Genomic DNA, 141,096 nt, shown 5'->3' with positions numbered 1-141,096 from the left:
TTCTTGTCCATGTCTAAAACACTGTGACTTCTGAAAACTATGCTCAAGAAAAACCCTCGTGTGACCGTTATGTTCCCTCACCTGCTATAGAAATTGAACTAACAAAATAAATTGAATGGAGAAAAAAAAAAGTGCTTCTGTGGTCTTTGCCAGTCTTTTCGAGTGTGTGTTTGTGTTTGTGTTTACCTGTGACCCTAAAACCCTTATCACAGACGAGCAAACTTACAAACTGACAGTGTTTGCTGGTTAAATAGGCCTACTCTATTATCAAGGTGCATTGTTGGGGTGTAAAACAAAAGGTTTGATTTCAGTACGTCAATTATTGAAACCCAGTAGTATCCGCATATTTAATAAGAATTTAATTTTAGGCCTAAATCTGATTGAAACTATGAAATCAGCTATTTCTCTTGAGACCAAGACTCTTGAGAGCTCTCAGCCTCATTAATCATGAACAAACTATTCCCATTCAAGAGAGGTTGTACAGGACTGTCAAAAAGCATGCACGTGTGAAGATCAATAAGACATTAATAAGACATTAATAAGCACAATCAATTTACACTGATAAATGCTATTGGTGCTACTATAAATGAAACACACACTGGGGGAATGAGTTACATCAAATGTTTCTGAAGTGTTGATAACCCAGTTCACAAACGTTCACAATAATCAACAGCATTTCTGTTGACTATCTTACTGAAATCAACATTGACTGCATGAATCCCCTGATGCGTCAGAACAGTTTGAGACAATTGAACTGTAACTCAGTCATATGTAACTTATTATCATGCAAAGTTGGTGTGCAATGCCTGGTTCATTTTTTTGCACATCAGCTGTAATTGAAACTGAACTCATGAGATGCTAATGATATCCAAGTGGATTTCCTTTGACTTCCAGCTCTCATGCAAGCCCTTTCAGATCTCTCTGCCTGAATGCAAAAGTTTGATCCACACATAATCCAAAATCCTTTATTAATTACAGATGTGATCAAATATGATTTCCCCCGATTAGCAACCAGACACACAAGATGTCAACTTCAGTTGCCCATCCACCTTTCCTCTCTACACCAACACATCTTTGACAACTGACACGGAGGTTCTTCATGGTCCTCAGAGGATGATCCGTGGGATTTTGGTAACATCTTTCACATTTTGTCGAGTGCTACAAACCCTTTTCCCTTGACCAACACTGACCCATGACAAGTTATCATGATTTTGTAGAAAGGATAACGCTGCTGACGTCACTCAGGCAGCAACGTCAGGCATGGTCTGTGCTCAGCTGCAGGGGGGGGAGATGTGTGGGAGTGGTTCAGGGGGAGCGATGCCAGGGTGAGTTTATTTTGCACATCTGTAACTTGTTTCTAATTAGCCTTTGTCCTGTTAAGCAGCAGCAGGCTGGATCTCTGGAAGCTGACACAGACAGGCAAGGAGAGAGAGGTGAACGCCTGCCCGTCACAGATTTGTGTTTCAGGCTGTGTTTGTGCTGAGGAGGACCCACGTGTAGCAGAGAGACGGCTACGCTTGCATTCACTCCCGGTTGCTTAAAGATGTCTGATTGTATAGAAGTCTATGAGAAAATCACCCTTCTTCTTCTTGATTTAGTACCTCAGTAAACATTATAAACACGAGGTTGTAGTCTCAGCCTCTAGTTTCAAGTCTTCAATTCAGCACGATGTACATTTTGTAAATTATAGTCCCATTTACAGTAAAATAGTCAATAAAGCAGGGTATGATTTAGGGCTTGCTACCTTGAAGATTGACGGTAACTGCAAGGTTGGCGGTTCAATCCCTGCCTGCTATGTGTCCTGTGCTGATGTGTCCTTGAGCAAGACACAGAACCCCAAATCGCTCCCCGGGCGCTTCACACAGCAGCCCACTGCTTTCTAGTATGTTAAGGATGGGTTAAATGCAGAGGTACAATTTCATATATACTGTATGCACCTAATGTAAATGACGATTGTAATAAAGTTTAAAGTTTAAGTTTGTCCCTTCTGGGAGTTCTCCGTGTTTTCGTCTCCCAACTTGAACTCTTTCCCAGTTTTCAGTTTATGAAATTTGATTCATTCAACATTTTGGTCGCATATCGATGTCTTTTTCAGCGTTCGGTTGTACGTAGCTCCACCCCCTTGTGTCATTTCTGAACTAAAGGCTTCAAAACAGCAGTCCACAAACCCAAGGGGTGATGCCACGGTGACTACGTCCACTTATATCCTCTTATATACGGTCTATGTGAAGACTTCAACATCAAATGATTGCTGGAGTGACTTTATTTGTGTCTGTTTTATGTTAGGTCAGGAGCCAGGAGACCATATGACACAAAATCAGGATTATTGTTCTACCCCAAAACGCCATAATCTGACTTTTTTGTGTAATGTGAAAAATGAGAAAAAATGCATTGCCTAAGACACAGATAAGTTATTGCAGAATAGAACTAGATTGGTTTTAATTTGTGTTTTCTTGTTATGTCGTTATGCCTGAGGTGAGTGTTTTCATATTGTGCAACAGTCTGCTTCCTGTCAGCCACTGAAAGACCAACAAACCCAGGTTAGGAAATAATCCCTCAAAATGTGTTCCCTCACACACTTTACTGTCACATTCCTGCTGGTTTGATAAGATTTGTTATTGAATTAACAGATGTAAACATTCGGAAATGTGTTTTCTTACTGCAGAGTTTAACACGTCTTTACTTCATGAACAATGAATTTAACACTGAGAACCACTGAACTGGAGCGTCGAACCACCTGGAAAGTGTCTGGGATCACTGGCTTCCTGGATCATTGTTGTGACTCGTCTGTCTAAATCGCCGCCATTGTGAATGCAGACACACACACAAGCATACACACACACACACACACACACAAATATCACTACTTTGCTTATGTGCACTACACATTCTCCAAAACTCAAACAAAAAACAACTACATAATCACACGCATACACACACACATACACCCCCTCGCCTCCTCATATACAAATACACACACACATAGACACACACACACACACACACACACACACACACACACACACACACACAGGCCACCTGTGTAGATGAAAGGTAGATGCTGTAAATTCCTTTGCTTCTCTCACAACAGCTCCTCGGTTGTCAGCCCAAGCAGAGCAGCCCACGTCTGAATCTGATACCTCAGTCTTTTGAAGTTACTGTCATGCACGTCCACCTCTAAAACATACCTAATACCCCCCCTCCCCCCCCCCCCCACACACACACATAAAAGCTCACAGTACAGCACACCTGGCTGAGTAGTTCAAAACAATCTAAACTTAAATCCCATTTATTTTGTTTGTAATATCACATACACCCCAAAGCAGTAAACAATACTGGCCAGATTGGTTTGGTTTTAAAGTTGTAGGTCAATGAGAACAGATTTGCCCCTGAAGTGATGTCATCCTGTGAGCACATGTTGTATTTAATGTCACAGCTCAGTGACAAGAAAATGAAAACCTGCTGTCCAGTTATGGGTCAGAGCAGGGCTGGAGCCTATCCCAGCATGCATTTGGTGAAGAAAAAAAACGTTTCAGGATCATTTTCATTTCAGAAACCACGGAGAACGCAGGGAGAGAAGAATGCAACATTCACCCAAAGCAGTCAGCCTCAGTTTGGTGTGTCTTGCTAATCACTAAGCCACTGTACCACATCTTTATAATCAAAATACTTATTCTGTTTTATGTGGTTGTAATACTAAAACATTTTAATTGAAGAGTACACTAAGGCAAAACATAAAAATTGGAAAGCACCCGTTAATTTTCTTCAAAATGCCCAAGAAATGAATTAATGAAATAATCAGAAACAAATGTGATGACAGGCTGGTTTCAATAGAAGTAACCCACACACACACACAAACACACACACACACACACACACACACACACACACACACACACACACACACACACACACACACACACACACACACACACAAAACTGTTCTATTTGAGTTCCCCTCAGGCATTAGGCATTGTACAGAGCTATATCAGATAAGAACGGAGAGATAACTTTGCAGTTTTATGGGGTTGACCTGAAACTTTTCTTTATCTTTGGGTTAGAAGGAGGATATTCCATTATTTTGTTAGGCATGGGACAACAGGATAGTGTAACGATTATGGTGAGAGACCCTACTTCAACCGTAAATTCTGACATCGACCTCACCAGCTCCTGGGGGGTTGTTCTAAATGTATCATTCTGACCTCTGACCTTTGAGTGAAGGGAAACTATACATTAAATAGCACATTCATTTGACTATCAATTAGATGATTTGTGTGGGGAAGTTGGATTTATTGTCCCCCTGTTTGGATAGTGTGTAAAAGAGTATGTAGTGCTTGAAAGACCGCCTGCTGTCACATGATTCTGAGTATTTGTGTTGTTTTTTCATGAATGTGGTGTCATGTGGTGTCTCAAGATTAATTAATGAATGTGTGTGTATGTGTGTGTGTGTGTGTGTAGGTGTGTGTGTGTGTGTGAATCAGTTTTGAGCACATCAAATTGTATAAATTGATGGAATTTAGTTATTTTTGTCACATTTTTCCAAAACTGAAAGTAGAGGAATTATTGTAGAGAAAGCGACACTAATGGGAAAGAGTCTATACATTATATCATGCATCACAGAATCGCAGGCACCATGAACATACAACCTTTGCTGTAAATCTCCCGCGTCTCCGTGCTTCTACTCAGTAATGCGAGAGCAGTGGATGTAACTGTGCTTTATGGAGCTCCCTCCCTCCCTCCTGTGTGTGTGTGAGTGCAGTGTGTGGGCCCAGATAGCAGCTGATAGTCCAGTTAACACAATCTCCCAGTGCCAACTCCTGACCTGTGTGTGAAGGTGAGATCAATGGAAGAAAAGAAAACACAATGAAGGAACAAAAGACTGAACTCGTGATCTGGTGATGCTGGTGTTAGTGTGTATGCATATGTGTGTGTGTGTGTGTGTGTGTGTGTGTGTGTGTGTGTGTGTGTGTGTGTGTGTGTGTGTGTGTGTGTGTGTGTGTGTGTGTGTGTGTGTGTGTGTGTGTGTGTGTGAGTGTGAGTGTGAGTGTGTGCACTGCCTGGGTGGCCCGAGGATGAGCGCCCATTGTTGCTGGAATTCAATAGCGCTGATTAGTTAAGAAAAGTGTGTGTGTGTGTGTGTGTGTGTCTGTGTGTGTGTGTGTGTGTGTGCAAAAACATGCACTGGCATGCGTGTCTGTGTGAAGCAGGGGGTGGTGTATGTGTTTGTACTTTTGCACTAAGCGCAGCAGACAAGAATGGGGGAATTAGCTGCAAAGCCAGTGAGAAAGCAGACTTCAGGGTGACATACCACACAAATCCAGGGAATGGGGATTGTTTCTCTCCACATCCAGAGCGATGCCTTATTTCAATAGAATAACTCTTTTAGTGTGATACATATTTAAAAAGAGAAGCAACACTGCTGAGGAACAGAGATGTGTCTGCGGAAGAGTTTTGTTGAAGGATTTGCAGATTAAAGCCACAATAATCCAGGAGTTGGTCCCCAGTTTGAAACTCAAACCATTACTGGAATGTTAATCAACTTTCAAACCCATCAAATGACCCCATTGCCACGTTTTTTTGGCGCTTGAATTATTTTCCCTCCTAATTTACGTTTTAAAAAGAATGGGTTCACTTCCTCAAAATGAAATGAGGAAAGGCCAGGCAGGTTTCATATAGAACATTGCTTTAAAGGTAGACTCCATGTGCCTTGTGCATATATAGGTAAATACAGGTTTTGTGGCCTACCGTGTAAAATGAAAGGAATAATTCAACATTTTGGGAAAAGCTTTTATTTGCCTTTTCCCTGCAAAAGTTAGATCGATACCATAGAGCTGGAGCCAGGAGACGGTTAGCTTAGCTTAGCATTAACACTGGAAACATCTAGCCTGACTCTGTCCAAAGGTTTACGAAATATCTGCTTTTCAGCACTTCTAACGCTCACTAGCATTTTTATTTTGTTGTAGTTTGTTCCCTGTTTTAGTTTGACCGTCCTCTCCTCTTTTGTCTCGTATTACTTCCGGCCTTTGAGTGTTTCCCTTGGCGATCGTCTGCCCCGTCGTCACTTGTTTCACCTGTTCCTCGTCAGCCCTGCTGTCACCTGTCCCTCGTTATCTCCGTCCTGTCCTGGTGTATTTAGTCTCTCTGCTCCCATTGTCTTTTGTCAGTTCATCTTCGGTGCCTTTATTGCTGCGTCACGTTTTGTTTATCTGTCTGTCTGCTGTTTCTGCCTGTGTTTTGGACACTTGGTTTGTGAGCCTTTGCTTCATTAGAGTATTTTTCTTTCCCTGGACCGTGACAACTGTGGGCTACTTAAGTACTATTTTGAGGTACTTGTGCTTTACTTGAATATATCCATTATACTTCTACTCCGGTACATCTAACTGATATACTTTTTATCTCCATATACATATATTCACAGATTCTTAACAAGAATTCAAAATATATTGAACACATAAATTGTGATGTATTATTACAGATTATAAGACTTTATTGATCCCTTGGTGGAACTCACCCAGCAGTATTTAGGCCTACAGTAGGAAACTGCAATATCAAAGCAATATACATATGAATGCATCAACAATTATATTATTACATAATTCTCCAACTTACTTAAATAACCTTTAGAATGCAGGACTTATAGCAGAGTATTTCTACACTGTGGTATTGCTACTTTTACTTCAGTAAATGATCAGAGTACTCCTTCCACCACCGGCCAGTTCTCTAAAATGGAAATCACCTTTGAGAGTTGAGTTTCTCTGTTGCTTTATTTATGTGTGTTTCTGCACCGGATTGCTGCTCCGACTGACTTCTTCTAATCATCTCTCGAAGAAACAGGAAGAACGAGATCAATATTTATTGCAAACCCTCTTCAACATAACAAATGTGTTTGTAATCTATGCCCTGTGTGTGTGTGTGTGTGTGTGTGTGTGTGTGTGTGTGTGTGTGTGTGTGTGTGTGTGTGTGTGTTATACCTTGGCCGTGACCGGGCCTATTGAGGGGTGGCAGGAGGAGGAGGAGGAGGAATACAAAGTTCCAGGCAATCATGCAGACGGGCGGGAGGGCCCATATAGTGTAAACATGTTTTAAATAAACAGGAACCAGCGTAATGCCCTTTTAATTGATTCATTCTGTGCTTAGCTGTTTACAGAAGGGCCTAAATATGAGCCTCGTAAGGCAGAGGCCTTGTGTTTATAAGTGGTTTGTTTAGTTCAAACAATAACAGTTTGAACACCAGACGTAGTTGTGGATACGCCGTGGTGTGTTGTGCTGCGGTGCTCTGTGGCATTGCATTTTTTTTTTTTTTTGTGGTGTTTTTCATGTTCTCCCTCTTTCTCCCCATCACTCTCTTTGTGCGTGTTTCCATTTGAGAACTCCATTTTAGGGGAGAATAAAGGAGCTAAAGCGGCTCTCTACAGTACCCCACTGTCTCCTCTTTACAATTTGCAGGCCAGCCAGGGTATGTTGGTGTGTGTGTGTGTGTGTGTGTGTGTGTGTGACTGAAGTTTAAATTGTAGCCACAGTGTAATGATATGGTGGCATGGCATTGAGGGGTTCTCCAAAGGGAGGGCTGGGGTTGGTAATTAAACATATGCAGACACAGACACATACAGAGGGTGAGACGCACACACACAGTCAGAGGCAAAGAAAGAGAGCAAAGCTAAACACATCCAAGTGGGGTAGTAAAAGCTAATGAAGGCTCAGCGCTAGGCTGGCACAGACAGCCATTTCATGTGGTGAAGAGGAGAGGAGGAGGAGGAGGAGGAGGAGGAGGACTGGGGCAGGCTGGGGAGCAATAAGGCAGAGCCTTACTCTGAAGCAAGTTAGGCAAACCGGAGGATAAACTATAATTGACACCATGCATATGTGTGGTTTTTCAATACGGCTTGTCACAGGGTCTGCCAAATGATTGTCTATGCAATGGAAAAGGCAAACAATGGCATTAACACTTTCGGGGAGCGCCAACAATACAACTAACGCTGCAGTGTAGCTTATTAGAGTAAGGGGTTAAGTACCACCAGCTCAGGTCCACCTAACAAAGTCAAGCTCCCAGAAATGATCCCAAACAGGAGTATTTGACGGTGGCAGTGCTCATGTTTGGATGATTTGTAAATTTGGAAATGATATAGGAAAGTGAGGTCATTCAATAAAGCAATACCTTGATACACAACACTAACATGATTGTGTCACCAAGAGCTTTAAGTGGTAGTGTGCAAGATTACAATTCCCAATCTTTTGTTTTTTAATGATGGTGAGAGCTTTGATGATGAACCAAAGTTTGCTGTGGTGTTTTTTTAACCACACGTCAGAACTCGCAGTGTGGCCAGCGCTGTGGTTTATTTAGTTCTGTGATTTTTGTTTTGTAAAGTTTGACTCTCTATTTCTTTTTTTTCTACGTCAGTTCAGCTTTCTTGGTCATGCTAACTACTAATCTCCCATTTGTCTCAAACCGAAGCCTGTCGCTGCTTTTCTTAACAGACAGCACATTACTTATGAGCCAGAGCAGCTTTCCCATAAAAGCTGAAATGGTTTTGTTCAACTAATCATCAATGCAGGCACATCGTTTCCAAGCTAAATGTGTCAGGGGTTCACAATCGTTTTGGAGAGGTGACCCAGAGCTTATGTTAATACTAATATTATCCTGGTGCGTAGGCTCATTTTGGCATTCATCTCACGCTGCTTTTCTCTTAAAATAGGAATATAAGGCTTTTGGGACTGAATGACAGACAACAGCGTCTTGATAAGATGGAAATGTAACCGTTGTGGTCAGAGAAGGCTGTTAAACTCTGGGTATGAGTGTAGTTTTCTTTGAGAAATTTGGAGTCCACATGTTGCAGCCCTGCACTATGCAAGCAAACATATGCCTTCTCTGGTGAGCCCCATAAAAAAAGAAAAAAGAAACACTGGTGCGTTTTAAGGAATAATTTAAAAAGCACATTGACACATTTCTGTGCTATTCATGGTTTGTGGGTTCGATTGGTGTTCCCTTAAAGAGGTCGCATGCAGGCCTGCAATATCTCAATCTTTATGGTTCTTTTAAAGAAACTGATTGAATTCAAGATCATTTACGGGCTAATTTCACAGTCATGGATACAACTTTGTTTCAGGTGCATTTTATTTTGTCACTTATGTTTCAATGGAAAGGTTTAAATTAAATTTAAAGCTGGAAACCTTATTTTTCTGACTTTGCAGTGAAGTAGCCGTTTCTGCAGTGTATGGTTTGAAATGGAAAACTGATGAAGACCAACAGGGAAATTGTGAGTGACAGATGGGCCCTGTGGACTAGTTACCAACCAAATGGGGGAACAGAGAAACCAAGAGCTGCACTCTGTTACTGCACATGTGTGTGTGTGCGTGTGTGTGTGTGTGTTGTGTGTGTGTGTGTGTGTGTGTGTGTGTGTGTGTGTGTGTGTGTGTGTGTGTGTGTGTGTGTGTGTGTGTGTGTGTGGCTGTGGGTGTAAAACAGTAACACTAATGGCATTCAATACTGTAGCCCACGGTAACTTAATGTCACAAAAATGTCCTAAAAGTGTCCTACATGTCTAATTATTTACTGAATACTTCCCATTATATCACTTTAAATATCAAATATCATTGGTGCCAACTTTGTAAATGGTTATAATAGATCTTGGTACTTGTGTACATATTGCTTTTTATTGGTTATGTGTATGATTTACGGTGACTGAAGCTCTTGCGTTGGATGTACACAATGTTGAATGATAGTGTCCTCCAACATCTGCAACATGCTCTGACCAACAGGGGGCAGACATAAAGCAAAACAAATGGTCTGTAATAAAAGAACAGATGATATTTTAATTTAAATTGAAGGTGGTCAGCTGACCAATCAAGGCTGCATTCGGTGCTTGTAAATAAATGAACCTGCAGGCCAAAGAGGAGGATTAGTCACATGGCAGGTTTTGAAATGGGCCTTCATTTCACAGGCTTTGGTTTTAAATTACATATATTTAAAATAAATATATATATAATAAATATAATATATATATATTTTGGTATGACACAGTTTCAATTGATCACCATTAGTAATGTTGTGGTAGTGTAGAAGTAACCAACCTGTGGACAGATATTTGCGGAGTGTAACTGCAGCTTTTGTGCACTATACCAACACCACTCGTTACTGCAGAGACCAAATAAATAAACAAAATTACTGTTGAAGAAACAAATACAATTTGCCAGCTGGGCAAACTGGGGCCTGGTCTGTGTGGCACAGCTTACTGAACTATTTCACTGCTTGAAATGATGTGTTTGAAGAGTAAGCTTAGTCTATGGCAGCTTTTCTTAAACGATGGGCCGGGAACCAAAATGGGTCACTGGCATGTTTCAGTGGATCCCCACATGCCAAGAATACTAATATGCTTTAATGAGTGAATGTTCCAGACTCACTCAGTATTTACTCAGTTTGGATCTTTGGCTGGAGATGTTTTTAAATGCCTACTGTAGCTATGTTGGACGCAGACTAAGTTCACTTCTGAAACAGTTAATCATACCAAACCATCATTGTCTGACACTAAAGAAAAGTACACGTAGAAAAGTAATTTTTTTTAAATATTGGCCCAGTTGGTGCTCTTATTTCCAAGCCCAGATTCTGCTGTTACTGCCTGAATGTTGCTTTTTTTCTGTTTGCAGCTATAGTGCTCTCTGCTGGCGATGTTGCATTATGCAACACATATTACAGAGATTGTCAGATGGGTTCCCCTCCAATAGGATGCAAACTATTTGGTAGAAAATGATCTTTATAGAAACTGAATGATTAAATCAGTAGATGTTTACCAAGATTTCCAAGCTTAACAACGTGCGTGTTCTCGCTTTAATCTTCCCTTACCATACTACTGCTCTGTTTTCCAGCATCACTGTGAGTATTTGCTGTCAAAAATTAAAATGTATAGTGCATGAGCCAGGATGACTAATGCTCGACCAGAACTAAGCCTTTTTGTGGCCCCAAATATTAAAGCCACTCTAAAGACGTAAAGAGGCCTATGGCTATTAAATGCTATGTTTGCCAGATGATTACATAATGACAGGAGAATAGAAGAACCAGTAGTTCAATACTCTTCTTTAATCTTTTCTTTTTTTAGTCTTTGTTCCTCTCACTGCTCCTCTCCGAGTCTGTCAACCTTCCTGGGTGGTTCGTAAGTGTGCTCGTGTATGCATATGTGTTTATTTAGTCTGTATAGGGGAACAGAGCCATGGACTCTGCCAATTTTTCTATACACTGAGAAAATATGCTTGTGGACAGATGGAAAAAAAAAAGGGGGGGGAGCAGTTAAACAGACTCAGGGCCAACAGATACAAGACCCCTCCTTCCTCAAATCCACCACCACAACTATACCGACCCTCCAGTCTGAGAAACAAGCACCTCAAAATTGTGCTGCTGCTTTTCCATGACTGCAACATCCACATGGCATGGCGGCATAGTGACCGGGGAGACTGCCGTTTAAGAAGAACTTCCCAGTGAACTATTGAATCCTTATTAGCATGAGTAAAGCAGTGTGTGACAGAGGTTCAGCAATATATGTTCCTCCAGTGTATGGATCAAATGAAAATGGATAATTCTGTGTGGCTGAGTAAGATTCCAAAATACCCAACGAATGCACGGAAAAAAACGGACAAAGCCAAAAGCTACAGCTGCTGTTGAACGCTCGCTGTAGCCCAAATATGTACAATATTTGTACAATATATAGAAATATGTGTCTTATACAGCTGAGAAGAACAACAGAAACACTCATCCTCACCATAATGTCTGTCACTTCATATTGTGTGATAAGATAAAGACCACCAGAAGACTCGGATGTGATGTGGACTTTCTGGAGACAGACATACGCAAACACTCACATGACTAACTTAAAACCAGTAAAGATATTACATAAATTAGAATACCATAGAAGTTTAAAGTATAACATTTATACATACACATAAAATATAGTACAATAATAATAAACAAAATTATTTTGAATGATTAAATGTTCTCTCTGGTTGTGATCAGGCACAAATCACTCCTTCATAACAATACTTGAGGTAAACAATGAACGTATAATGAGCTCAAATGCCCGTATGGCATTGTTTACAACTGATGTCATTATAGAGCTGACACATGCGTACAAAAATCACGCAGACGGGATCAAGTAAACACACAGACCATAAACTTATTTTCAAATGCGGCATATATATATACGAAGAAAAAAAAAAGAAGAAAAAGGTTGTTTAGCCAACTCCATCCTCTCCACTGAGGAAGTGTTGAGCCGAGAGCTGAAGCTGTGAGAATGGATGGACCGACCGACTGACTGGAGGGGAGGAAGAAACGGGGGGAGGAGCTCTTGGAGTAGGGAGTATTGGAAGGGGAGAGGAGGGTTTAAAGGAGAGAGGAGAGGAGGGTGTAGGAGTTTGGGGGATGTGAGGAAAAGAAGGAGGAGGGGAATACCACCCACCAAGCCAGTTGGGGAGAGGCTCTGGGGGTTGGGCTGCTCACAGGAAACAGTTGTGGCTCCATCCCAGGCCTCACACCGAGCAGCCCTGGGCCACCCAGTCATCGACAGACAGACCTACCAAATGGCCTGGCTGGGCCAAACCGACAGGGATTTGTTTATTTTTCATCCTTTGGTGGTGTGTGTGTGTGGGGGGGGGGGGGGGAGACTGTTCAGCACAAGCTGTTTATTAGACCTTAGATTTGTCATGTGTCAGCGTTCGCTTGCAGGGAATGTGTATACATAAGTTCAGCTTGTGTATAGTTAGGAGGTTTGGAGGCTGAGAGGGTGTGAGCACAGTGGAGTGGGGAGGAAAAATGGGAAGTGTCCCACGCTGAAGGCAAGTCTGAACTGCATTATGGGTCAGCTGTCCCTGATTGTTGATGTCACGGGGGACTGAATTGTTTTGCCTGGTTTGCAGTGGGTGTTGGAAGAGGGGGACTGCATGTGGACAAACACAGGATTCCTGTGGTCACATGGATGAAATGCAATCCATCAGCGGTTCGCAGGATTTGGGCGTAACTGTGGCCTGATCACTTGACGCATGTGTCAGTATCAAGTCATGGATTCACAGCAGTACTGAATGTAACATTGCCACTGATTCGCAACATTGCCCTCAGTGACGCACAATCACGGATATTAAAAAAAGGGGATGGATAGTGTCCCTTTGGTTTGCACCACAGCAAAATCTCTGACAGTTCACACATTTCTATTGTCTATTGACGTACATCACCCAACCCCAGATATTAGTCATCACCCAACCCCAGATATTAGTCAGCGGTACGTTTTTAAGTGTTGTGAAAATGTATCAAAGCTAATACATTGTGTGGGCTTCCTTCTGCAAATGGCAACTGCTAAATATTTTGAAACGGCCCCTTAAACAGAGCAGCAGCGAGAGCACACAATATGAGACATGATGTTCGCTAATGATGAAATTAATGAGAAAAAGTCCTTGTGATGCAAGGCAAACTAAATAATATCAATATTTGACTTGACAACATTGAGGCTGAGGCTCGAGGCCTGTTGTTTACAGGAGGGAAGGGGACACGTGACCACAACAACGTCATGAACAGGGACATTATTAGGTAAATGTACTATACTGGGGAAATTGTCACTATACTCATCCATATGATTGGTTTGTAATGTTGTTCTTACATTGCTAATTGTGGTGTTTTTGTTGCATATGTAATATTGGCCCGATCTGAAAACTGACATATAAATCACAATTTAGGACAGAGGTATTCAGCCAACAAGCATTATTTTCTCAAAATGATTTTCTACCAAGCATATTTAAATTAGCTTAAGCTCTACTTGCATGTAAAGAATACACATATTCTGTCCTTGGTATCCCGTTAATGTTACCTGGATCTTCATGAGAAGATTGTAGTGGTAATCAAATACCACAGCTGTAAGACAAAGTTTAATGTTGTTAGAAATCAAGTCACTCCATATGGGGGCTTGTAGCCTATAAATTGTTCTGAGCTGATCATATGTTTTTGCATATACATAACCTCTTTCTGCAAAGTGTAGTAAAGTAAAAGAAGTGTACCCTTGTGGTGCAAAAGTATAATATCCCAAAATGTTTAAATTAAAAACAATTCAGATGGACCTGATGGACTAGTTATATCAATGTGAATGCTTTGTTTGCAAATTGTAATAAATGTCACAATCACAAACTCTACGGTTAAATGTATCTTCAATGTCCATTATATTTGAGTTGCAGAAGTCGTCCCTTAGTGAGCCAGGTAGTGGCAGTATGACGCCAATATGGAATTTAAAAAAAGCCCGAGAAGAAGAAGGCCGTCCAGGATAAAGATGACGACAAGTACTGGACCAATCAGATCATTCAGTACCCGGAAGTGATAACATTTTCAAACTTTGGCGGCTTTGAATAGCGACCGTGGGTAAGTGTGGTTCTCTTCGTGAAAAAATATTAAACGAACAAATAAAAAACGAATAACGTAATAACGGTTCGATTATTTATTAGTACGTTTATCGACGAAAATAGGATATAGTTGTATAGCGACCAAAACAGACTTGCTGGATAGCGCGAGGTAACCTAGCTCGTTACCTCAGGCGTTACCTGACTTTTGATTTCTCCGTTGCAGCCCAGTGAAGGATCTACAATGGAGAGCAGTCTATCCAGACTACTCGTGGAGCTGTCTGTCAAAATCAGCCGCAGCGACGGTGAGTTTTCGTTCACGACTTTTACTCCGAATTATCCCGCTGCGTGTCGTTTAACAGAGCTTGACGATGACTTGTTTATGTGATGCGTGAAACCAGGTCGAGTGCACCTAGCCACGGTCAAGTCGGTGAACACGGTCAAGTCCGTGGTTATGGTCGAGTGGAACGAAAGAAATATCTGCAGAGGAAAGGAGGTCAGTAACGTCAAGCCCATGAACACAGTAAAACACATTAGTGGTGATATGGCGGGACACAGAGTCGATCCCTTTATTAAATAACATGCCATAACAACATTATTCGTGGTTTCTACATTACTTTCAACTGCCAGGATACGTTATATCTTAATAGTTAACACTATTCAGTCAGTCCTCGTACTGTAGTTTATAATGCTGAGCAGTGAGGATGCAGATGTTTTTATTCAGGAGACTAGTCATGTGAAACAGCCGTTTCTGTTATTGCTTTTAAAGCGCGTTGACATTTAATCTAATTAATCTATAATTTAAAATAATTTAATCTTTAGGTCGAAGTGAGTGAGCTGTGTAAACTCAATCCGGAGCTTCTGGATCATATAAAGGCTGCCATCAACCACGTCACAGACCCAGCTCCTCCTGCTCCAGACAAGGTAAGCGTGGCCTCACTTTGCCAAAGACCTGGAGCTGGAACAGGTTGGACCACATCTCTAAGAACTGGAGCATTCAACGAAAGTTTAACCTCACAGTTGTCAAATATATCAAATGATCACATCTGAGCTACTGTCAACAACAACACTACTGTCAATAAATGACAATCCAGTTGAATTTTCTAATTTCTTTAAATTGAGAACCATGGATTGAACACTAGTCCTGGATGAAAAGGAGTCGTTATTGTAAATAAAGAACTGATGCAATGATCTCTCTCTCTGTCTCTTCTGTAGAAGTATGAGGGTCGACTGCGCTCATCCAGGATTCCTGCCCCTTCCTCCTGTATGTAAACATATTGTGCTTTTTTTTTTTTAGCTTGCCATGATCTATAGTTTGGCTCCTAACAGCTTGTTTCCTTCCAAAAGCTTTTGTTCACGCAGTCCCCCAAGCTCAGGATGAAGGTCGGCATGGCATGCACGCTCCTCTCACTTAAGAAAATGGGTCCCCTTTCCTAATGAGAGTTAGGGTGTAATTGCGCAAACAAATCCACAAGCTGAACTCTGCTCTGGCCTAACTAATTATCATTCATAAAGAATAATCCACTTTATTTGGTGATTAGCGGCAGAGGGATGCACGCAAACAACTTTGGGTATTGGGTGATTCTGGGCATGCAGCACTCAATTTGTTGATTGAAAATAACACTATTCCTCTTCAGCCAGCAATATTTTCATATGGAATCATTTAGTTCATGCTTTTCTGCACCCGTGTTAATCTCTCTTGGCTCACTTCTCTCACTCTGGGTTTCTGTACGATCTTGTTTCAGTTAAGAATGGCAAATTTGTTCTGTGGTCACCTTTTGATTTAGCAGACTCGACCCTCCGTTGTTCCACGGTTTGGGTCTACATTTAACCCCAGACAACCCGCTAGCAATGCCACACTCACACTGCAGCCGTTTGACTTGAGTTTGTCTTGCTTTCAGTTGCCAGTCGGACTCAGAACAGGCAGACCTGTCTCTTCCAGGTTCCGGCTCCTGTTCAAGAACCGGTCCCAACCCCTGAGTCTTCTCAGGCGAACGTGGAGACGGTCGGCTCTGATCTCCCCTCTTCATCTGTCCTCACGAACTCCGGTTGGTAGTGATCTTCTGAAGTGAAATTCACAAACATGAACATTGTCCAAAAAACATGCACAAGCTCAACTGATGCAAGCCACATTTCTGTTTCATTTAACATTGTTGTTCTCAGTGACGGGTACTTGTGAGACCTGCCCATACAGTATATTTTGCAAAGTCACATGACACATTATTGGTATTATTACAAGATATAATAATGATAATAAATTAATAACTACAAGGTAAAACAATCCTAGTACAACATTTAATCTAAAGCATGTGCTGGAGTAGATTTTCCATCTACAACTAAATCTTTTAGTGCTTTTCTTTGTGCAGTAATTTTCAAAATACGTCATGTTGTTAAACCCAAGTGCACTCTTTTGCCTTATCTAGCGACTCCTAATCAGCAGCGTAAGAAGAATGAGGCCAAACTAGCACAGTCGCTGCCTTTTGCCTGTAAGGCGATAAAGGAGAGCGAAGAACCCGAGCGAATGCCTCCTCCATCTGCAGCCAAAGGTCAGCAGCACATTTCACATCATACCGACATCGAGTATCCACCCGATCACTTGCATCTATAGACGTATCCCATACGCAAAGGGAGAAATCTCTACACATTAATGTCGCAAGTGCATCCTCCCGTATCTCCTGCGAAGGACTCCTATTTGTTTTGTGGTGGTGCATGATCTAAGGCACGTACTCGTGCTGTGATTTAGGTTTGTTGCATGATGATGATGAGATGTGAGGTCATTGGGTTGTTGTGATCTCTCTGCACCTCAGGCAGAAGAAAATCTGCGGCTGTCCATGAGCTACACAAAGGCAGCAAAAGATTGTCTTGTGTTGTAAAGCCCGCCGACACGCAGGTCAAGAGGGGAAAGGTGAGCTTTTTAATTGTTTTACTCTGCTATTAATCCATTTCTTTCTAATTGGAAAAGTCTGAACCTTCTCACATGTTTACCTTGGACCCTTTGTTCTCCTCTTTAGTTCGGAGAGGCTTCTCGCCCAAACCAGAAGTTCTATGAAATGATCCAAGACTTCAGAGAGACCTTGGAGATAACCCCCATGGCAACAACCGACCACGTAAGTTTGGACTCGATGAAGTAATGCCTTATGAAGCCGAATGCTTGATTATGTCCATACTCACAGCACATGTCGTGTTTTTACAGATTGCGCCTCACAAGATTTCTGTGTGCGTTCGCAAGCGGCCCTTTAACAAACAAGGTATATTAAGAGGGATTTCTAACATCTCTCTGAATGTAAAGAGTAATTAATGACACCGTGCACTTTTTTTAAAATGCTGACTTTGACATTCTTGTGTATTTCAGAGATGACTAAAAAGGAGATAGATGTGGTGTCTGTACCTGGAAACGGAGCTCTTCTGGTCCATGAGCCAAAGCAGAAGGTGGACCTCACCAAGTACTTGGACAACCAAGTCTTCCACTTTGACTTCTCCTTTGATGAGGCCGCCACCAACGACCTGGTCTACAAGTAATGACCTCATGTGACCGTTTTGTTGTTTACATTCTTTCACTGGGCAGTTGTTCAAGCAGAGGCTGCAAATAGCTTGATGTGTAGAGTGTTTACAGCTATAGTATCACTTCAGTAATGTAAAAATGTTGTCATTTTCAAACATGACATTATCGTCTGTTTTGTTTTTTCGTTTTTTAGGTTCACAGCCCAACCTCTGGTGCAGTCCACTTTTGATGGCGGCATGGCAACATGTTTCGCCTATGGCCAGACTGGGAGTGGGAAGACTCATGTAAGCCTCTGCTTTCTGTATGATGTGGTCTTGAAGCAGTATTTTCCATTTTGTAGACTTTTACTTGACGTTTCTTTTGTTTGTTTGGCACGTTTTCGCCCTAGACGATGGGAGGTGATTTCGCAGGGAAGCAGCAGAACGCCGCTAAAGGAATCTACGCCTTGGCAGGTAGGACCGCAACCATCCGCCCAGTGGCTCTACATGCACATCGCCTTACTTAATCTGGTTTTTCATAATATGATAATAACCAGCACATTTGTTTTTTGTCTGCATAATTTGTATTTATTCCAATTAACTCCGGATATGACTGAGCCCTATTGCGTCTTTCTTTAAACTGCAGTACATTCAGGATTGTCCCAATTGGCCACTTCTATTGGAACTTCACTTTGAATAATTTTGGAGTGTTTCTCTTCTAGCCCAGGATGTTTTCACCTATCTGAACCACAGGACGTATGCACACCTGGATCTCTCTGCTCATGTCAGCTTCTTCGAAATTTACAATGGAAAAGTAAGAAAAAAAAAACTCCTACACCGATGAACACGTTTTTGATGATATCTGCATATTCAAGTCATCCCGAAAGTGAAATATACTTTTATTTTTAATTTAGGTGTATGACCTGCTGAATAACAAGGCCAAGCTCCGTGTTCTGGAGGATGACCGACAGCAGGTTCAGGTTGTGGGCCTGGAGGAGATCTATGTGTCCAAAGCAGAGGAGGTCATCAAGTTGATCCAGCTGGGCAGTGCGTGCAGGTACCCATGTAATAATAGTTAACGCACATTTGTGCCATTCTTCAGCTCAAAAGAGAAAAAAAAACATTATATTAACTTTGCTGCTTTCCCTTTCCTTCTTGTCCTACCGTCTCTCCAGAACATCGGGCCAGACCTCTGCCAACGCCTACTCATCCCGCTCTCACGCCATCCTTCAGATTGTCCTGCGGCGCAACGGCCGCGCCGCCACGCTGCACGGCAAATTCTCCCTGGTTGATTTGGCCGGCAACGAGCGCGGCTCTGACGTCCGCAGCAATGACCGCAACACTTTAGTGGAGACCGCCGAGATCAACCGCAGCCTGCTGGCTCTCAAGGTAGACTAAAGAAGCTGTGGAGTACACACACACACACACACCAGATAAATAGGTGACTGTGACTAAAACGTGAGACGAGCCCATCTTCTCGCATGTAAAGTAAGCTGGCACTCGCAAATCGAGTACAGAAAAATAAAATGGTGCAAATGCTTGACATTCTCAGAACTAACAAGGTATTGAAAATCCCGCCTAACACGCCCATGTGTCCACTCTTGTGTCCTGTAGGAGTGTATCCGTTCACTGGGAATGAACAGCGATCACATTCCTTTCAGACTCTGCACTCTGACCAAAGTCCTCAGGGACTCCTTCATTGGAGAGAAGTCCAGGACCTGCATGGTGCGTTAAAAAACTCCAAACGTGGCTTACTCTCAGCATATGGTGGACGATGCAGATGCATATCACACAAGCATGGTGTGAATTTATATGTGTGTGTTTATGTACATGTTTCCCCTGCTCTTATTCCATAGATTGCTATGGTGTCTCCCGGCATGGCGTCGTGTGAATACACAATGAACACACTAAGATATGCTGACAGGTACATATTTGGCTTATGTAGTATCATTGCAAGTAGTTTTATAATGAAAAGAATATCAAGCCTACTAAGATAAAACTTGAAACTTTTTTTTCCCCCCATCCTTTGGCAGAGTGAAGGAGCTGAAGGGCAACACAAAGGCTAGTGGACCAGCTAAGGCACAAGAGCCCGTGAATAGCTCCACAGAGGAGGTCCGCTTGCACAAGATCAGTCCGAAAACATAATTAATGCGGATTATCTCGTATGCATAATCTGCTCAAATGTTGCTTGTTAAATGTGTTGTAGGAATCTGTTGAGGATGCCAGTGTATATGATGCCATATCCCATGTCGCAGAGCAGGAGGAGAAGATTTATGTCCAGTTGCTGGTAAAGTTGAATAACTCTTCCTTACAACGTGCAAGACGCGTGGTAATGCCTGTTTTTATTGGCTCTGTAAATCCTTACACTTGTGTCCCTCTTGTTTCTCAGAAGGCCAGTGACATCATCAAAACAATGGGGCAAACCTCTTATAACACTGAGGCCGGACTTCCTGACCTGCTGGATTATTCCACTAATTTATTGGGTTTGTACAAACCACAACTTGATCTTGTTTTTGTTCGTGTCCCATGAATCGAATTTAACGTTCTTGGATTGCTGTTAGTTGAAAACCCTGAAATTTCACCAAAAATATGCAGACTATTACCGAACACCTTGTTATTGGACCAGCAGGAGGACATGTAGTAGTGTGGGACATCTTCAAATAGTTCATACCTGTGATTACTGCATGCTGACTACAGAAGTAACCAAAACTGCATAACATGAAAGACCGAAATCTGTGCTGATAAATGTGCTTTACTTTTTATTTGTTCCGTCTTATCTTGTCGTCCACAGACATGGTAAAGGGGTTGCTGAATGCGGTAGACCAGGAGAAAATGTCCAGGCAAGATTACTGAGATCTACCGACATGATCACAAAGTCTTTGTTTTAAAAGCAGCTTGTTTTTTTTTAAAGTGTCTTTTCTAAATAAAAATGTATCCTGACACTATATCATGTTTGAAGTGTTGTGAACACTTGTGTGTTTTGTCGCGTGCAGCAGATACCGGGTTATCTAAACAATGACCAAAGCTTGATGCTAATGTGGAAACAGCAGCAGATATTCAGTTAGATTTATTTATTTTGGGTTTTATTTTGATAACTATTTGGGAAATATGGTTATGTACATTTACTAAAGTACTGTACTTCAGCACAATTTTGAGATACTTCATTTATTATTTGTTTCCTTTTTGCTGCTAGTTTATACTTCTACCTCACTACATTGTACTTTTTACTTCACTACATTTGTGTTCATTTTAGTTACTTTGCACGTCCAGATTGATACAAAATACAATCAAATAAAATAGTGTTTGGCATTTGTAATGATATTTCATCGGTTTGGGAAATGATACACTCAGGAAAGCATTGTTACGCACATATTTTAAACGTTTTTCAAGACTAAATATCTTTGACTACTAGTAGGCTATATTATATTTTTTACTACAGTACTGAACATTCAATTAGGGTTTTGGGGGTGATTATGAATGTGTCTTAATATTTGATATGGATTTATAATGCGCTCTAGTTTGTTAAAGAGTAAATAACTTCATGGTAAACTAAGCTCTGTTTGTTTCATTCATTTAACTGACTTTGGTTTTCACTTCCAACCCACACTTTAACACAAGGCAAGCTACAAGCTGATGATTAAATCGATAACTACAATAATATCCAGCACACACGTTAGGGCAGTTGAACAGCCAGAGCAGTAGGGGGCGCTAAAGGGTCTTGGTTAGTTTATAGCAAGAGGAAGAGGAGGGGCCGACCAGTAACTAAACTGATTAAGTTGCCCCTCCATCTGACAAGTGAAGTGAGGGATCAGACCCAGGAACGGAAGGCGATGAAGTGGTTACGTTTTTCGCTCCTCGTCTTGGGGGCTTTCTCGCTGTGCTGCGCCACGTCTGGTGACAGCAGCAGCGGCGTGAAGAAGATGAAGATGCAATTTGCTACGGGACCTCTTCTCAGGTTTCAAATTTGGTAAGCAAATAAGCGAAATTCTGGCGAGTCATCGCAAGCTAACTAAGCTAAGCTCCCCGGCTAACAACACCGTAGGCCGAAAGCTAGCTAGCCAACAGGAGGGTAACGGTAGTTCACTGTGGCATAGGATCGTTCACGTTTCGCTAGTTAGCTGCTCAATTACGGGTAGAATACATTATAAATAAAATGTAAAATATATGTATTTTATGTGACACTTCTCATGAATATTTCGTCGACAGCATGACCCCACTTCCGCTGTCAAACAGGCGAGTTAACGTCAGTTTACCGTGTATGTTGTAACGTTATTGGATTATATCAAATTCCGGTAGAGTGTAAAGTCTGTCGGAAACTGACTAGACCGTGCTGAAAAGGTACGTTATCTTAAAGCTAACTAACGCATCAAACATTAACAATAACAAGTGTTCATCGTTAACGTCTACCGTTATGCAAATAACGATGTCACGTGGTTTTAAGATGTTGTGCAACGTAGTGTGACTAAAGTGACGTTAAACATGAACAACGGTTACGTTAAACGGTTGCTTTTCTCTAAAGCTAACACAAACCACAAACTGACATGTAGCATTGGAGTAAAGGTATAAAGTGGGCTTACATGCTGCTAACTGGAATTTCACACATACGGTACATTTCACACTTTCCTCCAATGTTAACAGAGGAATTCACATGTGCCTGACCTCAAGGCTAAATCCATAATCTACCCTTGAATCATTGTGGTGTTGTGGCTTCCTTTTGCCCTTGTTTGATGTTGCAACTGTACGCCATGTATGTCTTTCTGACACGTGTGTGTTTTGTCTTCTCGCAGCATTTCCTGAGGGTACAAGCGGGTGTTTGAGGAGTACACGCAGGCCTTGTACCAGCGGTACCCAGACATCCGTATCGAGGGGGATAACTATCTTCCTGTGCCCCTCTACCGGTGAGAGAGAGACCGCCTGCCTCGTTACCAGTAGATTATGTCCAGCTCCATTAAAGCAGCCGGGGATTAGCTGAGATGGAAGGTTCATCTGACCATGGTCTTTTGGATAGTGTTACAGATGTAAACCGAGCTACTGGCGCTTTAAAATTAATAAATATAGGTGCTTAGTGTTTAGTGTGGATTGTTATTATAATTTGGACCAATTTACAGTCACTTTTTAGTATTTAATTACTTACTACTATTTAACTGTAGAATAAGGTCCAGTTAAAATGGTATTGTAGAGAGCATACTGTAGGCCTACAAACTATATAGGCCTGTGATGTCTTAAGTGCTGCGCAATGTTTTTCACACTTGGAAGTGTCAATATGACTAACATGCATAACATACAGCTCAACAGTGTAAACTGCATCCTCCAAAATAACTACACAGTGGAATCAGCACCTCTCCCCAACAGTTTTGGACTGATTTATTGCCGGACTGTTGAATTAGACTGCATTAGTGTTAGCTGTGTGTACCTAATAAACTGGAAATGGAGTGTATATTAACATCATTATTTTGTGGACTACATAAAAGCTTTGTCACCACTGTATCGCTTCACAATTATCTGACGTTCTATAGATCAATGATTATATGAGGAGAAAGTCAGCAAATGAACTGGTCATGGTTATCATCATTAGTGGCAGCCCTAGGACTTGAATTCCTGTTTAATTTATTTCTGCTATGTATTCCTCCCCTCATTTTACAATTGTCCAGGAACTGATTGTGTTTCGGATACAGACTAGAGTTTAGACTCATTCGTTTGTGTAGTGAAGCATCAATGGCCTGGTGTTTAGACCAGTGGCCGAGTCCCTCTGGGAGACCGGTTTGTGCACTTGTCCCAGGTGTTGTAGTTAAAGACGCGGCGTCACTGAGACCCCTCAGGTCCTCACCAGTTGAACTCTTAATGAGTACACCAGAGATGAGCTCCATTTAAAGGAAGGAGACAGTATCACACCCTGGTTTTCAAATTCTCCAGACTGCTTCAGTCCACTGACGGGTTGTAGTTCAACCAGTTACACATGTTTAAGTTTAAAGGCAGTAAACAGCAGGCAGGCTCTGTTTTGCTGGTTGATAGGTGCAACATTTCCCTTGCAGGATCTTAATTAAACATGACCAGCCTGCTTTAAGACAAACTACAGGCTCACATCTATCCGGATAATTGTGATATATCTAGAATCCTTTACGTTGTCAAAAAATTGCATTAAAAGAGAGTTTCTTGTTTTATTTCCTCAGACATTTTGCTTCCTTCCTGTCTGTGTTCAAACTGCTGGTGATCGGGCTGATTATTATCGGCAGGGACCCGTTCGCCCTCATTGGTATGCAACCCCCAGGCCTCTGGGAGTGGGGCCAGGGAAATAAGGTACGGTTCACTAATGGAGTCATTAAAGATCAGATCGTATGGGAGAGTATTTGTTTTTGGCAGGTTAACACCACTGATGTCACACGGAATGAATATAAGAAAACGGGGTTTAGTTTGACTGTTTTAATATAGTTGTGTACATTCACACTGCCAAGTACAGCTCAACGCCCATGGGATTTGGTTAACCCATCCAGGGTCTTCAGGCTGAGTTGTGGAGTATTGTTTTGCTTGGCTCTGTTATCCCCGGGGTCACAGACGGGCCAGAGGCTCAGAGGAAGACTGACTGCTAACACCAGATATAACAATCTCGCACTTCTTGTGTTTTTGAATGAGCCGTTCCATTACTTTATTAAGATGTAATGAATATATAAATGTCAATTAGATGGTAAACTGCATTAGAAATACAGGAAAAAGATCTCCTAATAGTGATCCATTTGACCCAGAAGGACTATAAACATTTTGTAAATGACTCTTGAATTTAAGTACCAGAGTCCTAAAGCAGCTTCATATTTACCTGTCGATAGAGCGCAACACTCAAGTGGGCATTTTGTCTTTTTACTGCTGCAATACCTGAACAGTCTTTGTAGTGAGCCCAGTGGAAGACAAACTTAACTGCAGAGCTTTTTTTAATTCCACTTTTCTTCTTCTTTCAGATATATGCCTGCATGATGGTGTTCTTCCTCAGCAATATGATTGAAAACCAGTTGATGTCTACAGGAGCTTTTGAGATCACATTAAATGGTGAGTTCATGATTCACAGCACGGGCTTATTGACTGAACCCAATGTTCCTGGCTTCAGATTGATTCTTTTAACATTACGGCGCATTACAGTGAAGTGTTGTTTTTCCCACAGACGTGCCGGTGTGGTCAAAACTAGAGTCGGGTCACCTGCCCTCCATGCAGCAGCTTGTGCAAATCCTGGACAACGAGATGAAGATGAACGTTCACATGAACACAGGAACGCTCCACCACTCCTAACCCTACTCGTCATGTCCTGGCTGGAGCTAAAAGCCCCTCCATGTAAGTAAAGTAGTGCTCGTATAAGCAGTTCTTCTGCTAATCTTCTTCACTGATCTTTTTGCGTTCCTTGTGAGACACGGATGGGTTTTTTTTTATCTGCTGTCCCTCTCTTCCTGTCCAGGTTTGAGGTGGGTTTCTCACTGGGCTGTGAAGTGATGTTTATGAAGGTCTGCGCTGAAGGCAGGAAGACTGCTAGCACAGACTGGATGCCCCCCCATCAGTCTTCACCACGCCCCTTGGAGATGCCCCGCCCCCAACGCCAGAGTGGGATCCATGGCAACAGTGCCGGACATTCTTTTGTCATTCTATTGTACTATTCATACTACTGCAGATTTCATCCAGGTCATCAATGGTCCCATCAAGACAGATTTCAAATTGATACTTATAGTCTTTAACTTTAATTGATCTATGTGATTTAATAAAACGTGTAACTTGTACCACTGAGCCACATGTAGAATTGTATGTTAATTGTTCTAAATGTAGCTTTGCCATGTAGAAGAAACGCCTCCAATCTGTCATCCCTGTTGTGGAAATAACATTGGTGATTGTGTCTTGATATGATTTCTAAATAATTGTTTTTATATTTGCATAACTTGAAGGAAGCTGAGAAGATTAATAAAACAAATTTTAACTATTTAACCGTGAAGCTGTGGTGCAATCTGGTGTTGCAAATGAAACTCTTTTTACTTTCAAGAGATGGTGAAGAGAAGAGCTGGTGGATGATGTGACTGCCGTCACGGTTTTGAGTAGGGAATCTGAATGGCTTATGTCTTCGTAAAGCAGATGGCCTACTTGAGTCAGTGCACATATTTTAGCCATCTGCTCAACCTAATGTTATTAGGAAGACTAGAGGAGCTACACTGATTTAATTAGAAGACACAAAACGGATTAAGCGTGAGTACAATGTACGACGCCCCAGGGCCATGCACACTTGTTGAATTTGAGATATTCCTTATAAAAAGGTCACATCCTTTTTATGAGTTTTAGAACTAACTGAAGAAGAATTGGGGGGGGGGGGGGGTAAATTACAACTTTATTTCGATATGCCGTTTAATTCTTGGCAATATAATCCAGTTTGCACAAAAGAAATGAAGATCATCTTTGAGCCCATTCATTGTAAATAACCCAGATTCACTAATGACACATACAGGTGCAAATCAATGAATTGGAATATCAGCGAAAAGTTAATTTATTTCAGTAATTCAATTCAAAAACTGAAACTCTTATATTATATAGATTCATTACACACAAGGTGATATATTTCAAGTGTTTATTTCTTTTAGTTTGGATGATTATGGCTGGCCTAGAGAATCTATGGGGTATTGTCAAGAGGAAGATGAGAGACCAGACCCAACAATGCACACGAGCTGAAGGCCGCTATCATAGCAACCTGGGCTTCCATAACACCTCAGCAGGGCCACAGGCTCATCCCCTCCATGCCACGCCACATTGATGCAGTAATTCATGCAAAAGGAGCCCCGACCAAGTATTGAGTGCATACTGTATACGGACATACTTTTCAGTAGGCCAACATTTCTGTATTAAAAATCATTTTTTTAAATTGGTCTTATGTAATATTCAAATTTTCTGAGATACTGAATTTTGGGTTTTCATTAGCTGTAAGCCATAATCATCAAAATTAAAAGAAATAAACGCTTGAAATATATCACCTTGTGTGTAATGAATCGATGTAATATATGAGTTTCACTTTTTGAATTGAATTGCTGAAGTAAATTAACTTTTCGATGGTATTGTAATTCATTGAAATGCACCTGTATGTTGAAAAAATAGAAACAGTTATGTGTACTTTATTATTGGTACATCAAAGGCACCTATGGATAAAGGTTCTTTCACTCTCACCGATCACCACACCAGCACTGACTTCCAGAAGCCTTTGGGCGACTACATGGAGGTGAGGAGCTTGTTTGGTCTTCTGCAGCCGGGGTCGTGATGGCGTCATCGGGTACTGGTGAAGGTGCTGAATGACCAGGCCTAATCCTGACTGCCTGCACAAACATGTCCTCCTTTAACTCCGTTGCTCCTGATGTAGCCCCCTCTATGTTTTACATTCAGTGACACATGCTTTAACACGATTTATCCAAAAGATGGCAGAGTGGTTGTGCTTCTTTTCTCCCTCAGTTGGCCATGTGGGTTGATAATTAAATCTTAAATAATAACCAGGTCATCCCTCCCACCTTCTTGTCTCATGACCTGTGGCAGTGACATTTCCCAGGTGGAACCAATGACAGGTGATTAAAGAGCAATCAATTTCGCAGTGTTTGATTGGTTTTCGTAGAGAATAACACAGAACAAATAGCAGCAGCAAAGCAGAAGTTGTCAGTTCTTAGCATTTCCAGAAGTCATGTGCAACAGAATGATGCGAAAAGGAAGACGGAAAAGTGCTGTGGTTTACTTAGCTGCAGCCATTCTTCTGATGTGTTGTTTGGTGCAAACGATAGACTGTTATCGACTGAAGAAAAATGGAAGACGAGAAGGGCGAAAAGAAGCTGACTCATCCAAAACGATAGGTGTCCAAGAGGGGAAAATTGTGTTCGGGAGAGTCTTTAAGAAAGGGTCAGGCCTTGAGTCACAAGTCTTTGACGGAACCAAGAAGCCGTCCTCCAACTCTTCTACGGAGGATAAAGTCGCTTATCAAGCGGACTCTACAGGTAAACCTCTTTTGAGATCCTTACTGTATTGAATGAAAGTTTGGTTCGGTTACATTTCTATTTCTAATCTCATTCAGGCTGGTCAGAAGGTCAAGTGCAGGATGCCAGTTCCAGAGAAGCGGCATGGAGGCTCATGTCTCCCTCTCTGCAGTGTGGTGGGGACAAGATGAAGTTCAGCGCAGTGGGACCAGGAGTTTCTCAGTTTGCAGTGGAACAAGGTAAAGTGATAAGATTAATTCGCTATATCTGTTTAAATGGTAGAATTGGGCTTTATTGCTGATTGCAAAAAAAACCTTTGTTCCCCACAGAAAATGCATCTCCAATGCCTCTGTCCCAAGTCCCTTTCTCATGTGGCTACATCATACAGAGGAACTCCCTTGGGCTCGTCATGTTTGTTCCCTATAATGGCTGCAACATGGTTCAAGAGGTAATGCTGTTGGATGCCAGTAGTTCTGCCAGAATGGTGCAGGAAGTTGACAATTGGTGGCTAATACAGGCATTTAAGAAAACAATTTTTCTTTTGTCTTTAAATTTAAATAGTCTGTATATAGGCTGGTTTGGATTGGGCAACTATTTTCTGATTTTGATTAAATTATTTGACAGCAAATATAGGCTTGTAGACTAATCGATAAGGAAAATGATTTGTTTACTGTGAAAGTGCAACCTGAACTAGTTTACCATAGTTTCTGATTTTTGTTTTCTTCTTCAAGGGTGGAAGTTATGTGCTCCCAATGCATTGGCAGGGAATTCCAGTCTCACTCTGGTGTCGTAAACCTGCCGCACCTGCCCCTCCTACTGCTGCCCCACAAAACCCACAACCTCAGAATCCCTGGTACCCTCCATCATATCCTGTGGTGCCCCCCCAGGTGGTGCCTCCCTATGTGATGCCTCCCTATGTGATGCCCCAACAGCCGCCGCAGCAGGTGCTGCCCCAGCAGCAGGTGCCGCAGGAGCCACTGATGCTCCAGTTGCCGCCCCAGCAGGTTCAGGTGCAGCAGGTGCTGCAGCAGGTGACGCTGGCGCCCCAGTTGCCGACCCAGCAGGCGCCCCAGTTGCCGAAAAACCAACATTATTCACTTCCCGGAATTCCTCAAGCTTATTACTTTCCACCCTATGCTAATTACCCATCGGTACCAGAGGCTGCTGCAAAGAAACCACAAATGCCTAAACTTCCACTATACCCCCCTTTCTTCCAGCCTTATTATTCCTATTTTCCTCCCCCTGTTCCAGCCACAACAGCTGCACCAACTACCACTGCAAAGCCAGCAGCCACAGCTCCTCCCTCGATGTTGCCGTACCCTTTCTACCATTCCTTTCCTTGGCCCGGCTTCGGGCCTCTGCAAGCGACTGCAAAACCAGCTACAACCACGGCTAAGCCACAGCATATTCCATACATGGCATTTCCTCCTCATTATCCTTTTCTGCCTCCCTATTTCCAATATCCATCCCCGAAGTTTGAAGTGACAAGCCAAAAGACAAACTCTCAGCCACCTCAGTTTGCATATATTCCGTATCCTTCTCCATATCACCCTTTTTCCTCTCAAATTCTGCCACGCTATCCCCCTCCAGTGAAAACAACCACAAAGAAAACTGATCCCTCACTGCAACAATTTCAATCTCTATCTCATCCTCAAGAACCCTTTCAATATGACCGTTATCCCCCTCATCTTGGCTAGTCTGCTCAAACTGTTCCAATAAATGCTTTAAATAACAAAGTGACCCTGTTATGTTCATTTGTACTGTTGACCCTGCTACTACCAGAGTAGATGGACTATGTTGTATTGTTACACTTGCTTTAAGGAGTTCCATTAGGTTTGTGAGGATGAAGTGAACAGTCCATAACGATGAAGGGCTTTACTTTTGATGAAATTTAGCTTTTTGATTAGATGGGAAAGTTTTGTTGACCGTCTCCTACAAATGTACACTATTATTGTCTTTGACAGATTAACTACTTCAGAAGATTCATGTTAACCAAACATCAGTGAGGGTAAAGTGTGACATAACACAGGATAATTTTACATTTTTATTTAACTGAACTCTACATCAAAGCAGTAAAGTGCAAATTGCAACTTTGTCGCTACGCCGTTTAATTGTTGGCAATAAAATCCCATCCTTTGTTCCTTGTAAATAACCCAGATTCACTAATGAGACATATGTTGAACAAATAGAAACTTATTTGTAGTTGTGTACTTTATTATTGGTACATCAAAGGCACCTATGGCTAAAGGTTCTATCACTCTCACCCATCATCACACCAGCATTGACTTCCAGAAGCCTTTACATGGAGGTGAGGAGCTTGTTTGGTCTTCTGCAGCCGGGATCGTGATGGCGTCATCGGGTACTGGTGAAGGTGCTGAATGACCAGGTGGATGCTAATCCTGGCTGCCTGCACAAACGTGCCCTTTAACTCTGTTGCTCCTGATGTAGGCCCCTCTATGTTTTACATTCATCCTGGAGGGGGAAAAAAAAGTTTTCACACATTACTGTCTGTAAATGCTATCAACTTCAACATGTAGACAGAAAACAATGCTTCACCTGAGCGCCGCAGGTGCCCACACTGAACTTTGCCTGTTGACCTCTTGCTAGAAAGGAGACAAACACGCGTTCCTTCCCGAAGACTCGAACCCCAACAGTTTTGTTGAGGGACAGGAAGACGGGGTACAGGGGAGTGGGAGTGACGCCCCGGCTCCTCCAGCTCCACCGCCGAACCCTGGCACCCTCCTCGTCCAAACACTGACCGCCTGAACTGTTTAAGCTCAGCCTGCAACGCAAACACACACCTGCAATCAGTTCTTTTTAAACCATACATTAGATGCACCCAATAGTATAGAAACAATTTGCCTAATTTATATTTACCTAAAGATTAAATGATGAATATTTTATTGCCAATATAATATAAATTCTAAATATTTAAATGAAAGAAATTATATATATATAAACACTTTTCTTTGTACCATATGTTTCTATTGCTGTGATAACATGTCGCCCTGCCATCAGACTGGAATAGGGCTCTGATTGGTTGATAGGAGCTGTCATCATACACTATGCAGACTCTTCCATTTTCCTCTGTGACCACGACCACGAGAGCCAAGAGACCTGAGGGATAGCTGTTACCATGAAGATAAGGATGGGAACACCCATTGTAGAGTGCAGGTTGCATTGCACATACAGTCTCCTGGTCACTGAAAAGATAATAAGATAATAAAAGAATCTACAAACATTCCATTGTGCGTGGATACAAGACCTGAGCAGAGCCATCGGGGAACACAGTAAGAAATTTCATGCCATTGGAATAATACTTCTGTAGAATTTCTGCCCCATCCTGTGAACATATGAGATTAAATAAAGTCAGAAAATGTTAATGTTGACCACAAGTTCATAACAGAAAGCCTCCATTACAAAGTGTGGACATTTAGTGTGCGCAGTGAGACGAATGAAAGGAGTTACTGCACATGGGAAATGTAGGATGCCTGACCTATACTAGGGTCTAAATATCTGGAGGATATCTTGTTAAAATCTATTGATCTATTGGCAGAACTCATAAATCACCTGAAACTAAGAAAGCTTCCAATACCTTAGAATGATACCTTCATAACTACATAGGGAGAGGGTCCTCTTTATGGAGTCCGCCATGTTTGCACCACCATGTTACTACAGTAGCCCAGAATGGACAAATCAAACAAACTGCGGTAATGTGAACCGCCGACTGCAAAACCGTGGTAACACCGGCAGTCGTCTGAATCGTTGGTGTGTTGAAGTTCCTGAAAAATGCCGCAGCATTACCGCGGCGTTGCACTCAGCAGCACACGTCTTCAGTATTCTGTCTTCGGTATTCAGTTAGTTGCAATCTGCAACCACATTGCTAGATGCTACTAAATCCTATACACACTGGCCCTTTAAGGTAAGGTAGTCTTATGACTGACTTTAATAAAAGAAGACATGACAGTGATTTGTGGGTACCTGATGACGACATATGCCGAACAGAAGTGGCTTGTGGGCACAAAAAGGGACCAACACCTCCTCTTCCTCTTTTGTTTTCAAGTGCGTCTCAGTTGCGCTACAAGGACACACTGTCCAGCATCCTTTTAATGGAGCACAAGACAGCCGAAAGCTGAGGACCTTTGATTTTGGGACAGCTAAACAATAGCACAACAATAACTGTATCAGTCCCACAGAGCTATTTCAAGATTGGTGTTTGTTTATCATGACTGAACAGATTCAAAGCTGTCAATGTGTAGGTTGCTCACTTGAGCCGTTACTCACAGGGTTGTGCAACAGGGAGTTGGATTGCGTAATCCTCGTAGAGTCTCAATTCTGATTGTTCTCTAATAAAGAATACAGATTACATTGCTCTTGACTTGCAGTTTTATTCATCAAGATTATCATTTCACTGTATTTTTGTTTCTGTGTGTTGGATAAAAGATATTTTAAGATGAAAAGTTGTACCCAAGTCCCCCCGGTGACTCCATGATAAACTTGTTGTGATCCTCCATCTCCTTGCCTTTGAAGAGAAGCTCGTCCATGTCTGTGGCTGGCTTGTCTCTCGGTGATGTTGGCGTTCCAGTCCTCAGGTCACATCTCCCCTCAACCACACATCTCTGCTTCACCAGCATCTTACACAGCTGCTGCCGCTGGGCACAGCAGAAGAGAGGCACTGTCTAAGATGAACACGTAAGGAGGTCAGCAGTGCGTCATGTGTGTTTGGGTCATTTGTTTTAGTATAGGCACTTTCTTCCTCACCTCTGGCCCTTGTGACCATGTGAGATCCAGGGAAGGTTGGGCCTTTCCTCCACAGTACTCACATTTCACTGGGTATTCCGTCAGGGCCTGGGACTGGACCACACAGAATTAAAGTTTCACAAATCAGTAACATAAAGACGTGCTGCTATAGTTGGGAATTTAAAACAGTCAGTGGAAAGTTGATCTTTGTACTGCTGGAAGAATGGTTGTTAAGTTTGTCCTGTGGTTGTCAGACTCCCGATTGTATCTCAGAACTCCTGCTGCTCTGATGCAATAGGTGGGGGGGTCACTGACAGACTGTGGACCGCCCTCTGGTATCCTCTTACCAAACCCAGAGGAAAACACAAATCAAATGAATTAATGAATCACTGTAGACTGTAGTACATGATATATGTATTGATACAAAAAAGACCTGAGCTGAAAATGAAAATAGATCTGTGTTTTATCCATCACTTGATCTGTCTTACGTGGTCCAGGACGGATGGTGGCTCACTGAGATCCTGTTTTAACGTAGCAGCAGCATCTAATGGTGAAACAAAAGTTATTGTTGAATCGTTAGATCACCCTACTGAGAGAACAAAACACTGACCTGAATAGGATAGGAACTTCAAGATTTTCCTTTGCAGTCACTTTCTAAAATTTCCATTTGAATTGTGCTTGAAGCAGATTCACCTAAAGAGCTGGACCTCATCTTTTGGTCCGTCCTTCTGACTGGGGCGAAGTCATTGCGTTCAGCATATTTGTCTCAGAAAGCTGATGTCAGCATTCACTGCTTGTGTTAAGGTTTCTCTCCTGCTGAGATATAAGAGGAATATATACAGTGATTAGATGAGGAAGCAATCACATGTTAAATATCTCAAAGACTCTAAACTGGCAGTTTACATTCCTCCTAATGCAAATACAAGAAATATATCTACTTGAGAGAGCCAAAATATTGGCTTTAGATCTCAATTTGAGTCTATTGAATCTATTACATTACAAATAGCACACCTACAACAAGCAATATAATAAGTACACACAGGGTTATGCACTCACCTCAATGTTTTACACTTGCTGGTGTTGTCAGTAACCTTGGAGATGAAATAGCAATGTGTAAACGTATTAGCATTCACGGAGGTCGGTGACTGTTGAGCCAACATCTTCATAGAGACCAAACTCCATTGTTCGTCCCGGTTCAATGTATTTACACCGTGATGCTTACTGCTCAAACAGTCAAAGTTGACAGACAATGTTTTTCTCATGTTAAATTTTTAATGGGAAGATGTCGCCCATATTATCTGCCCAGATAATTTGTTTAAAACTTTTTTTGATGTATTAATACTGTCAAAGTGCTGGCTGTACACTCCATCAATGTGCAGAGAAGACATAAACTTTATGTCAAGGCTCCAGTTTAAAAAAAAGAAAGATACAAGTTCAGATCTTGTTAGACTGAATGTGAATACATCTCAATTATATTCTTTTAATGTGTGAATGTAGTTATCCAGTGCTATGCATTTGAGTTTGAAATGTATTTCAAAATTTAGCAAAATATCTAAAGAAAAACAAACAGGTACTAATGCCAAAATTAGATCAGTAATGTTTCAGTGGATTGGGAACAAAACAATCTTACCTCAAGGTCCATTTATTAGATGTTCTAGAGCTTCCTCTGCAGATGGACTTTACCTTGTGACTGAACATGTTCAAATTCTCATTTTTCTTCTCAGTACATATTGGCTTAAATGTCCATTCTTGGCTTACAAAACAAGTCCTTTCGTAGTCATTTCACACTATCTTATATGTCAAGATTGAATTTTGAAGCTTCACCAAGTAATCCTTATTTAAATAATAATGGTGAATGTCGACAGTTTGTTAGGCGTTCATTAAAACATTTTTTGAAAGGTTTTGTAAAGTAAAGTGCTTTTTCACTCCATTTAAAATCCATCTTTTACACACTCTCTCCATCTGCCTCTACATTCAGTGACACATGCTTTAACACAATTTATCCAAAAGATGGCAGAGTGGTTGTGCTTCTTTTCTCCCTCAGTTGGCCATGTGTGTTGATAATTAAATCTTAAATAATAACCAGGTCATCCCTCCCACCTTCTTGTCTCGTGACCTGTGGCAGTGACATTTCCCAGGTGGAACCAATAGCAGGTGATTAGAGAGCAATCAATTTCGCAGAGTTTGATTGGTTTTCGTAGAGAATAACACAGAACAAATAGCAGCAGCAAAGCAGAAGTTGTCAGTTCTTAGCATTTCCAGAAGTCATGTGTAACAGAATGATGGGAAAAGGAAGACGGAAAAGTGCTGTGGTTTACTTAGCTGCAGCCATTCTTCTGATGTGTTGTTGGGTGCAAACGATAGACTGTTATCGACTGAAGAAAAATGGAAGACGAGAAGGGCGAAAAGAAGCTGACTCATCCAAAACGATAGGTGTCCAAGAGGGGAAAATTGTGTTCGGGAGAGTCTTTAAGAAAGGGTCAGGCCTTGAGTCACAAGTCTTTGACGGAACCAAGAAGCCGTCCTCCAACTCTTCTACGGAGGATAAAGTCGCTTATCAAGCGGACTTTACAGGTAAACATCTTTGAGATCCTTACTGTATTGAACGAAAGTTTGGTTTGGTTACATTTCTATTTCTAATCTCATTCAGGCTGGTCAGAAGGTCAAGTGCAGGATGCCAGTTCCAGAGAAGCGGCATGGAGGCTCATGTCTCCCTCTCTGCAGTGTGGTGGGGACAAGATGAAGTTCAGCGCAGTGGGACCAGGAGTTTCGCAGTTTGCAGTGGAACAAGGTAAAGTGATAAGATTAATTCGCTATATCTGTTTAAATGGTAGAATTGGGCTTTATTGCTGATTGCAAAAAACCTTTGTTCCCCACAGAAAATGCATCTCCAATGCCTCTGTCCCAAGTCCCTTTCTCATGTGGCTACATCATACAGAGGAACTCCCTTGGGCTCGTCATGTTTGTTCCCTATAATGGCTGCAACATGGTTCAAGAGGTAATGCTGTTTGATGCCAGTAGTTCTGCCAGAATGGTGCAGGAAGTTGACGATCGGTGGCTAATCCAGGCATTTAAGAAAACTATTTCTTTTGTCTTTAAATAGTGTCTGTGTATAGGCTGGTTTGGATTGGGCAACTCTTTTCTGATTTTGATTAAATTATTTGACAGCAAATGTAGGCTTGTAGACTAATCGATAAGGAAAATGATTTGTTTACTGTGAAAGTGCAACCTGAACTATTTGTTACCTTGGTTTCTGACTTTTGTTTTCTTCTCCAAGGGTGGAAGTTATGTGCTCCCAATGCATTGGCAGGGAATTCCAGTCTCACTCTGGTGTCGTAAACCTGCCGCACCTGCCCCTCCTACTGCTGCCCCACAAAACCCACAACCTCAGAATCCCTGGTACCCTCCATCATATCCTGTGGCACCCCCCCAGGTGGTACCCCCCTATGTGATGCCTCCCTATGTGATTCCCCAGTTGCCGCCCCAGCAGGTGCAGGTGCAGCAGGTGCTGCAGCAGGTGCCCCAGTTGCCCCAGTTGCCGACCCAGCACGTGCCGCAGGTGCCGCAGTTGCCCCAGTTGCCCCAGCAGCAGGTACCGCAGGTGCCGCAGTTGCCCCAGCAGCAGGTGCCGCAGGTCCCGATGGTGCTCCAGTTGCCCCAGCAGCAGGTGCCGCAGGCGCCGCTGGTGCTCCAGTTGCCCCAGCAGCAGGTGCCGCAGGTGCCGCTGGTGCTCCAGTTGCCCCAGCAGCAGGTGCCGCTGGCGCCCCAGTTGCCAAAAACACATTATTCACTTCCCGGAATTCCTCAAGCTTATTACTTTCCACCCTATGCTAATTACCCATCTGTACCAGAGGCTGCTGCAAAGAAACCACAAATGCCTAAACTTCCACTATACCCCCCTTTCTTCCAGCCTTATTATTCGTATTTTCCTCCCCCTGTTCCAGCCACAACAGCTACACCAACTACCACTGCAAAGCCAGCAGTCACAGCTCCTCCCTCGATGTTGCCGTACCCTTTCTACCATTCCATTCCTTGGCCCGGCTTCGGGCCTCTGCAAGCGACTGCAAAACCAGCTACAACCACGGCTAAGCCACAGCATATTCCATACATGGCATTTCCTCCTCAATATCCTTTTCTGCCTCCCTATTTCCAATATCCATCCCCGAAGTCGGAAGTGACAAGCCAAAAGACCAACTCTCAGCCAACGCAGTTTGCATATATGCCGTATCCTTCTCCATATCACCCTTTTTCCTCTCTGCCACGCTATCCCCCTCCAGTGAAAACAACCACAAAGAAAACTGATCCCTCACTGCAACAATTTCAATCACATCCTCAAGAACCCTTTCAATATGTCCGTTATCCCCCTCATCTTGGCTAGTCTGCTCAAACTGTTCCAATAAATGCTTTAAATAACAAAGTGACCCTGTTATGTTCATTTGTACTGTTGACCCTGCTACTACCAGAGTAGATGGACTATGTTGTATTGTTACACTAGCTTTAAGGAGTTCCATTAGGTTTGTGAGGATGAAGTGAACAGTCCATAATGATGAAGGGCTTTACTTTTGATGAAATTTAGCTTTTTGATTAGATGGGAACGTTTTGTTGACCGTCTCCTACAAATGTACACTATTATTGTCGTCTTTGACAGATTAACTACTTAAGAAGATTGTTAACCAAACATCAGTGAGGGTAAAGTGTGACACAACAGGATAATTTTACATGTGTTTTTTAAATTTAATTTAACTGAACGCTACATCAAAGCAGTAAAGTCTGAAGGTGGTTCAGTATGTTGAGTGGACTGCTGTGGTGCTGGAGCTTCCTCACATCTCATTGGTCGTGTGGTGCTGGCTTTGTGTGGTCTGGTTGATGTCTTCTCTCAGTGGCTCCAGGAAGGCCAAAGACCCAGGAAGAGTCCTGCCCTGTGATATCAAAAACAAGTCAGGAATGTGGCTCCTTCTCTTGGTCTGCTGTTAGTGTCAGTGTCTCAAAGACTTCAGTTGGTAGACTTAATTCAAGTTTAAATAAATCTGTAGCGTCACAAGTTATTTGAGTCTAGAAAACCTGTGTAGTCTTAATTTGACACTATTGAAGCTGTGGAACATTGTTAAAGAAGGTAGCTGTAAGATTAGCATGCAAACTTTAGCTTGTCACCACTTTATGTCGCTAATGCCACTTTTGTAATCTTAAAGGAGCAGTTCAACAATTGTAAAATATGCTAATTAGATGTGAAGATATCACTCATGTCTGTAGGGTAGCTCCCAGTTAGCTTAGCTAGTCTTAGTTTAAGGCAATTAGTTTAACAGTTGAGTTTTTGTGCAGATTAAACAAACCTAACTTTAATTAAAGCTGCGATTAACGGGCCCTCGCATCCTCCGGCACGTCGGGGGTGCCGGCGGGACTCCGGCCTGCGTGTCCGAGAACGTCTTAAGAGCATCCTGACCAAATTTGAAGTTGATCGCATGAATTCTCTAGGAGTTTGTTAAAGTACGAAGGCTGAAAAATGCAAAAAGCACAACTTTGCGGGCTTACTGTAGCGCGCCCTATTGGTTGAATGCAAGCCAAATCGCAGGGTATGTTACAGGATGCAACGTGCACATATGCTGAAAGTTTGGTGCATTTTGGACCAACGGTTGAGAAGTTGTGTATTGATGTACAAGCCACGCCCCAAAAAGTGCATTGGTCCGTATCTTGTAAACGCTTTGTGTGATCTACATCCAATAATGATCCACAGCAAATTTGGTAGCAATCGGACCCAGCATGTAGGAGGAGTTCACAAAAATGTGTTTTTTTCACTAAATTCAAGATGGCGGGAAATCTAAGTAGGCGGAGCTTAGGGGCGGGAGAGGCTTTTTTTTTTTTTTAGATCTAGCGGATATGGACGTGTGTTGAATTTCAAGTAAATCGGACATACTGGCCGAGGGGCGTCACTGGTCCAACTGGTAGGGAGCGCTAGAGAGCCATTTTTTTACACACAAATATGCAACCTATATCAGATGGCTATAATCACCAGGCCTGACAAGTGTGCAAAGTTTGGTGAGTTTTCGAGTATGGCAAGTCCCCGAAATATGCGCCCGATTTACTATGTGTGTTCGAATTTCAATAGGGCCTTCGCTGGCCCGACGTTGTCGGTTGCTCGGGCCCTAATTAGTGAACTTCAGATCTGCTGGATTCTGTTTCCTTTGTGCAGAGCCAGCCTGTTTTCCCATCTCCGATCTTCATGCTAAGCTAACAGATTGTTGGTTCCAGCTAGAGTGGTATCAATATTCTCATCGAACTGTCAACCAGAAAGTGTACGTGTATTTCTCAAAATGAAAAACTATTCCTTTAATGTGCAGCTTACTTGCTCAAAACGCAGGCGTCCATCTTGTGGACTGTCATCCATCTGACCTGGTCAGGAATAAACCTTTCTTCTTTGCCGTAAAGGAAGCTAGATGTACTGCAGGAACTTTGAGTTCTCTGTGAAAAGAGTAAATATTTAAAATAAGTTAGGAAGACGAAATATTCTTAATAAGTTAGAGTTTTTATATGTACAAACAGGTGTAGAATACTGTCACTAATTCACACAATAGAAAACATTACTTTCTCTTTACATGTTTATATTTGGTCACTTTATTTCTCAGTCAGAAGCTCATACTCACCTTCAGCTCAGGTGGAGTGAGATAAGAGCAGAGAATAGATAAAGGTTAGTAGGATGGACAAATAATCTTTGCATTTCTAAATAAGTGATATTGCATTGATAAACATATAGCTAGTGTAAGCAATCTCATAGTAGCACATTGTTTCCTTTGTCTTTATATTACAATTTATCTTAAGTCATTTTCTTCACATGTCAGACACACTCACATTTTCTGTCCATGATGAGCAGAAGTAACTCAGGTGGTTGATTCAGATGAAGTAAGATTGATCATTTCAGATTAGACGATAACGTATTGTAATATATTGCTTTCATTGAAAAGCTCATACTCTCCTTTTTCGTCCTTCGAAAGGAGACAGCTCAGGTGGTAGAGGTAGTAGAAAATGAAAAATAATGCTTAAAAAGACGAGTTACAGAATAATCGATATATGTAAAAATGTGACAAAAGCTCATACACACCTTTTTCATCCAGCGAATACAAGCAGCTCGGATGTGGAGTAAGTTAAGAGAAGAAAACACAGGTGAACAACACACTTATCAATACAATCATTATTTTGTTACATACTGTATATGATTTTATGGAACAGAAATATGCGTAAACGTGTCACATTTATAGTATATATTATAGTAGGGAATTCAAATCAAAGACAAGATATATTGCCTCTCTGATTAATGTCCTCCTTGTCTGGTCCTTGGGTTTCAGCCCTCTCTATAAGGTTTGTTTTGGTGTCGTATTCTTTCCATTTTGTAATAATGGATTCTGATGTTTAGCAGCTATGATTTTGACAACCAGTTAGTTTCGATTAAATGTTGCACAGTATTTATTTCAATTCCTGAACTCCAGAGTAGTAGAAGTTGGGGTCATTTAATTCTCCATACAGATGATGAACCATTTGATCTTAACTGTATTGGAATCATTGGTTTATTTTGTATGTCCTTTAGCAACTTCTAGTGGTGATTGTGAATACTGAAGAGGAAGTGAGCAAACAGTAATGACAAAAAACTGCGGTCAAGTTGAACAGTTTTCATCCGCCTTCAAAGAATATACAGGAAGTCAAAGAAACAGTTACATCCTGTTAGATCCAATCTGTAGGCTATTTGTAGTTCGCACACTTAGTTCGGATTTATTTACATGTGTTTGTAAATATATATTTATGTGGAAATGTGTGTGTATTGTATGCTATCTTTCGTTCTTTTTATGTCTGCCTGTGAAACACTTTGCTGCTCGCTTTGATAGAAATAATCTTTATTGTTGTCAATCACACAAGATATGTTTTTAGATTAAACCTTCGTCGCAGAACATGTGACTAATAGCCAACAAGCGAGCATTAAATATTACAATTACACAGAAAATTAGGATTTTCTACAAAACATGGTGTTTGTTTGTCAAATCTAAGAGCCAATCAGCTCTTTGATCCTGCGACAGCCAGGCGTTTCCCATCATGCCCTGGGTCATGCAGTCAGTGGAGAGCAACTGCGGCCGCCTCACTCTCGTGAGGTTATTGTTGACCACGTGATTTTACTGATTTTACTGTCCAGTTATCTGATCATTTGATATATCGGTGCATGCGTACATTGTACTCAAACCAAGAGATATAACCAGCATTAACTTTGTATCTGGACTTCTTATCTCCTAAAGTGATGTTGCAGCAGACACCACAGCTGGCGGACAACATGGCTGATGGAGCAGCTTTGAGGATCTCGGATTGTTCTCTGCACTGTGGGCAAAGCAAGAAAAAGTTGAAAGCCATGGAGCCCAGAGCTGCTGAATTACAGCTGGGCATGGGTATTGTAACACAACCAACCTTGTATGTCAGTTTATATTACAGCTGTAGGCACATGGCACAGAGTAATGTGTTTTCTCCTCCTCCCTTTGCCTTTCGATTCAGGGGCCTGAAACTTGTGGCTATTCAATGCGGCAAAATTCACTGGGCCTCATTTTGGTTGTTTCCTATGATGGCTGCAAATTGATTCAAGAGGTATACTCATAATTAAAACACTAAGAGAGCTTTACATGGTGACAAATGTATAAGCCATTAGAAGATTGACGCTTTAGAGTAGAAGTGTTGTATCGCTCAACAAAATGTCAATGAATGCAGAATGAATTTATTGGCCAAGACAACTTTTACAAACACTGAACTCAAGGTTAAGTCTCATCAGCCAAGCTAGTTGCATATTCTTATTTCAGGATGAAAATTACGTGTTACCTGTGAGTTTGTTGGATACTCCAGTTAAAGTCACCCGTCCTCATGACGAGAAGATCTGCCACAACACCTGCTTCGACTACAGCCTTAAGCGCCATACGACCCAGCCCCTTTCCATCTACGATCCCAGCAGTGCATATTATTCTTATTTGTAATACTATTACATGCTCAAGATGACTCCGGCACAAGCCCCTGACACAACCACCCTAACTACCAAGCCATCTACAGAGAAACCCCCCTCCTACATATCCGTACTACCCCTATTACCCTTATTACCAACAGATGCCAGGATTCCCCATTTACTACTACCACTTATCCAACATTCCATACACACACAATCCAAAGGAACCAATGCAAACTACTCTGCCTCCAACTATCAAGCCAGGTGACACAGTTCCCACTTCAAAACCGCCATGTACGTCAAAGCCAACAACCGCCATTGCTCCTACTGCTAAAACAACCAAACCCAGCAGTAGCAGCTATCAAGGCCCAATGAGTCCATATGTTCTTTACTACCAGCTCCACTTTGCTCCATACTTTTCAAACAACAAGGCTGTCAAACTTGCGGATGACCAGAAGTAAATGCTGGCTCCAGCTGGCTACAAATCTGGTGATATTGAGCATTCAATAAACAGGTTTAGCACTTTTTCATTCGTGATTCATCTGTAGTGCAAATATGATTCCCCTCTCGTGCCATGGTGCTTAAACCTCTTGGCATGGCCCGTGTGTGTGTGTGTACCTAATTGTACGACAAAATAATTCAATGGTAGGCATCTTATAAAATATGATCTTATAAAAATGAATTCCTCTACACACATACAGCGTGCACACCCCATTCTGTCTGTTCCTATATATTTCCACATGGTGCTTTCTCCTCTTTGCACCATGTGACCAGGGACACACACACACACACACACACACACACACATCTACATGCATCACTGAAACTTAGCCACACGTGACAACAGAACGCTGTGATGCTGGACTTCGAGAGCAAGGGTGCGTGACTGTATTTTTTCGTTTACTACAGTTCTGGGAGGTTAGTCAGCTAGAACTATGGAGCACTGAGATCAGGAATAACCACTAATCTGTGGAGGATTATAAGATCCTGAAATGCACCCTTTGGGAGTCATCGTAGTCTTTGTCCAGCATGGGAGAAGCAATTGTCCTTTTATGTAACACTGTGCTGATATCTGTTTTGTAATGATTTCTGCTTTTGAATTTCTATTTCAAGAATCTTAAGAAATGTTCTGCACTCTACAAAGCAGGTGAGTCCTGTACAGCATGCGCGATATATGATTTGGCTTTTTATTTGACCAGTGATTGGACGTTAGGATGCGTTTGTGGTTCAGCAAGTTTGACAGAACTAGTTTTTTGTTCTTACAGACTAAATGAAAAAATATGACCAGAGACAGAAAAATCAGAGTAGGAATAGCATCTACATGATGAATATTATGAATATTGCTATAATTTCATGTTTAAGCCCATGCTGCAATTATATTTATCTCCTTTGTTTGCTTGATCCCAGTAAACATAAAGATACCACGGAGATTAAAGAGATTAACACAGCCAGCACTCAAGTGTTTGATTTCAGTCTGAGATCTGTGTCCCGTCTCTGAATATCTTCAGTCTCATATTCCCAGCCAGGGCCCTTAGTCCCTCCCCCAACCCTGGCATTTGCTCCACCCTCTCCATACAGTGAGTCTTTATGGAGGATTATGATGTGGACATGGATGAGGAAGAGGAGGGCGAGGTATTCATGAGAAAGGCCACAACAGGCCATTGGTGGGAGGACTGTGGAGGTGACACACAGCACCAGAGAGGAGGAAGGGGCTGCATGGTAAACAGCCGCAGTTGGGCCGAGGAGCTCCAGGATATCTTTGCGCCACAGGCAGCCGACTGTTACAGTGGAGGGCGAACTAGACTGTCCAGCATCTCTGTGAGTGATTGTCATTCTCTCTTTCTATCTGAGACACACAAGCACTGAATTACTCCCTCTGAGTCCATTTGTTCTGACAGATTCCACTGCATCCCCCCCAGCGATTCAGCAAAAGTCAGGGTTTCTTCAAAAAAAAGAAAAAACACACACTTCTCAGAATAAAAAAAAAAAACACCAACAATTTCAAGTTAAAAAAAACATATATAATTCATGAAAGCAAATTTGTAATCGGAGTCTCTGAATATCTTGTTTCTACACATACAGTGTATGATTATGACGTGTATGAGTGGAATAGGAGGGCTGAGGATGTTTGGCCTCTGATCCTGATGGAGGATGAAAGATGACTCAAAATGTTGTGTTGTTTAATCCCATTTTAAGCCCACTGCTGCATTGTGACACAGCACTGTGGGAACTAACTGTGCATGTCTGTGTTTGTGTGTGTGTGTGTGTGTTTTTTTCGCACGTGTGGGCACGTACTCCCTTGTGATTCTTTGTCTCTCTTACGGCTCAGCACGCTTGAATCTGTGATGTGGAATGGGGCTCGAGGAGACTCCTCAAGGAGGCAAAACAAACGGATAACGTGCAATTAGAAATTCATGGCTCTGCTTTGGGTCAACGAGCAGATGCAGACGCCATGTCAGGGCTGCTCAAAAGAGCTGACATTTATTAAAGGAGCTCTTATTGATCAGCCTTTTTTCAATGTTTTTTTTTTTCCAGTGTTGCAGTCTCATTTATCATGCTAGCCTGGACTCTTAGCCCACCATACCATGCACCATCAATCATGTGCCCTTATTTCTGTAACCTTTTTAGACCTGTCTCCTCTTATCAGGGCACAGATTTCTAGCAGCTTTGATTCAAAAGAAAGATGAAGAGGAGAAGCAAGGAGAAGGAAAGCAAGGGAGGAAGATGGAGGAACAGATAACAGATCAGGAGAGCACTGAGCAGCTCTGCCTCTCCCCTCCCTCTCCCTTCCATTTCTCTCTCCTCCTCCTCTGCTTCCGTCTCTTCCCACTCTTTGCTCCCCCCCCCCCCACCATCCCTCCCTCCTCTCTCTGCTGCCTCCCCTCCCCTTCCCCTCACTGCTCTCTCCACCCTCCCTCCCTTACTCTCCTGCACGGAGCTGCAGTATATGAGAGGGTCTCCCGGGTCTAGCTTCACTGCAGTGTAGAGAAGGGCAGGGCGGCTGTTTCAGTACGATGCGCTGAAGGATGGTGCACCAGGAGAAACGCGTTTACCAGGTGTGTGGATTTTGATGTTTGTATATGCGTTAGTGATTCTGAGGGTGTCGGATAATATTCACAGGTACACATGATGGGTATCCATCACGGACGAGCTGCTGTAGATGAGTCACACATAATGGGTGAGCGTGATTGTGAGGCGACGTGGGTGTGTTCATGTGTGATCTTCACCTGGGTTTCTCTGGGTTTTTACATGTCCTCAGTCAAATTTGAAATCGCTCATTTGATGGATACGTGTGTAATCATGTAACGTGCTTTGTTCCGTTCCACAAATGAAATCATTCTCCATCATTTACACCAACCGTGAGGTGCTTTTTCTCTACCACGTTCCCTCTTCTGGGAGTGTAAAATAGGTTGTATGTGTGTGTGTGTGTGTGTGTGTGTGTGTGTGTGTGTGTAGACAGTCTGCTGTTAAGGAGGACATCTGAACCGGCTGTCTGAAGTCGACGAGCAGGAGGCAGAGCGTTGGTTGGGAGAGGGAAGGTGTTCAGCTGTGATGTATGCTCTTATACATCACAGTCTCATGATGCGTCACAAGTAAAGAGAGAGGGTGTTGGGCTGGTTTTTAGGTTGTTAAGAGAGAGAGAATATTCTATGGCAGTGTGTAACAGGCGAACACACACACACACACACACACACACACACACACACACACACACAGTATGCATTATTGGGACATATGGGCACTTGGCACAATCCCACAATATAAAAACGCTTTCCGTATTGGTGCCAAAATTGCAAATCATGTCATGCATTTTGTTCAGTATTTAAAGACAAAAACTGAGAGACTTCAAGACTTGGATTTGGATTGGTGTACCAGAAACTCATACAGCTCAAATGACCTACAAATATTCTTCGTTGACAAAAATGAAATGAAGAGCAGCCACACTGGAGGCTGAGATACATTGAAAGGGATAAAACGATTCAGGGTAGAGTGTAAAAAGAAGGAAAAGGGGGAGGAGGAGGAGGAGGAGGAGGAGGAGGAGGAAAGGGGACAAAATGAAAATGAGGACGGTGAAACTTCTAGATGCTGGGAGAAAATCAGACCATCTGAATCTGCCAGATGTGCCTTTTTAATTGCAAATGCAGTCCAGTATTTATCGTAGTGCTTGTGTAACAGGAGGACCAGGATACTCAGTTTTCTGTGTGTGGTGGGAGGAAACAGTTTTGTACCGATGATTCAGACCTGATATTTTTAGGGTTAGCTGATTATTTAGAGACAGAAACAAGTGTTATGTAAGGAGGGATGTCTGTACCTGTTATCTAAGCTTATGATAGAGTAGAAGAGAAGGAACTGATTATAATAAATGTGTTAGCTAAGCTTCGTCAGTAACATATTTATGCAATGCCACATGTGAGCCCACAGCTAGGTTATCCTAATGTGTGAGAGGCAGGAAATTGGATTACATGATTTTGCTCCCTTCTTTCCATCTACCTTTGCCTACGTAATCCCTATTTGTCCTTCCTCCTCCTCCTCCTCCTCCTCCTCCTCCTCCTCTCAACCAGAAAGTGCATTATCATTTGGTATAATACATGTATTTATAGCCTTAATTTAAATAGCATTTTACACACTCGGCTTAATATCTCTTCTCGCGAGTGTGTCCCACTCTGATGGAACTAAAGCATTAGCAGCACTATTAATAATATTCTCTATATTCATGTATTTTCCTCTTTTTCTTCTGGCAGGCCCAGAGGAACGAGAGAGAGTCCATCAGGCAAAAACTTGCCTTTGGCAGTTTCTATGACGACGAGCCAGTCATCTACACCAGCTGCAGCAAGAATGGCCTGTCCTCCCGGTGGGTTTAGAGTGTGTGTGTGTGTGTGTGTGTGTGTGTGTGTGTGTGTGTGTGTGTGTGTGTGTGTGTGTGTGTGTGTGTGTGTGTGTGTGTGTGTGTGAGAGTCTATTAGGGTTTGATCATTGAAGGCTTTTGAAGGCTGGCACCAATATGTTTGTGTCTTCACTTCTCACAGCTGACACTTGAGGTCTTTAGATGTTCTTCCAGAAGTTATTCTTGGATGGATAGCTGGGAAACAGTGAGATACGCCCTACATTGACTTCATTATTGATACACAGACAACATGTATTTCTAAGACTGAATACAAAACTTAATATCAGGTTTTGTAGACTTCATGTGTTGCCTGTGTAAGGAACCTTCTCATATAGACATTATGACAAGGCATTTAATTATATACCTGCACATCATGTTGGCAAACCAAACAATATCCGTCTGACCCTCTTTTGTGTATATCTTAGTGAATGTATGTAGCACACACACTGTCTTTAGAAACGTTACTGTCCAATGAATATGTCTCCACATTTGATGAATTTGATTGTGCTCCTTTATAGGTTGAGGAAATTCTCTTACTTCTTAATCTAGAAAAATATTTTAAAAAACGCTTTTGATTATCGAAGAAACAAAAGCAGACCTGTGCTGTTTTTCATAGCTCTTGGAATGTTGACATGGTTCTGAGAGGACAGCTTTGTAGCATCTGCAACAGAAGACATATCTGTCTACATGGCAGATATGATCGGTTGTTTAACAGGCAGGGGAGGAAGCTATTCAGTTATTCAGCTTCATCTATTAACTAAGAACTATGAGCCCCAAAACACACAAATCAGAAAGATAAAACTTATTGGATTGGCTTGTTGGTTCATAGGTGTCATGTAAAAATGACAGTAAATGACAGCAGGTCTGCGTTTATGTTATACTTAGCAACAAACAGAGGAAGAGAAGTGATTAACATAACAGACAGACATGCTGAAAAATGAGAGGTTTCCCTGAAAGCCACAGTGCTGTCAGTCATTCTAAAGAAACTGACATTGGACATAACAATTTACTGCAGCAGAACAATGGAACTGGAGTATGGAAAGAGTAAGCGCAGCGGAGGTGGCACAGTGGTCAACCTCTGTTGCGTGATAGGTTGCTGAGACAGAAACTTGGCGATGCCGTCAGACAGATTTTAACAAAGTTCTCACGGTTTAATTCCAAAATTAGATATCTCCCATTATATATCATTTCATATATATATATATCATGTGAAAAATTGTTCTGTTGACATGTAATGCTTTTTGTAGCAGTTGGTGGGAGAAATCTTATTGTAGATTTTTTATTATTATCCTTTTTAGTTGTAGTAGTATTTATGATACATGGTCATTCAGAAAATGTGTGTGCATTGGTCTTCCATTAATTTACTGTTTATATATTTATTTTAGTTTGCTAATCGCCTCTACAGCATTGTGTCATGGAATAAAAATAAAGTTAAACTTATAGATTTATCTAAAAATATTTGTATATTTAAGTCTTAGAGACAATTCCAATTCCAATATTTATCTATTGATTTATTCTCAACATGATCAACATCACTGTAAATGTGCAGTGTTTGACAAAAGGCTAATTTTCAACTGTTGTCCCTCGGCCTGTGTTTCCATTAAAACAACAAATAAAACACAACATGTTTATCAGATCAATTAGAACAGGCGAAAGCAAAACATGCTCTCAAGAGCTGAACAGGATGAAAAGCTTAGAGGAGTAAAATCATATCATAGAAGACACCAGCATACAATCAGCACAAACAGTTGAAACATGACAACATAAAAGCACTTTATATTACAGAAGACAGGTGAAACCAAATGGGCAGCAATCAGGGCAAGCATGCACATTTTCTTCCCACGAAATTGGTATTTCACATTTGAAATTGAGGTTTTGGGGACAAGCAGCTTAACAAAAGCCACTACACAACACCACTCTGCTTTCTTTTCATGGCAGCGTTGACCTCCAGTGACTTGATTTTTTTCACTAGAGGCAGCGTTTACATCAAATGACGGGGGCCGCCCCTCTATGCTACTGGCTGCTGTTTGAGGAAGTGAAGTTCTGTCTGTGGCCCAAATGCTCCTGAAAGAAGAAGTGGTGCCTGATATAAGTGCGCCGCTGTGATAGGTGGAATTGGAGTCATGTGATCTCTAGTGGAGGTGAGGGTGCACCTTCTGGACTTTAGTTTGGAGTGGAAATTCCAGCACCACCCATGTCCGGTTTGTGAAGCTGTGTAGGTTATTGTTCTCATCCCAGTGTGAGGGGTCGGTTACTTTGGGTTGTTAGGTTCTTTCAGTCAGAGTATCAAAATCTGGAACTGAGTGATTTGAGCTCCTGGAAAGGCTGAGGTCGAGGTGCAACTTCTGTGGAGAGCCTGATGTTATGTTTGTGGCTTCATTCGCCTCATGAAAGTATTCCATTGCTTTTGGTCCAACTTCATTAGGTCACCGAATGTGACATTACTGACGTCACTGCACTCTGTGGCCAAAAGTGCGTGGACACCGAAACACAGCCCATGTGCACTTGTTTGACGTACCATTTCAAAATCATTAGCATAGATATGCTGCTATAACATCCTCCAGTCTTCTGGGAAGGCTTTCAACAAGGTTTTGGAACGACGTTTCAGGGATTGCCACAATAGCATCAGCGATGGCAGGTTGGACACTGACATTGGGCGATAAGGCACAGGATTGCAGTCGAGGCTCCAGTTGATCCTGAAGCTATAAAGATGCTGGATGGGGTTGGCTGTGAGCTCATTTATGTTGAAACAGGACAGGATCCTCCCCAAACTGTTAGGCGACAACGTTGGAAGCGCACTATTGTGTCATAACATTTATTTATATGCTGTAGTGTTAAGATTCCCCCGTAATTAGAACAAAGGGGCCTCGCCCCAAAACCATGAAAGACATCCTCAGACCAAAGGTATATGGACAGGGATGTCCTTATTAGCAATAATAATTTTGAAATTATTCCACATCAATTCATCTTTTTTGCTGAATTGTATTTGCTATCACCCCTCCCTGCCATTATTCCCTTGACCACTTGTTGAGCATCTTAAAAAAGCGATGGCCTTTTCTTAAAATAATATGTAGTGTGTTAAAAGGGAGTAAGTGCTAACAGTCACCATTTATCTTGTGATTAAAAAGACACAGCAGTGCTCTTCATACAAAACAATCCAGCTGATTCCCCGTTGAATCTGGCACGTGATGTACAGATGAGTATCGAGAGCTGCCACACCTTTTGATGATAGTTTAGCTTTTTTTTGCAAATTAAAATGGTTAATTAAATATTATATATATAAGATATTTCCAGTGTCTCTAACTTAAAATCGACATTACCTCTCTCACGTTCTTTGCTCTTTGTGTTTTTCCTCTCAGGCTACAGAGTGGGGTGAACCTGCAGGTGTGTTTTGTCAATGACAGCAGCAGCGACAAAGACAGCGATGCTGAGGACAGCAGGACGGAGACCAGTCTCGACACACCGCTGTCACCTGTGGTACGCACAGCTTCGATAGTCTCTCTGCTTTTTGTGCACGTGCTGCATGTGTGTTTCTCCCCCTTTTCACCTGTGAGAATGTTTGGGCTGTCACCTCACGATATCAATTACACTTCTTTGTCACCAGAGCAAGCAGAGCTCATCGCTATCGGACCGGGACACGGCGGAGGAGGACTCAGACCCGCTAGATGACTGCGGGGGGTTCTGGCGGGTGCAGCGGAGGCTGCAGGAGGAGGCCCGGGTGGCTCTGGCTCTGGCTCGACCCATGGCCCGAATGCAGGTGGAGGTGGAGAGGCAAATCCAACTGCACAGACGTTCACCCGTGGCTGACTTGGTTAGTCATTGGGAGAAAGAGAAAAAGAAACTTCTTTGTCTTCCTGTTCTTTGAAAAATACTTTTTAGGAGATGGTCCAGGACAATAAATTATGTGAAGGGGGGAAAAAGGAGTGAAAATAGAATGACTTTACTATTACGTGCTGTTACAGTAAACACAATTAAGATGACATAAGGGACTTGCATTCGCTGAATAGAAGGTCAGTCAGTTTTTATAACACTATGTGTGTGTGTGTGTGTGTGACCAGGAGAAAACCCCTGCTACTATTAACTAAAGATTTTGACGTTTGCAAACCCAGATAGATCAAGTTGACTTTGACTAATATCCAATAAAACTGTTTCAGTCTTTATTCAAATTCTGGCCCGTTTTGCACATTTTGACTTTCAGTAATTTCCTGCCCATGTGTTGTTTACATATGCAGCTTCCCCATCTGCCCCACATCAGCGAGGGCCTGATGAAGAGGAATCTGAGGCGAGGGGACATGAGGGACATGAGTCTAGGACAGCTGCAGGTCATCACAAATGACTTACACTCACAAATTCAGAGTGAGTGGATCAAACACACAGATACACATACACACACATGTATGATACAAACATACCGGTCCTCCCCATGGGAAAAACATGTTTCTTTACAATATCAGAATTTAAGAACTACTTAATCCCGTCTACCAACTGAACACAGGTCTAAATGAAGAGCTGGTGCAGTTGCTGTTGATGAGGGACGAGCTGCATGTGGAGCAGGACGCCATGCTGGTGGACATAGAGGACCTCACCAGGTGAATCACCCTTTTCTCTCACCTCTCTCTGTTCTGTGTCTTTCTATCCGAAAACATCTGTCAAATGCTCCACCGCTCTAACGTACTACCTGTCTCTATTGCGACAGGCACGCTCACAGCCATCAGCGGCACCAGGCAGAGAAAGCTATCTCTAAATAAACGACTCCGTCTGCACGCCATCTTACCTCCTGCTCCGTGGACTGTCACCAGTGTTACTAATGAAACTCCCATCTGTGCTGACTGTTTTTCCGGAGAAATGAAAATACCATGTACCCAGTGTTGACACACAGACATACCACATAAATGTAATGCGCCACAGAATGTTGTCAAAGGTCAGAGGACATCTAAAAGAAGCTGAGTGATCGCTGCTTTCGGTGTGGACACTGTTGAGTTTTTTTTTTGCAGGCTTTTCACTTCCACTCAGCATGATTACTCATGCCATATTTTATAGAACTAGGGGAATCCTCTCAACGTAATTGCATCCCCTAACCCTGATTTACCTCTTCTTGATTTTGCACGGTACACTCATGTTAATTCTGGGATAGAGAGAGCGCCTGCACGCCTTGTTTCTCCGTTGTCTGACGACTTCTAGGGGCCACACCTGACTGCACTTTGTCTTTTGTTTGTGTATCAAGAGATTGATCAGTTCATCTGTAGACATGCTCTCTTCACCTATTTATCATTACTTTTACTAGGGGCACTGTGTCACTGCTGTTGATCACTGAAATTCACTATTACACACCTACTAGTCCCTGAGCTGTTGCAATAGAAAATGATGAACACTGAGCAGATTTGCAGCTTATAGCTTCACAGTGGTGTTCAAGTGCTGTAGCAGCTTCACAGAGGTCTTGTAATTTGGATTGCTGCTACATTTCGACAAATTTGTATTTGTCAAAGGCCTTTATGTACTCGGTAAAATACACAAAATGACATGAAATGGTTTAAAAAGGTTTTACTGGTTAATACATAGGGATAGAAAAAAAAAAGTGGAGGCATGACAGCCCCTAAATAAAAAAAATATGCAAAGTCATTTTTGTTATGCCCAATTTGCTAATGCTTCAAAAGGGTAAACAAGAAAAAATAAATATATGAATAAATCACAGCCTAAACATATATAATGTATCTGTTCAGAGGATTTATGGACATACTGTATGTAAATGTTAAAAGATACTTTATTAAAAGGATGAAGCCTTGTTGTCTGTAAGTGTTTTCACTCTCAGCTTTTTAAGAATGTTATTTAACACAAAGTCAAACTTTCTTTTCTAATATGCTTCAGTGATAAATGTAACGTATAATGATTGTAAAATCTAAACTCCAGTAATAAATGTTTCAAGTGTGTGACCTTTGTTTATATTTGGATGGTTTTCATGAGAGTTCATTTGCATGTTGGTGTTTGTTCCCTGTAAAACTAAATCATTACAAAACTAACTTAGAAATTGATTCATCAAGTGATGCTTGGGAAAGCATGTCGAGTCTGCTCTCATTCACATATTCAACCTCAGAGTTGCAAGAGTGCAGTGGAGTTTCTATACTCATTCACACTTGTGTTGACACTTATGTAACCGAGTTTTTTATGGAAGATTACCACAAGCAAAAGGGGAACAAGTCTTAACTGCGGGGACAAAAATAGTCCCATCAGTTACACTCATCAGTTGATCCAAATGAATTACTATTGGAGTATTACTATTATCGTTATTAAACTTTTTTTTTTTAATTAACGTTTTACCCATACTTCAACTTGCTTGAACTACTGTACAAGAAGCAATACACAATTTCCACCTCAGATGGCCGCCCAGAATTTTTTAATTGTTTGGAAAATAGATTTCTTAAACTTTGATGAAATACTTCTATTTCTTTCACAAAAAATTAATAAAACACATTTTGTACATATATGGAAAACATGACACAACATTCTGGTTAGCTTATTAAACAAACACGGTTTTAAATTGTTTTTTTTCATATATAATGAATTGGTGATTGAAAAAGATAAACCCTATCTAATAAAAGGCATTTTTAACTTCTATCAGATCGTACTAGACGTTGAAGTCAATTGATATGTTTTTTTTCTGTCTGGCACTTCAATAGAATTAAGTATGTTTTGTTTGTGATTATTAATACACTGGACATGACAGATATTGGACAGATGTTAGGCATGAGTGTGCAGGATCTACATGATGCTTTCACTCTTGAAATGTCAACAGTAAACGGTTGAGTAACCAGAGTGAAGCTCAATTACTCATCACTCTCTGTGTTAATTCCAGTTTCACCAAAGCATTTGGTGCTATGGGGGAAAATTACACAACCTTGGCTGTACACTTCCAATTTACAGTTAGGTGTGAACACGCTGCAGTATGTTGAGGAAAACCCCTGCATCAGCTTGGGTATAAAACACTTAAGGATGTCTGAGTTGAATCAGTTACACTGAAGAATCAGAAGTCCTATCCAAGATGCCACTCGTCAAGCTCTGTGAGTATTATGTAAACCTGACTGAACAGTATTTTCTTTTTGCAACAAAGTAGTTGAAACTGTACTTTTACTATATTTGAACTCTGTTTTTTTTTTGTCAGACTTCACTCCTGCCCTGCTGCTCCTCATGCTCACCTGTCCTCAGGTCAGCCAGTCTGTGCCAGTGATGCGTAAAGATCCGCTGACTGAATCCTGTGTTTTATACGCACAGATGCTTCTCAAGAACATCACTGACACACTCACACAGGTATGCCGACAAAACTAAATGTACTTATACAATGTGATCAGTAATGTGTATTTTATTTATGGTTCAAAAACATAATCTTCCCATGTGCTAGAATCAACTGTTCAGTGGAATCGACTGCAGCAAGCATAGTGTGGAGCTGAACCTAAAGACCAACACGCCATCTGAATGTGCACCAAAGGTAGAACCAATGATTTTATTTTATGTATCTATTTCAAATTTGAGACATGGCCAAATTCTCCAAATGAAAATAATAATTATTGTTAAAAACAAAATAACTACAATAAAAAACATATTCATGTCCATATAGCTGCATCCCTGCATTACCTCAAATTAAACTTTGTTTGTCCCACAGGAATCAACATGCTCAGGAACAGTCAAGTCAGCATTTGATCAGGTAGGTTGTGCTCTGACTCTGTGAAACATGTATTAATTAAGAACACATATTTTCTTCTTTTAAAAAGCCTATGAATTATTCATGTCAGACTTTTAAATGTGGACATTAAATTAGGAAAAAACAACCATATATATGTACACTCAATGTCCACTTTATTAGGTACACCTAGATCATCTAATGCAATCCGACAAATATTTTTGCCATTTTCTGTACTTTATATTATTAACATTAACATTATAGGTAACGCCTATAATGTTCAATTCCTAATGGTCATATAGGTGTAAATCAGAGGTGTATGTTTTAGCGTCTGTAGGCCAGTTTAGAGATAGTTTTGTACAGGACTGAATAAGAATAAGAATAAGATGAGGTGTTTCTAATGTTCAGTATGCAAATAGTACCAAAAATACAAAAACAAAAACTGAACATTATGAGCTTCAAAACAATGGATGTCACAACAGGGCTACATTAGATGGTACAGTGAGTGTACATACACTCTCTATGTTGTCTTGACAATTGTCTTTGCTGTGTTTCCTTCCAGGAGTCATGTCTGACAAACATTGGGGAGGATCTGCAGCACTACTACAAATTCCTCGCCGCTCAGCCGGACCCTGACAGTTTACTGGGTCCAACTGTTCTGTTCAGGCTCAGAGAGATCATGGAGGTACAGTTTTACACAACACTCACCAATATTAAGAGATAACTGAATGACCGCATTCAACTCCCAGAGTTTAGATCAATAGCCATATCTTGTGAAACATTGATTTGCTCATGAAAGACATTTGCTCTCAACAGAACTGCTTCACTGGGCCTCTGCCAACAGACCTGGCCTCACAGGAGGTAAGAGATCTCTTAATTCACCTCATAACCAGGATTTAAGATAATGTTTCTGTTTGTTAAAGAATCAAACTCTAAACAGTCATAGTTTAGAATGAATAAGCTATAATAAATGGTTTCATAATTCCTCTGTGTTTCATTTTAAGGCTGCTGCAGAGCGTCCAAGCACCTACGACGAAAGACTGAGCCTCTGCAAAGTGCTGAAGGGCTTCCACGTGCGCAGCATCACAATAAACCGAGCCATTTCATACATGAACTCTGGTGAACACACTAAATGAGACATAGAGCTCCAACGGATAGAGTAGTTTCAGAAAGCTATAGAGAACCACTTCACACATAGATCACCCAAGCTACAGTAACTGTTCACGTTACATTGAAATAATCTAGAAAACACTCCAGTCTACTTTATCACTTTTTAAGAGCACATATTTATTATTGACGTAGTCATTGTAACTTATATTTAAAGTACTTATTTATAAAGTGTATTTACAGACTATATGTTATTTATTTATATGATGATATCATTTTCAACTATTTATTGTTGTGTTATTCAATTGGTTCCAAGAATCACCAAATAAATAAAAATATTTATCCTGCATAAATCCTGCTTACTCATCATTCTTTTATTCACTTTTTTCACTTAAGTTTCAGAACATTTATTACTGTGTGATAATATACTCTTTGATAACAACATTTCATAGTCAATGCTAATAAATATGGTTCAAAGTCAGTCATCTGACTTTTTCTCTTTATACATATCTATTGCAGCCACAAAACAACAATATGAATTACAGGAATATCTGAATTTTCTCTAATTGAGAAGAGTTCTCATTAATGATGGTTTTGAATTCCTAAAAATGGGATTTCCTTTGAACATTGGACTATATTATCCACCTGACTGTATGTTCCTGTAACCACCAGCTGAGCTTTGTGAGAATTATACCTACAAAATACAATGCAGTGTTTGTTTACACTTCAAATGGAAAGTCCAGTGTCAATAATCAACTTACTATCAACTATCAGCTGACAGTCAAAAGTCTTTTGATGTTCAGAAGGATGTGAAAGTGTCTGTTGAACATGTTTACAAATGTGATGTTTTCATGATTCCAATAAATGAACTGATTTGTGTTCACATCAGCTCAACTTTCAGTTGCTATTGTTGGGCACTTTGTTTTCGTATATGCTGTTTTGAAAACCTCACTGAAAGTGAAATATAGCTTTTCGTTTCAATTTGCGTTCCTTCCGTGTTCAGTAGAATTGGCACAACTGAGATTTGTGGCTGCTGAGGTTGAGAGAGACCTATGACGTTCAAAACGTGTGAGAAAAACATGATCAGTGTCAGGCACAGGAGAGACAGCACATCGGAACATGTGATGATGATGATAATAATAATACTATATGTTCGCACCATACAGCATGCTCACTCTGAGCAAAACACTTATCATACTGCTAATCCTATTTCACGAAGCCCACCACACAAGCAGAAATGTGTTGAAATCATCAATACTTTAATTCATAAGAATACAACATATGTATGAAATACTGAATGACCAGCAAGGAACCCATAAAGGCTATATCTCTGTACTACACTACACACAAGGGTGTTAGTTTGGTTTCAGAGGTGGTGGGAAACAAAAGGGAGAAAAAAACGCTCTTTCGTGGGGGAGACCATTTCCTGCACTTCTACCATGACTAAAAGGTGGTAAAACAAAAACACTGACATGTTGTGTAAACAGCTGTATTATTAATAATGAACTTACCTATAAAGCATGTTGTATTTGCATATTTTCTACAAAGAGCTTTGTAATGTGTTGCTGATGCTCAATTCAGCATCGTTTTAGTAGAAAGTTAAGTTTTTTTTTTTTTTGCTTTTTAACTTCTTAAAATTAACTTCTTCGCATAGCGTCCTACAGCTCCAACACTCCCAAAAAAAAAATATATATATATATATACATAAAATGTTTCTATAATAATAAATTAAAATCCTTTAAACTATTTGTAGTTTTTTCTATGTAATTTAGACAAACCACAAAGCAAAACAAAAAACACAAATATTACTCCACATTTACTCTGTATAAAGATAAAATATGCAATTGTAGCGCCACCGAGTGGAACATAATAGCTTATAGCATGTATGGCTTAGTCAAAGGACCATGCTACCACAATGCGTATTAAGTTATCTAATGTTTTTGAATACTTACACGAACAAAAATGTACTTAACTCTTCGAGGTTGACACGTTTCAAGTAATTGTTAACAGACATGCGCAGTGAAACTGGATTGTAATCAGTCAAACCCTGCTACCAGGTGTGTTTGAGGTTGATTGGCAATTTAACGCCGTGGCTCCACACACTGCAAAACGACTGCTTCCAAACCTGTCCGATGCCAAGAATGGACTGCAACCTTTCCCGTTGGTGGCTTATCGTCCTCATCTCAGTGTCCACACTCACAGAAGTCCGGTTAGTGTCCACCGGAGGCTCCAGCGTCCAAAGAAACTCCAACATCCTGAGCACGACTCGCGGTTACATCCAGCCTCAGTTGTTGACCGCGGGCGAACGGCAGCAAAGCGCGGGGCTCAGCGCGCGACCTCGACCTGTAGTGGTCAACTGCCACCCCAACACGATGCGGGTTGTGGTGCAGGCTGACATGTTTGATACGGGCCTCCAGGTGGACGGCAGACATCTGCGCCTGGGTTCTGACTTAGTTAGTGAAGGGAGTGCATGCGGAGCGGTCCCATCGGGCCAGGCGGAATTCACCATCCAGGCCTCCCTGAGCGAGTGTGGAGTTGAACTCTCTGTAAGTGTTACTACTTGTTATGCTAATGCGGCTTCAACTGAACTTTTAGAAAGTCGGTGTTCAGTGACTTTGGGATTAAAAGCCTCTTTGCTGTGTATATATTTATACCTTTTCTAACATTGTTCCTTTCAGTCGACAGAAGAGAAGCTCATCTATTCTAATGTTCTGGTCTACTCACCTGAACCTTCATCTGATGGTCTGCTTAGACTGGATGGAGCAACTATTCCAGTTCAATGTCATTATGAAAAGTAAGGCATGTATTCACAATAGTCCTTTTGTACTGTTGGAACCAGCTATTTTTATGGTTGCATATGGCCTTCATGGGCATTTAAACAATGCTAAGAATTGATCTCAAAAGCTATAATTGGCTGTCTATTTTCAGGAGGTATGCTGTTTCTCCCATTTCCATGCAACCCACCTGGGTTCCATCTGTCTCCAGGGTCTCTGCAGAAGATCGTATAAACTTCAATCTGCTACTCATGACTGGTACTAGAAGGATATCATTGATGGAGCATATTTTCTATTGTCAGGAGTTTTCTGTGACATTTTTTAAAGATGTTATGCTTCTCTTTGACTATGCCTTTCGTGCAACCGAATTTCAGAACGAGTTTGGATTTTTCATCTTCACAGAGAATTGGCAGTTTCAAAGGGGATCCTCTTCTTACTTCCTGGGTGACCCCATTCATTTGGAAGCTTCTGCCGTCATCGGTAATCACGTCCCCCTCCGAGTATATGTTGAAAACTGTGTTGCCACAGCAACTCCTAATGCAGAGGCGTCATTAAGATATGACTTTATTGAGAATCACGGGTGAGCTCCACAACCAAATCCTAGACCCCATCGCCAAGATTGTTATAGTGCAACTTGTCCTTATTCTCAACGTTTTGCTGCCCCAACAGATGTCTTTCTGATGCTTACCTGACGAACTCCAAATCCCATTTCCTGCCAAGAGTTGAAGCGCACAAACTGAGGTTTCAAATTGATGCCTTCAGATTCTACCAGGAGCCCAGCAGTCAGGTTGGTTAATTTTCCTTTATTTGGCATGCCCTTTGGAAAATGTACCATTTCTTTTTTTAATAGAACTGTGTTAAACTAACGTTAGTTAGATTATTCTATTCAATATACATGGCACCTTTTAAAAAGCAGCTTGATTTTTCTTTCCCACAGATCTACATTAGCTGCTACCTGAAGGCTGTTCCAGCCGCGTTATCTGTCACCTCTCACAACAGGGCCTGCTCGTTAATTGAAAACAGGTATTATACTAATGATGCATGGTCCGTTCTCCCGATCGCCGTATTAGCAGAAAATATGGATATTCAACTTGTACCTCTTTGAATGCCATGGCGTCTGAAACTGTTCCCCTGTCCATAAAACATGCTATGAATGACCTCGCTAATTTCACAGACGTGAGTTCTCTAAGTTTTGAACATCACCTCCTTTATTCAGATGGAGCTCCGTTGATGGGAACGACCAGGCATGTAAAAGCTGCGATATCTCCCATCGGGCTGAGGAGCCTCTGCCCGCAGTACCCCTCAAAACTACCATCAGTACCCAAGCATTGCCCTCTAAGACTTCACCAAAGGACAGGCCTGAACATCGCCCTGCCACTTATGTCCGTATTTGGCCAGGAAAGCTCCAGAGTCGATACAGCAAACCTCAGCAATCCTCCCCTGGATTGATGATGAGAAGTGCAGAGTACAAACCTGGTGAGTGCAACAGATGTAACATTCACTGATCGTCATACGGTTTGTCTTTTACCATAAGATCAATTTATATGCATTTTAGAGTAACTTCATGGACATGTTTCACATTTTGGCACGTTTTAAGGCCCAAACTTTTTAACCACCGAAAATGAAAAGTTCTCTTTTTTTTTTTTTTTTTCCTGAAAGTCCTCAATGCAAAGTAAATGGTTTTACAGTACTGTTTAATACTAGCGTTGTATTCAGTTGATGTGCACAATCTTTTTAAAGGTTAAGTTCCTGAATTATTCTTGTAGATACCTGTTTATTAATGTCCAGTTATTCAAATAACTGAAATAAACCCTTTAACATTTTTGAATGATTTTGTTTTACAGAGCAGCGTATCCAGTTGGGACCCGTTAATCTGCTGCCACCCAGAAAGACTGACACAAGGCCTTCAGACTCCAAAGACTATCACCAAAGACCAGGACCACTTGGGACCAGGGCCACCTGAGACTCGGCATAGCACAGTGAAGCCGTTTATCGTTGCCTTGTAAGGGACAAAACATTTTGGATGAAACTCTGTGAATGCAGAGGTTAAGCACATCATTTGAAATGTCACCTTTCCTGAAATTAAGTCAGGTTTTTCCCCAATAAATATTTTACATTAACTTGTTTTTGTTTCACCTGCTCTACGCAAGCATTACAATAATTTGATACCTGATATTTACCAAATCCAGCATCCTTTAGTTCTTTCCTGAGAACTTGATATGCCTTTTTAGCAAGCAATTTAATTAGCATTGGGTTTTAAGCACTTAAAGTCGTTAGACCCAAAGCAGCAGAAGTTGATGTCAAAAGGATGCATTGTGTCGTTGTGTATTTTAACACAAATACACGCACAATGCAACCTTTTGACATCCACTGTAAAGATTCATCGAACATGATACCAGTTATTTTGATCTGAGGAGAAAAGCAGACATGCTAATGGGGAGCACTTTCCTCCATTACTACCCGCAACCTACTAATCATGTATCACATTTTTGATGAATCATTGTGGGGTGTATGCAGCAATATAAAATGCTGTCTGTGCCAGGAAAAAAAAGATGGTCGTTTGTTTGTCACGTAACTCTTGCATGTTATATTTGTATTTTATTTTCTGGGGAAGAAAAGTCTATTTGCTTCTTGCTATTGTGAGTGCCACTTCACCGAGGTCTGTATCAGTTTCACAGAGTCAGCGCTTTGCACTTACAGAATCAGACTTTGCAGCCTTTTAAGGAAAGCCCTGTGTTGACCCCTTAATGTACGCTGGTATTAATATTTCATATGGAAATTCTTCGTCCTTTTGCCATCTAACAAATTTAATTTGGGGTTGTGTCAGCACCTCGGCCAGCTCCCCCTCCATTGTTTCCCTCAGTGGGTGTTGAGCTGTCCCTGGTCCTGAAACATCAACCGGGTCTTCTGCGGGCCTCTTGTTCTAATGTCCCCCTCCCAGCTTCACGATTAATCTTCGGCTCATTTTTCAGTGCTTCTGACCGGACTGGTCGATGTCCTGGGCGCCTGTTTACTTGTATCCAAGGGATAAGCCATTCTGTGTAAGACTGTGTTTACGATTTGCTGGACGGCATCGATACAACCGCTAAGTGCATAATAAATAAGGGGCACATTAAAGTACACTTAGGAGTTACTGTCAAACGGATTAGCATATCCAGATGTTGCAGAGAGACTTTCAGCTGTGGGCTTAGCCCGAAATATACTGAGGTGATTATATGAGTGGCAGCTATACAGTGGGTGAACATTTGAACATATTTAGTTTTTAGATTGTTCGTCACCTTTCTCTGTTTAGTGTTTTTCGGACCTCTGACCAGCGATGCGTCGATGATGGCTCTGCGTCAGCGTTTCAGCCAACGCATCTTCCAGCCCATTCAGTGAATCGTCTCGCCGGCACTTTTCCCCCAAAGCTTTACCATCGAGGTTCACTCGATAATTTCTCCCCTTTGAACACCACGACGATGCTCTTCTACAAATGCCAAGCGCTGTCGGTGTTGGCAGTTTGCTTTCTTGTTCGCACCATCGTTTACGCCATCCGAAAATGTGGACAGGACATTTGTCGGGACGACCAGGTCTGCTGCGCGCAGGGGAACAGCACCAACCCCGTCACCTGTTGCAAGCAGTTCATGGACAGCACTTACTACAACATCGCCATGGTCACCCGAAAACTTTCTGGGGTGCTTCTTATGCTGCTTCTCTTCGCTGCGGGATACTTCGTCCAGCGAATGTTGTGTTCCAGATCCAGGCAGCAGCTCACCCCGCCTCACAGCGGACACCCAACTGTCACCACGTCCCAGGAGCCGCTCGTGGAGAGCAGCAGCACACCGAGCATGTTGATGGAGCCAGCTGCCGCTTCTCAGCTGCCCTCATACGATGAATGCAAACGCCTGCCGACATATGAAGAAACGGTGTGCGGTGGGAGCAGAAGACGGCCGGAGTCCGACATGGGACAAGCTATGTGCATGGCAAGGACGTCAGTTTGATAAATGAACGGTTTCACCATTCGACTTTTGAGATTATATTCACTATAATGGACATTTCCTAAACACACAAACAACCCGCCCTACTATTTCCCCTGCAGCAGCCTTGACTGTGCGGATCTATACAAGAAGCGTCCATGCCCTGTACCGGCCAAAGATTTTATCGCTCGCTTTCATCGCCATGTAGAGGATCAACGAATGTTCAAGCTTGGTTCATTTTCTAAAAAGGCACGCTTTATTAATGGCTTTGCTAATGTTAATAAATCAGGTGTTATAATGCTTTAGTAATAAAACATCAGTAAGAATAACTTTGGGGTTGCCATGTCGTGAAAAATCCCTTTTTGGCTCTTTAATTCATCAAGAATTATCTTGGAAAAAAAACATTAACAGCTTCTAAACATTTACCACTACAGGCTTGAATGGATAATTTATATATATATATATAATTTATTTTATTAATTATTTATCAATGCTTTATTACGCCAGCCAACGTGTTGTTGTTTTTCTCAAACTGCAGCAGTTAACAGACTTTGTCTTTGTTATTCGCTGATATTGATGATGTATCAATGAAGCCTTTGTGAACCCAAGAGTTTAATCTAAATGCCCAGGGCAAAGTGAGATAAAATAATTCTGCTTAATAATTGAAGATATAGCTGCACACTGGTAAAAATCATTTCTACAGTAGCTTATTAGTGTGTGTGGGACTCAACTGTGGTTCTAATGCACGGTAATAGACTCCATGGTATCTTATGTTTCCTGTGGTATCCATTATAGTGCAGAGGAAGACGCCTAATATTTTCACTCACTCTTAAGCAGCTTGCAAGATGCTGTTGTTCCAATTAGGATCTGTGCATGCGCATAAAAGAAGTGACTTAACCAAAAGGTCCGATGTCATTAAATATGATTTATTGTTGATAAGGAGGGGTTTCGATTTACAAACGTATTTCATAATCAACTTGTCATATAATCGATGTTATGAAAATATCTAATTTCGTACAAATAAATGTTGATTCTTTTATTCTTTTTTATTTGACCATTTGGACCACTTGTCTGAAAGCTTCTTCAACTCCAAATCCCGTCGACGCAGAACAAGGCTGAACAAACCAGTCCCGACCTGAGCAAATCTTCCCCAGGTTAAACGAGTCCTTGATCTCAGTGACAGTCAGAGCGCCGTTCACGTCCTGTTTGTTGGCGAGAAGAACCAGCGGACGGCCCCGCAGCTGCTCGCTCTTCAGTGTTTTCTCCAGCTCCTTCCGCGCCTCCTCCAGACGCTCCCTGCCCGAGCTGTCCACAACAAACACGATGGCCGCCGCATCCTGGTGGAAACTCGGCCAGTACTCGCGCATCTTTTCCTGGCCACCGACATCCCACAGGGTTATGGCGACGCTCTTCCTGTTCTTCCTCGCCTCGAGCATTTCCACGTTGAAGCCGATGGTAGGAACGGTGCTGACGCACGTATTGTGCTTCAGTTTGTAGAGGAGAGTTGATTTCCCAGCGTTGTCCAGGCCCAGAAGGATAACTTGGGCCTCTGGTTGTTTAGACCCTTGCAGTCCCATGGCGATGTGGAGATATAAAAACAGTCAACTCAAGTGGGACAGGCACATCATCCACGTACAGTGCTCTATTGACGCAGTGTTTGCTTTGTGCGTTGCCCGGAGTTTAATAGATGATCCATTAGCTCCACGCTGACTGACTTACTCACGCTCACAGATAAGGCGCCACACCAGGGGGCAAAGTGTGTACCAACAGAGGATATCCCTTGTACGCTGTGTGGGTAGAGTTGTGCAAACGTATTACATCTGTTAAAACAATATTGTTCCCCCGCGTTTTATGCAGTGACACTAATCTTGTCATGAATAAAGGTTACAAAAGGTTATCCTGAGTTATTTTACTGAAAGACATTCTGCTAGTTCACTAAACGCACATTGAAAAGACAATCAGCCATATGTTATTGTCATTGCTATTCTGGAAAAGTATATTGCTGTAAATAGGATTAATGAAATCCACTTTAGTAAAACGGTTCTAAATTAGAACAAAAATACAGAGTCATTAGTTTGTTTGTTTGTTTATATGGTGCCATGGATGCATTGTTTCACACACAATCATTTGCCCGAAATTACATTTTGACACAGTTCAGGCATTACAATCTCACTTAAAACCAGTTGCCTCAGTGTAAATGTCAATCAATGGGTAAACAACAACAACCGACTTCACCTGCTAAAGAAAGAAATGCAGTTTTCGAACTGAACCAACAATATAGTCTTCTATATTGTAAAATAAAGAAAATAATGGTGTTTTTATAAAAGTCGTTAAATCCTTCATTTCAACCTACATTTGAAACATTACACACAGTCCAACCATCCTCTTGACACATAAGGTCAAGTGGATCTTGTATCGCACTGTCCCCAAACAACCTGAATGTTTCAGAGCTTCTCAAAAACAAAAGGAGACTATGCTGTTGTGAGAGACCTTCTGAACAAATACCCAGTCTTAAATATAAAAGTGGGTCATTGACCTCAACTCCATCAATATAATAATAAACTGTAATAATTAAAATAAAATGTATAGTATATAAAAAACAGTATAGTCAAATATAAAAGGAAGGAAAAATAAATGAAGTTCTGTCAGTCATTGGAAGGGTGGCCAACTGTGCCAAAGTGCACTGTGCGTACAAACCACTCCAGTTTAATTTAAACAGCAAAGTGGTTGATGTTAGCTGTTCTCACAATGCTCACCAAACATATCCAACTCTCTACTGACTCAACCCGGACTCCCTTCTTTCATTTGATCCGCTCCACATACTTTTTACAAGTATTTATTCTTACTAACTAAAACAGACACATAACAATTACGCTATTTTCAAAGAAAACACGTTTTCTCAGTGCGCATGACACATGGCACTCTTCGTCGCCACGATCTTCCGCTCGCGCAATCTGACACTGAATATAATGTCTCATATAGACTAAATCAACACATTAGAGTGATCAGTCCAGCCAACTCATGTCCCGGAGACGATTTAAATCCACTTCGACTCCACGGAGCACTTCAGCGAGGGAACCCAAATCAACAGCATCCTGCTGAGAAGACTCCAGAAGGACACACGGAGTGCGTCCAAGCACGGGTTGCTTCACTTAATTCCATCTTAATTCCACCCGGGGATTTGACTGTTGCGTCAAGTTCTGGTCCATTTCTCTCCCGGCTTCAACCACACGCCGCCGGTAGGATTGTCCATCACGTACACCAGTCCCTCGGTGTCACTGCGGCTCTGGGTCCAAGAATGGACCGCTGACTTCTCCAGTGGCCGCGGGGAAGAGCGAGGACAAGCCGACTGGCCTGTCACCTTCTTCTGAATGCGGACAACAGAGGCCGGAGAACAACATGCATCCGTTTTCTCACACATGTCCACTGCGCCAACGCGCTGAAAAATCACCCGTGCTTCTATGGAGGACTTGGAGCCTTGTTGTCCCATGTTGTGACTTCAATTCAAACACCCCTTTAAATAATCAAAGCAGAGTTGTGTAATTCGTGCTTGTGTCTGAGATTGTTCAATGTTTCTTTCTCTGCTGCCCGCGCACCTGTGTCACTACAACGAAGTGCCAAATCTTTATACAATATAGGCACGGTGTTTCCAGTAAAGTAGTGTGACGCAGTTGACTTTATGTTTATGAGACGCCCGAATGTTCCAACACGGGTCTTTCGCATTTGGATCAGTCAATGTCGAGCTATTCTGAGTCTCTGCACCTGGTAAAGACCGTCACATAGCTTGGCATCACCGAGTGCTTCCGAGCCGTCTGCGCCCCCCGGGAGGGCTGCAGCGGGGTTGGGTTACCTTGCAGATAGCAGCGCGCAGTCGTGGTCTGTAGGAAAGCTATTTGTGATCCGACAATCGCATCCCGGAAACACGCGGACGACGTCACGTCACAGTTGATGTAAGTAATGGAATGCCAGAAGGCCTTTGAGATAATTAAGACTGGAAATGCATTCAAGATGAAAGACTTAGTTTAATACTGATAGTTTACATACAGATTTGTTTTTTCTTTTCTTTATACATTGAGCATCAGCTCAACATGTGTGAACTGCCTCTCAAAAAAAAACAGTGATGGGTAATTTACAGACAAAGGACACAAAATATTATACAGTATGCTGATTTGGCAATCCGACAGACACACCCAAACACTCAACAATAAATAAGGCATTTGGTAAACTTAAATAAAAAAGGTGTCTCTCAATTAAACATTGGTAATATGGAGTTGAACATGAAACAGCAGCAAATTAACAGGTTGCTGGAGGAGCATATATTACTAGCTACTAGCATTCCGGTTGTACGGTTCACGATGTGTCACCGTTTAATCCTTTTCTGGAGGGGGGGGGGGGGGGGCTTCCCAGGTCAAAGGCAGGCACCAGTGTCCACGGTAACATTGTATGTACGTTGTTCATGACATGGATAAGCGGAAGCACATGCCCTGATACAGATGGTGTAAAACAATTTTGATGGAACAGTTTACTGAGCTCCATAAAACTGCAGTTACCAAGAGGTCAGCAACTAAATAAGGTTCTGCGTACATTAAAACCCTCTTGTATTACTGAGGATATACAGCGTTTACATTGGCTGATATGGAAGAATTCAACATTCTAAAAAATAAATAAAACGTTTGTGTGTCTGTGTGCATGTGTTGTATGTTGAAGTAATACTCCACCCAGAATCTCTCTTCTGAGTGTCACTAACCGTCTGCACTTGAAAAGTGGAAGAACATTTTTGCAGTTTCTGCCTTCAATGAGAAAAGTGTCATGACCAACCCTCAGCTCATTCATTGGTTCAACTTCCTAATGCAGTTTCCTGGTTGGCTACCGCAAACATTAAACAGTTACATCCATACTTACATACATGGATGAATTGTGTCTTTGTTAATTACAAACAATTAATAAATTGATCAACCTTTAAAAAATGATTACCAGTGTAAATTGTTTAATCAAATCTACATTAAAATCCCATAAAAACTCAAAGTTTGTGTTACTAATTCTGTTTACTTTCATCTTTAAATGATGAATTAGTTATTACTAAATGGAATCACACTACTTAAAAAAAGGCTTTTAAATGTTATTTATTATTCCAATTGCTCAAGTTTCCTGCTTACACATTTACAATTACTTAAAGACAGTTCTTTGTAATTTAAAGATGTGCAAGCACATAAAGGTTGAACAAAACCCAACCCACAGAGCAGCAGTGGGAGCTGTGATTGGCCAAATCCTGCCAAAAGACCAGCTGGCCAATCAGATCGGTTGCTTATTAAATTCATATTTATGCAACTTCTTTTCCACTTCGTTTCAAGCCGACTGCAGCCAGAGGGTGAAACCATGGTTAAGCGCTACCTCTCAAGTCTGCAGGCGGTGAGTGTTTGATACTCAAGAGTTAGATTTTAGGTGCAGCATCACTTCAAGTATAAAAGGTATCGATCCACTGGAGTCTTTTTTTGTATTTGACAACATTTTCCAGGTCAAAACTGTGACGGACGCATACATTAATCGAGCGCATCGTCACAATGCAGCAAGCAGGGTGGTGTAATCGCAAATACATTTTCAGTGTAGCTTCCTGTGGTTGCACGGTAATTCTTAAGTAGGCACTAGTTGAAGCCTTCTTTGAAGAAGCCTCCAGTGGAGCTGTACCATTGATGTGCATGTACAGCAAACAGTAGTTATTCAATCAGTCTAATGTGTGCTGGTTAAGAGAAATCCCCCGTCTGCTGTCTGTCTGTGTGTGTTTATGCATCTCCACTGTTCTCAGTATTTTATGTATTTAATGAACAGATGGTTATGAGATGTGTATTGTGTTCAAATGCCCTTATGTCAATCAAAAACCTACAAACAAAACAAAACATTATTATTTTGTACACGTTTTTGCATGTGTGTCTGTATGCGTGTGCACACGTTTGGTTCTCAGTGTCCATACTTCCTCCAGTGACATCACGCTCACTGCTTCACCCAGAAGATGCGGAAAAAATCGCTGAAAACATTGATCGCAATGTGAGCTCCAATCTTGACCGTGACCTACTCCCCCGCCTTGCTGCTCCCCCCAGCTCCACTTTTGAACTTCACCACCATGACGGTGATGTTGTCGGGGCAGCCGCGGTAGAAGGACTGGAGGACGATGCTCTTGGCGCCGAAGTGAGGCTCGTCCAGACGCTCGCGGACGAACCGGACGGCCTCCTCGTTGCTGAAAGCGTCCCACAGGCCGTCTGAGGCCAGGATCATGAACTCTGGCTGCAGCTTGTCCATGTCAAAGGTCATGATATCGGGGTCGGGGATGACTACGTTGAGGTTTTTAAGTGGGTAGTCCCCTAGGGAGCGGGACATAGCCAGGATCCCCTGGACTCTCCAGGATCCATTAAAACTGATGAAACCTCCTGGAAGGGAAGAAATAAGAATGAAAAGGTTTAAGCACAGTCTGATGATCTGCTCATGTGGACTTACAGTATTTCAATCAAACTAATGAGTAAGTGTGGCAGAAAACTGGATTGATTTGATATAACTTAATAAACAAAGATCACCTGTGAAACTCTTTTAATCACACAGCCTAGGTATCTATTTCATCAACGTCTGACCCTGTGCTTTATCAAACACAATGCTGTTTCTAAATTGACCAACAGATGGCAGCAAAGGGCCCTAAATTCCTCCCGGTGAGAGTGCAGTGCAGGTACAGTCAGTGTGTGGGATATTTGACGGGGCGGGTTCTCTACCTGCCCTCTTGATCCTCTTGCGCTCTTTCAGCTGGTACGGCTTGTGGTCGTGCGACAGTGCGACAGCGTTTCCGTCTTTGTCGCACAACACGCCGCGAGAGTCTCCAACGTTTGCCACTGTGAGTTCTCTGTCTGAAAGCAGGGCTACCAGACATGTCGTTCCTGCATGGGGAGATTGGATGACAAGGACAAAAATAAGAGGAAACAGTCCCAGAAAGCTGGGTTTTTTTTTAGTTAATGTTCCAACAATTCTGAGTTAAATCTGGTTTCCTGTTTATTTTAAACAGCGGGAGCAACAGAAGCATGGGGTTATCACATCATAAGAAAATGTAATGGTTTTCCAAAAAAACTCTTTGTGCCGGATTTAATGTATTATTTACTGTGTTGCTTGTGGTTGCTGTTCAGAGCAAACAAGAGAAAGAAAGGTAATGTTTGGTTTATGTGACATTTAAGATAACAGTGAGTGTTACAACAGTCTTGGGCCACGTCCAAAATGTCAGTAAATATATCTCCAGGAATGAAAATGTCAAGAGATCTCTGGTATGATCATATCTGCCACTATTATATTTTCATTTGATGTTCTGCACTATAATAAATACAGTGATTTGTAAAGATTAGACCACCTAATCCCCAGGCCTGAGCGTACATGTAGAGTAACCTATAATGACATGAGGGAATGTTTGTGTGAGTGAGTGAGTGAGCGAGCGAGAGATACAACAGGCCAAAAACAACAGTTCCTTGGGGTAGATGTATCAAATGCCATCAACTGATCAATCTGAATTTTACATCAGAGTAAAGAGTATCAACTACAGCGTAATACATCCCTCCGTCTGCACTACAAGTGGAGCACGAAGGAGCCATAATAGCAGTTTGTGTTTACATTTGCAGAATAATTATCATTGTTTGAGATGAGACCTCTCCTTATGTTTTGTTGAAAGCCGTGATTCACAGATTTTGAAAAACGCGGGGAGAGAGGAAGTCCTAGCTTTAGTGGAGACCGAACTAAGTGTTTTCACCGTCTCTCCTCATCGTTTAAGAATGTATCAGTATCATCTTCGATACATATATTATTTCCCCTCTCTCACACGCACACACATTTGAGTCTGACATTGTTTATTGGCCTTCAACATCTGGTAGGATATGAGTTTACTTATTATTTTAGAACAACAAATAAAAAGCGCCTGGATCTCCAACAAAGGTGCGTTAAAACAACTCCTCTATTGCTGCATGGGCAGTGGCTGTGACTGATTAGTGGGAGTGGAAGAACAGACGCGACTGGACTTATGGACAAGAGGTAAAAACAAACGGCGTTGGATGCGCTACGAGTCATTCAGCTGTCATTGTCTGCTTAAACTAAGGAATTGTTTGTCATGTGGATTTCCCGAGGAGGACTTGCTGTTGTTGAAGTTGCTTTGGCTCGTGTGTTGGATGCATAGACTTGATATTAAAATGGTTGGATGTCTCATGGAGGATTGGATGTTGCTGGAAATCGCCGCGGCTGGAGCGCTACTGCAGAGACAAATATTATATTTTTAAATGACATTGATGCATGTAGTACGCATTCAGTTGGGACACACTACTTCCTCATTGCATGGCATCTTGAACTTTGACCCTCTTCCTCGTGTATCTGAGTGGATGTAAATGCATAACCAAATCAAAAGTCAAATTGTGACTACATCTAGTTTTGAATTAATCTGTATTTGTTCAGAACACAAGACATTTTTTCAATAAGTAGATGTATTTCAGTAATCCCAGCCAATCTTGTAGGCAGCCTACCAGCAAATGATCTTGTTTTATTTACTCTGTTCCAATAAAATTGTGAAGTTGGAGGAGACAAGTGTAACAACTGATATCAACCCAAAAATTGCTGCAACAACTAATGAGACATAACAGAGCGTGGGAACTGCCAGCATGTATTTCAGTAGTTCCAATAACTTTGGAAATGGAATAGCCCCTATAGGGTGTAAAGAGGGAACCCGTCAAAGAGGTAAATAATGTCTGCGGGGAGGACATTTTACAGGAAATTGTGAGATTTGTGTGATAGCCGAGGTGCTGTGTCATGTCCTGTAAGAGGCAAGAGAGCGTGAATACCGAATAAACCAGGGCTTGAAGATATTATATCAACATCTCTACTTTAACCAAGGCCAGGGTGCACAACATTTCAAATGTTAGTGTTTTAGATTGATTGTAGCTGGTTTATTTCACAAAACGCCGCTTCAGCTTTCTTCCCGTCTTCTCTCTGTTGACCCATAAACTGTCCCCCAACCACACACACACACACACAACTAAATATTCACTTCCAACCCCCCTGTCCTCCGCCCCCTAACCTGCTTCATCGTGGTTGGCAGAGAGCTTGTCCAGCATCTCACGATCCACAGTCTGGATGCGCTGCTCGAGGATGCTGCTGTAAGAGAGAGCGCTCTCTCTCTTCTCTCTCTCAAAGGACTGCAGCTGCTGCTTCAGGGAGTCTGGCAGGTGGGCCTTCACGTAGTCAGCCGCAGCCTGGGAGAGAGAGGGGGGAGGTCAGAAGGGGAGGGAGGAAGAACACGGGGAGGGTTAGACGGCGGAAGAAGCACAGAGCTGTTTTGGTATTGATTGTTTCAAATTAGCTTAAAAGGTTCAGAAATTCATACAACTGGCTGCACTGCATTATACATATACGGTTCATCACATTTTGTGATTAATTATCCTCGGTTTGGCCCCCAGAATAAGATAAATAATGTTGTTACTCTTCGGGGGTTTGCCCCCTGTTGTTAGCAGGTAATTTGACCCAGGACTTTTTACACGAGTACTTCTTTCGTTTCATACAGCAGGTGCTCTGTGTTGAATTATTGAACAACCTCCTCATCCCCCAGCCACCCTCCTCCTCCTCCTCCTCCTCCTCCTCCTCCTCCTCCTCCTCCTCCTCCTCCTCCTCCTCCTCCTCCTCCTCCTCCTCCTCCATAGTCTTCTTCCTTTTCTTTCTCTGTCAAGATTTCCATTATGCTAATGCTGTCGAATCAAATCTTTATTAGGAAACTGTCATACCATCTTAATGTCACGGCAGATACAGAGTACATATTCACAGTTCTTATGGAAATTATTGCACTTTGGGCCGTTCAACTTGCACGCTTCACTGTTTGGCTTTCTGATGTTCTGATGATGTGTGAAAGCATGTACAGCACCGGTGCAGACCTTCAATATTCATTCGCAACTAAAAAAAACAGACAACCACTAGACTGAAAATGTTTGCCATTAATTAAACGGCATTGGGAGTAGAAAACAGCGAGGAAACGACACCTGGACGTGATCATGTTATTCCCAAAGATCACTAGAGTGTAACCATCTCTTCCTGCTTCCCTGTTTCTCTCTTTCCCTTCTGCTGGACACATGTACTCATTCATTTAGTGCAGAGAGAAAAGGGGCACTCAGTGAACCGCGAAATAGATTTCCATTTACAGACTTCATAAATGACTCAAATATTTCACAGTCTGAGGATTTAATGAGTGAATGTACATTATTGACGTCGCTGCTTTATTGCCCCACGAGTCATGAATTCAATTTCATGTAGCAAAAGTAGTGCGAACGCCTTTTAAAGTTGTAAACTTTTCACAGTTCCTGCCTCAGCAGCAGGTAGTCTCTGTAAATCACGAAGGGGAGCAGCAGCTTGTGCTGACTTTTTATAATTCTGGGTCAGAATTCACTACCTCGATAAAAAAAATACAGGCAGAAAAAAACAGAGAGGCGTTTGAGAAATGTCCTGCATATTTTCAGAACACACTGCACTGCCAGAGACGGCCTGGTTCTACCGGCCTGTGTTTGGTTTGGCGGCATCACTTCATTTAATATTGCCGATGTTTGTTTGTTTTTACGGTTGTGCCAAACTGCATAAAAAAAATCCACACATGTTGTAATATTTCACGACAACACCGCCGGCATTGAGAGTCCCAGAAGACAAACACAGCTTTCTCACATAACCCTTAACTTTGGACCCATCCCCCATCGTTTTACTATCTGCATTTACTTTACGGTTGGTGCTTACTTGTTTCCATATTTCAGGATGAGGTCTGTGTATTGATGCTCATGACCCTATAATAGCTGAGGTCCATGTCAGAGTGACACATTCAGTCCAAACCCAATTTGACTGAGAGTACTGAAAGATGAAATATAAAAGAATGAGTGAAAACACAAATGAATACACAGAGATGCACATTTGAGCAAATAAAAAGGGAAGGAAACTCAAAGGATGGAAAGAGTGAGGGTGAGAGATTGAGAGATGTCAGGACGGACAGGAAAGATAAATATGTGTTTAGGGGACATGAATGGAGAGGGATCCAGATGGGTAAACACCTTTGACTCTCTGTTTGTTGTCTCTCTCTCTCGCTACGATTGAACACAACCAAGCGGCAACTAATCTTTTTAAAAAAAGAGAACGGGGAGTTCCCTTCAGTATTTTCCTCTCATCAAATGTTTAGTGCCGATGTGCAGCGGATCAGACACAGGAATGAATGTTCTGGTGTGACCCGACCAGCATGGAGAACATTTGGTTTGAGAGGCGGAGCTTTAATTTTCATTCATGAACGTTTATTGCAGATATGATATAAGAACTATTATGCTTAACCCTGACATTCATCTTTTAGTTGTAAATAACACTTTGCACACAGAGCTTAAAAGGCTTTTTCATAAGAAAATTCTTGGATTGATACACATTGATGAATGTGTGTTAGAATAATGATTCAAACTAGAACTCGGTTTAAATTAGAAAACACCGTAGTTCAACTTTCTATATGTAAGACTAATAAATCCCCTAAAAATGTAAGAAAGCTAAAGCACAAACGTCACTGCTTCCAGCCTCTCAAATAAAAAAAAAGGTTATTTGCTGGTTTTCTTAGCCGTCAACTGAATATCTTTGGGTTTGGGATCGCTGTCTCGACAAAACCATCTAAATATGTTCCTGTGCAGTTGGAGCAATTGGGCTGTAAATCAGGTACTCAGCCAGTATCATTCACTGGAACCTCTGGGGCACAGGGGTGGCGCTGTGACAGATGGCGGCTGAGACACGTGGTCTGAAGGGAGCCATGAGAAACCATTGACCCTTGACGACACAGGGAGTGGTGGTGGAAAGATGGACAAAACCTTCCCACGAACACAACTAACCCCCACACGCGCGCACACACACACAAGGTCTTTGTTATGCATCCAAAGTCAACTCCCTGATTGGCAGCGGGACAGAGGAGGTGTTCACACAGAAGACAATGATGATGGAGGAAGAGGAGGAGGGGGGGCTCAAGGCATATGTCTGTGGCACAGTAATTAACTGTGTTCCCATAGAAACCTGGCACGGTGCTGTTATTTTCCATCTCTTATAATATCACTTTATTCAGAATATTATATATATCATGTCATAGTGGTGTTGTGATACATCTCCACACAGTTCACAATAGGTTTTATTGAGCATATAGCCTCAAAACAATAGCAGCAAATATTGAGCTACTGTATGCGTTCTCCCAATACCTGCCTGTCTCTCTACCTGCACGGAATTCAAAGTGGCGCTAACTCGTGTGCAGCTGCAGGTCTGGATGAGTGCAGCCTAATGCATCGGCCTGTCTAACCTCTCCCCCTCCCAGCCATACCTCTCCACCGTGGCCGTCAAATATCCCGAATATGGACGGGTGGCTCTTGTTGGCGATGTCGGTGAGCACCTCGAAGCGGTCCTCCATGTGGTCTCGCCTCCCCTGTATGGAGTACACGGCTACGTTGTTGTTCTTGAAGTCCCAGGTCTTGGAGAACTCCGCGTCCAGGACGCTGAGGCCTCCCAGTCGGTCATTCTGCATCATCTCCGCCACTTTCCCCTTCACCATCTTCACGGCGTCCCGGCTGGACTTGACGATGGTTTTCACCTCGTCCGTGTGGAAGAAGTAACTCCACAGCGCCAGACTTATGCACAGCAGGAACAACGTCTCCGGCCTGAGGAGAAAATAACGCATGATCCGACCCAGAAGAGACAAGAGCGTCATTGTGTCTCCTATCATCACACGCAACCAAACTGCGGTCTGTCTCTCTCTTCCTTTTTTTTTTTTTTTGCACAATTCACTCCATCCGTTCGCCGGGAGTGTGAAGAAAAATCGATTGGCAAAGGCTGAATTTCAACATCTAAAGTGTTTTCTACGGAGGCCTGTTGTCTCTACTCCGACCGCATACGCGCACTGTGCACGGCAGACTGCCAGACACCGGGCCGAGAAGCGCACGACAAAAGCGGGCAGGCCACCGTCACTGACTCGGTCCGATGTCTCGGTCCTATCTTCGGCTCCCTGAACAGCTGCGAGAGGATTCTCCGAGTTGAGCCGATCTCCCGCAGCCCATTGTAGGATGACTGATATTTCGGGTTGGACCCACCCCGGCGAGAGACATGTCACCGTGGGGGCAGAGAGTCGACGATGTGACTGGAGGTGTCCTCCTTTTCCGCCGCTGACCCCGTCTCTTCCCTCGGATAGCCGGTTCGGTCTCCGCATTCATCAGCACACGCTCCACACGCACGTCTCCATTCTTGAGCTTGTGTCAAAACCAATCGAGAATAAGACCGGTAGTCAGCTGTGGATGTCTTAAGAAAGCAAAGACACAAGCTGAAGCCGAAGCCAACTGCGGTGCACAAAGGATGTTAATTACACTGGGGCTTTATTTTGAAAGTATTTAGCGGAAGTAGATGTTTTGACACTGACTCATCCATTATGACGAAAGTGCGCAGCTGCAGAATCATACGATGGATAAGACATTGCGGAATGAAATGATGATGTCATCTACTATAATATGATATCAGGCTGATATCAAATCTAAATACATCCCCACATTGTATGACCCTGCTGACATGTCATGTCAACTGGACATCAATCAATAGAACACACTGTATTTGTAGACGCACACAAATAAAGCAGCTATATATGCAGCACAATTTAAATTCAGATAAAAGGGTATGACACAATAACACATTTTAGATTATAATATGGGTTATAACAATTGCGAGAAGATGCCTTTGTTCAGACAGCAGTGCATTGACCCAACACTGCCACCCGGTGGCTTTCTGGAGTAATATTTCTCTGACATCAACACAATCACAATTTATACTCGCACACACGAATCTAATTAGTACAGTCACAAATAGTATTAAACGTTTAACACTTAATTGAAGGTACAGTGCAGCATTTAGGGGGGACTATTTGCAGAAATGTAATATAATACTATAAAACAAGCCGTAGTTCTCCTACACACTTGGCCCACAGGAGGAGTTTCCATTGATTGCAATCTGAAACCTCACAGATAGATGATGCCAAATCCTACACACTGGACCTTTTTAAGCAAAAGAATAAGTGAATCTAACTTCAGTTGGTGTGTCATTGGGCCTCTTTCACAAACATGCGCAAATCCGTGCTTAGACTGATGAAGGCCCAGCCGGCTGTTTTAATGAACACACACACCGTTTAACTAAATGCATCTCATATTACAATCATATGCATTAAAAAACAACAATATTTAAAAGATTAAGAATTTAAATGAATGATGTCAAGGTTATGAAGCTTCCAGCTATTCGGTGCAGCCCAAATACATTTATGAAATAAATTACTTCTGGGAGAAAATCTTTGCCTGATGTCATCACTTTCACCCTCATTTCTCCCACTTATGGATGTTAGTTCAATAATCGCGGGGTGTCTCTCCTCTCAGGCTGACAGATCAGGTGCTCCTTGTCCTCCTCCTCCACCTGTTTCCTTGTTTTTCATCTGATTTGGTATTCTTTTTTTCCCGCATAAACTCTAATATCAATTTATTTTTTTAACCGAGCCCAATGGCAATAGCTTCAGGACTTCTATTTCCTTCTTTAGAGAAATAGGGGCGTGGCAGTATGATTTGCCAACATACACACTAAAATACACACTGTGGTAACAATGACATACTTGAGGATGCTTGGGTGATTAAACCTGGATGATTACATTTTTATTCTTGTATTTTAAGAGCACACATTATACAACACAGGTCTATAATAAAGCAGTGTATATGCACTCAGTTCATTTATTATTTTTTTCATGTACAGTATGGCTCCACACAAGATTTTGTGTGGAACTTTGGCAACTTAATGAGGAATCATTCAGAGTTAATGTCAGAGGTTTGAAACTACATCCAACACAGATTCTGAGACGCGTAAGGCTTGCTTCAGTGGGGCCAGGTTTCCATGAGGTTTACCGGGTTTACTGGGCTCTTTGGGTTGGTTTGATCAAGGAGATGAACGTTTGGATCAATGTTGCCACGCCGTCTGTTTTGGGACATTGATCCCTCTCCCACTGGGTGCATGGTGATCCATTTTCTGCTTTGAGGTGCTGCCAATTGGTGTGATCGCTACAAGGTGTTGCACCCAGTAACTCTCACATGATGTGCTATTCATTACAAACAATGTGTGTGTGTGTGTGTGTACTCTATGCTTATGTACACATGTTCTGCGGATGTGTGTCTTTGTGTGTAACCTTATATTTCTGCTGTTTGTGTACAAAGCAAGCATGTGTGTGAACACCATTTAAGCAGTGTGTGCGCTTACAGGCCCTGGAATCATATCCCTCATCACAAAGAATAAAGTCTTGCCTTGTATACAACCTGCTTTATTTCATATCCCTCAGGAGTCATGTAATCTGTTCCTGCCAGCCCACCTACCTCCTAATAACCCCGGTGTTCAGTCCCTTGTTCTCTGTCTCGGGCCAATATAAGGAAAGAGGCAGCCTGCATCAATCAGTCGATGGAAGGGATGGAGTGAAGAGTCAACACCATTTACATCAACAGGTAAGATGCACTTGTTGCTTTTCTATTCATCGTTAACACACCGTGATGCAATACAAAAAAAGTGCGGCACCTGTTTTATCTACATTCCTCAAAACTTCCACTCTTCTCTCTAACAGCTTATTGTGTCAAGCACTCAGAATGCCTTCCGTTCGCCTGGTCCTCCTGACCACTCTCCTTGTGGTACAGATGGCCACGCAGGCCTCCAGCGCCAGAACCACACGCTGGCCCAAACCTCAGACCACCAAGAAGCCCCCTCGAGCTGGGAGCAGCGGCGGCGGAGGTGGGGGTGGAGGATTCGGACGCACCACCACCACGACCCCATCTCCTTCCAGCAGCCTGCAGACGGATGAGACAACTGAGGTTACAATGGACGCTTACTCCCTGTCCCCTGCAGACAGCACCACCTACTCCAGTGACACTTACTCCACTGAGTTCCCCACCGATGCCATGGCGCCCCCCGGGAACACCCTCGGAAACTATACCCTTGACTTCAATGAATGCTTCTTCAACGTCTGTGAGTGCTGTCCGCCAGAGAGAGGCCCTGTAGGGCCCATGGGAGAGAGTGGGCCACCAGGGCCGCAAGGAGAGATGGGCCCTTTAGGTAAAATGGATTATCATTTTCCGAAAAAATTAGCTTTTGGTGGTCAAATGTTGTTCTTCTTCATACTCCTCTCTGTTTGTTTGTTTTCAGGGTTACCAGGAGAGAAGGCAGAAACAGGGCTCAGAGGACCCCCAGGACCAGCAGGACTACCTGGAGCCAACGGACTCAATGGCGACACAGGTACTACGGGGCTTAACAGCAATCTCTCCGTTTCTCTCGCTCTATCACTCTCTCCTTTCTTGCAAAACGCTGTCCTGTATAAGTATGTTGCGGATGTCATTTTCTACGCTTTATTTATCAAAACTACCACAGGTGACAAAGGTGATCAAGGACTGGTGGGTCTTCCTGGTGCCCCTGGCATCCCAGGAAAACCAGGAGAGAGAGGTCAGTAAATACCTTTTTCATATCAGATCATCTCCTTCGTTCATACTGAATTATATGAGATTAAAGTATGTATAAATGCACCCTATACACATATGCAAATGTTATTACTATTGGGGAAATTAAAGTATTCTCATCACAACATGTCTTCCTATGTGATTATATACTTTCTATAGGTGATCCGGGCCCCAGAGGAGAGAAAGGTGAACGTGGCTTCAGTGGTCTGAAAGGGGACCCTGGAGAAAGAGGAGAGCCCGGCCTGAATGGGACTAAGGGCAACACCGGGCGAGAGGGGCCTATGGGTCCCCCTGGGGTAGCTGGGACAAAGGGTCAGAAAGGTGAACAAGTAACTACAAGCGAGTGTTTACCAGGCGAGAAAGGTCATGTGGGTGAGCGTGGGCCCCCTGGTCTGAGCGGTGAGATGGGCCCCACAGGAGTGAATGGAACTGATGGTGCAAAGGGAGAGAGAGGGGAGCCAGGGCCTCCGGGTGGGAAGGGGGATACTGGTGCCAGAGGGCCCCCGGGACCTCCAGGAGGCAGGGGCATGGCAGGGCTGAGGGGGGAGAGGGGAGCTAAAGGTGGGCGTGGGCCACGGGGCCCTAAAGGCCCACCAGGTGAGAGTGTGGAACAGATTCGCTCTGCCTTCAGTGTGGGCTTGTTTCCCAGCAGGTCCTTCCCTCCGCCCGGCCTGCCCGTGAAGTTTGATAAGGTGTTTTATAACGGGGAGGGGCACTGGGACCCAGCACTCAACAAGTTCAACGCCACCTACCCGGGGGTCTACTTATTCAGTTACCACATCACCGTGCGCAACAGGCCCGTGCGTGCCGCCCTCGTGGTTAACGGGATACGGAAGCTGCGAACTCGGGATTCTCTGTACGGCCAGGACATCGATCAGGCGTCCAACCTCGCACTGATGCAGCTGAATGAAGGCGACCAGGTGTGGCTGGAGACGCTGAGAGACTGGAACGGAGTTTACTCCAGCAGTGAGGATGACAGCACTTTCTCTGGCTTCCTGCTTTACCCAGACTCAAAGGACAAGCCTTTGGCCTTGAATGAGGCCCGATTTTAACTTCTTGTAGACTCTTGCACAGCTCTTCAGCCTATTGCACTGCCCTGTCAAATTAATGTGATTCAGCTAAATGCTGCTGCTTCGGTTTCTGCTCGCTGCTGTCATGCTAATCAAACCAAATGCTTTGCTTGCCTTGCTGTATTTGGAGATGGATGAGGCTTGATTATAATGCTGTATGCAACACTTCAGTTCTTTGTAACAACGCATTAAAAATGACTATGCTTGAAATGGATGACCCTTCGGTTTTATTTATTCAGAACCAGAACTAAAAGCTAATTTATAGGCCATTAGTCTCTGCAATTAGGATAGATAAGCTCTGTGTCAATGAGGCCAATACAAATTTGTGAACAATTGAAGTAAATATTCAATGATTGCATTTGGTTCCCACTAGAGGGTGTAAGGTGTCCAAGTTCTGTAAAGAGTTATTTGAGAGCGTCGTTAAATGCTGAGATGGAGTACAGAGAAAATCATTAAAGAAAAAGGTTGCACACATTGAATGAAAATGAAATGTCCCAAAAGAATTATTCTTATTAAGACTCAACATGTTCTTGTCCACTTACTGACTGCAAAACAACAGGAGATTAATACTTACTAATGCAGATTCCATTCACACAGCAGAATGGATCGTTCTTGCGGACTCTCGTCATTCACTACAGCTCTGTGTGAATTCAGTGAATGTGGTCTGTTAAATGGGGATTCACTACAGGAGAGAAAGAGTGGCATCCCTGTTTCTCTTGATTATCAGCAAAGATTGAAGGCAGTGATTCATAGCCACAGGAACACAGACGACTGACATGAGTTTATAAAAGCATCGCCCAGAAGCAGGTACAAGTAAAAATAATATTTTTGCATTACAATAACAACAGATTAGCTGCCCTAGACACTGAGGATAACCCTCTGCAGCAGGGAGACCGATGAACGCAGTATAAATGATACTCTGGTGTACCTGCACTGTACCTTTTAAAAAAAACAGCAATCCAGCTGGAAGATATATTGAATTTAGTATTTTATATCTCTGAGAGGTTACTGAGACATTTCTATGCTGTGATGATGACAATAGGGAAACTGCATTACCGAGTTCTAAAATATTTTTGTTACAATTATTACATTTTCACAGACTTTGCCAAATCCTCAGTAATTGTAATGAAAATATCGTATCACTGAAAATCTATATCTTATCTTGGATTCAAGGTGGCTAAACCTTATAAGAGGGATATAGTTCAAATTGAATAATGTTCATATTGTCCAGAATGTTTTTGTGGGTTTTGTATTGATGTCAATAGGAGAAGTGATGGCCTTTATTATGATATTCTGTTAGGATGTTGTGTATTTAAGTCATTTTTGTCCAAACTATTTAGAAAAAAACACTTCAGCACACCTCAATGTGTGGCAGTTGCAGCAGAGGGAAGTGCAGTCGTAAAACAATGTGAAAAACTGCCGCATACTGTCCACTTACTGCTGAAATATTTATTAACGCTACGTTCGACCTTCAAGGTATAATGTTCCCTGCAATCAATTACTTTATCTCTTCTTGATTATTCTTCATCTTCTTATTTCTAAATCTATCTCACACATTGATTGTTATTTTTACAATAAAGCAATACATTGACCCTATCTTGGGTCACATTAATGTATCCATACAATACACTTAAGAGCTGTTAGCATATAAAAATGTCTCATTCATTTTTATACAAATCTGACCCGAGAACACACTCTGTTTTTCTGAGGGAGACACAAGTGTGCACTTAACCAAGATTGTAGCCGGTGGCACATGAGAAGATAAATAATTACTATGAAATGAAATATAGTGACATAATAAACATCAGGGAATTATATTTTTAATAACAAATATCCAAATAAATGTTGTCAAACACAGCCTGCATTTGTGTACATTTGTGTCTTTTATGAAGGAATGATTAAAAGCAGGTGATACTTTCTGTTCTCCAAATACAACGACCGAGCGTTGGATCTGAGTGTGGGTCAAAAATCAAGAGAAGAGAAATGATCCAAGATTGTAAAGGGAATAAAATATACGTGAATATTGCACAGAATTAAAAGTGTCATTTTTGGGAGAGACGGCGACGAAACGTGATCAGTTTCGCACTTGATTTAATCATTTTTGTCTGACTCATAACAAGAAAGGAAGGATTTAATTTTTCAGCTGACTCTGGGTCTTTAAAGCTAAACATTTCTCTCAATTGTACAAAGCTTATTGATTGGCAGAAAAAAACATTCTGGGCAATTTAAGATTTACTTTAATTAATTAAGGACATAGGTAATCATTTGTAACAGAAACATAACTCTGAAACCTGTTAAAGAGGAAGGCCTAGAATGGCATCTTCAGCTCCTGGTCAAGGACATCAATTTACCTAAAATTTCCATCATATTTATGTTTGCTGTTGTTGGTGATGGCGGTGTGTGTTTGTGTGTGTGTGTGTGTGTGTGTGTGTGTGTGTAGGTGTGTGTGTGTGTGTGTGTGTGTGTGTGTGTGTAGGTGTGTGTGTGTGTGTGTGTGTGTGTGTAGGTGTGTGTGTTAAAATGTTATTTTGCTTGTTTGTTTATAGGCCTATCTGTGGATGCGTGTGTGTGTGTGTGTGTGTGTGCATTTATGTATTTTCTACTACTCTGTGTGAAAATATAAATAACTACCTTGGCGGTGTGTGCAGTGTAATCTGCTCCCAGCAGGCTGGATTCCCACTGTGAGAAAGACAGTATATTGTTCCTGCAGCACCACAGATAACAACTCATTAGCATACTGAATCATTTGGCTGCAAGAGCCACTCTGCCACCCATCTGCACTGAGCTGATAAACACACACACACACACACACACACACACGCCCGCTCTCTCTCTCTCTTTCACACATACACACAGATCTATGTAGAGCAAGCACATACACACTCACACAAGCCTCTCATCCCCTCCCTTTCAATACCCCATATACACTCCCTGTTTCCCTCTCTTTTTTTTGTGAGTGTGTGTGTTTGTGGAGAGACAGGAACACTGGAGCAGGTAAATGTTTTGGCAGGCATTAACCCTGAGGGCCTCTCAGTGGAGTCCCAGCACAGCCAGAGCAGAGCACAGGAGGGGTCCCCAAACACCTGGATGTCTCTGATGCTCCCTGGAAGCAGTTTTAGTTTTTAAGAAATGTCTAAAAGCTGGTGCTGTTGTAGTGGCGGCAACGTGTGCTGTGCGGAGTTTTGGAATATAAGGAGAATAATAGTCGTTTCAGAAAAGTAGCATTTATTTGGCAAAGCAACAACCCTTCTGCAAATTTCTTATTAATGAACACCGGTTTGGTGAACATAACTTTTCGATTGCATGAGGTGAATAACTTTCAGGCGGCGGGAGTCGACCACTGTGGCCGTTTCACAATGTGTACAGACACAACAGTGTGCAAACGAGTGCAGCGAAGGCTGTCGAAACCACTTTCACAATGGCAGGATATCCTGCAGGTCACCGAGCCGCGTTAACCTCCACAGGAAGTTGTCACTTGTTGGGTGGAAGTGAGGATTCCAGCGTCCATTGGGGGGGGGTTTCATGAGGAGGTTGTGGTTTCGACTAAACACTCTGGACAGACAAGGTGGGAAGCAGCTGCGTGGTATGTTACGCCACTGCCTGTCTTAGAATGTTGTCAAATAAGTTATGCAATTATGAGTGAGTGGGTCAAAGGTATTATTAATCATAAATGCTGAAACGTGGTAACAAGTATCATACATTCCGTTTCTTTGACAATGAAGCAATTGAATTGACGTGAACTGAATTTAATCAAATTACATTGAACTGAGCAGAATATAAATAATTGAACTGACTTGAATAGAACTGGATTAAATTACCTTGAATTACAGGAATAAAATCTACAACTTGCTTGAGTGAGATCAACCACAAGGCTTTTCCTCTGCACGTTTTATTCAGGGGTTTTGTATAAAATTCATCGATTTAACATTGGATATATTTATAGATACAGCTATCATACAACAAATATGTCATTACCAAACGTACAATGTCCCTTTACTGCAATTCATAAAATACCATAGTTACCAAAGGTACCAATATAGGCTACTAGGTCCTGCTGAAAAAGCAGAATAACCAACAACAGTGAGCAAACCTTAACTGTATTAATCAGAAAACTGCTGGTGTTGTTATGATATTAACACTGTGTGTGTGCGTGTGTGTTCGTGTCTCTGTGCATGTGTCTGTATATGTATGCGGCAATGAAGGGATTTATTTGTGTACCTTACTAAACTACAACTGCATTACAGTTTTTAAAAAAAAACACTGAAACATTCATATCAAAATGACTGCATGAGTCACTTCTTAATGTCATATGACTCATATTTTGTACACTTTAAAAAACACTGCATGTCTTGTACCTCCGCAAAATCAAATAGATATATTAATTCCCGGCAGTGAAAATGTTTAACTGTCTGTCGCCGTATTTGGTGTCATTCTCTCATCACCAAAGTGTAACAGAAGGAAATGGTACCACATTTGATGTACTACGTTCAGTTGTTGCTTTACATTTTGAGTTATTCGCGTTCAGTCTCTCTTCTTTTTTGTTTCATGTCTCCCAAAAGACCATTTTGCTAGTAAACCAATTGACAAACACACTATAGTACATCTTAAACCACATGACTTGAACTCGAGTCGCTGTTGTTACATTGTGCCGTGGAAATATAATGCTATTTACAATACATACGTTACTGCATGGGTACAATAGGGTCCAGTCGGTTCATTTACGGCCTCCAACTGAGGCAAACTTAATCTTGTGTCATTATTCTAACACATTAAATTTGTTGGGCATAAATCTCCAGGGTTGGCCGCATTATATTGTAATCAACAGTATCATAATTGAAGCATTGGCCCAAACTTCAACATTACAAATTGAAAAAGTGTCTCTTGATTGATCTTTTGTTTGATTGATCTTTTTGTTTGATTTGATTTGGGGGTTGTTTTTTTTTGCTCGTTCTTTCTTTATTTTTCAGTTTTTTTTTTAAATTTTAGAATATCCTGTCTTTGAACTTTTAAAAACACGGACGGTTATAAACCGCAGGTCAGTCAAAGACATGAGACATGCAGAATTTACAAGTCTTTTGTTGGATCAAATGCAAACAATCACCAATCAAAGCAAGCGATTTATCAGTGCTCCCTCAGGTGTAGGGTGGAGACAGGATCGTACACCACTATCTCACTAGGTGGTGCTTGATTCTCTTTCCTACACTGACAGCTCAAAGCTAACAGGTCCTGAGCATAGACACCTCTTTCTTAGTCCCTCTCATTTCAGTCTCAGGTGTTGTGTCTGTGGTCTGTTGGCATCAGCATCAGCATCATCGGCGACTGGAGCCATCTAAAGGGCGGCCATTGCGCCTCAGATCTCTAGCAGCTAGATGCAGCGCAGGCCCACGTGAAGCCGTTAGAGTCCTTGGAGCTGGAGGCGAGTCCTGGTCCTCCATAAAGCTCTCGGGACTGCCCTCGGCATCGCCGTCAGGCAGGCTTCCACAACTGGAACCTGGTGACATGGTCTCCAGAAGATCGTCCCTGGCCAAGCCAACCACTGTGTCCTGATGTGGACCACCCTGAGGGCCGCCCTCGTGGGCCCCAACTCCAACCAGCAGCCCTGTTTCCCCGTCAGTTGTGCTGCCAACATTCCTCCCGCCGTCCTGGTCCTCCAGCAGGTTGGAGAGGAAGCTAATGTACTTCATGGCAAGCCGCAGGATCTCATTCTTGCTCAGCTTCTTGTCTGGGGGGTGAGTGGGGATGAGTTTGCGAAGCTCCGAAAATGCCCCGTTTACGTTCTGCTGCCGCCAACGTTCCCGACTGTTAGTGAAGATACGACGCACGATCTTTGGCTGGCCAGCTAGCAGGGAAAAGGGAGGAAAAGAGTCGGACAGAGAGAGTAAGAAGAAGAGGCATCGGTAGGACAACCCAAATAACATGAAGTGCAGAAGCTGAAACTGATAATGCTGTATGTAAAAGGGTATAGCAAGTGCAATGATAAAAATGAAAGAAGTAGCCGCAGGAGAACGGATGCACATAACATTTGAGGAAAAAAATTTTGTAGCAAAGAAATCCTAAAGAAATAAGCTAAAAATTGTCCTCTCTAAAATATGGGGTCTTCAATGACGGAGAAGAAGTTGTAGAGGCCTGCAAAATATAGTACAATATGCTCTGTGTCAAATACTATACATGCGGTGCAAGATAAATGGTTGGTTCATGGCAAACCCCAGGAAAGAGTGTCGGGGGGACTGTGTGCTCCCGATTCCATTTTGTATGTACTTTTTATTCATTTAGGTACAATAAAATACCCCACTGCAGGTAGTCACATCCTCCCGCCCTCAACAATTGTGTCTTCCAGGCTATTGTCGCCCTTGGAACACACCCAGTCTATCTTAATCCTTCAGCCCACTCTGCAGTAAAACCTTGGCATGGAGGCAGCAGCACCCCCATCCTCCACCCCAGTATATGGCAGTGAGTGGGCAGCGATGGAAAGGAGGTTTCAAATGAAATAAACCCCAAATGTGACTAAGTATAGCTTACTTTAATGGCATGCAGGTACATGTATTTGACGTTCAGATTAGCAGCATTCACTCATGCCATGAATTATGATGTATTTATTCCTCTGCGTTAAACACTTATTTATTTTAAAGCATCTTCTGCAACACTCAGATTAGGTACAGTATGGATCGATGTCAGTGGATGTCGTTTAGGAGACTATATTGGCAGGAGGCGGACACAGCAGAAGTGGATCTTACCATACTTATAAAGATCTGAAATGTGCTTACCCTCGTCGAGTTCAACCTCATAAGGCGCCTGGCGGCGCTTCACCCTGTTGCTGGGGTACATGCTGTACTGCTCTGACTCCTCTCCGAGACTACAGCAACAGAAAGCAGACAAAAGATGCACAGGTATATGAAAAAACATGAATTTACATCATTGCCTTCATTGCATCTAACCCTCAACAACCCCCACTCCTTGCACCAGTAGCACACACACACACACACACACACATTTATAGGATAATTCTCCGTCATTCCTGCACACACTTACTAAATAATGTCAACATATTGAATACACTACAAGCATATTTCTGACACTAGAAGCCTATTCCTGGGCCACAGGGCAACATAGCAGCCGTCAAACTTATGGAGAACACTCACAATGAACAAATGAAAACGTGCATTCCTGAAACTACACGATATTTATTTTTTCTTTCTCCACCTTTACCTGTTGATGGCGGCGAGAGGCTGCGCCAGGTTGTAGAGCATGGCCCGGGCCGGGACAGGAAACGCGTTTGGGCTCAGTTGGACCATTCGAGCGTTGTCTCGTTGCGGCGGCGGCAGCGGCAGCGGTGGAGGTCTGCGAAGTTCCGTGATCGGCACCAAATGGCTTTCTGTCCTCTGCTCCAGCGCTTTTATAGCGTCCCTCCTGGAGAGCTCGATCACCGGCACTTCCCTTTTCAGGTCAAGGGCGTTGTGAGAGGCAGTTTCCTTGGCAACGCCGTTGATGATGATGCTGATGCTGGTCCCGTTGCTCGAGTTCTGCAGAGGAACGTCATCCCTCTCCTCAACCCCCTTGAAGCTCCCTCCCCTCCCCTTCTCCCCCTCCTCTCTCCTCGGCTCCTCTTCCTCCTTGCATCCGTTCAGTCTGGAGATGATGGAGGAGTCCTCTCGCTTTTCAGGACCGGACTCTTCATCGGGACTTCCAGGACGAAGCTCCGGCTGCCGTTTTTCCATCATTTTTATACCGTCACCACTCGCTCGAGTCCACTAGGTCCTAAATAAGATTTTCCTCCATTAATTTATTGCTCAAAATAATGTGTGACAGTCTCTATATAGCTGCCAGATGAATAACAAAGCGTTTGCTTCCTATATGGAAGCCCATGGGAATTTAACAATCCATTATCATTGTTATTATTATTGGCATTTAGATTATGAAAATGTTATTATTATTATAGTTATATAAATATGATCAATTACAGACTTAACGTTTCCAACTAAACAAATAGTCAAAGAGCAGTGAATAGGCTATTAGTTGCATGTTAGCTAGATTCCTTCTTTTTATTTTTACTACATTTAGCACAATATTTAAAAAGGAAATAAAAAATGATAACTCTAATGCAGACAATTTTGCCAAAATGGACGATAACACTAATTATTTATGAAATCTCAATTTAAAAACGTTTTAATTTTCGAGGGTTTTGTCATTTTTGTGAGCTGATGGTGAAGCTTTTCTTTAAGTGAAACCTGCTGGGATGTGATACAATCCTTATAATCATGAATTTGCCCCAGTTAAACATTTTTTGTCATAAACGTGGAGCCAGGGATATTTTTCAAATGTTCACTTGTTGTTTATAAGAGCTTTGTCTTGTGGTTTCTGCATTGCATGTTTTTTCCCCCTCTTTTAATAAATCTTCGTATCTAATGCTTGCTTGGGCATAACGTTCAGCTAATATCTTAATGTTTTTAAACCGACGTTTGAGCTCGATATAAAGTCATATTCTAATATTTTTTAAAATGATGTCGGCTGCTGTTGATTTAGAGGTGACATTATCGTCTTATAGAGAGATTGAATGTCAGGACCACGAAGAGAGCTTGGTATCCATTCTTTGTCAAAATAAAATCACTCGTTTTTTCCCCGTCTTCAGTTAATGAAATAAAACAACCTCCAAAAGCAGTTTGACCTGATCATTTTCATATAGCCACACATGTCAGAGGTGTCTGGTGTGAATCTCGTTTTATGGCGATGTAGGCCGTGGTGCTGTTGTTAAAGCCGAACATCAAAGGCTTGTCATATGTAATACGCTACACACCAGCGTTAGGGGTTTTAGTACACTTAACTCGATTAATGTACAAGGAATATTATTATAAACGGAACACAAGACCGCCGATAAAAAAAGCGCACTTTTATTTCTGGGAATTCTCCAATAGGCCTCGCATCCGTTATTACATCCCGTACAGTCTGAACCATCCGATCGGACAATAGCGGAAAAATATAGGCTGAAACAAATGCACATAGCACCGATAAAATTCAGACGATAGGAATCCAATTACAACCTTTAGGAACAACGAATACGTTGGTTTAAATAAAGAGGTGTATTTTTTTATGCACTTACCGTTCCAGTCGTGTTGTTGATGTTACTGTGTAAGTGGAGCCATTTTGTGAGTGGGTCATCCATGTCTGAGGTTTTTTTCTTTTTTTCCCCTGCCAGTTGTGGAGCAGTGTGTGTGTGTGTGTGTGTGTGTGTGTGTGTGTGTGTGTGTGTGTGTGTGTGTGTGTGTGTGTGTGTGTGTGTGTGTGTGTGTGTGTGTAGCTGAGTTATTCCTCGCTGCATCCAGTGCGCTGCCTCAGTATGGGGAGCGGAACACAGGCCGCAATGTGGCCGAGTGAGATAAGCGCACGGCAGCGGCCTCTTCATTCCCGATAAGCCCCTAAACCCATTATTTATGAAATGATTCATTATTATTTGGCTGTCGTGGGCTATATAGGCTTGTGGAGGGCAAAGCATTAAAAAAAAAAGCAAACAGGCATAGCGCAACGGCCTGTAACAACGTGAGGTACACTGTAGCCTGAGCTATTTGGAGGTGTTTTAATTTTTTTGATGAAAGAAACAAAAGCTCAGGTTAAGCTGTTGACCTATTTATAATTTCAACAAAGGAGTTTTTGCTAAGCCAATTTATCCTGCAATAAGATAACTGATGATAGCAGAGGGTCGTGTCTTTTTTTTATTTTCATTTTACCCTAAAAAAGGAGTACATCCATTAATCCATATCCATTCCTGCGCCTTGAGGCTGGATGTGCTACTGATACAATAGATTGCTCAAATGAAGAGAGAGTAATTATGATAATGATGCCATATTCGAGAACGGGACACAATTCTTTATCAATTAACCAATCAATAAATGTACAATTGAATAGGCCGGAATGTGCTGTTGCATGTCAGTGTTTGTGTTGGGGGTCTTGGACGGCGGTTCCCCGGGGCCCGTGGGGACTCATGGCTGGGCGAGATAAAAGCGTATCGGCTCCTGGTGGCATCAGATACAAGAGCAGCACGATATCAGACCACGTTCAGGACAACCTAAACGGTAGCAGGTACATCCTAATAACGGATTTTCCACACCGTTTTTATACTTCTCTTTTAGTCAAATACATTTATGAATTGAAATAACCGCATACATTTAGTCAGATAAACTCGAAACATGGCAAAGTACAGTGCAAATTGCGTCATTAGATAGAACCCCATATATTGAAATAAGCCCAGTGCAAAAATAGCGAGCCCTATTAGTCACGACCTTTAAACAGACCTGTTGAAGCAGCAGTCACGACCATCTTCCTGCATCCTGCTCAGCCTCGCATAATCCCTTTTAACTTGTTTTATAAGCATCTTGTAGGGAAACCTCAAATGTGTCAAAATGTGTGTTGCTGGGGAGCACTGATCACTACTTTAGGTGTATTTTAATTATCTAAAATGTGCAAATCAATAGGCCTAATTGATTTAATTGAGGCTGATTTAAGTATTAGGGGTTTTACTGTCAAATTAAGAAGAGGATTTATGTTCCTAATTCATATGTTTGGAATACTCTAAATTTAAATGTTTCAAATACGCTCATGCATCCAACTGAATGGATATAATGTGATATGTTTTGTGCATAATTCATGAGTTACAAAAGTTAATAAAACATTTTTATTTTAAAGAAAACAAGTATCAGTTTCCTGAAGCAATGGGTGATACAGCACAAACGAAGGAAGGGATCCTGCAGAGCCCCAGGGAAATACAGTATGATCCGTTGAAAAACAAAGAGATAATTAATTGCTTTTATGTTTAAACGCAATTTGTGATGCAGTTGCAGTTCAGCGGAGGGCACTTTATTTTCAATAAATAGCTCTTTAGTTTTAGGGTCTCATGGGCCAAAATTACATTTGTGGCACATCCTTCATCAAGTGAATCATCTGAAACAATCAATTAGATTAATGGGATCATTTAAAAAAATGCAACAAAATATGGTTGTACTCAAGGGTCATTTAGGGTGTTAAAATAAATCACACTTTGAACATGACAAAAGCGAAGTTGTTGCAGTTTTTTAATGGTCTCAAATACATAGGTACAAATAAATGATGTCATCCCATTTCTCTTTATTTTGTGAATAGTTTTAAGATTTGGTTAAAATTCAGATATGTTGTGAATGAAGGGATCCCTATTCAACTAAATCTGACCAAAAAAAACATATGCGCAGAAACTGTGCTGGAGTTGAATCAGTATACCATTTTATAAGTATCACAATATATACTCTCAGATCTAGTTGCTAGCTAATGAGTCCTCTCTACTACTGGATGTATTTTGTGATAGATTTGTCATTTGGTTATTTGATTGATTTATCATTGTAATCCAAATCCCTTGCAGTGTTATTTTTACAACAGGAAATGAACCTCTAACACTGTAATCTCATGTTGCCATTCTCAGATGTAAAACTGCACTGAAATACACACTGGTTATCCACCATATGCTACAGTACATCAGTCCCGTTTGCAGTGGTGAATTATAATCCACGGCTGCAGGAGAAATGGCTCCGTGCCAGGCCTATCTTCCCAGTCAGCGCTGGTTGCGTCGGGCCGGAATGATCCGGAGAGAAGCGGTGCTTTCCCGGGTCATGAGCCGCGTCACATGGTCCAGACTGAGTCCAGCCACTGCCTCTCCATTCACCTGCAGAATTTCATCACCGATGCCGAGTAGACCCATGTAAGGGCCTTCCCCACCACCGTCACCCACTTTCTCTACATACACACCTGGGAAGGAAACAATAAGAGGCAAAGACACATAAAGGTGAAGGAGCGGTTGGATTGTGTGAGAACGGAGGGAGAAATGTAGAATTTTAAATGAGGAAAACAGGAGATAGAGGATTCCTTTGTGTTTACGGGACCATACAAAACATATAGGCCTAAACACAATATTGTATATAACATAACAGATTTACCATTAGTAAAAGCATTGTATATGATGATGTTTGATTACCAATTTAACATTTTAACAGTAAAGCCAATTTACATCTGAACAATGACATTTCAATTCTATTCTCTTTCTCTTCTAATGTCTATTCTGTTTTCAAGATACACTACAAAAACAACCTGGCAGTTAGCAAAGGAAATAAAGTCACCACTGATTGGAAATATCTCCAAAACCAAGCTCCTCATTTAAGACGGTACAAAGACGATGTGGATTAAAGAAAGCTACCCGTGTCCGGTCGACCTTTGCCCCTTGAGATGACGAAACCAAAGGGGCCGTTTGGGGGTCTGACGAGCTCCAGGAGGAGGGTCCCGTCAGGGAAAGCCTGCATGACCCGGCCCACTGGACGCGCAATTCTGGAGGTAAGTACATCTTCAACACTCAGGGCCCTGTGAAGCTCGAGCTGAGGGCTATCTGGGCTGTAACTGCAGAAATTCAGATCCCGTCATTAGAAAACATATGAAGTAAAACAATGCAGAATTAGTTTTTTTTATTCATCTCTGTCTTTCTTACTACTTTAGTTTTATATGCCACTTACCTTGGTGCCAGGCCGTACGGTATATGCACCTCTCCCAGTATTGTTGAACGCTCTGTTCTTCTCTCTAAACTCTGCACTGAGGAGGCTTTGCGCAATTGGGCCAGTGGCAGCACCTAGTGGCAAATAAATGGCACTGTCACAAATTGTGTTTTTTCCCCATTGGTACAAATTCACCAGATTGGCTTTTGGAAGCGTAACTTTTTGGCTCTAAGACCCCTCTAGAACTAACTAAGTGTGTGTGTGTTTGGCAGCTCACACTCATAATGCAAATACAGGCTGTGATTGTCTGGAACAGAAAGTTGTTTACATCTGCTTAGTCTAGTCTTACAGCTGCCAAAAGGAAAACAAGGATGGCTACCACAGGAAGTGGAAGGAAACATGGACAACCTGGAATGCATCATCCGTACAGGCAGAAAGGTCAGTAATACTGAAAAGCCTTGGTTTGGTCCACTGTGGCAAATGAGTGGTGAAAGGTACTGGAACTGGAAGTTTAAAGACATGCAAATAAGATGTTTTCTCCCACATCTATTTGATGTGGTGAAATGAAATAAAAGGCGATGTGCAGAGCAGCAAAGCAAGTCCTGAACAAAACATAACAACGTGGCATGAAAAATGTTTGCTGCTCTTTGCTCACCGTGTGGAGGGTTTGCAGTGAGGGTGTCCTCTGCATGCGGACGGCGGGCTGTGGTCTGCGCGTGGGGCTCGGGGAAGCAGAGCTGATCCGCGGGGCGGTGGGTATACTGAGCTGCTCCATGCTGCTGGAGCGGCCTCCTTTCACTAGTCTACCAACGCTGTTCAGACCAATGGAGGAAAAGAAGCGACGCAGGAAGAGCTTTGGCCGTCCGTCCAGCTTTCTGTAAAAGTTATACATTGTATATTTATTGTTTACTGTAATATAGACTCAAAATGTATTAATATATAATTACATTCCCAACTAAACCACTGATGAACAAGCCAGGGAAAAAGCTTTTTCGATGATTTTGCTTATACAGTGTTATCATTCTGTTGTAAATGGCCTTTACAAGTACGGGTCTTTATTACCAGAAGAGGGCAGGGTTGTCTTGATGTTCACAGAACAGTTTAATAACAACATCCTGTGGACTGTAGGTCAGGGTTTTAATCTTCTAACTGCTAGCAATCTGGCACGCTCAAGCCGTTTTGGGAACAGCATGAAGGGGGCAAAGGATTTAATGTCTAAGCTACGAGGAGCGTCGTTATCTTGGCTTACCTGGACCCGTCAGAGTTTTCCTCCCATATGGCCTCAGCTCTCAGATGTTCTGCTCGCAGCAGCTCGGCTCTGAGGTCCTCAGCCCGAGACATGCCGCGTAGAGCAGGACGACACTCAGGACCAGAACCGGGTTCACCTGATAGAAAAGGATGTACTGAGTGGATATCAAAAATCCTTCTCAAATATTTGTTTGTATTCTCCCACTGTATTCTGTTCTGGTCTGTTCTTTTTTAGTTCTATTCTATTCTACTCTATTATGCAACATTTTGAATAATATTATGTGAATTCCATCTGACAGATTTCAGCTTGTAATACCAGCCGGTTCTCATTCCCAGGGCGTCAAATACTGATGCTTTGTCTGACACCGAAGCACAAGGAACCCCATAGCATCTGTATGAGACGAACCGGGCTTTCAAGTAACATTGTAAACCCTGTTATTATTAGCTCAGAGAAAATGCTCCGGGAGTGTGATGACGTGGATTAAAGGAGCAGTATATGACATTCAGAGCATTAATGAAGCAGCAAACAGCTATTATCTGTGTAAAGATACAGTGGAATAATGTCAACCTGAGCAGAGAACGAAGTCACGCTCCCTCTGTGTGTGTTGTTATCCAAGCTTTTTCTTGCTTTGTTTACATAGCCGGGCCGGCCGCGCAGGCCTTTAGTGCATGCTCGTGCATGTGATCGTGCCTCACAGGCTCGCTCACAGCCGCCGCTCTGCACTTCTCTCATATGACGGTTACAGCTGATATGCCGTCCTGACCTCCAGCTTCGTTGCAGAAGGGTAGCACCCACCCTCCTTGTCGGCACGTTTGCCGTAGTTTGGTACTGTTAGCGCTATTAGCAGCATTATCTACGAGTGTATGTTTATGTTTTACTTAGTTTACATACTTATTTCAATCCCAACCATGATGTTTTCCCTAAACCTATCCAAGTGGTTTTGTTGCCTAAACTTAAGTGAGTGTTTTCACAGCGTTGACCACGTGCGACCGTGCACCTCAGAGAGTTAAGAAGTGATGCCAGGGTGTCTGACAAAGCGTCAGTATGTGACGAGTTAGAGTGTTTGTTGGAGTGTTTGGAGGCCTAATGTAACAAGTAATCAAGTACTGCAGAGTGCAATTTTTAAGGTACTGGTACTTTACTTGATGAGCATTACATATACTGTATGTATATTCATTGGGAAAAATAATCCCAAAACAGAATATGTGTATTAAAATGCAAGATTGTATTTTGCGTAATGATTACATTCGTTTTTACACTGAACATTTTGATGATAATAATTAATTGAATGCAGGACCTTTTACAATATTATTAGAAAACAGTACTTTTATGGTGGTATTGTTACTTAAGAAGAGAGTACTGCTTCTACCACTGCTTTTCCAGCATAGTAAATCCTCCCATAAGAAAGAACAGTATCATTCTATGTCACATGTAAATAGCAAAGGCCCTGAACTCTCTACACGACCCTCCAGAGGAACTGAAATCTATCTATGGCTCTGCTCATCCCCAAAGACCACTCACCTGCTCCATCCGGAGTGGCATCCCAGAGTTCAGCAGTTGATAGGTCAGTGGTGAGCCGGGCTGGGGAGTACCTCAGGGTGGAGGGCCTGATACAGGGCACTGGGATGCTTGTTGCTGGGGTCCCTTGGGTTAAAGCCACTGCACATTCCCTTCTTGCCTCTGGAGAGTCCAGGAGGGCAGAATGCTGGGATCCTCCCTCGCCTCCCTGATTTGAGGTAATCTGGAACTGAACCGTGGACTGACCTGCAGCAGAGCGATTCCTTGAACTTGACTTCAGGGCTGACTTTATAGGCAGCGATGGGGGAGGGGATTCTCTCAATCCATCAGATGCCTCCAGCAAACCGGGTTCCAGAGCGACGGGGCTGTCTGGGGCAAAGGAAACCGCTCTGCTCAAGTTGACCCTGTTCCTGGGATTTGAGTTACGCCGTTGAGCCCAAGAGGGACCGTAAGGGCCATGGCCAGACTCCAGCCGACTCTCTCCTTTCCTGCTCCTTCTCCTAAGCTTCCCAAACCCGGATGGTTTCCACCCTGTGTTGCTCTCTTTATTTTCCCCCAGCACAAACGCTCCTGCAAACGTGACAGTTAGAGGAGCTTTAGGACGAGTACTTGCCTCTGGCTTGGTATGAGGCACCCAGCGAGGTGCCGCTTTTTCCCGTGGGTCCTCAGGCTGCTGTGGCTCAGTGTTCTTTGGCTCTGACGGTGATGAGACCGGCTGAGGCTCCTTGACTACAGAGCCACATGCCTCACATTTCTTCACCAGCACTATTATCTCCTTAATCACTGTTGTGGGTTCACCCACAACTTCTTTCTTCTGTGAAGGAGGCATGGAGACACTTCGATTGTTTCTGGTCATCTCTGAACCACTAGAATCCGTATTGCTTCCTTTACTCTTGGACTTGGGCATCCCAGACCTGCTACGCTGCCTCACTCTATCCAAGTATCGAGACTCTGCTTCTTTCTCCGATTCGTCCTCAAAGCGCACCCGTGTGGGTGAACAACCATACCGTCTAGATCGACCAACTTGGTCACCCTGGGAAGTGTCTTGGTTGGGGATAAGAAGGGGACCAGACACAGTTTGAACTGCATGATCTTCTTTGGTTTGAACAGCTTTCTGTACACGTGTTGGAATTGGAGACTCAATTTGCTGCTTCCTTCTGCAAGAAATGACAGAGAAGTGCATATTAAAGAAACATATTTTGTCTATAAGAGAGCTACACTTGTGTAAGTGAAATTGAATGTCAGCCATCTCACAGCAACAGCCCACATAGATAAAACTTCTTCAAAATAAGAGATTTTTGGTGATTAATTAAACAAATGACACAATACATTGCAATGAGACATCCAGTACATGTAGTACAGGTGGGTTTGCTGTGCAGTCTTGAATGCAGGATCCGATGCAAATACTCCTATTTCTCCTGCAGAAATAAGGCGATTACTGCAAACAAAACTCTGTGATGTATACACTATTTCATCAGCAGAACCACACCAAACACATTCTCACCATTGTCAGCTCAGTGTTTGAAATTACAAAGCACAGTCAAGTTCCAAAGCTTCAACTCATTTTCAGTTAGCACACACCAGCTTTGCCAAAATGAAACTGGTTATCTCAACACTGATTCATACCCATGCACATGTACGCAAAAGAGCACAAGCACAAGTGGGACATTCACAGTCTCTAACGTCCAACTTGTGAAGATGCCAAAGAGGTCATAGCCCACGTAAGTAGATGTAGCCAACTTACACGGTGGATCTCTGATCAGAATGCGAGCGTCTGCCGGGGCGATCGCCTTTAGTGTGATTGGAGCGGGCCTTGAGTCTCGCTCGCTCCAGAAGAAGCTTGGCTTGCTCATGTCTTGGGCTCAGAGGAAGCTCGTCACTGATTACAAGAAGTGACCTGACGATGAGGAGGAAGATGCAAATTAGAAGAAAAAAAATAATAATTCAGGTGATGAAAAACAGCAAGGGAACGGATAGAGTGAATGTGATTAGACTAGGCTATATCGCCATCTGTTTGAGTGAAATTGAATATTTGATGATGTCTTTAAATGTGCAAAGCTTATTGTCTGTTGTGACATCCAGCGACATCATATTCCCAGCGGATTGACTTAACGTAGAGTGAGTGAGTGAATCAAGCTGCATCCTCCTAAGCTGTTTTATGTAATATCAGATAGATAGACTGGGGCGCGGCACTGGCGGTGAGCAGCAGAGAGAAACGTCATCGTTCCATCTATCCTCATGCCCAGCAGCTAAGCTGCTCTGCATTGTGCTTCATCTGTACTTGTCTTTATCCCCTGGCCCAGTGATAAAGATAGCATGATACACCAGCCAGGTGGATTATCCTTGTAATGGCCTGAGTATGATTCATTCTTTCCTGGGTGTCAAGAGAAGAACATAGTGTGTACAATATCGATGAACCCCCTTTGAGTGACATGATGTAAGGTCATGGGAATGTGGGAGGGGTTAGGAGAAAGGGATGTTGTGTGCAAGTCTCTTTTTTTTGGTTTGTTTGTTTTGTCTCTCTTGTAACACTAAATGTTTTTTTTTACAGCTGCTTCGTCAATAAAAAAAAGATTTAAACACTTAAAGAGTGACAGCTTCAAGTATTAAATATGTTTTTGTGTCTCATCTCAAGTGATTACAAGGTTTTAAGACTTTATCTCTATTGGAAAGTATATTTCAAAGATCTTATTTTGAAAGAATGTCAACTTCATCAATATACTCAATATTCAATTTGTAGGATTTCTATATCTGTTTGTTTGACACTAACAGCTTGAATCCAGGAGAAAGACAGATCCTTAATTCCCACAAGTGGAATTTATTAAAGCGTGGAATTCATGAGAAGAGGATAAAAAAAAGTGTATAACAGTTGTATGTCTGCACCCCCGCCAAGCACATAAAGAAGCTTTGCATTGCTCACCTCAAATAGGGTTCAAGTTCCTGAGCAAGAATGGCTGAGTCTGAGCTGTCCAAAACCCCATGGGCTCCTGCGACTAGCATAAAACAGAGAGGAAAAGTACATATCACAGCTGATCTGATATGAATAAAGTGTGGATGTAAAAGCATCCACAGGTTTCATGCCCACAAAACATGGATTTCCTGTCTTTGTTTCCCTCGACATTTTGCTAGCCTAGTGTAATTCATCGTGTATTATTCTAATTTAGGGTTTAGTTCTTATTTAGTGTATCATGTTGTGCTTGCTTGGGGAAAATACGACTGCCAAAAGAGCCATCGGCCAAACCTACAGGGACATTAAAATAATTGGGTCTCTGTAATATTGTAAGGATTTTCATAAACCTTCATATACCATTAGATTCAGTGACAGTCTCATAGGTTATCCCTGACTGATCCTAAATGTCAGTCAAAAAAAACACAGGTTATGCAACCACTGAGAGGCGGATGAAGGCCGATTCCCCAGAGACGAGAGGGGAAAAAAATCACCTGATCATCATAGATTTACCGATACGGATTGCACCGACTGTATTGGTATCGACACACTCGCACGCACACACAGGACAAATACATGGTATCACCATAAATAGTATGGGAAAATAAATAATCTGTCACCTTACATGACTACAAAGACATTCATTAGCCCACAGACCGAGATACAAAAGCAGGGACACTTCCCCCACCGCTCTGACTGCTAATAATAGCAGCAAACTCATGCACATCTGCACATCTGACATCTGTTCAACTCCGGGAATCAGCCAGGTTACATACTGCGTTTCTATACAACATCATCAGCAGACAGGCAAAGGCTTGTATAAGGCACTTTGAACGGCTGTGAAAGCTGGAATAAGATAAAATAAAAATAAAAAGCAGATAAAATGGTTGACATTATAAAAAAGCTTTACAATGTGTTGGGGGGGGGATGCTATTTCTGAAGCACTGAGCTGAATTTTCTGTCTCCACTCGTAATAAATAGAAAGTAACAGACCCCTCCACCAGCTGACAACACTTAGCACACATTACACAACTACAGTGCACAAGAAACTATGACTGAGCCACTTGTATAAGTATATATCAACATACCGGTATCAATTTTTCCCGAGAAAGTTTTTACATTTGACATTAAATACATCCTATTTTCCTCAAGAGACCTACCTTTACAATCGCCTCTGTATGTTGTGTCTCCGTAACAGCCGGCACTTTCCCCTCCGCTCTGCTCGCTCTCCTCCATGCAGTTTTGGCTTCTTTCCCTTAACTTCACATAAGCTCTCCGCTTCACCTTCAATTCCTCGTCAGCGGAGAGTAGCCCACTTTGTGAAGACATGCTCTCCGAGCTGTCTGAACTGCACAGTCCTTTGGCCAGGTCACCAGCTTCTAACTCCTTCTGCTCACACCTGTCCAGGTAGCAGTCCACACTGTCCGAGTGTTTGAACTCTGAGGATGCGTCACTGTCATCCACCCCACTTCCGGCATCGCTCCTGGCGCCTGTTTTGGCTGGCTTGGAACACCTTTGAGGCTCTGTCGGTTCTTCTGTCCGAGTATGGTCCTTCAAAGGTAAAGTGGAGGGTGTGCTGTCTGGGCTAACACCATTTAGAAGCAATGTTTCAGGGCGCACTACTCTCCAGAAGCCCTTGGGTGGTGCCCAGTGTCTGGTTGACGTGAAAGACGTGGAAGAAGACGTGGAAGCTGTTGTAGAAGCAGAGGTGGTGGCAGGCAATGAGGAGAGCACAGGTAGAGGAGGAAGAGGAAGAGGAGGAGGAGGAGATGGGTCATCCTTACTGCTGCTTGAGTTATCAGACAGAAGACTCTCTAGACTGGTGCCCTCCCCGAGCCCACAAGGCTGGCCTGTCAGAAAACTGACCTGGTCCTCATTCCTCTCTGACCTCTCGTCTTCAGTTTCCTCTTCCTCCTGGAAGACCTGATCTCCTCGCGCATCAGCCGGAGGGCTGTGGATCTCGAAACTGACTTGCACCTCAACCTCCTCCTCTTCATCGCTACTGCTCAAGTTCTTCGAAGTGCCTGATCGCCAGGAGGGGGCAGCCAGAGACACCTGACCCTTACTTCTGGGCCTCTGTCTGAGAAGGACTTCGGATGAAATCCGTCCAGCTGGACTGCTCACGAAAACATCTGTGTCCAACTTTTCTCTTTCTTTCTCTCGATCTCTCCCCCTCGTCCTTCTCTGTGTGAGTGACTTCACTTTGGTTTGTAGGGCGTGAACAGCCGACCTCTGAGGAGGAGGAAGTTGGGTGCTCAAAGAAGGTGCTGGGAACACCGGCTCAGGGACAGGACCAGTGATGAGTCCCCAGTTAATGGGAATCCCAGTAGGTAAAGGGGAACTGGTTTTTGGTTGGATATTATCAACCGTCTTTTCTTCCTCCATTGGCCGGTCATGCACAGAAAGGTCCAGACAGATCCTATAGATAATAAAAAAGAGACTTTAAAAAAAATAATACACGCATGTGGACAAAAACTACATCTGTCAGCTCTGTTACCGCTACTTTCTATCCGATCTGCCTGGTGAGGGGATGTGTAATGTGGATTCAGTCACGTTGACTTATCCACTGATTACTTTGCAGTGCACAGGATAATCCTTTAGAATGAGAATAAGCAACTGCTGCCTGCAACTGAGTCCAGTGCACAACATTATGAATGTTTGTTGTCAAGTAAAATCAACAATACGCCATGAAACAAAACGTTCACCTAGTCAATAAAAAAGCAGAGGGCAAAAAAAAAAAGTATGAATTATTCAGCCCTAAGAAATTGACTTATTTAAAGATTCTGTGTCATGTAGATCATATGAATAACACCTGCAGCCAATTTCACAAATACCACTTAAATGATGAACAAAGTATATCTTCGAAACACATTCTCTGAAGCCAGATGTAGTCACATAAATACAGCAGACTAACACACACAGTGAATAGTGTACCGGGATATTGACTGAAGATTGTGTCCTCTAATACAAAGTTAGTTCCAGCGTTGAAAGTTACTATAAATTCTGGTGCACAAATGTAAGTTACAATCCGTTCTAAAACCTGCGCCAACCGCGCATCTTCAAGTCGGTCACCAACATTAGCGAGAAGACGAAAGCACTTTCATGTCCGGATCCCCCCCACCCCCCCCAAAAAAGGAAACAAAATACCATCTCTCAATGTTTCTCCAGATCCTGGTGACGCGCTCCCACTCTCTGTCTACACTGCTCCCGGTCCGGGCAGTGTCAGAGCCATCAGCCTCTCAATCGTTATTGGTCCTGTAATCCCTTCAGAAATCAGTAGGATTAGGCAAAAATGGAATACAAAAATGCCTTCTCTAATTTAGTCCTTTCCTCGCGAACCCATTGCCGAGTGAAGCTCTCTGTTGCGTAAGAAGAGTGCACTGGCACTGACTCCACGCGCACAGTAATAAACCAATGAAAATAAGAATACAAAATACGACTAAAATGTCTTAAAGGGCTTCAGTCTAAATGAGATAAACACATTGTCATTCCTAGAATATGTCGATGGTCCTGATAAAATGATAAAGGCTGATGTGTTGTATAGCGTAATTTTGTATCTTTCAAAGAACCGACGGTTGATTCTTTTCCTGTTTTTGTCAATACAGCTGATCCTTCCCGGTATCACGGTTTATCCCAGCTTTCTCTGTCCGTTTCATTGAGGCGGGTGCACGCACACATATGCGCTCGTGCACAGTCAGCCTAATTGGGACAACGTTGTACTTGCCAGTTGCCACAATCCTCGCCAGATGTTAGCGGACTTTGGCAAATGCTGCTCAGTTTTGTGTTGTGGCTGCGCATGCGGCCCAGTGTCGGCAGAGGGCGCCATGAGCACATACACACAGACACAGGCACGCGCAAGCAAAACACACGCTCACATACACACATCTTGCCCAGCTAGCTGTAACCGGCTAGCGAGTCTGTTGTCGAGTTGACACCCTCCCCAAACCTCGGCAGCAGCTAAGCTGCACAGTCGACATGGCAAGAAAATATCGCAACAATTTCCTAAAGAAAGATGAAAATCTTCCAAGTCTTTTGGAATGAGTGAGTAGGATCGACATTAATTAACCATTTTCCTGACGGAATATCACGGTAGAAGCTGCATGTTTGGTTTTAGTCACATTTATGACGCATAGCTATAGTTAGCGTTAGCTAGTTGTGGCTAACACGACTGAGAGCTAGCTAACTGCTACAAGAGGGAGGAGTGTGGTTTGTTCACTGTTAGCCTCCTGTGCTCAGGCGAGTGCGAGACGAGTATTTGCGTCAATGTTAGCTGCTTCTCCAAATTAAAACACAATCCTAGTATGATCCCGAACTCTAGTAAATGAGTGTGATTTAAATACACGTTCAAAGCAGTTGTGTTGCTGGGTAGTTTCGGATGCTAGCGTTACATAATCTCGCTGTTGCATTTCAAATGGCTCCCCTCTCCAGTGTCACTGTGGGTCTTCTCGAGCTATCGTTTCCTTCAGCAAAACGCGAGATGGTAACTCACGTTAATTATCTAGGTTGTGTAACGTAATGGATTCATAACCAAAGCTACATTCCCAATGACTGTATCATGACCAACCCATGATATATTTTATTTATATTTATACATATTTTTTTTCTGTCAGGACGACGTTTGCCAGCTAGCCAAACCTAGCAAACTAGCCACCCATAGCGTAGCCGGCTAACAGTAAGCTAACGCTAACGTTACCTACAATTAGCTAGCTAACGTATTGCCTCATTTCAGTTAAAACATGAATTCGTGTAAAATCAAACATAAAAAATTGGAACAGTCCCGATAGCAAAATCATTGACTAAAAAAACGATTAGTATCATAATGTTTCCAAACTCTATTAGCAAACATTAGCCTCATAACAAGTTAGATAGCGCAGGAGGACTTGGTTGTTAGCCTCTCCGGGACCCTTTGTCCACAGTCATAGTGGTTACCAGCTCCTCTGAGTAGGCCACACAGCACTTGTTTTGGTCCTTCTGCTCGTTTGTTTCATCGATATCTTATACATATGTGCGGTGTCACCTCTTTTATTTTTTGTATATGTTTTGTGTAACGACTGAACACCGCATAGCGTTGAGTAATCAAAGCTAAACAGACATTCGATTATAGTTTTTTTTTTTAAATTTAATGTAGTAATGTATTTTTTTATGTAGTAAGGTAGTCCACTTATACACAGCACAACCATGTTTTGTGAATGGACTTTGTTAAAGCATAAGTAAACTACATTTTGAAAAGTATGCAAAGTTGTTTTAATTCTTAAATGTGTGCAGACTTTTAATTCTCTTTGTCTCTCTCTTTTACAGTAATCATCACGAGATGTGATCCAAAATCCACAATGTGTGAGGACATTTAAGAACAATTGAGTTCGGAAGACAAATTCTTGATTCCAGTGGAATCTTCCATATATATATATTATTATTAGATTTTTTTTCTCTGTGTTAAAGCTTACATACATTTACACACACGCACACTCGTCCGATCAACATACAACCATGCCAGTGCAAGCACCACAATGGACAGAGTTCCTGCTGTGCCCGATCTGCACACAGACATTTGAGGAGAGTGTTCGCCGGCCCATCAGCTTGGGCTGTGGACACACCGTCTGCAAGATGTGCCTGAACAAGTTGCACCGTAAGGCCTGTCCCTTTGACCAGACAGCCATCAGCACAGACATCGAGCAGCTACCTGTCAACACTGCCCTGTTACAGCTGGTGGGAGGCCAGGTAAGAATCATGGCGTGTGTTTGTACATTTGTTCAGCAATTTATGACAACGATCTGGTGATGACTAGATTTAAGCAGAGCCCTTGTTGGTGCTAGCTTGTCAGCTCATTGATGTATTTGAGTAGTTGGTTTAAAATACCAATCCTATCTTGACCGTATGGTGTTTCCTTAAATGACTCTTCCTGGATTTTATTAGAGTTTTACTCACAGGCTATTGCATGATGCACATAGCTTGGAGATTTCCTTTATGAGTCACGCTCCAGTCATTGAGCAATGACTTTAACTCTGTTGGTTTACTGAGCGCTGGCATCATCGGTGAAGCTATATTTCCCGTAAGCGGTTTTTGACCAATAGGGCGAGGCTACAGCTAATGGGTGTTTTGACTTTGCCAAGTTTCCAGGTATGTATGAAAATAGATAACGTCAGTGCATCAATAATGTGTGTTGTGTGTCTGATATAGTCGTGACTGTGATGTCTTGTCTCGTAGCTGAGTGCCTTGCATATTTGTGGTACTACAGATTAGCCGGGTACAATGTCCCGTCCAATGAATATGCCCTGATAGAAATGGAAGTTATTATAATGGTCACGTATCATTTTCATTCATGACAATAACCTCATTCATCATAATGCCCCAGAGCTGCAGGTTGTTGTGGTCAGTATTTCATTGGGTTGTCCTTTTACAAAGCGTGATGCAGCCTAAGCATGAGAATACAAACTTGAACAAGAAATGCTCCCCCCACTGTCTTATTTTAAATGTTGTGTATTAGCATTTTAATCTGGGATAAGTGCAGTTCAACAAACCATGACATACAGAGAATGGCGCATACGCCATACGTGCTTTGACCATAGAGTAAGTAATGGTTTGGTAAACTGAATAATTAGTGGAGCATACTCCAGTAACGTCACAGGTTTCATCGTACTTGACAGATCTGTATAAATTAAGATGGCCTTTATTAAAACATATCTGGTTTTCTTTCAGTATGTTCTGCTAAAAGTTTGTAGATAATTGTGACATGAACAACATTCATGTATACGGTTTCACTTTTCATCTTGAATCTATTTTGCATGTACATACAAAGAGGTGTTTTGATTTGTTAATTCACACAGTCGAATGTATTGGCTAAAACAGCTAAATACATCTGACAATTAAAAAAAAAAAAGGATGACTGTGTGTTCCACCACACACTACTGTTAAGATATTCTACTAAAACATGTTCTTCTAATTGTTTCCCTCTTGGTGTCCTGCTGAAGGTTCCTAAGGCTCAGCCAGTGGCCTTGATTACCAGTCCAGAGGACTCGCAGCATTATGAGGAGGCCAGGCAGTGTGTGGAGGAGCTGGCCCTCTACCTCAAACCTCTCAGCAACACCAGAGGTACACAAAAACACACACTTGCTTACGTTTAGTTTGTTCTGCCTTTATTCTGATCTGTTGACACTCTTGTTGCCTTTAAATGAAACTCTGTAGGTTGTTGTCGACATGGGGAGTCCAGGACTCGATGTTATTGGCATTCAAGTGTTTTTTAAACCCGTCTCAAAAATAGTGCGCAAGGTGATTTTTGCATGTCTGTTTGATGAAAGGGACTAACATTTTTTTTAAAACATGATCACATGTTACAACTGTTGTACTTGTCTGAACATTTTCACTTACAAAGTCGTGCATATGACATCACTGTGTCGTGAAACAGACTCTACTCGTAAACACAACCCGTCTTGAAGGCATCATTAGCTTCACATCACAGATGCAATAGACAATCCAAATGTTTTGACTTTGTTATCAACGTATTGCCTGTTTTCTGTTAATCATCGAAAGTCATTCAAAATAGAAAAGCAGAACTAGTTTTTTAATAAATAGTGCAGAGATATATCTCATGGTTGATGGCTGTAGAAGTGATAATAATTACATAAGGGAAGCCAGTTTGGACAAAAACAATCATTGCCTGTTTCAATAACAACAAATTATACTCAAAACTGTCTATATTTAAAAAAAAATGTAAGGACGTCCGTTCAATGAGTGATACTCTGATGCTGTTTATATGATGAAGTAATGAAGTATGCCATTCATTGTTTTTGTCACGGACCTTATTTTAAACTGAAATGATATTTCCAAAGAACGGGGGTTCAAAAGGGTATTCCATATATGGTGTTGCCAATGTCACCACAACTGATTGTTACGACCATAATATTCAAAGGTCATAGTTGTTTCTTTTTATTGATTCGTCATTTATGGCTCATTGTGAGAAAACTTGTTAAAAAAAGGTTTCATGGCACATAAAGCTCTTGCTGTATTGTTCTCCTGAGGTAAACGTATAACAGGACACCCAAGTTAAATGTTAATAACACACATTGGTGTCTTTTAAATCCACTTTGTTCCATTGCAGAATCACACCAATGCAGTAAATGTATTGTTTGCATTAGATGTGCACATTTTAAGCCGTTTCCTCAGTCAATCATTGGCCATGTTAAGAGACAAGAGATGTCAGTGCAAAGGAGGAATTGTAAAATGGGAAGTAACCGCGGTAAACTCTTTGGATGTAGAGGTGCAACTACATCGTTCCAAATGATCATGAAGTTGAATCAGGAGAAAATGATAACCTTTTATGAAGGTAATATTTATTGCAGCAGTCTTTTATTAGACTGCATTCTTTTATGATGTACCTGATAAACTGGCAAATGAGTGTATAATGTGTCTGAGTTGATATTCCCGTGGTTTACCAGTGTTCCCGTCTTAATCTCTCACCAGGTGTGGGCCTGAGCAGCACGGCCCAGAGCATGCTGAGTCGACCCATGCAGAGGAAACTGGTAACCCTGGTCCACTGCCAGCTGGTGGAAGAGGAGGGCCGTGTCAGAGCCATGAGAGCCGCCCGCTCTCTGGGTGAGCGAACCGTCACCGAACTCATCCTGCAGCACCAGAATCCACAGCAGCTCTCCTCCAACCTGTGGGCCGCCGTGCGTGCACGGGGATGTCAGTTTCTAGGCCCGGGTAGGTGGTTTTACATGACCTGCAAAATTAAACCAGCACATGTCCGTTTTTGAGAAGGAGCAGTACAACGATCCTCTGTAAATGTTGGCTTTTGGCAGTCCCCCTTTTACTCATGTTTTTTTTTATTTTTTATGTTGTTCCTTTCCCAGCCATGCAGGAGGAAGCTCTAAAGTTGGTCCTTCTTGCTCTGGAGGACGGCTCTGCACTGTCCAGGAAGGTGTTGGTTCTCTTTGTAGTTCAGAGGCTTGAGCCACGCTTCCCGCAGGCCTCTAAGACGAGCATCGGTCATGTGGTGCAGCTCCTCTACAGGGCCTCCTGCTTCAAGGTACGTCACTGACTGAGAACCAGAATAAAACTTCATACGTTTCTTTAATTTAAAGTCTTGTGGCAAATAGTGTACGCCATGTGGTGCCGCTCCACAACAGGACTCCCTGCCCTCATAGTGCTACTACTAAACATGTCTTTTGGGCTGTATAACACAGTTACAATGCCATAAATCATAAAAAAAACATAAGTTGAAGTTTTTTGATAATTTATTTAACAAAAATTGGCAAACAATGGAAACTATACATCCAACACAAGTTGCCACAAGTGTTGGAGAAAACGATAGGCTTCGTGTGCTGTATAGATATTGAGCTATTCACATTTGTACAACCTTTATTTTACCGCTCCTGTCCTGTGTTCAGTTGTTTCACGGAATTTTTGTCACGTGACTGTTGGTCTCAGCTGAATCAATCATGGCTTCCTAGTTCCGCTGAGGAGCGCAGGATTTAATGTTTATTTTCCAGGACCCAGGAGAGTAAATGGTTGATTTGGGGCAAAATTTTAAATGAGACATGTAGAATACATAAAAATTTTAAGCTTTGGTTTCATTTTCATCACACGTGTGTTTAACGACCGTCATAAAGATGAAAATCTGACGATTATGACAGTTTTTTAAAATGAATTACACAGTTTAACGTTAATCATCAGTGTGAAATAAAAGTTGTACTGACTGTCGTTATCTGCCAAAATAAGTAAAATATGCAATCAGGACATCGGCAGTTATGCTTTTCTAGTCGACGATCTCTGATAATGTTTCATTATAAACGATCAGTCTGTGTTGAAATAGACAGGAGAGCTAGTAACGTTAGCAGCATCGCTAAAGGCCAACGAACGAAGGTTCCCTTCAGTTACATTATGATGCATTCAGGCTCTGTTCAGTGAAAATGAGTACTGAGTGAATTTAAATTCTAACGTTATCATGATGTGATCTCATAAAATGTAGTGTTGCTGAAAAACAATATAAATAGATATTAGAAATGAATTATGACCCGTTTACACTAACCTCTAAGCAGCTTATACTTCATTAATACTACTAATGACAACATTTGTTTGAATCAATAAAAATACAACCTTTATTTCCTAATCATTTGAATTACATGTATTTATGAAGGGGAAAAAACACTAATGACTCTCACATAGTAACAGGATAACAAACATTTCTGATGGAATACACTGACTTCAGAGCGGATGAAATGATCTTTGGGACGGTTAAAAACAAATTTAAAATGAAAAACTAACCCAAACATTCTATTCACTCTTTTCTTCTTCTTTGTGGCTCCTTAGGTGACCAAACGTGATGAAGATTCGTCCCTGATGCAGCTGAAAGAGGAATTCCGTACTTACGAGGCTCTGCGGCGCGAGCACGACTCTCAGATAGTTCAGATAGCCATGGAGGGCGGGCTGCGCATCGCACCCGACCAGTGGTCTTCTCTGTTATATGGAGATCAATCTCACAAGTCACACATGCAGTCTATCATCGATAAGGTATGTGAGAGAAGTAAATGTGTGTGGATCTGATTTTTTCATAGATTATTTATGTGCTGCAATGCTATAAATTATGCAGTTTCTACGCTCTTTATCTTAAAACATGTTCCTACAATAGAAATCCTGTCTTGCCAAAAACCTGCCAAATCATTCACTCCCTGTTTTTTTTTTTCTGCTCTTGGCCTAGCTGCAGACCCCGGCGTCTTTTGCGCAGAGTGTCCAGGAGCTGACGATTGCATTGCAGAGGACCGGAGACCCAGCCAACCTGAACAGGCTGCGGCCACACCTGGAACTACTGGCCAACATTGATCCCAGTCCCGGTAAGAACCGAGCACGCTTCAACAATCCTGGTTTCACAGTGACGTGAGGAGACAGTACATGCGGCGTCACAAGCTGGAATCCAAACAGTGGCCATTGCGTCTTCTCAACCCTCTCTTTCAAACCTTTTGTGTTATTCCAGTTCATCTTATCTAATACGTTGTGTGTCGTAATTAGGAATGTCTGTAATGTAAATGTAAAGTATTTCTGAGCAGCATTACTCCGGACTTCAGTGTAACTGTACATACAGGTTGAGCTTGATTAACCCAGATAACCAGCTTTCATTCTACGACGCTGATACAGCTGACAGCAACTGGGTTAAGCTTGCGCTCCAGAATTTCTTTCCGCATGTGCAAAAAGTAGTCGGCATTCACAGCTGTTGGGGTCATAAGGCATACCGAAACGATGTCGCCTACCGAACGTACCAATACACATACTGTTACACCCCAAGTCGCAATATGTTTGGGCTCGCCCAAAAATGTTTTGTGTATTTATGTCTTACGAGTCAACCAATTACGTATTGAGCATTAAGTATTGAGATTAAAGTCTACGTTTCTCGTGTTCTGTTTCCACAGATGCTCCTCCTCCCACATGGGAGCAGCTTGAGAAAGGGCTGGTAGCAGTGAAAACAGTGGTGCATGGTCTGGTGGACTTCATCCAGAACCACAGCAAGAAAGGAGCTGACCCTCAACAGGTGAGTCTACCCATTGGACCACAAAAAGAGCTGGGCCCCAGACCCTGTATATTGATTGATTAACCCACGTTATAGCCATAGGAGCATTGTTCATCAATTGTAGGAATGACAAGCTGGCCTAACACTTACTGAGACACCTGTTTGTTTTCTTTTTTTCTTTTAATTTGTAACACCACCCATAACGAGGTATTAAATACAAAAATTGTCTGTATCGCCCAGCCCCGACTGTAATGTTCAATATCACCACTATTGAGTGTTCAGCTCTGTTTGTCCTCTAACAGGGTTTTACCATAATGACACAAAGGTTGTACAGTATATGTTTTCTCTGTTGAAACAATACTTGTCGTCTCTTTTTAGCCTCCTCAGCACAGCAAGTACAAGACATACATGTGTCGTGACATGAAGCAGAAGGGAGGCTGCCCTCGTGGAGCCAGCTGCACCTTCGCTCATTCTCAGGAAGAACTGGAGAAGTGAGTCTGATAAATATAATATAATGATAAATAATTAGATATTACTGTCGAATATAAACAGTTTTTTACACCCTCCAGCATTTCTTATACAATTTGTACTGCGCTTTTATGTCCGTCAGGTATCGTAAAATGAATAAGCGTTTGGCAGCTCGCCTCCCTGGCTCAGGAGGGCTCATGCCAGATGAGGGTCTTCCCCTCGACGTAGCAGTGACCCGGAAGCCTTCACCGCTCACCAACGGTAGCGGTGGACCTTCCATGCCCCAGCTAATTGCCCGCGGCACTGACACAGTCCCGTACGAACTGTTGCGTAAACCCATGAAGATGGATGGAGGGAGTCCCAGCGCCCCAGGATCACCACCCGATGGGTGAGTATTGCTTTCTCAGCACATTTAATTAATTGACAGCCAAAGAACAGGCAGCTGCGTGCCATGGAGAAAGCGGACTCCGGGCACCTTATGGCACAAAGTTGTTAACGGACTTGTTTCTGACTCAAATCTAACATTTATTGTTGTAGCATGGACCCTGGGCTGGCCAAACCTGGTATGGCTCTGCCGCCTCATGCCATGGCCCACCAAAGGATGTCAGTGGACCACCTCTCTGGGGTGAAGCACATGCCTGTGGTAGCCAGAGGTTCACCAGTCTACCCCCAGGGACCGCTCCCCGAGATGTGCTATGACACTCGCCCACCACCTTCTGCGTCTCAGTATGACCCCCCTCAGTACCCCACAGGTAGGGCTCGAGGAAACGGAATGATGCACAATCAGCTTCTGTATGCGTGACTGATTCAATCTCTGTGTTGTGTTGATAATAATCCGCTTTTTATTTCTCAGGGTACCCTTACCAACAGCCGCCGCAGTATGTTCCCCGGGATTACATGCGTAACCCTCCTCCCCCCAGCGAGTCAGGACCCCCTTACCAGGACCCCTACCCTGGCTATGGCCCACCAGAGCGCCCCTACCAGGCCCCTCACTCTGGTCCACCTTTCTCTTACCCTCACCCTCCGCACCACGACCGAGGTCGCCACGGGACCTACGCTGGCCCGCCACCTCCCCCACAGCCTTACCCATCACAGAGGGAGGGCCTGGTCAGAATGAGTCCCGCTCCTCTGGATATGCCCCCGCCCTCAGCAGGACAGGCTAACTCCCTCTACCACCAGGAGCCCAGTTCCCGTGATAGATACCCTCCAGATGGCTACTATACACCGGGGGCCCAGCCTCCACCCATGAGGGCTTATGTCAGGGTGAGTTTGTTTGGATTGTTCCTCATTTTGAGCCATTTGCCTTTAACTCTTTGTGGTGCCAGCCTAGTTTCCAAACACTAAAATACAGCAATATTTCTCCGTTTGTGTCTTAGGGGCCATCATATAGTGGGTCACAGCCCAGCCTCGACTACCTGCACCGACGCCGGCAGGAGCTGTTATCACAGCTGGAGGAAAGGAAGGTCATATCCCCTCCACCATTCGCTGCCTCGCCCACTCTTCCTCACTCCTTTCCCAGCGACTACCCTCCAGAGGTGAGCACTGTTTGAATTTCACACCTCTCTGAGACTGGCTCAGATCATACGCACGCATTTTATGATACGATTCAAGAACTGTAAGTACATGCAAGTGTTGGTGACAGCGCTCTCTCTGTATGTTCTGTGTCTGCAGTATGGCGAGGAGAACTCCAAAACCATGGGGAAGTGCAGAGAGCCGGACTACGCAGGGCAGTACTCTCCCTGGTCTTGTGAAACGATTGGCTCCTACATTGGTACGAAGGATGCCAAACCCAAAGATGTTATGGGTCCTGGTGCCATGGACATGATGGTGAGTTCAGACGGATAACTCCATTAGTAGCAGCCATGTCAGTATTTGGGGGAGGGGAAATGATGCGTTGTGGTTCTGTCTTGAATGATTCAGTGTTGATACACAAAACCTTAAAGGCAGTTTAATAATGTAACAAGCTAATAGCTAATTAGTGCAAGCTGCTGAGTTGTTTGACCAAGTGTAATTAACCAGCACCAATCAAAAGTAAGCATTTGATATGAAAGGAAGATGTCCTAACCTTTCCTCTCTCATCCTTTGAGTGGTCGGAAGACTAGAGAGGCGTCCCATTTACCATTTACCACCTCTTTCCCCGTGTCTACCAGAATGCGGAGGCTAAGGGTCTGAGGGATCCATCACTGGAGGCTCCTCGGAGGGGTGGAGAAGTGAAAGACGATGACCCCATCATCCCATTTGGCCCCCAGCCCACCGTATCGCGCTTCGGTGCCATCTCCCGCACCTCAAAGACGGGCTACCAGACCACAGGCCCCGTGCAGGCGATGGCCTCCACGCCTCAGAACCCAAGCTCTAAACACATGGCCATGCCAGGTAAGAAACCATGTATAAAACAAGTTATTCATGGCTTTCATGCATTTGTACCATGTGCATTTTCTTTACATAACGAATGATAAACTGCTTTACTTGTTTCGTCCACACTGTCCACTCCTGCTCCTTACACCGAACTTCTGCAACCCGATCATTTCACATAATTGTGCCGTTTAAATATTACAGTTTGGCATGAAAACATTTCTGACTTCTTTCTCCACCTCGCCTACAGCAGAATACACATATGGGAGCCATGGAGGATGGGGTGGAGCTTCATACCCCTCACACCAGACTGCCGCCTCCTCTCAGGGACACTTCAGTGAGCGGTGAGGCCTGTGTTTGATTTCCTGTCACCTTTTTAATATTCACATGATGATAATACTCATCGAGCGTTTCAAGACAATATCAGAACTACATGCATGAATGTGAATGTGTGTTGCTTATAAAGACGATTGTAAAGCAGTTGTGTAAATTTCTTATTGTATTTTCCCTCTCACAGCCTGCCTATGGCAACTCCAGACAGAGAACAGTTAAAGATTGAGCTGCAGCAGGTCAACCAGCAGATCAACCAACAGACCCAGATACGAAGCATGGAGGTGTGTATGCTCTCTCACTAACAGGAACCCAGGAAGGTCTGCAAAGAGCAGACAATTGCTACACGATTGTGAAATATTGAAATAAGTCTTGTTTTTAAATTCCAGAGGACTTCATATTTTATGTATTTATATCCCTGCTATCATTTAATCACGATAAGTGATGTTGTGAGGAATCAAAGCAGTCAAGCTGCCAAGTCACTCCCAAAATACAGTCAACACTGGAACAAAAAAAAAACCAGGTTTTCTATTTCACGCAGCATTCCTGCTGCCAGAAATTTCCAAATTGCGCACTCATCCTCTTCACTTCCTGTTTGGCTATCACAGGCTGCCAATAACTCTTTACTGCTGCAGAGGGAGGCCAGTGCATTGGCAGGCCAGCCCGGGCAGCCCGGCCAGGGCCAGGCAGCAGCTCAACAGCAGCCCAAGTGGCCGGCAGTGGGAGCAAGTACAGCAGCTGTCTCCAGCGAACAGCTGAGCCTGGAGCTCCACCAGGTGGAGAGAGAGATTGGCAAGAGGACCCGGGAGATGGCTTTGGTAAGGGAGGGGGGGGGGAGCTGTTAGGTAAAAACAAGGGATGAAACAGTCTATGTATGCTGAGAGAAGATTTTGGGGTGGAAATTATTGATTTCAAAACAAAACTTTGTGGAAGTGGTGTTAACACCATACAGCAGGATGAGTGCTAATATACATACAACAAATTATACATACCGCAATAAAGCTTGTAATGGTCCAGGCCATGGCTTAAGTCTTAAAAGATATTGACTGATTAGGGTTCAGTAGGTAACTGGGTGTCTTTCTAGCAACTGAGCATGTTTTATCCATCTACAAATCAGGAAAACCAAGTGACCCATGACGTTCAGCAGTATAAGATTAAACCTGCAGAGAATGGACAACCAGAGCATAAGACTCAGCTAGAAGAAATCTCCCTGGCTCTTGGGTGGGTAAACGCTTACTTTAATATAAATATGTGTATATTCCCTGAATATACGTGTGTTTCTTTATGAGCCCGAGCTCCTCCCAGTGTCCCCTGTTCTCACCTGGGTTCCTTCTCTCTGTCCTTAATTCAGCGAGGTGTCCAACGGCTCCAACAGTCTGCAAGAAAGTGCAGTGGGCGGGTCCATGCTGTCACTGACCAATAAGACGTCTGCTTTGGGCTTGTGCTCTGATCCAGGTGCCACTGGTTCAGAAATGCAGAAGAATGGCGTCGTCCATTCCTGCTCATAGGCAGTACACACACACCTACACACACACACACACACACACACACACACACACACACACACACACTCTCAAGATGCTCAATTGAAAAGCATGCACAGGCACCCATTCTATTTAGAAGATGAGCAGTATCTGCCGTGATATGAATTTTCTTTCTTTTTGTTCTGTGAATGAGCTTTTTTTAATGACTTTCCTTGCCTGGAAACCAGAGCATATGATAACATTTCTCGTGTGTGTTAATTTGTTTTTCTTCTCTTTTATTTTTTTTTTGTACTGGGATTAAAGATAAACAAGGCTCACCATAGATGTATCAGGAAGAGAAAATGGTGGTGATGTTGACAGTGGTATTGTAATTTCATCCAAAAAGGTTAGGCCTATTCCGTTCGAAATCTGAATAAAACGCAGTCGCGTATTTGATTGATCCTCCCCATAATGATACTTTTTGGTTCGGCTGTACCAGCAAACATACAGTTGGACACAGAGGAGCAGATTCACAAGCCCACTCACTCACACGCACTCTTGAGGACCTTCTCCTGCAATCTGACGATCTACGAAGGTATTGTAGGAGACGGCAGACGTGCGTCACTTGGTACTCAACCCCTGAATCGTAAAAAAAAAAAAAAAAAAAAAAGAAGTGTTTGCTCGGATGCAGATGGTCTGAGGAGGGAAAAGCCAGTACAATATTCCACCAGTATTCAGCTGAAACGGAGATGCGAGGTGTTTCACACATGCACGTCTTCACCTGCCACAAGAAGTATCATTTTATTAATGCGTTTTATGAACACATCATGTATGTTTCATACTTGAAAGCAGTATATTCTATATTTAATTGAAGCATTCTGTTTTAAAGAGTGCGACAAGTCTTTTTGATAACGAGCTTTCCACATGTTTTCTATAAGGGAATCTACTCTGTGCTTCTCTGGGTTGGTGGTGTGACCTGATGTGGTTCGGTTGTAAAGCCTGCGCTCGATAGAGCTGCATTCAATCCCAGCTAATTATGCCCAAAAATCTTTTTTTGGGGGTGTGTGGGATGAATGCACATGTTTAGGCTGACAGAGAGTACATCTTTCTGTGTCTTTATAAATTACCGTAATTAAGGAATTTCCCTCCTCAGAGCTCCTCGTCTAGCCACACAAAAGGCCTCCCCATTGGGATTATCTTGTCATTTGTTCTCCTAACTTCTATGAAGTTGCCTTCCCTTGTGTTCTTTTGTTAAATTTTCGTTTTATTTTTTCATGCTTTACGTTGTTACGATTTGGGGGGGGTGTGGCCTACCAAGTGAAGGCTTTACAGAGGTTTTGCTTAGTGCGCGTCCTCTTCTCTGTCAGGAAAACGGTTGAATTCCAAGCAAACACCTAAACTTCCCGTTTGCGTTCCTATAAAAGTAGCGGTTGTAGCGTTTTAAGCTGCACAGTCCATTCGAAATCATGTTTACAGACGGAGATATTGGCGTCGGTTACTGAGGAGTAAACACCACCTACTCTCAAAGATGGCTGTCCGCAAAAAAAAGCAAACTTCATAAGTTCATTTATATCACATTGAGTATATTTAAGCATTTTTTTTTATCGGTGAGTATTACAATATCACATTTTCCTTTTCCACACCTTGATGTCATCATCACCACCACTATTATTGCTCTTTATCCATCGTGTAGATTGTTTACTGCTGATGCTCGACATGGAGCTCTTTGCCTTTTTGTAAACGGTTACATCATTGGCTTCAGTTTTACAGCTCTGAGCCCTTGTTGTTGAACGGTCGACGGGTCAACTTTAACTTTAACGTTGACCCTTCGTTTTGGTCACATGAGAAACTTACAGTCTGACAAATCACTGATGAGTGAAAAAAAAAATAAAGACACAATTGTTTTGTGTCTCTCATCTGGGTTGTTCGATAGGCATCTCTTCCAATATGTCAGCGCCATGATAGTAGATGTTTGGGTTTTTTCATTTAAAAATTTTTCCTACCACACTTCAAGCCTCTGGCTGCTCCTTGCTACATTTATTGTTTAGGTACACAGCTCACTTATACATATGAGTATGTATACATACATTAATATACTAAAGCACTATTAATGTGCCACCTCTTATTTTACTCGCTCAGCATTTATATTAAATGATCTCTATTTAGAATCAGCAAAATGTTTTTGTTTCTTTTTCGTCGTTTGATTTGTTTTCTGTCCACTGGTTGCCAACACAGACTTTATCCTTTCCCAGACGAAGGACTTCTGTGCGCATTGATGCGTGTTCACTTAATCTTTTGTGTTCAAACAAAGATGTTCTTTATAGACTATGCTTCCGAAGAAGACAAAATTCTGTAACTTTGGAAAATTGATGGAGAAGTTTTGTGTGTGCTAGATTGTATTGTAGAAAATGTACCCTAAGTTTTTTTTTTTTTTTTTCTTCCTCAAAGTGTGCTGTACTGGGTGATAGTTTTGAGGTATTAGAAAAGTGTTGGGGTTTTTTCCCACGTCTGTCCCCGAGAGGATATTCAGGAAGTCTCTGACGATAGGTTGGCCTTAAATCCTCTTGCAATGCCCCCGTTCACCTTGTCTGCTTTAGGAGCATGAGGTGATTTCAAAATGACTAATTAACACTGAATTGGACTGATTTAGAGTCATACAGATGGACTCTAGTAGACCCCCCCCCCCCCCCTCTCTCACTTTTTGAAAATTTTACGTAGAACAGCAACATGCAAATAATGCAATTCTCTCAAGATTTGAGGCAAAATGTTATTTTTTAAGGAAATGTTGTTGACCTAGCTCGGTTTGTAGTCCTTTTCTCTTTCTCGTTTTGTTCCTGCAATAGTTGAGTGAATTTACTGACCTGCAAGTCTTACAGTCTTTAATGCATCATCCAACCCGATGTATCGTCAGCAGCCGACAGTATGAGTGACATTCACACAACAGCTTTGTTCTCCTTAAAGACGTATATTTACAAGACATTGGCCACACCAGCTTAATTCTGCTGTTATAATGCCACCAATTGGCAACAGGTGGTGTTACTTCAATATGATGTTTCTCACCCTCTCTAAGTACAAGTCAACCAAAACTAACCCAAATGCTGATTCTACCGGATACGTCCCTGCAGGTGTGAATGAGCCTGAATCACCTTTTAGCTTAGTGGAACCAACATACGACGACTAATTGGGATGGTTTACTCTATAGTAAATAGCAAAGATGTTCATTTCAATCTCCTGTGTGTTTTTGTATCTGAGTGGAACTGCTGCCTCTACCCCTCATTTACATAACCAGTTAACCCCTCCACTCCCACCCTTGACCACTGAACTCTGTTACTGCTGTTTGAGGCTCACATTTTATTCCCTGACTTTCTGGGGAAATTCGCAAATGGCTATTTTATATGATTACTCCCTTGTAAAATATCTCTTAAATTAAGGTACAGGTTTGATTTCAGCAAGAAAAAAAGTTTTTATATGTATATTATACTCCATTAAGGAATGTCTAGAAATATCTTCCTCCAATGTGGATGTAGCCATTATTACGCCATTTTATGACTTTGTAAGAGAATTCACTGTGTGAAAATTGGTTTGCATTTTTGTATAATACAATCTGCTTTTTTTTTCGTTTGATACGAGAGGGAGGTCAAACTGGAAGTTTGAAGAGAGAAAAAAATGAACCTGTGAAATTGAGAAAACAAAGTGTAACTTATGTACAACAGTGATTCTAAGCTGAGGGGAAATGATTAAATGATATTGCTAACTCTGATTGTTTGCGTCATTGTTTTTGTTTTTTTAACAAGAGTCCAGTAAATTAAAGAGCAACTTGGTGTTTACACCTGAAAGGTATTTCATCAGGTAAAAGGTCTGTATTCTAGACTCTAGATGGTAAAACCACTATTTGCCAAAACTTGCTAAAACTCTCACAAGAGTATCGTAAATTGTGGGGTAACATATTATACTATGACTTTTTTAAAACTTTTTTCAGCCCACTATATTATGACTTTTTCTCGTCATAAAATATGATCTTTTGAACATACTATATTCTATGAAAAACTTTGAGTATACAATTCATTTTTTTTTAAAAACTAGACTCAGATATTTTTAACATACTATACATACATTTTTGGTGACATAATTTACTTTTATCATTTTTTTCACTTTTCTGACTATGCACAGGACATAAATATGCATAGAGACGGAGATCTGAAGCTTCTTCCTTTTATTCCCCGTTAAAGGTTTTATTTTGGGAGTTTTTCCTCATCCAATGCAAGTCCAAGGACAGGCTGTCTTATGAGGCAAAGTATTTGTGATATTGGGCAATACAAATAAAAATTGAATTGAAATGCTAAAGCGCCATCTATTGGACAAATGGCAACCAATTTGTCATGGTCACCCAAGAATCATATTTACATATGTCCACCAAATGTAGTTTTAATAGCAAAATGCGTTCAGGAGGTAGAACTCTTTTTGTAATATTTGTAATTGCAAACTGAGGGCCAGCTTTAGCTAAACTGTGGAACAAAGATAAAAAACTTCCTGCTCGGTGCAGATGCTCTGCACCATATCTAGTGAAGATTGCAAATAAAGTGGCAGAAAAAGCATCTAGTGCAGCATTTTTATGACATACTATACTGTGACATATATATATGACATACGATACTGTGACTTTTTATAACACCATATTATGACATACTTTACTGACATTTTCATGGAATCTTTGATGTATTATACATATTTTATAACAAACCATACTGTGACTTTAATGACTATTATGACAAATTATAACATGACATTTTTATGGCAGACTGACTTTAATGACATTGTTATGGCATACTATACATAACAGTTAACAGTTCAATATCATATATTTCTTTCACAGTTCTCTGTCATCCATCATGCGTTGGTGTTTCTGCCTTGTACCATCTCTTCATAAAGGCCTTACGAGCTGCAAACAAGACATTCAACATCGGCCTTCTCTTAACACAGTATCTCCTTTATTATATATTACTGAAGTACAGTAGGCTACCATATGTGGCCCTTGGTAAATCTAGATTTACATGGTGCTTCATTTCTCTGTCATAAAAGTCCCTTAATTGCAAATATCTGAAATGGTTCTGGTTGTCTAATGCATCATTTTGTTTCAGCTCCTTGGAACTAATAATATTCCATATGTGTATTACTGTGCATATTGTTTGAACCACTGGCCAAGAGTGCCGAGGATAAAATGTCTGTCATTTCTGTGATATATTCCTTCCAGAAGAGGTAACTGAGATGAATTAATCTGGCATCATAGTAGAGTCGACTTCAGGCGAGGGTTGACACACTTCTAATGAACAAAGTACTAATTATACAATCTCAAGACTTCTTAAGGCCAACTGTCACTGACCTACTTCCAAGACAAACACACAATCTGAGTTTTTGTTACTCCACATTTGTTGGATCCCAAGTCACATGTCTTCCATCATCCAAGCTTCCTAAAGCGGCCATGTCGGACTTCTCCAACTGGAACCCAAACACCTGCGTTTGAGAGAGAGAGAGAGAGAGAGAGCAGAGGTAGAGGAGGAGAAAGGGATAAGGGGTGGAATGAGAAAAAGGGAATGGCTGTGACGTTAGAGATTATGCTTTTATCAATCTATACTTAAATCCAGAAGTAATCACATAATGTAAGTTTTGACTTGCAGGGATAATGTTTGTGATTAATCTCTTCAGAGATGCACGCACATCTCCCACTCAATGTCACTCGTTTATAGATTTACATGTCGACCAACGCCGCTGCTTATATAGACTGGCTCAGCTTTCACAGAAACTGATGAAAGCTGAGCCATCCCACTGTTAATATTCATCAACGTTAATATTGTAAGCTACTTTGAAAGTATGGCTTACAATGTATTCAAGTTACATGACATCAAATAGTATTCATAATTACACTTTGTCTGAACAGGGACTAAATTCTACGATACCTCTTTAAAAGAAAGCATCATACCTAACAACGGGGTCAAACACACCTACGCTTGGACTCATTGGTAGAAATGTTTATAAACTGAGTATAAATCAGTATAAACTGAGTATTCTCAGTGTTTTTGAATACGGCCCCTGACCTGTGGAAATCTTCTACATAGAACTCTAAAGTATCAGGTTTTTCTATTTGTTGTTAGTTTCATTTTAGGCCTACCGTACAGTATCTTGCATAGTTGCTTATAATTCATTTGGGGCCCAGTAATAGAAACATTTATATTTTGTATGTTAGCTCTTTGCCGTGCTTCTCATTTTTAATAAATGTATTTGTGTGGACATGCATGCTTGATTGGTTCATCAAAACATAGTGAATCTTTCATCACCATTCTTTATTTAAAACAGATTTGTACAATCAAGCAAAAGACTGCGATGCATTTTCAACTCACTTGACAGTTTTCTTGAATCCTCTTCTTTTTGATGGATTTTGGTATCGTGACAACTCCATTCTGAGGGTAAGTAGAGCAACCATAGCATTGTAGGTAAACATAATAAATAAGTTAGGCCAATTAAACTTAGGGCAGGCAATATCTGAACCTGAATACTCCAGCGGATGCAGATCTGAGCGGGCGTGCGTCTGTATTTTTGTGCGATCTGAAGAACAGTTGGGTCGTTGAGGACTTGACCTTTGGCCAGAGGACTGTACCCTTCGAATACAATTCCCTCCTGACGACAGTACTCCATCAGCTGATTGGGCTGCTGGAAAGGATGGTACTCCACCTGGTGGGTCACAACAACGGCAGGATACATCACAGGCAAGTTACTTAGTTCAGTACAACGTGTACTTGTATACTCCAACACTGATAACCAGCACACCAGTGATTCATGTTTTGAAGCATCTCAGAGAGGAATACATTAACCACAAAACTCTTGGAGAACACATTTCTGTCATTGAATCATGTAGTTTTCCATGTGTAAATCACACCCAAAAAAATGCAGGTACAGTACAAAAGTTATTTCGTATAAAAAAATATTAATTTTTTTAGCAAAAATGCACATTTAATCTAATTGACGGTTCTCTGAACGTACCTGGTTAACATGTGGCACGACACTACAGTCTTCCTTTAACTCTTCAAGGTGGTGGACCAAAAAGTTGCTCACTCCAATAGCAGAGCACAGCCCTACGGTGACAAACAGGGATGCTCATGCTCCATCAGTACACTCTGTCAGTACTACATCACAATGATGCTGGCTGTAGTCACTAGTTATATACTTTTCCAATATTATCTTCCACATGTACCTTCTTTATGTAGTTCCTCCAGAGCTCTCCAGGTGTCGGCTCTCATCTCCCTGTTGGAGCAACCAGGTTGCGTTGCTTCTGGCCAGTGCATCAGGTACAGATCTGAAAGGGTTCGGGTGATGATGTAATGAAAGACGACACAAGATAGGAGGACAACAAACTGCGTACAAAGACTAACATGATAATGAAGAGGCAAAGAACCATCGTTGTTACAGGAAGTTTACACATCGCCCATCAGAAGTTAAAAAAAGAAGATGGTACCGCAATAACACAGATAACTGTAGTTTCTGTTTAACATGTCATTATCACAACGCATACCAAAGTATTCAAGGCCCATCTGTGAGCAGGAGTCACGGCAGGCTTTCTTTGCAGCGTTGTGTCCATAGTCCCCTGGCCACAGCTTATTGGTGACCCACAGATCACTTCGTGGTATCCCACTTTCTCTGATGGCGTTACCCAGCTTCTCCTCACAGCCGTAGCGCTTTGCTGTGTCGATGTGGCGCACACCACACTCCGTGAGTGCATACACAACGGCATCATGGGAGTATCCGCCATCATGTGAGGTGCCTATATAGAGGGAAAAAAGGCAACTAAATATCAGCAGTTTAAAGCAATGTCAGTTCAGTTCAATGTTTTTTTTTGCTTTTTAAGAAACAGTATTGCATACATACATTACATTGTTAAGAAAGACTAAAAAAGCATATATATTCAAACGTTTAGAAAGAAAAGTGAAGAATTGGTTAGAATAACTAACTGCCACAGCTAAAGAAAAAAAAGAGACTATGTGAATGTCTGTGTTAGTGATTGACACTAAAATAAACATTGTGTCACCCTTTCCATTTGGGTTTTCTCCCCAGAAAGGGCTAATGAATAGAATAAAAAGAATAATGTGATGTAAAATAAAATACCATGCATACTTATTTTCTTCTTCTGTGGCATAAGAGGTTAGAACCAACAGTAAAACATCATACAATGCGAGTATTTGTTGTGTTTTTAGTTACATTAGAGTCACGAGACACGCGCAGTATTTAAAACGTACCTAATCCGAATATTGGAATCTGCAGACCATTGGAAAGTGGGACTGTAGGACAACTCAGCGTTGGTGCCAAAAGCATCTTCCTCTGGGCAAAGCTGGCCAACCTGAATTACAACGAAGTGTTGTACTTTGCCCTAAGATACTTAGCTTTGCAAGTACTCAAACAACTTTAAAATAGTACACAATACATACCCGGTACAAACAAACCAAGCACTGCGCCACTGACGACACGTAATTGAGCTTTGCTTGCAAGCACTCAGAAAACTTCAAAGTGTTGTGAAGTTACCACTGGAGTGTGTTTTGTCTTACTTTCTATCAGAGGCGGTAGTATTTCTGAGGTGGGTGGAGTTGTGCCTTTTATGGAAAATCCGTTAGTTGAGCTCAACAAAGATGGCGTCGATGTACAAAGGGTACGAAATATGCTCAAGTGAGTGAACACTGATACAACACTGCACCATAGAGGATGCAGATATACAGAAACAATTAAATATCGTGTTTCAGGTAACGTTACTTGGGAATTTGCAGCTTTTTCCAACAACGCAGCAGACCTCCACTTAGGTTGCGTCTAACGTTAGTTTGTCAGAGATCTTTTTCTTTCAGGCTCTTTGGTTAAAGTCAGCCATGATGGCGACCATGTAAAGCAAACGGGGCAGTGCGCAGCGCCAACACGATGAGGTGAGTTTGGCGTTAAGCATCACTTCTACTGTGTTTAATGCAAAGAAATGGCTATCAACGTTGCAGCTCAGTATAGTGAAGATACGGCGATACGTTTAGGCTGTTTCCAAGATTACAGTAAGGCAAACATAACATCATGGTTTCATACAACACTTTTGGGGTAAACTAACATTTATTTTGATTCGCATGTCGAAACAATTCAGTATTTGCAGCGGTGTAGGCAGGGAGTGACTCAGATAAACTACCTTTAATTACATGTTTGGTACTCTTGAGAAACTAGCAAGAAGAGTATCCAACCGAAAAACTCAGCCCAGTGTTCCCAACTCTTTTCCAATGACAGTAGCTAGCAGCACGAGCTCCAAAAGTTGCTAAATCTAGCGAGAAAGTCGCCAAGTCGGCAACACTGACAGCCCGTCCCGTCACCGTGAACGTAAACAAAGCATAATGAACGTAAAAAACCTACATGGCTATTTGTTTAGTACTCACTGCGATTAAATTGGCAGTTTGCGGAAGACTCGGTGACGCGCAACGAGTGCACGAGCACTTGATGGGCCTATCAATGAAATGATTGGACGGGCTTGTTACAGTCCTGTGACCTTGTTAGAGACTCTCCTCCAGCTGTTGACCCCCTTTAATGATCCACAGTTTCCCCCCCCCCCCATACTATTTGTGTGCACGAGGCTATCGACATTTCATTAGACATCTCATCCTTATGAGTTGCAATACAAAGTGTAAAGCCACGCTTCACCATAGCATGTGAATGTATCCCGAGTGGAGTCCATTGTAATGCTGGTGGGGCTTAGATATTCTACCTGGGAGTACACTGTAACGGGATGTCCTGTGCCTCACGAGATGCAGGTTCCCCCGATGCTTCATGGGGCTCAGGCGAGCCTATTTGGTCTGGCCAATCCTGCTGCTGCTCCTGGTTGGTGCAGCCTTGACCGCTCTGCTGCCCCCCGCCGAGGACCGAGGAGGCGTCGGTGTCCTGGGAGTGCTGCGCAGGGCAGCGTCGCAAAAGGAGACTCCCGCACAGGGCCACCGCGGTGACGGCACGGAGGAGCAGCAGAGGTTCACCATCGTCATTCAAACTTACAACCGCACGGACATTCTGCTCAAACTCCTGAACCATTACCAGGCAGTGCCTCACCTTCGACAGATTGTCATAGTGTGGAACAACGTTGGCACGCAGACACCCCTGAAGTTATGGAACTCTTTGGGGCCTCATCCGGTCCCCGTGGTCTTCAAGGAGCAGACGAGCAATCAAATGCGCAACAGACTACAACCGTTACCTGAGATCGATACTGATGGTGAGTGTGTCTTTCAGCTTGCATATTGTGTATTGTGTAAATATGGATAGTCCTATATGTTGTGCCTGTCTCAACATTGTTTTAAGTGGCGTTTGCTTTTTGATCCTTAGCCGTGCTGATGCTGGATGACGACACCCTGGTCAGTGTTCCCGACATCAGTTTTGCTTTCTCCGTCTGGAAGGTAAAAAGCTTCAGTGATTCAAATTCTGTGTTTGGGTTTAACTTGATAATGCAAACAAAGAAAATAGCATCATGTGGTACTGCACCATACACAATATGACTGACGTGAGCTTTTGTCTTTGGTCACCGCAGCAATTTTCCGACCAGATCGTCGGGTTCGTCCCGCGGAAACACGTCTCGACACCAGGAGGAGTGTACAGTTACGGCAGCTTTGAACTGCAGGACCCAGAAACAGCTGGAGGTGACAAGTAAGTCGTCATTTGTTGGTATTTTGTCCGGCTTATTGGCCTCTTGTTTGTTTTGGTGAAAGGCCTTTTTTAAAAGAAATCCTTCTGTCTTGATCCACTCACTGCAGATACTCCATGGTGTTGATTGGCGCTGCCTTCTTCCACCGTCGCTACCTGCAGGTCTTCCACGACCAACCCCGAGCAGTCCACGCGCTGGTGGATGAAACGCAGAATTGCGACGACATTGCCATCAACTTTGCTGTCGCGCTGTATTTGAGGGAGCGCTCCGTGGGCAGCATCCACAAACCCTCCGGGGTCTTCGTCAAACCCGTGGACTTCCGCAACCTGGAAAAGGATGCCAGCAGCGGGTACCAGGGCATGTGGCATCGCCCCGAACACCTTCTTCAGAGGTCCTACTGCCTGAACAGGCTGACGCAGATCTATGGCTTCATGCCACTCCGCTTCTCCAACCTGATGCTCTCCCAGTTTGGCTTCCCCAGCTATGCCAACCACAAGAGCAGAGCTTGAGGAGCTGCCACACCGCCGACTGTGTTGGACTGAAAGAAGACAGACTCGAGTAACAGTCTGGTAAGTCTGTGTTTTGATTAATAACACCTGTCTAGGCGAAGGATTAGGTTGGTCCCAGCATGTGTAGGGAGCTCAAATCAAATAATGTTTGCTTCTAGTTTAACCGTTGCATCTGCAGGACTATCGCCGACAATCAGAATTTTCTGCACATGGCCTAGTCTGATGAGTCGTCCATATTTGATAAAGGTAATCTGTATATTATTACCGAAGCTGCCTTACCTTAACTGTGAACAACCCTCCCAGTGGATTGTAGTTCTTTTATAGCCAGCAGGTGTCAGTCTCAGATCTGCTTTTTACAATTTGCCTCGTTTGTTTACCACGAGTTTGCAGCGTTGATGCCGACTCGTTCAAATTCTTGTTTTATTACATTTATTAGTTGTTTATGGAAAGGGTAACTTTTCTGACGTCACTACACGTTTAAAATACTTGTTAGAAGATGTAGGTATTCTTAAGTGTGTGAATAAAATAGAATTATGACAGGTATTTTGGACAATCGTTTATTTTTAAATGTGTGCACATATAACAACCTTGTAAGACTATCATGTGACTGTGTTAAATAAAGCCAACACTTTTGCTCTGAACAGAATTTGTGGATGAATTCCTAATTATGCTACCAGTTAATAAGTTGGGTCTGGAAACAGGTGAACAGAGGTCAGGATCCTGAGAAGCACTGAATGATTGAAGAAGTGTCGGTGCCAAATCTGTGAGTGGGTGGTGTGCTTGTTCAACGTTTTCTTTTTTCTTTCAAAAGCCAACCTTAGTTTTCAGAGCTTCAAAGTAAAATGACTGACAAACATCATCGCCCCTTCTTCTTTTTCACCAGTGTGTAGAGGTATGAGTTCCCACTTGACAAAAATGACGAGGTAAGTTCTTGTCCCAATGAGGACTAATCCCTCCTTTCATTCAAAAAATAGAAATGCATCATTAGCTCAGATTGTTGAAACTCCAGTTTTAATAGTAACATGAGACCAGCCCACAGGACTGTATATTACATTGAATTCAGCAAATGATTCGGTCACTGAATCGTACCAGCACTCTGCTTTGTCCGCCCAGGCTTGTGCAAAAGTTCTCAACAATATAAACGGGTAAAATCCAACATGAAGGCTGAAGGTTAGACATCATCAGATTATTCAGAGGTAGAGCGCTGATTTGTTTCGTTTTTGTAGCTTGAAAGCTATACTTGTAGAGCAGCAGATGTTATCAGTAAACATCTGGATTGCAACACCAAGTACAAGGTCTGACCCGGTTTTTCACATTTCAGGTCAGCTTGGTCTCAATTGCCTTGAGTGAAAAACAATATTTTTTTAGCACCTGACTCACTCTTGGTGGATGAAAGTGTCCTTGCATATTCTGGGGTAACTGTGGACTCCAGTTCCTTCAAAAAAGGATGCAAGAGACCTTGCAGTGTCTCATTGTGGTCCAGGTCCGCTACCACCAACCTCCTGGTCTGGATCCACCGGTGCCTGGAGAACGCATGTCATGCCACAGCTTCACTAAGGGCTCCCTCTTCCTCCAAATCAGCTTGTGACCGTATGCCACATACCATCTGTAGGGCAAGATACATGGAGTATTAAAACTGCATAGTATTAATACACTATAACATCGTTTTAGAGGATTTATGCCACTTTAAGTAGCAGAAACCTGACGCTTTAGCTACGTGTAAAAACATTGAATAATAACATGAATAACTGAGAGACAAAGTATTATTACAGCTGTTTCATGTGATAACAGCTTATGAGTGACTCAATCAGCTATTATCTTGTGACAGAAATTCCATACTTGGTTCACATGATGACTACAGAGCCATATGCTGATGAAGACAGTCAGATGTGTTTGAAAGAACCTGAAAAAGGCTAGTAAGTGGACCTTGAGTTGAGATTATTTTGTCAAACTACAGTGGACCATTTAGTAGCAGTCCTGGAGCTTTCGATCAAATCACATGATGTTCATCGGCAGATGGTGTTTGTTCAAGTTTTCAAGTTATTCTGAATCTTAAAATTACTTTTTTTTTTCTGAGCATTTAAAGGACTTCGAACCTCCAGCTTTTAAGCTGATGAAGATCACTTGTTGTGATCGAAAGCTCCAGAGCCCCTATGAAGGTGAGATTGTTTTCTGATGTTAAGAATGAACCTCAGCTACAATACTCTTTCACTGCATCCGATGTACTTAGAGGATAAAAGTAAGACTCCGGGTCATTCCATTCTCCAATATGAAAACTAAATGTATTGTTGTTTGTGGCCCATCAGTAACACATTATCTGGAGAGTTTTTAAATCTTTCTTGCTTACAAAAAACATAAATACATTTATCTTCTCAATGTCAGAGGAACATTGGCCACTCACACTCCAAAGAGGGCTCCTCCAAGGTGAGCTGCGTGGTCAAACAGCCGCCATCCCAGTATGAGCCCTGCTGTATCTATGGCAATAAGCGCTTTCAGAGCCTAAAGGCAGACCAAGGACAGGAACCTGAAGTTACACTCAAATCAACAACAACCATCTCTCTGTCATGTGCTCAAACATTCACTCACACACACACACTGGACGTTGTCCGTTTTGCTCATGCACAGAAGTGCACGCCAACACACACACACACACACACACTGAGTCGCTTACATTTCCTGCAGTGAAGGTGATCATGGGGAGGAAGATGATGCCCAGTTTGGCCTCTGGCATTTTTGTACAAACTGCAGCCAGTACTGCCATGACAGCACCCGACTATGGATCAAACAAAGCACAGGTCAACACATTAAGACTGCTGCACTTCTACTGTGTTGAGCTGTGGGAAGATTTTAGCAAAACTCTTACTGCTCCCAAGGATGGATGGAGACGCCCAGTCGCAGTTTTACACATGTAGCTGACCATAGTTGAAATCACACCTGAAAATACACGTGATGATTGAGATGTCACTCAGTATGCAATTACGCAATTAATTGTATGTCTTGAAGATTAAGTTATTTATAATGTGTGTTACTTTAAACATTGAAAGCTGAACCTAAATAGACGACGTACGAGATTATTCAATGCAATGTTATTAGACCCCGTTCTTCACTTGACTTACCGGCAGAGAGGTAGACTGCAAGAAACTGCTCCTTGCCTAAGAGAGAGACGATTCCTGATGAGAATGTCCACAGGACATACATGTTGGACACCATGTGGACAATGGAGTAATGGCTGAAGGAGGACAGCACCATGGGAAGGTACCGTGTTTCTGGAGGGGGAGAGAATAATGAAGAGAGAAATGGATCACGGTCAGTGGATCCGGCTGCAAATTATACCCATGCAGGAAAAGCATTGCCCTTGCTGTCCTTGTGTAAGCACTTTGATATATTTATTTAATATTTAAAAAGACTGGTAGAACATGTGTACTCACTGGCAGCTGGGTTGGACGTGAAGTACTTTATCATGCTTCTTTGCAGTGAAGGGATCCGCCAGCAACACAGGACTACAGCATTTACTGCAATGATGCCTGGAAAAACGGTAATGTCAATGTGGGATTAAATTCAACACATGTAAAGATGTTGATGCTCATCCATGCAATATGAAGGAACACGGGGACAAAACAAGTTACCGGTGACGGTCTTCTGCCCCTCTGTGAGGCTGCTCCAGAAGTCATCCGCCATCGACAGCAGGAGGATGAGCTGCTGCTGGAAGCCGGACAACTGGTTCCACCAGTCATGCCAGTACGTCATGTCCTGAGACCCCTGCAGTACATCAACGCTTCATTGAATCATTGTTAGCAGCCTGTTCGTTACATTGATATATACGCGTTGACAGCAGTGGAGGAGAGAGAGCCAGCAGTTTGTGTCACTAAAACCTCACCTGCAAGAGTTTTTCTGACTCCGCTTCGTCCTTTGCATTCTGAACTCTTAACTTCAGGGTCTCATATTGCAGAATGGCCGCTGCACCAAAGGAGCAACCTGTAAACTGACATGGAGTCAGACAGCAAACCAACCAAGCAATGCCATCACACACCTTAGAGTTGCATGCATCATTCTCCTTCTAGTAGAAGAGTTAAAGAGGACCTACCCCTACTGTGAACATCAGCGGTTTGAAAAGCGACGGCCTGGGGACTTTGGGAGGAGGCGGCGGAGCTGGCGTGCCAGCCTCAGAGGGAGAAGGTTTTGTTTCTTGGGTGACATTTCCTTTCTTTGTTTCCAGCCTTTTGGCTTCCCGACGGAAACCACACCTCTGTTGGTTGTGGGGGTTCAGCCTGCCATAAAACCAAAAAAAACACAGTGTTAAAACTGAATTTACAGATTTGGTAAATACACATGATGTAAGGCAAAGTTTGTAATGTTCATATTATCTTGAGGTGTTGATTCCACTATTTGTAGGGCTGAAACTAATTCTTATTTTAATTATTTATTCACCGTTTGGTCTTTGAAAGTCTTCAAACTGCCTGTTTTGTCTGACTACAGTCTAAAACTAAAACATATTTAGTTTACTATCACATGAGACAAAGAAAAGCATCAAACCTCCATAACTGAGAAACTGGAATCAACGAATATTTTGGCATTTTGTGAAAAAAAGAAATGTATTATTTTGTACAATGTTGCGGTTAATATGTTTACCCTTATGGTTTAATAAAAGCACCATCATGTATCAGTGATGTAGATAGTCTAGGTGAGTAGCAAGCAGGCTCGGGCTGTTGGTCAAAACTATTGCTATTTACTTACGAGGCTACAGAACAAGCTAAACATTGAGCTGTAGGAACATCTGGACATTAGATCTGCTGCTCGATCTGTTGAAGGCAGACACAGATAACACGCTGTACATTTCTACTGTAAACAGATGTAAGAAGTTATATATCGGTGTGCTTCAGTCCCGTGAATCGCTTTACAATGACAGTGGGAACAGTTAGGTAAGTGCACACTGCTTATCGAGAGGCAACCACGCGCGCACACACACACACACGCGCACGTCCTGTAAGTGTTATTGCTGCTAACGCAAACCATGCGACCTAAACAGCTTTACATCTTCTCACCTGGTGCTTCGTGAGGTAGTGTTGGTGGATCTGAGGAACTCTGTTTGAGCCCATTTCATTACGCATCCTCTCCACGCCATGTTTGAGATGACCTCCTGTCCGAAGCCCATCCCACTGCGAGCTAATGCTGCGTTCAGGGACTCGTCTAAAAGCTCCGACGACTGAGTTCCACTCCAGGGCTCTTGGTTGAACAAAGAGTTAGGCTCGACTATATTGTTTATATTAGCTGCAAATAAAAATGTATTGTTATCTATTTGTTTGGTTAATGCAACTGCAACACCATGTAGGCTACATTATATATTAATACAAGTCTAAGCAGGTTGTACACAGTGTACATGTAAAGGTAGGTCTATATGTAGGCTACTGTACATAAACCTCCTCCTATACCTATAGTAACTTATCAACCAATTTAACCCAATAATGTTATCATAGCATTCTTTGTGTGAACACATTTAGCAGTAGTGTTTTTCCGAAGGTAACACTTCACTTCCCTCTAGTGGCGTATGAAAGTACAGCTTTGCCAGATGCCAGTTAATGGAAGAAAGTACATTTACTAAAGTAATGAACTGAAAAGTAGAGTTTACTTTCGATTTTGTGCTATTTTAAACTTTGACTCGACTACATTTCAGAGGGAAATGTTGTATTTTTTACTTTACTACATGTATTTTACATGTATAAATAAATAAAGTAAAGATTTAACTAACAAACAGTATATAGAGCAACTCACATAACACATTAATTCACCAGTAATACTAATTTAATAATGCAACATAATATTATCACTCTGACAGGGACACTTCTACACAATAAGTACTTTTACTTTTAATACTTTCGTACTTTTACTTGAGTAAAAGTTTGTATGCAGGACTTCTACAGAGTATTTTTTCTTTTGTTGTATTGATACTTTTACTTAAGTAAAAGATCAAAAATACTTATTCCACCACTGAAGATAGATTAGAAGAGAAGAAAATACATGAATGAATGTAAAACCTTTGAGCATATATAGAAGAATAATAAGACAGTGATTGAGAACACCGTAAAATGATGACAATATATGATATATATATGAATATATGACATATTCTTCAGAGTGTCAAAATATTAGTAAAACTATAATAAAATGACTCTTCTTCTTCTTATTAAAACCTTTGGTGTCCACACTGAAATTAGTTTTCGTGAAAACAAGAGAGAATGCAGTCGCAGCCCTGGACTAAACAGTATTGATGGTGTTGCTATTGGCATCTGGACAAGTTCCACAAACTCCTCACAAGCTTGCCAGGGACTCCAGAAATAGGTGAAGAAGGTAGAATTAACAGCGAGAAGGCTGCACTGCAGTGTCTGCAGAGCACATAGGGCACTCCTCCAATGTAATATCTGCACTCGGCTTGCTGGGCTGTTATAGCGATACACAATATTGCACAAAGAAATTCCGTAATAGATAGACAAGAATAAAACAAGTTGAGCAGTGGGTAGGTAATTAATCTTAGCTGATGCAGACAATGCATTCAGTGGGGACATTATAATACAAGCCAATTATGTAGCCGTACAGAAAAGTGTAAAGGTTTCAGGCTAAAGATAACAGTGTACAAAGACAGAAGAGCACGATGCCTTTGCCACTGAATGGACCCAAGGACACGCCGCCAAGTTAGATGATATCCTATGGGTGCAGGTCTGGGGCAAGGGAGGACAGGGAGATGTGGGAGGGCAGGAAGAGGAGGATGAGGAGGGATGAAGAGAGCAGGGAAGCAAAGGGAGGGATGACATTGTTGGGAGTGAGCACAGGACCGATTGAGGTGAGGAGGCCAAAAAAAAAGGACCAGAAAGGGGAAGAGAGTGGACGAAAAGAGGGTGAGCATCATAAATATTTAAGTGGCTGCGTAAGTTAAAATAGATAAAAGCTGTTTGGATTTTTGGTAAAAGAGCCATACGATGCATCGGCCCTGCAATGCAACGACACAACCGTCACACAAACACTCACACAATCACCTCTCTCTGAATCTGTAGAGGACTATAGGTTATTTTCTGGTCAATGCAGAGCATTTTTTTTGTTCCCCCATGCAGAGGTGTCCTCTTTCAGGTCCCCTCATCGATTTGCGGTGAACCGACGCCAGCCAGGATTTGCCTGTGTCGGCAACAGGGCCTCGGTCACGTGACAGGAAGTACCTGAAGTCGGAACAACTTGTCATTCATGTAGGACACTCATTTATCTTACTGCAATTACAGTATGTCCAGAAAGAGAGGATAATAAGGACACTCTGACGTTCGGCTCCCATATTTGTGATTTGGACACAGGCAGACGCACGAGGCTGAACGTCATTTGGCCTTGAGGCTTCTATTTCAGCCCAAAGGATAGAAACATTCGTATATGAGCAGCACAGTCTTTTTATACCATCAGAGGAAATTCTAGCTGTTATCATAGAGTCCCATCAGAATGCTGACGGTGAGCTTTCCATGACGCTGATCAATGGGCGAGTTAGACGACACCACACTGTGACTTGTTTTCTGTTTTGTTCCTGCATAGATTTTGAGACCCGGCGGTCAGAGTGTGAGATCGTGGTGTCCTTCGGGAAGCAGCTGATTAAACTGTGTGAAGTGGGCACTGAGTGGGATTTTAGATTATTCCACCACTGCAAAGTCCTGATGTTTATTTTACCCAAAACACCCCAGAGGAAAAGCACACAGCATGACAACATCAGTCTCTCACTCTTCTGTGTTTTTTTTTTTGTTTTAATTTAAGATTTTTAAAAAATGCATTTGCAAACAAAACAAACATGAGAGCAGCACACTCCTATGCACACACTGTACCTTATATCTGCCCCGGCAATTCACACCGAGTTGATAACACAATACCAGCCATACAACGGAGGAGTCAGCTCATTCAGAATGCACAGTGCAGTGTTTGTATATGCTGTACACAATGTCTGTCAGAATTATACTGCAGTATAATCAAATAACAGGCACAATAAAGGGTCAGATGCTCAGGACAGAAATATTGATTTGATTCATTCATTAACTATTGATGTCTCTTGGCAAAATAACATCCGCCTTTGCAGAACGGTAAAGTAACATGGTAAGGCAAGTGGGCAGCAGGTGTGTGAGGACAGAGCTCACTGGAAAATGTTCATTGTTAATTCAGAAGTAAGCAAACACACTCTCACTGGCATGTCCTTAAGTATTGCAGATCTTTTTCATGAAAATAGTTCTGACACACCGATGATAACAAATTGCATTTGCTGTACAATTTTGATAGGTATAAGTTTGCCAATTTTGTCCCCAAAACCTAGAAAAGAGGATGAGATGGAATATTAAAGTATTCTGGTTTCTCTATCATAAAGTGCATGTTTGGCAACTTTTGTTGTAGACGTGAAAGTCTGTAAATATATACAGCATTCTAGATCTGGATTGTATGACGTGCAGGCTGGGCTTATCACGCACGGCACTGTAATCAATATTATTAAATACATATTCAAATTGAAGATGTTTTGAATAGAAAAAAAACAGCATTGATCAGGGTTTATTTATAGAACACTTTTGTCAGCATAAATCATCAGCACAAATTATAAGCGTGCTGGTTTGCAAGGAAAATTAAAAAACTGGCAGAATTTCAGCCCAACAGCGACAGAAAGAGCTCCAGATAAAAAAAACATCTACTGTACTCCTGCATCAAGACACAATGCACACCCTGCATCCGCTCTCCCCTGCAAACACACACACACACACACACACACACACACACACACACACACACACACACACACACACACACACACACACACAGTCCCAACCCTCCTCCCTCGTTCTTTACCTGAGCCCTCAGTCCACCTTACTCAGAAACTCTTGCGAACACGAAGGGATAAGCACGAGTTCACCGAAGAGCTCTGCATCCGGTGTCGCTTTTGTGCGTTTTTAGAGGAGGGGGGTCTCCACAAGGAGCTCATTTTGTAATCTATTACTTGAAACAAGCAACTTGCCTCCCTGCCCTGCTCTGCTCTGCTGTCCCAACTGAAGAAGCGAGCGCGCGCCACCTCCAAGCGCAATCCTCCAGCCTACGTCGGCAATACAATCAACTTCTGCACCGCAAGGGGACATGGGTGATAAACGCGCCGGTAAGGAACTTCCACGCGCTTGTTTATGAATAAGTTATGAGCTCGTTGTCGTTGCTTATTTGTGTGGCGTCTCTGGTGCACAGACTGCGGAACACACACAAAAAAAACCCTTAACTTTGTTAGTAAATCTGCAGCAGAGCACCACATGTGATAAGAGTTGGGATACACTTTCATAGCCCGGGTTAGAACTTAAGCGGGCGGATGCACGCGCATGATGCTGTGCATGCCTATGTGTGCGTAGACCAGCCTCATCAGCACATGCTCCGGTGCTGCAGCGCGATGCTGCTGCTGCTGCTGCACCCCGGCTTCACAGCTCAGTCTGCCGCCTCCACTAGTTTGCTTTAACCGAGTAGAAAACCTTTCCAGCACGAGGTATAAAGAGTTATCAGCACTATTACATCAGGCCACAACGCAGGCCTGTTTAAAACAACATATTATAGCATGCATCTTGTGCAAATACTAGGTCCTGCATTACAGTGTTTTCACCCCCAATGTTGCGCATGGTAAACGGTTTTAGTCTCCCTGCTGGAGCTTTCCTGTACTCTGTCGGTGCTGTCAGCTGATTTAGACAAAAACTGCTGGCTCTCCACTTTTTTTTTTTTGTCGGCGAGGTGAATGCTGCTGTTCCCCGTGCAGCGGCGGCGGCAGCGGTGTGGCCTCAACGATCACCATGGGAGTTGTTGACAAAGCTTTTCAACTTTGCCAGTAATGGGCTGTATAGAGGCTGTTATTTAGAGGATAGAGTATGCTTACACATCTTAAATATGTAACTCACTCTTAAACGTAGTTGTGTAGGCGGTGTAGTATAATGATGCATGGGGTTAAAGCACAAGTTAGGTACATCCCCTTCTTAAAATATATCCAAGGGACAGCGCGCCCTTCTTTAAGTAGGGTAACCTTCTCGCTCATGGTCACCCTGATCTCGTTTACCCAGAGTTTAAAGTAAAAGCAAAAATGCTGCAGTAAAGCATGACACAGAAGTCATGCTCCATACAGTACATGTGAGGGGTAACTCACCTATACGTCCTCTCTAGGCAGTAAACCTGAACCGTACCTTTCTTATGTACGCTTTGGGATCCGCAGAGTTTACGGCCTTGTTCATTGATTCCACACGGGGAAAATGAAGTGTTCACTACCACGAATGCTTTATGCTTTACTGTCATGCATCATGTCCTCTGTTCCTGTGTTGTTGTTAACGCTTCCCACCAGATCACAGGGTTCTGCATCCTTCTACTGTATATCAGGAGAGACTTTACATTGATGTCATCTCATTGGACTTAGTCCGTTTTTTCGTCTGTCGTCTCCGTTCAATACAACTTCTTTCATGCCACTACGGAAACATTCAAAATATAAATATTTCCAGGAGAGTTATGACAATACAAATCAGGTGAAGCAGGGCTGATATCCACAGTAAAAAAAGCCAACACCAGCCCAACACAGTACATCAGTCTGACCTCATATACGTCTTTCTTTCGACCAACAGTTTGCGCTCTCCGTTTGTGTCTCAGTGGCTCTTGTATGATGACAGAACGGATAATACATTAACTTATTCATTTCATATTTCCTGTTTTATTTATCCTGTTTTATTCATCAGTTAGTGGTGTGCATGGGCTCTTCAGCTACATACGTGTACCCTTGGAATGTCAGTTTGTTTGTGTGTTAGTGTTACTGTAGCAGTTTGTCTTCATACACGTGTCTGTGGTGAACTGTTTGACTGGTCTCTTCTGTTATTCGTCACTGTAACCAAACTAGTTTAGTTGTCTAATCTAATGGCAGGACTGGCAAAACGGGCAGCTTTGTAGCAATTTGATACATTCTAATTGTGCTTTGGAATACCGAATTATGCATCATCAACTGATAGCTGACTAACAAGGGCCTTATAGTGTGGGCCCTGTTTTATTACCTGATCTTGATGACTCGTCTTGAAGAGTTCCTCTGCGTCAAAAGCTTGTTTTTAATGGCAGTCCCCCTCATGCTGCATACACAGGAGAATAGATGAAGCACATTTCTCACAGTGTTTCTGTGGTCTGTTGTGTGCAACATCCTTCATGTGCCCAGGTGTCTTTCATGTGCAGTCCACTTCACAAACACAGCCGCTCAGCGCTGCTGATTCATTTCTACCCTTCGTCACTCTCCTCATCTTTTAAATCCCCTCTTTCTTCGTCTTGCACACGACAGCAACCTCTTCAGCTCTCATTTCTTACTCTCTCCACATATTTGCAGTCTTGGCTGTATCGCATGATTTAAAAAGAGTCTCCTTCCTTCTTAGAGATCCGCTCGTTGTCTTTTCCTTGCTCTCTCCTTCAGTAATACACGGGGCTACACAAAAAAACAGAACAATGCTTATTTTCAATGCTGTGAGGCTGATATGTTATCTGTGACAAAGTGTCTTGTTGCTGTGTTGTTGTACTCCGATTGAGCCACTAACCTCAAGTTTGCACACTTGTCATTTTGCAACAGATTTTTGGCAGCTTTACTTAATGCAACTTTGCCAACTTTTAGCAACGCAGACGTTGCTTTGGCTTTGCAGAATATGAGAATGCTTTTCTGGCATTTCAGAATATGTGAGTTACCAGTGCTGTTGTACGACACAGTGTATGTTTATGTTACTCACTTCTGCAGAATCAAAGGCCTTCTTCTTCTTCTTCTTCTTCTTCTTCTTCTTCTTCTTCTTCTTCTTCTCTACATTGGCTGTTGTAGCTGAGCATTAAAACCAACACTTATAGAATTAAGCGCAACAGATGCCAGTACATGTTCATACTTTACAGTTTGGATGATTTAAACGCTTTTAAAAGGAAGTTTTTACATGTTTTAGCTCCAAGTGAATGTATCCATTATTTAACCAGAAAAGGTCCCGTTGAGATATAATAGCTCTTCAGCCGGGGAGAAACTTCTAAGTTACTTCTGACCATTTTCAAATACACTGGCGATGTTTTAGATTCTCTAATGGATTTTGTCTGAATCTAAGTCACTTTGTTGAAGCTTTAAAAATATGTTGTGACAGACAATCCTGTTTGCAATTTGTGTTAAATATATTAGAGCAAGGCAATGTAGCTGTATGTAGTGATCGCAGTCACACAATAACCAAAAACAGACACGTCAATAACACTCACATGGTACTTCAAAGAATGTAATGGTGAACAGTAAACAATGCAATACTTGTAATATTGAAGACCCAAATACTTGATGTCCAAATATTTTACAGAACAGGACTCTTTATACATCAGGTTTTAAATGAGAAAGTGGCTCTTTCGTGTGTTTTGTGATGATGTGTTTTACTGCGGGCAGCTCTGCTGTAAACACTTACAAACAACTGAGTCATCCTCACAGTAATTTAACAGTTGCACTAGTTTTAAGTTAGTAGTAATATGCTGTGTTTCAAATTTATTTTTCTATTTAATGTTAAACAAAATAGTGTTGGACAAACTCACTGTTCTGTGTATATTGCGTGTAGTGTTTCTGCTTGTTTTACTTCATTGAAGCTATATTAAACTGACTGGAACATCTCAAATGCAGTTTTAATGGCGGCACCTTATAGTCAAACGGAAACGTGTAGAAGTGTTGTGCATTGTTTTACATTCATACTTCTGTGCAATGATGTCTGATCAATGCTTGGCTGCACATCAAAGCATTTGTTGGGTGGACTAGTTTTAAGTTTTAATATTCTTGAAATAGTTTTGCGTCCCACTGCAGAAACAAACAACCAACCCTGCTGTTGAGAAATAATACGTTAAACTAAAACCACAACTTTGGTTTTTCAAATCAAATGATCTGGAAGAACAGGGACATCTAAATCTCAATTTGCAGCTACTTCTCTGAATTGGACGAGTGTTTTTCTTCCTGTAAATGTTTGGTCAGCACAATCACAATGCATTTCTACATGATACATTTCGATTGCAGTACCATTCAAAGCCGGTATCTCTTTACAAGGTGAACATTTTAACCTTGCTTCTGTTGACAGACAGTATAGGAAGGTGAAATGAGAGCTGGCTGGTCTTGCATCTTTCCACAGTGTCATCACAGACGGATCTGAGTTTGCTCAAATACATAAAGGACGCGTCTTTTTTTGGACAAGGTAACGTTACGAAACACGCTGAGTGAATGACGACGGGTCATCCACGAGGTGTCACGTGGGGTCTGAAGCTAAGAGAAATGTGTGATTGGGGGAAGGGGATTTTACATCGGAAATTGGTACATCAAAGGACGTGTTTTCATCTGGGGACGGGGAGGGAAATATCCACCTCACTTTCATGGTTTCAGGTTGATTTTCTTACTAAAATCTCTCTGAACGTTGCCCTCCTACTGCTCAGCCACCAAAGTCCAGACGGGAGAAGAGAGGAGCTGATAAATATGTATTTCTCTCCAATAGAATGGAACTAAATAGCACTCGGCTTGTGGTGCTCAAAGAAGCAGAAAATACATTTTAAAAACTCAACAGCAAGGTCTCTTTTCAGGAATCATGACCCGGATACATAAACATGATCCACAGACCTTGTTGTCAGCAGTTTCATGTGCGAACTATTTTCTACCAAACTACACCTGCCAACTGTATCACCGAGCGGAAGGAAGCGTGCCAGTTTACTGCTAGCTCACCCAGCACCACTGAGCCGAGGATTACGCCATTAATGTTTATGAACAGTGATTAGGGCTGGGCGATAATTAAAAATGATGATTTATCGTCTTTCAATTGAATCATACTGTGATGAAATCCTACATCGAGATATCGTTATAAACAATAGCATTGGTCTAAATAGACAACAAACACATACTCAAATTTCTTATCAAATCATTTTGCACTAAAGTTCTTAATTCAATTCGAAAATACTTATTACTTTAATTGAATTTAATTCACACAAGAGTATACATAACCATGTAATTATTTCATATAGGCAATTTATTTATTGAATTTCAGGAAAACATGCCATATCCTGTTCAAGATATGAAATGGCCTTTATGGTGATAGAAGATTTTGGCCATATCGCCCAACCCTATATCCCTGATACGGTTGGTAGTAAATAGCTCCATGAAATAACAACAACACGGTCTGTGAATTTTCTTTGGTAATCGGGTCCTGATTTGTGGATGGAGACATTGCTGCTGAGTCTTTCAAATGCATTTGTTGGCACTTTGGGCACCACAGGCCGAGTGCCATAGTCCCTGTATATTGGAGAGAAGGCAAACATCTCTGCAGCCAATACCTCCAAAAGGCATCTCACACCAAAACTATCTGGATTGATAAATAGCACTACAAGTATGAGGAAAAATATGTTATTGTGTTTATTTTGGGGTGAACTGTCCCTTTAAGCCCCTCTTTATATGTATAATTGTTTTTCTCTGTCTTTTTTTAGTGTGAAGGATTTTTAAGAAACTAGGGAACATACAACAGCGAATTATCCTATACATACACAAAGACATGCTGTACATAAATGCTGTGAAGTGAAATGAATGCATGCCAGATTAAAACCAGTTATTTTTTGTATTAGTTTGGGAGGGTCAGTTCATGTCCAATTTTAAGTTAGCTATATTGTATACATTTTAGTTCCTCCCTGTGCCCTCTGTGCCCCCTTGTCCTCTTCATGCTCTTTCTCTCTCTTTATGGGGACTTGCTCTGCAGTGGGACAGTATAGTGGGAGATGAATATAGCCCCAGCACCATATCTGTGACTCTGGGTCTGATGCCAGCTCCCTCCCTCCCTCCCTCCTTCCCTCCCTCCTCCATTCTCTCTTTACAACTCTTTGACCTTTCCTTATTTGCATGGATGCTGTTGTTGAAGCATTTTGCTGACCTAAAATGTGCTTTGATGTACAATGTATATATATAGGTTATTTGTTGTCCTTGTGGTGCAAGGTTACATGAGCACAAGAAAACACAAGATATACTGTAAAATACTTTAAATGCAGTCATGTGTTAAATGAATGCTGCAGAGGAGGATGTGCAGAGCGTCTTAGTTCACTGAAGAACAGCATTGTCTCACACGGCAAATCCAAACACTTCTGTTTTGTCTTTAGTGACTCTGAATACTTAAAGACAAGGGATGCTACTTGTTCTCCTTCTCTCTCTTCCTCTCTTTGCTTCATGGTCAAATCTCAAAAGTTTCTCTGCATGTTATTGTAATCGGAGTGCTTTATGTCATGGCACCCCCTAGAGTACACAGTTGCACATAGTTTCGCTTTCATGCTCGTCATTTACTGGGCCAAATTTGAAAGATTTTGTCTTTAAGATCTTGATTAATAAACAAAACAATATCTTTAGAATACATTAAAAGGAAATGAGATGGAAGATGGCACATTGTGAACTTTATATATTTTGAATCACATGTTTCACTTATTATATCTCCATGCATTATTCTAAGGGTGTTATTTAGTTTAGTACTAGCATGTTTTTCTGTGATGGTCCAACAATTCTTGTCTTATTGTCGGTCCCGATCCTTAAACTGTTTTGTAAGAGCAGCTAATGCTGTGAGATCAAACTCACTCGTCTCTTTCACATAATAAGTGAAATGATCTCTCATTGAAGAAAGTGTCATCTGTGGTGAAATAAAGCCTGTCATTTCTTTGTACTATCCTTTTTCAAATTATAAAGCAATTTTATTTATATAGTGCTTTCCTACTCATTCAGAGATGTCTTGTGTAGAGTTTGTATACAGCAGATACAACAAACAGTGGCATTTGCATTAACCCCGCTCGGTGGAAAGTACTGTATCCTACATTTTATGAGACAGCTTTAATTACTTTAAAAAATAAGATAAAGATCTTACATTAAGAAACATATGTTGAGAATGATGTATCGTTGCAGATTATGAACCAATAATATATATAAAATAATTAAAATTATCTCCGTCTTGACTAATACAACAATGAAATGCTAGGCATATGTTGTACATTGATTCATCAGTACATTCAATAAAAC

At 42.2% G+C, this 141,096-nt stretch overlaps 14 protein-coding genes across 18 annotated transcripts; 8 read left to right on the top strand and 6 right to left on the bottom strand.

Annotated features, from left to right (window-relative positions):
• The first annotated feature begins 14,334 nt into the window (after positions 1-14,334).
• kif2c (kinesin family member 2C) lies at positions 14,335-20,777 on the top strand. Of its 2 annotated transcripts, XM_079173301.1 has the most exons (23): positions 14,335-14,380; positions 14,585-14,663; positions 14,760-14,854; positions 15,181-15,282; positions 15,574-15,622; positions 15,706-15,741; positions 16,260-16,406; positions 16,782-16,904; positions 17,166-17,263; positions 17,370-17,465; positions 17,552-17,606; positions 17,711-17,873; positions 18,054-18,144; positions 18,249-18,312; positions 18,561-18,652; positions 18,753-18,895; positions 19,014-19,227; positions 19,453-19,563; positions 19,695-19,762; positions 19,872-19,950; positions 20,045-20,125; positions 20,228-20,321; positions 20,630-20,777. In XM_079173301.1, the coding sequence occupies exons 2-23, from the start codon at positions 14,603-14,605 to the stop codon at positions 20,689-20,691; spliced, it is 2,124 nt and encodes a 707-aa protein (XP_079029427.1). In that variant the 5' UTR covers positions 14,335-14,380; positions 14,585-14,602; the 3' UTR covers positions 20,692-20,777. The 2 variants fall into 2 exon arrangements, with proteins under 2 accessions (XP_079029427.1, XP_079029428.1); XM_079173302.1 differs by lacking the exon at positions 15,706-15,741.
• Positions 20,778-21,637: 860 nt separating this feature from the next.
• selenot1a (selenoprotein T, 1a) lies at positions 21,638-25,787 on the top strand. Its single transcript, XM_079173683.1, has 6 exons — positions 21,638-21,805; positions 22,626-22,736; positions 24,009-24,135; positions 24,789-24,876; positions 24,989-25,155; positions 25,277-25,787. Exons 1-5 carry the CDS (start codon positions 21,669-21,671, stop codon positions 25,111-25,113), a joined length of 588 nt encoding a protein of 195 aa, XP_079029809.1. The 5' UTR covers positions 21,638-21,668; the 3' UTR covers positions 25,114-25,155; positions 25,277-25,787.
• A 4,470-nt stretch (positions 25,788-30,257) lies between these two features.
• Positions 30,258-34,185, bottom strand: LOC306706096 (glutamate-rich protein 6; the record flags this gene model as incomplete). The annotated part of the gene is made up of 8 exons (XM_079173005.1): positions 30,258-30,275; positions 30,360-30,585; positions 30,779-30,931; positions 31,064-31,146; positions 31,785-31,881; positions 32,271-32,455; positions 32,565-32,657; positions 34,174-34,185. The coding sequence occupies 8 exons, from the start codon at positions 34,183-34,185 to the stop codon at positions 30,258-30,260; spliced, it is 867 nt and encodes a 288-aa protein (XP_079029131.1).
• Positions 34,186-44,528: 10,343 nt separating this feature from the next.
• On the top strand, positions 44,529-51,135 carry LOC306706095 (schwannomin-interacting protein 1-like; the record flags this gene model as incomplete). Its single annotated transcript, XM_079173004.1, has 7 exons — positions 44,529-44,558; positions 46,245-46,354; positions 49,747-49,864; positions 49,992-50,198; positions 50,620-50,743; positions 50,883-50,976; positions 51,084-51,135. The coding sequence occupies 7 exons, from the start codon at positions 44,529-44,531 to the stop codon at positions 51,133-51,135; spliced, it is 735 nt and encodes a 244-aa protein (XP_079029130.1).
• Positions 51,136-53,423: 2,288 nt separating this feature from the next.
• Positions 53,424-55,195, top strand: LOC306706094 (interleukin-12 subunit alpha; the record flags this gene model as incomplete). Its single annotated transcript, XM_079173003.1, has 5 exons — positions 53,424-53,442; positions 53,544-53,689; positions 54,622-54,744; positions 54,876-54,920; positions 55,064-55,195. The coding sequence occupies 5 exons, from the start codon at positions 53,424-53,426 to the stop codon at positions 55,193-55,195; spliced, it is 465 nt and encodes a 154-aa protein (XP_079029129.1).
• Positions 55,196-57,307: 2,112 nt separating this feature from the next.
• LOC306706093 (zona pellucida sperm-binding protein 3-like) lies at positions 57,308-59,903 on the top strand (the record flags this gene model as incomplete). The annotated part of the gene is made up of 8 exons (XM_079173002.1): positions 57,308-57,712; positions 57,845-57,960; positions 58,095-58,198; positions 58,343-58,520; positions 58,610-58,727; positions 58,878-58,963; positions 59,157-59,416; positions 59,785-59,903. 8 exons carry the CDS (start codon positions 57,308-57,310, stop codon positions 59,901-59,903), a joined length of 1,386 nt encoding a protein of 461 aa, XP_079029128.1.
• A 2,905-nt stretch (positions 59,904-62,808) lies between these two features.
• On the bottom strand, positions 62,809-63,617 carry arl14 (ADP-ribosylation factor-like 14). Its single transcript, XM_079173076.1, has one exon. It carries the CDS (start codon positions 63,471-63,473, stop codon positions 62,943-62,945), a length of 531 nt encoding a protein of 176 aa, XP_079029202.1. The 5' UTR covers positions 63,474-63,617; the 3' UTR covers positions 62,809-62,942.
• A 2,281-nt stretch (positions 63,618-65,898) lies between these two features.
• Positions 65,899-75,186, bottom strand: ppm1la (protein phosphatase, Mg2+/Mn2+ dependent, 1La). The gene is made up of 4 exons (XM_079172587.1): positions 74,264-75,186; positions 70,979-71,153; positions 68,652-68,813; positions 65,899-68,318 (listed from the first exon to the last, which is right to left on the bottom strand). The coding sequence occupies exons 1-4, from the start codon at positions 74,660-74,662 to the stop codon at positions 67,963-67,965; spliced, it is 1,092 nt and encodes a 363-aa protein (XP_079028713.1). The 5' UTR covers positions 74,663-75,186; the 3' UTR covers positions 65,899-67,962.
• A 2,133-nt stretch (positions 75,187-77,319) lies between these two features.
• On the top strand, positions 77,320-79,501 carry otol1a (otolin 1a; the record flags this gene model as incomplete). The annotated part of the gene is made up of 5 exons (XM_079173001.1): positions 77,320-77,450; positions 77,567-78,051; positions 78,142-78,231; positions 78,364-78,435; positions 78,609-79,501. The coding sequence occupies exons 2-5, from the start codon at positions 77,589-77,591 to the stop codon at positions 79,499-79,501; spliced, it is 1,518 nt and encodes a 505-aa protein (XP_079029127.1). The 5' UTR covers positions 77,320-77,450; positions 77,567-77,588.
• Positions 79,502-84,376: 4,875 nt separating this feature from the next.
• LOC306705752 (T-cell acute lymphocytic leukemia protein 1) lies at positions 84,377-87,237 on the bottom strand (the record flags this gene model as incomplete). The annotated part of the gene is made up of 3 exons (XM_079172586.1): positions 84,377-85,358; positions 86,284-86,372; positions 86,726-87,237. 3 exons carry the CDS (start codon positions 87,235-87,237, stop codon positions 84,829-84,831), a joined length of 1,131 nt encoding a protein of 376 aa, XP_079028712.1. The 3' UTR covers positions 84,377-84,828.
• Positions 87,238-101,656: 14,419 nt separating this feature from the next.
• On the top strand, positions 101,657-117,600 carry rc3h1b (ring finger and CCCH-type domains 1b). 3 transcript variants are annotated; one of them, XM_079172582.1, is made up of 20 exons: positions 101,657-101,771; positions 103,029-103,448; positions 104,699-104,819; positions 106,188-106,427; positions 106,577-106,752; positions 108,036-108,236; positions 108,424-108,556; positions 109,130-109,248; positions 109,606-109,718; positions 109,838-110,083; positions 110,233-110,447; positions 110,549-110,958; positions 111,072-111,230; positions 111,367-111,522; positions 111,846-112,068; positions 112,301-112,391; positions 112,565-112,661; positions 112,986-113,195; positions 113,495-113,598; positions 113,729-117,600. In XM_079172582.1, exons 2-20 carry the CDS (start codon positions 103,218-103,220, stop codon positions 113,883-113,885), a joined length of 3,402 nt encoding a protein of 1,133 aa, XP_079028708.1. In that variant the 5' UTR covers positions 101,657-101,771; positions 103,029-103,217; the 3' UTR covers positions 113,886-117,600. The 3 variants fall into 3 exon arrangements, with proteins under 3 accessions (XP_079028708.1, XP_079028707.1, XP_079028709.1); XM_079172581.1 differs by having other exon boundaries at positions 112,298-112,391; XM_079172583.1 differs by lacking the exon at positions 112,986-113,195 and having other exon boundaries at positions 112,298-112,391.
• Positions 117,601-118,596: 996 nt separating this feature from the next.
• Positions 118,597-123,316, bottom strand: LOC306705755 (glyoxal reductase). 2 transcript variants are annotated; one of them, XM_079172589.1, is made up of 8 exons: positions 123,284-123,316; positions 122,126-122,226; positions 121,405-121,653; positions 121,087-121,188; positions 120,876-120,967; positions 120,384-120,566; positions 120,236-120,295; positions 118,597-119,351 (listed from the first exon to the last, which is right to left on the bottom strand). In XM_079172589.1, the coding sequence occupies exons 2-8, from the start codon at positions 122,199-122,201 to the stop codon at positions 119,256-119,258; spliced, it is 858 nt and encodes a 285-aa protein (XP_079028715.1). In that variant the 5' UTR covers positions 122,202-122,226; positions 123,284-123,316; the 3' UTR covers positions 118,597-119,255. The 2 variants fall into 2 exon arrangements, with proteins under 2 accessions (XP_079028715.1, XP_079028716.1); XM_079172590.1 differs by lacking the exon at positions 123,284-123,316 and adding an exon at positions 122,315-122,446.
• On the top strand, positions 122,517-125,656 carry extl2 (exostosin-like glycosyltransferase 2). Its single transcript, XM_079172588.1, has 6 exons — positions 122,517-122,623; positions 122,706-122,797; positions 123,656-124,104; positions 124,215-124,285; positions 124,417-124,532; positions 124,640-125,656. Exons 2-6 carry the CDS (start codon positions 122,793-122,795, stop codon positions 125,037-125,039), a joined length of 1,041 nt encoding a protein of 346 aa, XP_079028714.1. The 5' UTR covers positions 122,517-122,623; positions 122,706-122,792; the 3' UTR covers positions 125,040-125,656.
• A 392-nt stretch (positions 125,657-126,048) lies between these two features.
• Positions 126,049-130,184, bottom strand: parla (presenilin associated, rhomboid-like a). Its single transcript, XM_079172585.1, is given in 11 exon segments — positions 126,049-126,536; positions 126,538-126,645; positions 127,441-127,538; positions 127,711-127,812; positions 127,903-127,973; positions 128,156-128,305; positions 128,468-128,563; positions 128,666-128,798; positions 128,917-129,021; positions 129,124-129,307; positions 130,082-130,184. Coding segments are annotated over 11 exon segments (1,155 nt in total). The 5' UTR covers positions 130,162-130,184; the 3' UTR covers positions 126,049-126,508.
• Positions 130,185-141,096: the final 10,912 nt, after the last annotated feature.

This window comes from Pholis gunnellus, assembly GCF_910591455.1.
Source record: "Pholis gunnellus genome assembly, chromosome: 14".
NCBI lineage: Eukaryota > Metazoa > Chordata > Actinopteri > Perciformes > Pholidae > Pholis > Pholis gunnellus.
The sequence above is the reverse complement of the archived record's forward strand: the minus strand, read 5'-3'. Positions and strand labels throughout refer to the sequence as shown.

What these genes read in the sequence shown, in the direction of transcription:
- kif2c (XM_079173301.1), top strand. Translation starts at nt 14,603, where the DNA reads ATGGAGAGCAGTCTATCCAGACTACTCGTGGAGCTGTCTGTCAAAATC. An exon ending in TCCTCCATCTGCAGCCAAAG is followed by an intron (nt 16,905 to 17,165) that starts GTCAGCAGCACA and finishes TCTGCACCTCAG; the next exon opens with GCAGAAGAAAATCTGCGGCT. An exon ending in AGATTTATGTCCAGTTGCTG is followed by an intron (nt 20,126 to 20,227) that starts GTAAAGTTGAAT and finishes CTTGTTTCTCAG; the next exon opens with AAGGCCAGTGACATCATCAA.
- arl14 (XM_079173076.1), bottom strand. Translation starts at nt 63,473, where the DNA reads ATGGGACTGCAAGGGTCTAAACAACCAGAGGCCCAAGTTATCCTTCTG.
- ppm1la (XM_079172587.1), bottom strand. Translation starts at nt 74,662, where the DNA reads ATGATAGGAGACACAATGACGCTCTTGTCTCTTCTGGGTCGGATCATG. An exon ending in TGCCAACCACGATGAAGCAG is followed by an intron (nt 68,814 to 70,978) that starts GTTAGGGGGCGG and finishes CTCCCCATGCAG; the next exon opens with GAACGACATGTCTGGTAGCC. An exon ending in CAAGAGGATCAAGAGGGCAG is followed by an intron (nt 68,319 to 68,651) that starts GTAGAGAACCCG and finishes CTTCCCTTCCAG; the next exon opens with GAGGTTTCATCAGTTTTAAT.
- LOC306705755 (XM_079172589.1), bottom strand. Translation starts at nt 122,201, where the DNA reads ATGCTTTTGGCACCAACGCTGAGTTGTCCTACAGTCCCACTTTCCAAT. An exon ending in GATTCCAATATTCGGATTAG is followed by an intron (nt 121,654 to 122,125) that starts GTACGTTTTAAA and finishes CCCTCTATATAG; the next exon opens with GCACCTCACATGATGGCGGA. An exon ending in GGATTCAAGAAAACTGTCAA is followed by an intron (nt 119,352 to 120,235) that starts GTGAGTTGAAAA and finishes TCTCAAACGCAG; the next exon opens with GTGTTTGGGTTCCAGTTGGA.
- extl2 (XM_079172588.1), top strand. An exon ending in ACCTGAGATCGATACTGATG is followed by an intron (nt 124,105 to 124,214) that starts GTGAGTGTGTCT and finishes TTTGATCCTTAG; the next exon opens with CCGTGCTGATGCTGGATGAC. An exon ending in GAAACAGCTGGAGGTGACAA is followed by an intron (nt 124,533 to 124,639) that starts GTAAGTCGTCAT and finishes CACTCACTGCAG; the next exon opens with ATACTCCATGGTGTTGATTG.
- rc3h1b (XM_079172581.1), top strand. Translation starts at nt 103,218, where the DNA reads ATGCCAGTGCAAGCACCACAATGGACAGAGTTCCTGCTGTGCCCGATC. An exon ending in TGCAGTCTATCATCGATAAG is followed by an intron (nt 108,237 to 108,423) that starts GTATGTGAGAGA and finishes CTCTTGGCCTAG; the next exon opens with CTGCAGACCCCGGCGTCTTT. An exon ending in CCAGCGACTACCCTCCAGAG is followed by an intron (nt 111,231 to 111,366) that starts GTGAGCACTGTT and finishes CTGTGTCTGCAG; the next exon opens with TATGGCGAGGAGAACTCCAA.